Raw genomic sequence first — 144179 nt, 5'->3', positions numbered from 1 at the left:
AAAAATGGTTTGTGTTTATATTATTTCTCTTTCAAGACATAGCACCTAAGATACAAGAACTATACCAACAATGAAAATAGTGATCATTACAGTAATAAACACCTATGCATTTTGTGTATATTATCCTGTTTCAGCTTTAGTGGGTTTTTTTCTCCGATGTTAGGAGAGATCACTTGCAGATTTTGTTTGTTTGTTGTTTTGTTTTAAATAAAGCTACAGTTCTTGAATCTGAGGCTAGCATTTATTCATTATATCTAAGGTTATGAGTGTGTGTGTGTGTGTAGAGGGATGTTATGATGTTAAAAATGAGTTTCTGGTTCCCAAAAATGGATATCTGAAACTAAACCATTTGTATTAGCCATGGGATCCCCAGAGAAGAAAATGAGAAGGATGTATTAAAAAGAATCAAATCAGGTCCTTCTGCAGGTGGTCAGGTCCTAGGATCTGCAGGATGAATCACCAAACCAGGGAGCTAGGGTATAATTAGACTCAGAATTCTGGAATGAGCTGATGGTGTAATGCCAGCAGGAATACTTGGAGACTGGAGACCTAGAAAGAACTGTTGTTTGAGTCCAAGAGCAAAAACAAACTCCAATGTTCTAATTGAAAGTCAGGCAGGAGGGGAGTTCTTGTTATGTGGGGAGTGTCAGCCTCTTATTCTATCCCCACCTACAACTAAATAAGGTTTCCCCACACATGGAGACTCAATCTTTCAATTCAAGGATAACCTCATCTAGAAAAAAATCCTCTCTCATACACACAAAATAACATTTACCAAATATCTGGGCATTCCATAGCCCAGTCAAGTTGACAAACTCTCTGGTATCACCAACTTTAAGCTGATACCTCATTAACCTTTAACCTTTACATGACAACACTTAGTGATGATTCCAGGCATGTGCTAAGATAGCAGCAACACTTTAAAGATGATCTTGCATCATTTCTGGTGGGACAAAATTTGTTTCCATTCTCACTGATCATATTATTGGTAAGGTTTGCAGAGTTAAATTTGATACGTTTTGTTTTGGGGCGGCGGTGGTGGTGGTAATGGTGGTGATGGTGATGGTGGTGGTGGTGATGGTGGTGGTGGTGGTGATGGTGGTGGTGGTGATGGTGGTGGTGGTGGTGATGGTGGTGGTGGTGGTAGTGGGTGGGTGTTTTCTGCTAATGGTCCTAAGCTTTGGAGTAAAATGAATGCATTGGTACTGGCATACTGGCTCTAGGAAAACACAAAGTAAAAATAAGAAAAGATCATGTTTATTATAGGGATAAAGTTGAGGTTCAATGTTCTACTTGAGCATGTTCAATGAGAAAAAAAATTACTTAAAAACAATTTAATTAATTACTTAAAAACAATTTAAAATTTAATTGCTTAAAAACAATTTCTTCAATCTCTTCCAACTGATGTCAGAGTTTGTTATTATAATATAAACAAGAATATTTACAAATAGAGTTCTGGATCTAACGCAAAGAAGTTTGAAAATGATAGAACCCAGGCAGTGTGTAAATTCTTTCCATGAACCTAAAATAAATTGATCAAAACTAAAATTGTGTATAAATAGATGATTCTATAGTTGGGAAATTGCTGCTAAACCTGATAGGAAATTTAAAAAGCTTATAGTTAAGTTAAATTCCTTGAAGAATAAGGAATATTGGGATATCAAGATGGATCAGTAGATGTGGATGTTTGCTGACAAGATTGGCAACCTGATCTTTATCCTCAGAACCCATATGATGAAAGGAGAGAACAAACTCCTGCATGTTGTCCTTTGACCTGTAAACATGGGCGTGTCATGTGTACACCATAGTAAATATACACATACACAAGCATACAAAGAGTAAATAAATATATGAATACAAAAAGTATCATTCATAGTCAGGCCTGTAGTCTCTTGCAGATGTATATGCATGTGTATGCAAATACATGTGTGTGAAGGCATATGTGTGCATGTGTCTGAAGGCATATCTGTGCATGTGTGTGAAGACATGTGTACGTGAATGCATGTGTATGCACATATCTGTGAAGATGTGGGGACGCGTGTGTGTGTGTGTGTGTGAAGGTATGTGTGCGCATGTGTGTATGTGAAGATATGTCTGTATGTGTGTGTATGAAGACATGTGCATGAAGGAATGCGTGTGAATGTGTGTGTGAAGGCATGTGTGTGAACGTGTGTGTGAAGGCATGTATGTACCACAACATATGGGTAGAGGTCGAAGGATGGCTTTTAGGGGTCTCTTATTTTCTCCCACTGTGGGCTGTGGGATTGAACTTGGGCTGTCAGACTTGCATAGCAAGTGCTTTTACCCACTATGGAGACCGATGGATCTCTGTGAGTTCAAGGCCAGCCTGGCCTGTGGAATGAATTCTACGACAGCCAGGACTACACAGTGAAACCCTGTCTCAAAAAATATATACCCAATATAAAGCCATAAAATTCTGTAACAGAGTAAAACAAAATCTGCCCATTTAACATGAAAAATCAAAGTTTAAAAAATGTTGGGAATGGCTTTAAGTTACATTAAAGGATGTGAAAGCCAATTACAGTACTAAAGGCAACCTTAGGATCTTTTCCCAGTTCACATCCCAGCTGTCCATCTCAGCCATTTGGCTGCAGGAGATACCTAGTCAGGTGACTTGAAGCTATTTGTTCAAGAGCCCGAGTTATTTACACTCCTGTGAATCCAGAGATTTGAATCCTAACATCCTGATTGTGGGTCCTTCCAAAGACACAATTGAATAATTTTGTATAATGTTCAAGAAAAAAAATAACAGGATCTACTGTTTAAACAAGCATTTGGAACAAGAATCCACACTCCAGAAAGCTGGCACACCGGCATAGAAGACTGTCTTTTATTTATGTATTTGTGTGTTGGTGCATGTGCCTACATACTAGTACACATGTGGATTCAGATGACAATTTTAAAAGTCGTTTTCTTCTTCAGGGTGAATCCCAGAGATCAAACTCCAGTCGTCAGGCTGAAAGCAGGTGCCTTTACTTGCCGAGCCATTTTACTGGCCATAGAACATTTTCTAAATATTAGTTTTAACACTTATTTTTTGTAGACATATTTTAAAAGTCACAGAAAGAGATTCACTCATCTCTAATTTTCATTCGGTCATGTTTGGAAATAGTGTCAAACAGCTCAGCCACCTTAAATAACAGCAAGAGAGGTTTGTCTCTCAGGGGTTTCTGGCTATTGTTAAACAACAAATAGATCATTAAGAGACACAGAAACGTCATCAGAGATCTTACTATAGGGTTTGGAAAGGATTTCAAAGAAGGTTTGGAGAGTTTTGATAGGATATGTTGTCCAGATATATTTGTATATGAACCCACTCAGTTCCTGTAAGAAGAATAAGTATTGAAAATCTTTTAAACATTTCTCTTAATAGTGCCCCAGTATTAACACTACTTTACATTATTTAGTTTTACTTTACATTAAAATACTTTAATAGTATTTACTATTATTTGTTGTAGCACTAGGAATCAAACCCAGGACCTCGCATATATTTATTAACACTTCTAAAAGTGTATTTTTCTCCTACAGTTTCTTACCAGCTGCCCATTTGAAATCTTAAAATTCTATGACAGTCAGGAACTTGTGAATTTCTGTGCAGTTGAGGCTAAATTCTTTAATCATCATTAAAGCAAACCAGGATAATTGTGACAATGTCTTTATACTCGTTTCAATTATAATCATAAAGGAAAGAACTAGTAAGAGGTGATACAAGGATACTCTGTAGCATGACCTCCGTGACTGACTCAGCACTCACACACATAGAGCACATTTTAATGAAAAGAAAAATGCACCAATGTGCTTTGAAAGAGATAAACATGCTTTTGTTCAGAAATAGATTCCAGAATAAGTAGTTACTGTGGAATAAAGACTTCACTCTGTTTTGGAGAAAAATAAAAATAATAAAACACACAGAGATACATTAAAATGTAGACAAAGGCACATGTTCCACTATGTTCATAGTGGCCTTGTTTGTGATAGCCAGAAGCTGAAAACAACCCAGATGTCTAACAACAGAATAAGTACAGAAAATGTGGTTCATTTATACAATAGAATACTGCTCAGCTATTAAGAATGAGGACATCCTGAGTTTTGCAGGCAAACGGATAGAACTAGAAAATATCATCCTGAGTGAGGTAACTCAGACCCAAAAGTACATGCATGGTATGTACTCATTAATAAGTTGATATTAGCCAATAAAAAAGTACAGAATACCCAAGATACAGATCACAAAACTCAAAAAGGCCAACAAGCTGAAGGGCCCAAGTGAAGATGCCTCAGTCCCACTTGGGAGGGAGAAGAAAGCAATCACAAGTGGGGAGGGGCGGGGACCAGGAAGGGAAAGTGGACGGGGACGTGCGGGGAAGAGGGGAACCTAACCTGGTATTGTGTGAGGGAAAAGGACTAAAGCCCTGAGGGCCTGTAGAACGAATGGAAATAGGCAACCTTGGGAGGTAGGAGGTTGGGGAAAATCTCCAGAATGTACTAGAGACCTGGGAAGTGAGAGACTCTCAAGATTCAAATGGAGAGACCTTAGATAAAATGCCCTACACAGTAAGGAGAGTGAAGTTATAGAGCCCACCTCCAACAGGAAGCACAGGGCATCATCAAGTGAGGGAGGGGGTTGCCATTTCACAGTCAAAATTCTACCTGTTGTAGTAATTATTTTTAAAAGCAGCCGCCGATTATGCCGACTGTCTAGGCTGCAGTGGCTCTGGCTAGCTCAGCCGCCATGTTTAGTGGCCAGAGGCCACGTGGGCACTTCAGCTAGAAATGACCAGCCAGAGACACCAGCCCTGCCACCCACGAGACGCCAGGGTGGGAGATGGCTCTGTCAGTCTTCCATGCTGTCTCTGCAAGGGTGGGCATTGCCCAGACCATCCAGCCATCCATGTGGGCTCAGTACAGATGAGACTCTAATGCTTAGATTATCCAAAGGTTTATATATTTAGTAATGATCAATAACAAGATGCCCATACAATCAGAAGTGTAACCCAATACCCAACCTAGATATACCAACTACCTTTGACTGGTGGAGACACATGAACATCCACCTCCATGTTTGTCTCTCTCTCCTCTCATCTCCCTTAGCTCCTCCTCTTCCTTTTCCTCTTCCCCCTTACTCCTCCTCTTCGTCTCTTTACTCCTCCCACCTTAGCTCCTCCTACACAAACCCATAATTGTTCCTGTGTGAAAGAACTGCAGGGATGGAAATGGAGAGGAGCCTGAGGAAAAGAAGTTTTAGCGACAGGCCCAAAGTGGGATCCAGCTTAAGAAAAGGCACCAAGACCTGACACTATTACTGAGGCTATGGAGCACTCACAAAAAGGGACCTATCATAACCACACTCCAGAAGACCCAACAAGCAGCTAAAAGAGTCAGATGCAGATATTTGTACTGAACCAATGGACAGAAGCTGCTGACCTCTGAGGTTTAATTAGGGAAGAGTTGGAAAAAGCTGCAGTGGCAAATGACTCTGTAGGAGGAGCAGCAGTTTCACTTAACCTGGAACCTCCCTCCCCTCCCCCCACCAGAAGGGCAGGGAGGAGGTATGGGATGTGGAACAGTCAGAGGGTGGACCCGGAAGGGAATAAAATTTGGAGTTTAAAATGAATTAATAAATTATTTAAAAAAAATGTAGACATATGAGCTGTGCCTCTAGACACATGTGTATGGGACGGAGCCTGGCAGGTAGCATAGGTGAAGACAGTAGAGTAGAAACTCCACCTAAGCTCAAACTAACTCTTGTCAAGGGTGAAGCCAAAGTCACTGGGGAAGCTGCAGAAAGCAAACACGCTTTTCCAGTCAGGAACTGACTCTGCACTTTCCAGACTCTCAACTAGATCAGTATGTCGACAGCGACAGCACAGGATCCTACCGCCGTGAAGCCATGAACATGCACTTGATGACTGTCTGAAGCTTTGGCAGCCACCTCAAAACTCAAGAGAGAAAAGGAAGAGAGAAAGAAAGGAGAAAAGAGAGATAGAATAAATAAACTAACATTTGAGCTCAAAAATTAAAATGTCAGAACAAGCAAGCTTACGTGACAGTGATAACGTTAATAAATGGTATGAACAATCAAAAATAAATTATTGTAGGTCAAATGACTATGCAAGAGAAATCCGAAAATTATTTTAAGAATATAGTTAAAAATAGAGGTAAAAGAAAAAAATCTTAGTAAAGAAAGAAATCATAAAACCAGACAAGGCAAAACTAGAGGTATATATACTCAATTCCAAATTTGTTTACAGTTGATGAAAATTGAAAACTCAATAGAGGATTTAGTCTCTACATTGAGGACGAAGAAAGAGGCCATCAAATTAAAATTTAAGATCATACTTCTACTTGACTGAAATACAAAAGGGTATAATGTTCTGTACGTGACAGAAGAGCTAGGAATCAAGAATACCATCAGAAATCCCACAATTCAGTAAATTTCTGGAGTAAGAATTACTGAAGAATTTTTCATGACTGAAGAAAAATATTAATTCTTAGACTACTATTGCTGTACTGAATTAAAAAATATAAATGTGCATACTCATTTCTGATTTCTACCTTGCTTTTACAGATTGCTTCAAAGAACAAGAAAGTGCTATGTGAAATTTTAAAGTTATATTTGAAGCTATATGGAGACTTCATTGGGAACTTCAAAGTCATTAAATGTAATATCATATTCAAAGCAGTATCTAAAATGGATGGCTTTGAGGTGAAAAATTCTAAACTCTTACTGAATCCAATGTAGTAGCAAGCAAAAGTCTCCGTATTTCAGTTTTTAAGCTTTTCTGGATAATCAATCCATTTCATCATAATAGAGTGGACAAAGGATCCCTCTGCTGTGAATTCAACTCCAAGCACATTTAAAATCTGGACTGGCTTATATTATTTCAGATAATTATTGCAGGTAATTAACTTGCTGATTTTTAAGGATATCTTTCCAAGTCAAGCATAAATCTGAAAGTCCAAATAAAAGTAGATATAATTAAATATGTTTTAAATTTTTTTTAAAAAAATTTATTACTTTGACCCTAATACTCTCAATGAACCATCAAGACGAAGGTCATTTTCTTTGTCATGTCTTCATCAACCTCGGATTCCTTTAAAAAAAAAAAACCCCACTAATTATGTTAATTGATTGTAGAGTGTTTGTGACTTTACAATCCTGTATTATAGGAAGAGAGAGAATACTAGAATTTATAGAACTATGGGCATTGGCATTTTATTAAATTTAAAATTTTTATTAAATTTTTACTAAAATTAAAATTGTGTCAAAAAATACAATTAGTGTAATACATTGCCTAGCAAAAATTATACTGAGACAATAACAAAAATGTTTAGTCATTACTGAAGATTTAAGCAATACTGTTCATAAGAATAAAATCATATTTTAGATGATATGGTAATGAATACTGACAGTCTCATATTTTTATATAATCAAACTATATTTAATTACCCTGTGACAGATGATTATGTGAAACATACTTTGGCCCTTCGAAAAAAGTAATTTTCATCAAAATAACAAAAGTACAGGCTTTGAAGATTATTTGGAATTTTTACTTGAATTCTATATTTAAAACTTGAGTTAGAATAAAGCTGGAAGTAAAAAATAAATTAGTTTCTCAAATAAAGGAAGCCTAACTAGGAAGCTGGTTACTCAACCAATGTTGTTCAGGTGTCCATCAGATAGCTGAAGACTAAAGAGATTCATAATTATAGGAAGTAGGTCTATTATTCAAGGCCAGGGGGACCATCAGGAGACAAAGATGTTTCCAATACCCATTGGAAGAAAGAGCAAAGATGACTCATGTAGCTAAGATCATAAAAAAATGATCTGCCTGGTGGATTCTACAGCCAAGGAGAAAGGACTATTCCTAAAGAATCTTGGGAAATAAGAGAGCAGGAGAAATAGCCTAATCTTTCTCTCTCTCTCTCTCCCTCCTTCCCTCCCTCCCTTCCTCTCTTCCTTCTTCCCTCCCTCCCTCCCCTCTTTCCCTCCCTCCCTTTTCTCCTGACTTCCCTCCCATATTCCTCAATGCCCCTCACAGATTATATTACTCCAGAAGCCAGACAACAGGAAAGTATAAATGTAGTTGTTGTGATAAGAGGTCAAGATAAGAGCAAGTAATACAGATCTAACAGAAAGCAAGTGACTTAACATCTTTGAATCTTTCTTGGTTGTAAGATGAGCACCATTGTGCAGTGCCCTTATAGTGAATATTAAATTAATATATGTTAAAGTGTATATTCATACTCAAGAAGCGATGGATACCTGACACTCAGAATACAATGTCAGGTACCTGACATTCAGAATAGCTTTTAAATTCCCAAACTATTTCTTAAAGGTTTGATATTTACTGTGCTTATGATTTTTGTTGATGCTTTTAAAAATTATGGCTTGGTGTTACAAAATAGCCTCTGTATTTTCTACTTATATCAAACTTTCTTTTCTCTTAAATTCAAAGATCCTCATCAAACTAGTACTAAGAATTTCATTAGTATATGATATTTACAAATTGTACTTCCTTTTGAGGAAGAAAAGTGAAAAGAAATAGAAAAGTCAAGTTCTGTCCTGTAGTTAGCTTCTTGCTCGCTCATGATGCTTTAGATGTTAAACACTGTGTTTCTAATCCCTCCCTATAACCTACTTTATACATGAAATAAACATATTCATCATCATTTAAGAAATAAGAAGTGTATCTGAAGAGATGGCTCATCAATTAAGAGCACTTACGGCTTTGAAGAGGAACCAATTTCCTGGTACCCAAATCGAGTGGCTCACAATTTCCTGTATCTCGAGGTCCAAGGAAATCCAACGCCCTTTCCTGGCCTCTGCAGGCATGCATGGGTACATTCACAATACAGACAGAAAGGGAGGTAGACAGACAGACAAAGACACACACAAATAAATAAATAAAAACAAAAAATAAATCTAAAGGACAGAAGTAAGGAAAAAGAAAACAACAATTAAAAAAAAGAAGTAAAACAATTTCCTTGTGTGGCAATCCAACATGACCTGGTGTTGAAATCAAGGTTTACTTAATGCTCAGTCTTATTATTTGGACATTATATATTTTCTGTCCATTCTACTGACTCACTATTGCATTTCATTAGTCATTTCAACTGTTTCACAATCTAGTTCATTCTTTTCACAAGTAACTATCAAAGACTATGTAGCCAGTAGTCCTCTAAGCATTGGAATTTACAATTTAGCAAGTGAGAGACAATAAAAGCTGTACAGTTCTAGTCTATTCTCTAATAAACTACCACTGCCTTTGCAAGTCAAAACGATTCAAATTTATTATCACATAGCTACTGTGGGTCATGAGAAGAGCATGAACCTCTGCTTAGGTCTTGTACAGCTGCCGTGAACAATGGATGAAGCTTGGGTCACTACCTGAGATTTGTACCTCTTCCAAGTAATTAGTTCTTTGCAAGTATTGAACTTTTGGATTTTGTTCAGTCAATAGCAGGCACCCACAGTTGCTTGTCATGCAAGGTTCTTCACAAGGGACTCTCAAAGCTTAACAGATTGCTATTTCAAAGCCAGAAAAAAGAAAGTCCTAGTTAATTTATTTTGTAGTGTGTCCTAATCTGTGGCAGTGACATCCGACTGCCTTTGCTACCTGTAATCTGTGAGAGTGATAGGCAATCACTGTTGCCATCAGATATTGGTTAGGAACACGTTTCAGATCCTTTCTATATCCAAGGGGAGGACATTGCACAAAGCATGTCTGTCAAAAGGCAAAAATAAATAAGTACAGAGTAGCATAGACTCTGTCTCCATAAAGTGGAGCAAGGGAAATGCCCACTAGAAATGAGTGATATGTGGTAATTGATTACAGAATGATCAGAGTCTTTGAGGAAGTGACTTCTAACTGGCTATGTTGATATCAAGGATGGCTGGAAAACAGTTGAAGTCAAGGAAAGTGACATGAAGTCAGACTGGTAGGCAGACGCTGGTTCACAGAAGGATTTACCTGTACAGGTACATATTTCTGCTATATACCACTATTGAGAGGGCTGGTAGAATTGCTCGGGAGATGAATAAATGTTCTTGCCATTAAGCCGGGTGACTGTGTTCAATCCCTCAAAACACACACAGTAGGAGAGAACAGTCTCAGAAGTTGACCTCTGACTTCTAACTGCATTGTGGCTCATTTTCCCTCCCATACTAAATAAACAAATAAACTTAATTTTGAAATTAAAAAACAATACATTAAATACAATGAAGACATAATATGGTTAAATGTTTTTGAAGGGTCACTCCAACTGCTATAAGTGAATATTGCTCAGAGACTTGATAGTAGGAGTGAGAATCTCTAAAGCCTTCCTTAGAATAGTCTGAGAAGTAAGAGATAAGACGTTGGATTGATGCAACAGTGGTTGAGGACAGAGATGAGGATAATAGCAATAAGATTTGCTGATCTCAAGCAAGGAATAGAGAAATGCAAGAAAAACACCTTCGTCTTTGTTCTTACTAGTTTGTAGAAGGTTATTTGTGTGATTTTGCTCTTATTAAAGAATGTATTAATTTATGTTCAAATAATTGTTCTCTGGTTTAATCTGATCAAAGGACATCAAATTCTCCCAATGTTGCTTTATAGTGATGGAATTTCAGATTCTATAAGCCATATGCAGCTTTTCTGTGTTGAATAATGTCTGACAAGATCACACCACCCTTGTTTTTATCCAGAGACACTTTCTTACAGACTATGTTTATAGATTTAGTAAATGCTAAATTAACACTTGTGCCACTACCATTTGGGGTGGCAAATTAAATGATTTTTCTTAATGTGGTTACTCTTAATTAAATTAGCATTTCCCCCTGCCCCCTTAAAGTGATCATTCACATAAAAATCAAGTCAAGGTTGATTGTTTTGAGGCTAAATCAAAATGTACTTGAACATTTTAGCATTCACAATCCTCTTAAAATGTATCCAAAGGCCAAAATCATGCCCTGCCTCTATATGATGGTAGGCACATGTGTTTACTCTTTGATTCAAAGATAATTACACAAATCACAGAATGTAGTTCCCACTTACTGACATTTCAAGTGTGAGTCATCATTTTCTACAGCACAGTGTGATCCTACAGCTCATAACAACCTACTCTAAATCATAAAAATTACTAGAAGAGGCTCAAAGATTTTGAACACAAAGAAATTAGTAGATGCAAACATTAATCACGCTGGCTGAATATATATATATATATATATATATATATATATATATATATATATATATCCACATTTGCACCCACAAACATTTATAATTAAAATAATGCTCATTTAAAATAAAAATAAAAACTAGGAAATAAAACCATTAAGAAAAACACAAATCAAGTAAATGACACCTACTATTCTACTTTGAAAGTTCAGGTTTCGCCCATGATGACATTGTGCAGTGTCTGCCTTCCTATAACTGATTTATTTCACTTAGCAAGTGTCCCCAGGTTTATATATGCTGTAAAAGTAGAAAAAAATCCCTTCTTTTTAATGACTAAATAATATTCACACATACACACAAACATACACACCCACACTTCATTTCTCATACATCTGTTATCAGATATCACTTCTATATCTTGGTGTTGGAAATAACAAAGAAACAAACATGAAAGTGTAGACATTTCTTTGAAATTTTGTTTCATGCATATATGTATGTATATATACATATATGTGATATGTATATGCTGGATCATTCGGTAGTTTTACTACTTATTTCTTCATTCACTCATTTGTTTATTTTAGACAAAACCTTATTAGGTGACCCAGTCTAGCTTTAAACTTGGGAAATCCTCCCACCTCAGCTACTCAAGGGCTGGGATTCCAGCCAAGTGCCACCACATCGGCTCTAATCTTTTATACTTTTATTAAGTTTATTTATTTGGGTGGGGTAATGTACATAGAGAGGACAGAGGACAACATTTGAGAGTTGGTTCTCTCTTTCTACTCTGTGGGTTCCAGCACATTGCCTAAGTTATCAGAATTCATACTAACTGCCTGTATCTATTTAGCCAGATCATGGGCTCTGTTTTATATTCTGGAAGGGCCTCCATTGTCTTCTGCTATGGCTACAACTACCCATATTTCTGCTCACGGTATGTAGGCGATTCCTCTTCACATTCTTACCAACACTTATTTAGTATTTTGATGATAGCCATCCTAAAAAAATGTAAGGTGACATCTCAGTGATGCTCATTGTCTTGACAACAGTGTTGGCCTTCTTTATACATAATCCTTGTCTGTTCAAATGTCTTCTTTTAAGAAATATCTATTCAGATCTTCTGCCCATTATTTAAAAGTGCGCAATTACTGTTGACCAGGAGTAATTCTTTGCTCTTTGTGAAACCAGACCCCAGAATCAGCATAGAAACACAGTCACGTTTTCAAAAAGACTTGTGAATGCTTATTAATAATCCAAAGTAGCTAATGTAGTCATATAAATAAAATACTCACTTTATCTTGTCATTTTCTTAGCATCCCCTATCGTGTGTGTGTCTGTGTCCTAGACTTGGATTTTCCTTCTATTCTGAATCATATTTTAAGTTTTCACTTATCCAGTTTATTTGAGTCTTCAAGTGGGACTCTGCACTAAGTCTCACCCAAACAGCAAGCTGGATCTTGCCTTCAGCTTAAGGGCAGCTACATCTCTAGCTTTTCCAAGACTGCTGACTGAAAGTACACCTCCAAGAACATACCCTTGACTCTCCAAAACATTAGCATGAGCACTGAAGTCTTAATTTTGGTCAAGGTTTTCTTAAACATTGCTTTGGGTTCTTTCTATCTCTTTAATGGATATCTTATATAATTCAATCAAGAAACTCACCCTAGAGAAATATAAATGTATAGGAATGTATATGTACATATATAATTAGTATGGAACACTTCTACAGAAAGAACTAAAATTTTCAGAACTACTACCCCACTTCAGACTACTTCTGAACTTCCCAGGTCTGTCTTCCCAGGACCTGTCTGTCCATGCCTACCAATTGTTCTGTCAGAGATGGACCCATTTCTCTGTACTCATCACTTTTCATACTACTATACGAAGAATTGATAGAATCCTGGAGGTGTTATTCATAGAGAAATTGAAAACGTATCTGCTGTACTTTTTGAATGCTTATAAATAATAAGAAAGGATCAGGGCACCCAGCCTGGATAGAACTGCACAGGGACAGAGTTGACATTGACATTGACCTTGACCATGGAGTGTGCCCATTTACCTTTGTAACCATGCCAGGAATGCCACTCATCTGGATCTATCCAGTCTCTCAAGGGAAGAAACACATGTCTTCAGAGCCTGAAACTCAGGGTCTGGGACCCCCTGATGGAGAAAAGAAAAACACATCTCATCATGCATTCTGAGCTCCAATGAGAAAGTCACTTTTCTTAAGTTGTGTAAAGTCCTCAAATACTATAAAATTATATTTTATTTTGTCCTGTGAAAACTCATCCTAGATTTCATTTATCTATTTACTCATTCATTCAACCAGCATGTACTTTTGGAATAGCTAGACCTGCAGATACTTAGTGAAGGACTGGAAATAAAATGATATATGAAATAGGTTTTGCTCCACCAAACCTCACCATCTGGTGGCTCTTTCATTCTATAGTACATGTAAAATACTCTCACATACCAGAGAATGTTCTGAGTTCTTGGACAAAGCACAGAGCCAGCCACAAAACATGTGTACACACACACACACACACACACACACACACACACACACAATCAAATCTTGTCACGTTGGGAATTCGTGTGTCATAAAAAAATGAAGCAAAGGAAGTTAGTATAAAGTGATGGCTGTGGACATGTTTTTTGGTTTGGGGGGGTGTTTTGGGTTTTTTGATGTTTTGTTTTGTTTTGTTTTGTTTTGCTTTAACAAACCAAATGATGATATTCAGGCAAAATTCTGAATGATTAAAACAGTGAGGCAAGCATGCTGAAAAAAGGCAGGAAGACAACCTTATGGTTGACAGAAAATAGACGTGAATTATTTCCCTTCAAATGTGACCATACCAGCTGACATAAACATTTTTGAACTGTGATACTGAAAAACAAATATTAATTTAGTGCCAAGGCTTCATACATGCTATACAAAGACTCTACCAGTGAGGTACATCCCCAGGCTGCAGTGTTCCAAGTTATATGCCATTAGATTAAAAAATACGCAGCCAGCAATACACTCTTGGTTCACTAAGATGGACACTAGTGACTTTGATAGCTCAGACTTTTCTCTGCCAGGGCCCATATGGATCTGCCATTCTGAAGTCTTAAGGAGAAGGGAAAACAACTCAAACATTGGTAGCCTATGACTTTTCTTACCTAGGAGTCCTCATTTTTCTCTGTACTGATATCTTCATGGCTCTCTGAGTTGACTGTCATTTAGGGTCTTTCTTTCTTCAGCAACCAGCACATTTTCTTCTCTCTTATGCTGAATCGCCTGACTTCTAACCCCGTATCATCCCACATTTTACATTAGTCCTCATTTTAATAAAATCCTTTGCTAACTTTTTAAAAAAGACATTAGGAAACAAAGGTTAAGACATTGAGTATCAAACCATGACATCCTTATACTGAACTGACAGTTTATGTAAGAGCAGAACCCCAGGTACGTAGTCATCTTACCATGAGCATTTAAAGTTATTATTCTTCTGTGTTCTAGTTTTCAGAGTTTCTAAGAAGTTTTAAGAATGAGCTAATAAGACTTCCTCTTGGAAACATGGGAGGAGGAATGGGATGAGGAACTGTCAGAGGGCAGACTGGGAGGGGGATAATGACCGGACTGTAAAAAAGGCAATAATAATAATAATAATAATAATATGAGCTAATAAGATGTAGCCCCATGTAGAGTTTACAAGTCCCTGGGTGTGGATGTAGGAGAAAGAGAAAGAGAGAGAGAAAGAAAGAGAGAGAGAGGTGGGGACAGAGAGAAAAAGAGACAGACAGAAGCAGAAAGAGAGACAGACATAAAGAGACAGAGAGAAATAGACAATGAGAGAAACAGAGAGAGAAAGAGAGAGAGACAGAGAGACAGAGAGACAGAGAGACAGAGATCCTTAAGAGAAGTTTACTATGCATGGACTTTGGATATTTGACAAACTAAATTGTGGCAAGTCTGGAGCTCACAGATCTCAGGTAGTCCCCTCACTCTGAGATAGGCACTGAGGATACAAACCCCAGGTTTTATGCTTATGCAGCAGGAATTTTAACCACTAGGCCATACTCCCAACACAAAAGATCTAGATTTAAACCCATTTAAATGAGTGGGTCTACTGAGTCATAGTATTCATTGTAATATTCTCTCTAGTAGGTGTTTGGAACTCAGAATTGTTTTTAGCAAGATTAGAAAACTAATAAGCCGAGTTTCTGACTCCTGTGTGAGGTGTCTCCGGTAACTGGGGACAGTGAGGCAGGTCTGTGATATGACTCCTGTCCCCTTCAACCTTGGGTTACATGAACTTTGTGGAGATCCAGAAATAGGAAGGGTCCTATAGATACATAAACCTCAGAAATTCCTCAATTAAAATTGGGAAATTCTAAGGCTTCTGTGGACTTCCTAGTCTTCTGGATATAGCCAAGAGTCAGGTTTTAGCATACAAGCTTTGTCCAACTCGTAGGTAATAAAGGAGAATAATTGTCCATGCTAAGAAACCAGCCAGCTGGGAGGCAACAGCAGAAGTGACCTGGGTTGTCTACCAATTTAAGTCCTTGCAGTTAGCTACAAGATATTTTCTGAAGAATATTTTAACCTTTATATATCTACTACACTTTAAAAGACTATTTTTCCATTTATTCCTTTAAAGCTGGTTCTTATTATGTAAAATTGAATGTAAATAAAATAAAAATAGAAGCTTATGAGAAGCCAGAGTTTCTGCCATTGTGTTTTAGTAATGGGCTGATCCCAGTTGCTATGTATATAACAAGCTAGGCCTCCTTAGTGTTTATCCCTCTGAAAGCCAGACTCACATTCCTCTCTTATCAGGCTATGGTACCTTGCACTCGATTTAATGTTTAACTACAGTAACCCATGCTTCTTTTACCCACTTATTTGACATGCTTATATTCAAAAGGAGCTTAAGGAGCTTGTCTTAGGAGTAAAGAATCCAATGAAAACACTTAAATTGTCTTAACAACAGCAATGACTAATATCACAGATAAGATAGAAGGCTAACGTCAGAGATATTGAGCTAGCTCTGCATCTTAGGGGAAGGGTGTGTGTGTGTATGTATGCAGGCACACACATGTTCTCTGTCTTTCGAAAGAATTAGCACAATATAAGTGCACTCATGAAGTAGAGGCAAGACCTAAACAATGTAATCAGGTAAAGGTAGGATTTCCAGACAATACATTTTTCTCAATAACACAAATGAGTGCAGATAAAAGCATATCTTTTAGAGTGGTTCCATGGAACCCCATGTGTGCCCAACCCATGACCCACAGGTTGCATGAGACCAAGAACAATTATGAAGACACCTAGCACACAATCATAAACTAAAATATTATGAAGGTATTGTAGCTCTACTGCATGGTTCTCAGTCATGAACCTGGCCGATGAAAGACTTGTTACAGTGGCAAAAGGCTCAGCTTCCAACTACACAGTATGCTGAAGAGTGAACATCCCTTATCTCATTTAGCCTCGACCCCCCCACACACACACACACTGAAATAGATGCTATTTTCACAGATATAAGGTGGGATTCTCCATTTTCTCTCTGACCATCATATCAGTGCAAAGGTGAATTGTCATATATAGGTGAGAGTTCCTGGGTGTCTCTGGTGCTGTGAAGCACATATTCAGAGCATGTCAGAGCAGTGTGACGGGAGCCTCAGTCCCAATAAAAGTGGACATAGTGACTCCGATAAAGATCCAAGATCACAAACAATAAATTGCATTATTTTGCTACTTACCAACTGTTGGTATACAATAATACTCATTTTCGTATAAGCACCCCAGCAGACCATCCAAGAGTACCCCTCAGCTTTCTGAAGGAGTACACACAGGCCGAAGAGGAACAGTGCCCTACAGCTGCCAGTGAGCAGAAGCGAGGATGCCTATGAACCAGACTTGTAAACTCAGAGAAAAGCCCAAATGACCAATAAAAACCTTCAAAGCCTCCATTTCATTGAAGTCAGAGAAATTCTCATTTAAAACACAAATAAAACAAAAGAATACTTTGACCTTCAAATTAAAAAGTAAACAGGATTGGGGCTTGTTTAGTGGTGTAAAAGGTATATAGATGCAGGCACATTCCTCTGTTCATTCCTCAGAAAAAGCCTTAGCAGTGTGGACTGGACCTAGGTGTCAGAGGTATAGGGAAAGAATTACTGTGTAATTTTATAAAGTGTCCCCACATAAAAATATGCTAATATAATAGGTGTATTATATTAGCATTTTAGAAGAATTCTGCTTCTGTGGAAACATGGCCATTTCTTTGCAAAGAAACTGCTTTTTCTTATTATTACATATCTATTAAAGTTGTATTCAAGATATAAGAATTGAGGAAATTTGTGAATCATAGTGACCTGTCCCATGAACCCATGAACCTTCACCTGGTCGATATGCTGTTCTGAAAGTTATCTGTATTCCCCCTGAACACCTATGCTTCCGTGTCATCCCTTTCCCCACATCCTGCATTTTTGTGTTTATAACCCCTGTGTAAAAAAGTAAAAATTACGAATATATATATATATATATATATATATATATATATATATATATTCGTATATTTATTCGAATTCGTATATATATTCGAATATATATATATATATATGGAGAGAGAGAGAGAGTTTGTATCCCCTGAATAATTCATGTTGAAACTTGATTCTCAATGCAGAAGTTGAATATTTTCTATCAAATTTGGATTCTTTATGATGATGATGATGATGATGATGTGTATGTGTGTGTGTGTGTGTGTGTGTGTGTGTGTGTGTATAAGTTATAAAAGAAGGGGTGATTTGTATGAGAAAGAGCAAAATGGGAATGGGGATAATTATGAACTGATATCAGCTTATTATGTGCTATAATAATGTCATAATGGAACTCTTTACTCTGTTCAATGAATATATGCTATCAATATATATGTGTATATGATATATAGCATATTAAAATATATAATTTTTAAAAAATGAATTGAGGAAATTTGAGGATTTTATTGCAAAAGTCATTGATTTTTAGTTTTAGGTGGATTTATCTTAGTAATCAGCCATGACCTTGAATCAGCTTCAGCATAATCAGCAATATTTCCACCAAATGTTAAAGAAAATGATTTTTTTCAAAATAAAACCAAAGTTTTCATAAAACATTTCATGGAATAAAGTATAACTAACACTAGCTATGTGATACATGAGAAATTATAAGTGCTCTTTATCATCGCAGCCCTCCCAAGCAGATGGATTGGTTAATCTTTTCAGAACTTGTAATCAGCAATATCAGATATGACATTTAAAAGTACATTATATTCACATTATGTTTTTATTACTATTTTTTCTTAATGGCATAACAGCCCATTTCACAGAGCTGTAATTATCAACAGCACATTCGGCTCTCTGACGCAGGCGAAGAACAGATCTGTCTTTCTTCAGTGCCCTTTATGCAGACATGTTTTCCCCAGCATCAAAGATACACACAACCACACAGGAGAATGTCCTGAAGACAGCAGCAATGTAAGCTGGTGTTCTTGGTTCCCAGAACAAGCTGCTCTCATTTACAAAGTCTGATTTCACAGCAGGTGAGAGGGGCCGCCAACAAGACAAGCACCACCCAGTGTCCCAGCACTTCACCTAATGACAGAATTTCCAGGATTCCTAAGATACAGTAGATATAGGACATGTGCAGTCCAGTACAGATATCCTTGTCCAGGCTTCTGATGCCTGTGAGGACTGCTGTGGCCCCCTCATTTTCCTAAACACAAACATTAAGTCAGAAGGTGGCGGGTGCCCATTCCAACAACCCTACTTCCTCTTTGAAACATTTAATTAGAGGAAAATAATTTAAATGGCAAATCATTCTATAAGTTTTTCACAATAGTGATTAAATGCTGAATTCTAGGATCATGATCACCAAAACTAAGACCCGCCCCATGAGTCAGGAAACAAACCATAACCTGAATATGTTTAAATAAATTTAAACAGAGATGCTTCCACTCATCCCTAACCAACTTCAGCTACACGCGGTTCTCTTCACAATATGATTTCAGTAAAGCGCCGTGGTGTCTCCTTATCTGCCAATTAAGTTCTGCTTGTGATGTACTTTAACACTGCAATGCACTACGGCTGCTGTCACTGTTTTCAAAAGAATGCCCTAATCGTGGTATACTCACTACTGTGACAATGACCACACTGTACTCACTACTGTGACAATGACCACACTGTACTCACTACTGTGACAATGACCACACTGTACTCACTACTGTGATTGTGACCACAGTGTACTCACTACTGTGACAATGACCACACTGTACTCACTACTGTGATTGTGACCACAGTGTACTCACTACTGTGACAATGACCACACTGTACTCACTACTGTGACAATGACCACAGTGTACTTGTTACTGTGATGGTGACCACAGTCTACTCGCTACTGTGATAGTGACTACAGCATACTCACTACTGTGACAATGACCACACTGTACTCACTACTGTGATTGTGACCACAGTGTACTCACTACTGTGATAGTGACCATAGTGTATTCACTACTGTGACAATGACCACAGTGTACTTGTTACTGTGATGGTGACCACAGTCTACTCGCTACTGTGATAGTGACTACAGCATACTCACTGCTATGACGATGACCACAGCATACTCACTGCTATGACGATGACCACAGTGTACTCAATACTGTGATGGTGACCACAGTGTACCCACTACTGTGATGATGACCACAGTGTACCCACTACTGTGATGATGACCACAGTGTACTCAATACTGTGATGGTGACCACAGTGTACTCACTACTATGATGGAGACTGCAATGTACTCACTACTGTGATGGTGACCACAGTGTACTTGCTACTGTGATAGTGACACAGTGAACTCACTACTGTGATGGTGACCACAGTGTACATGTTACTATGACAGTGACCATTGCCATGCATGTTTAAAGGCCTTACCTAAAATCAAACACCCTTTAAGGAAGTGTATTTAGTGTGAATGGGACAACAGATACTTCATGTTGTCCAAATAGTCTAAATCTTCCTGCACACACAGCTCTCCGAGAGCAGCAGCCTCTGAGGCTGCAGATGTCAGGTCTTACTGCCCTGGTTGTCCAGGTCGTCCACAGCTGAGCAGCTGTCCCTGAGCTGGCATGTGTGACCCCACAGCTCCTGGGTCCTCACCACGCATCCAGCAACCAAAGCGCATATTGCCAACTTCTGAAGTTTTTTGATGACCCCCTAGTTAAATTTTAACACCCAGGTGTCATCATGTGTATAACAAATTAGACTGCCATTTCCTGGGAGAACATTGTAGCTGCTTGTGACACAGCTTCAGAGACAGGCTGCTTCATGCACAGGTTTTGGAAGCCAGAAAACCAACCCACAGATGCCCATGCATCTCAGCTCAGAGCAAGTCCCCACGACGCCGACGGCAGCACACAGCATCCTGGGTTTATTTTTTAAAGCTTTTCCTTGGAAGGATTTTTCTCTCCTCCATTGCGTATTGTTCATTCCATTTCTTTGCTTCCCTCTCCTAAATATTCTTTCCCTCCCTTCCTTCTTCCTTTCCTTCTTTCTCTGTGTTTATCTTTGCCATGTCTGCTCTGTCAACTTAGCAGATACTGGAGATTTTTCTGGTGTAGTTCCCAAGTCTGGGTATAAACCACCATAACTGGATGTGAAGTCACAGAAGCATCAGTAGCCCAGACTGTATCTGGATAACTGTAGCTGTGGTGGGGTGGCACTGAAGTAAGTATTCACCCAAATAAATATGCAGACAATAGAACACAGAGGGAAAGTTCTATGTGATTGATTTAGTCTTTAAAAACTGACGTGATCCAAACTACTCATCTAATGGCTGATTTTTTTATTTTTCACACTTGAGACTTATAAATTAATTTTTAAAGTCCCCACTTTTTATATAAACAAATTACCATAATCATGGAAGCATATTATAGATTTAGACAAGGGTGTATAGGAAGGAAGCCGCCTGCTGTGTTCTACAGTCTTCACAATGACTGTGAAGAATGGAAGGCTTAAGATGGGAGACGGCAGCATAAACAGAAGCAGGCATGACTGGTGCAGTGTAAGAAAGTCTAAAAAGATGGCAGAACTAGAAGCTCGGGATCTAGAAACACGGGATGGGCCTATGTAATCAATAATTGCCCCAGAGGAAAACTGAGTTATGTGGGCAAGCGGGGGGAAAAAAACAAAGGAGAGACAGTCGGGTTTATAATGTTAAAAATAACCCCAAAGGTAAGAGACAGAAAATTACCTAAAAACTAAAGGAAAAATGTTGTTCACCGAGGCAGTAACCTTGAGAAAGAAGCAGAAGGTTTGGCTGGATGGGAGGGCAGGTCTGAGATCATCTGTCAAGTGGAAAAGCTTTAGAGACCATAGACAAGAAATCCCAGATAACTGAGAAGATTCAGGCCCTGACACAAACCAGGTCAAGTAAACAATGAGCCCTAACAATAGAATTTCACAGTGAGCCTGAAAAGACAACACAAAACTCAATCATCACTAAAGGAGAGTTGCATTCATCTCCAAACATTTCTTCTTTTAGCTTGTCACAGTCTCTCACGGGGTGTGATAATCAGTGACCCATGCACAGAAACAAGCTGATTCCTGGTGCTTAAATGCTGAACTGAGCAGCCAGGGATTTAAGTACAGAATTCTGTGTTCAGCCATCTGGAAAATTTCAGGTTCGCATTGATGCTGAGTTTCTGTGTCCTGATCTCTCCTTTGAAACAAAAGGAATACACTCAGTTCTTTGCCAAAGCAGAAAGAGAGGAGAGGCTAGGCAGAGCTACCCTAAGCATGCTCTCCTTATTCATTGGCCAGAGGCTTATCAAGCCTCACACCAAAGGTCTCACTCTCCTCCATCACCCAGGTTCAAGCTTTCCATTAGAATGACTCAGCTCTGTGGACCTTCAGGACAAGTGGGTCAAGAGGACAGTGTAAATGAAGTTCCCACCACTTGTAGGTAATGGACTATTGTCTTAGATGTGTCACCACTCTTGACTTTGGTGAATCAACCTGTGTTGTCAAAGGAATTCCACTCCCACAGTCATTCCTGCAAGCCAGAGACAGGAAGCATGAGCTCATGACCAGGTTCTCTGGTGACTGTTGGCTACAAAGGTGACTCTGCTGTTCACACTCTAGGAAGCCGTGCTTAGAATTACTCTTCAGGAGAGAGGAGTCCAGCAGGTGCTCATAGGCACAGTCTGGAGCTTATTGGCTCTGCCATAGATTTGCTGGCCTGCTCCGTTAGCAGTTCAAAAGAGGCCCCAAATGTTCGTTCTAAAAGCAGATTGTGTAAGGTCTGTCTGAACTCTGTGTGTCTATGCATATGTGCACATGTGTTTGGTGGTTTTGTCTGTGTAGGCACACTTACACATGTAGGTGCCTGTAGATTAACTTCTAATGTGATTGCAATTTTTTTATTTATCTTTTTTTGAGACATCTCATTTAGCAAGTAGGCAAGGCTGGCTGGCTAACTAGCCCCAGGAATCTACCTGTCTTGCCCTCAGCACTGGACAAGAGAGAGAAGGAGACACACACACAGAGAGAGAGACAGAGAGAGAGACAGAGAGAGAGAGAGAGAGAGAGAGAGAGACAGAGACAGAGACAGAGACAGAGACAGAGAGAGACAGAGAGAGAGACAGAGAGAGAGAGACAGAGAGAGAGAGAAGGGAGGGAGGGAGGGAGGGAGGGAGGGAGGGAGGGAGGGAGGGAGGGAGGGAGGGAAAGAGGGAGGGAGGGAGTTGTTTGATGGTAACTAATAAATACATTTGAGTTTTACCTCTGGTGTACACACATGCACCTTCGAGCGCGTGCGCCGCACGCACATGCACTCACACACATACACAGTCACCCTAATACACATGTATATTCATACACAAAGACATAATTAAAACAAAATAAAACAGGAAGAAAGAATTTTCTGCAGGAAATGAGTTGGAGATGGACTTGTAACGCCAAGCTGGGGCCTCGGAGGAATGGTACAGAGAGACGCTTTACAGGAAGGTCAAGCTTTCAAGGAGAAAGGAGAAGAAATGCATGTCGGTAGAGGGAATGACACAAGCCCTCAGTCCTAGGGGAGAAAGTGTGCTTTTGATGTCACTACAAAAGAAAATACTAAAAAAGGGTCCATATTAGCCCATGCTGAGGGAATGTGGGCGTGGCTCAAGACCAGGCAGCCGTTCAGCGAGTCTGGTGGCTGAGAGATGAAGTAAGTCAGAAACAGGTAAAGGTAGATGTGCAGAGCATATTTCAGGAAAACTTCCAAATGACAAAACTGTAGTAATTATGCCTAAATCCTGAAGTAAAATCTAGTTGCAGACTCTGGAGACAACCTTAACATGTCTAGTGAGTATTCAGAGAATTCCCTCCTGATCGTTGTAAACACAGTATTCCTATTTAGCGAGTGGATGTGGGTTGCTGGCTTTCTCGCATTTTCTAGGAGAGAAAAATGGATATGTGATTATTTAAATGATGTATGTGTTTGAGGAAACAAAGCAGATGGCCCAGTCAACAGCGGTCTCCAGTGTGCACAACAGCCTCTGATCAATCTTTTATAAGTTGCTTTCTCTTTATCTGCCAGACTTTGGATATGAGACACACTTTTCCACCAGATATTAGTTTTAGTATGGTAATGTTATTCAGAGACTTCAAGAGATATTTTTGCATTATGGAATAAATTAGTGACAGTAAAACTTTTTTAGAACAAAAATCTTGGAGGTTTTTGTTTCCAAAATCTGCCAGTAAAATGTTTTCGAAATCAAGGAACTCAACGTTACTACAAGAAAAATAGCTTTCAGCAATATACTGCAATCTCATCCGCTTTCCAGCATTTGCGGACTATTCTTAGTTGAAACAATAAGCTAAGGCTTTATGGACGGCGGATGGAAACACTTGTAGCTAATTGCACTTGTGAAATAAATAACAATGCTTGCGTTGTGCCTCCCTCTCCCTCAAAGCTATGTGTAACTATATCCACAAAGAGATGAAAAGGGCCTGACCCCTTGGAAAATGAATAGCATGTATCTATGTCACATGATTGCATACACTACTCCAGCTCGAAGTACTATTGTGTAAAAAAAAAAAATCAGTATATAGTCCAGTGGTTCCCTCGAAATTTTTAACTTAACAAAAATTATGTAAGAAAGCTATATCTTTTAAATTTTTTAATTACTTTAATTTAATGTGTATGAGTTTCTCTATACATGTACCATGTGCATGTTTAGTGACTGGGTCCCCTGACATGGGAGTTACAGGTAACTGTGAGCTACCATGTGGGTGCTGGAAACCAAGCCCAGGTTCACTGAAAGAGCAGCCAGTGTTGCTGAGCCATCAGTCCAGCCCTTAAGATTTTTTTTTATTTTATTTTAGAATAAACCATCTCTTCTGGGTATTTATGTGGTTTTTCAGTCCAAATTGAAAACTTTAAAAAGATGTCTCTCAAGAAAAAGACATACCGAATAACAAACAGATACAAAATTTTTGACTTGTGTATTTCTGTATTTGTACAAAGTCAAGTTGGTGTGATAAAAGATGTCTCAGCAGTATGGCTGCCTGAACAAAGACAGCATCAATGGATACACCACCTAGAGGAAACCTCGGGATTCAATTCCAGACAAAGAACTCCAGACAACTAACAACTGCAGAGAGAGAGAATTAGGATTCCCAGGGACACGTACCCTAACGGGTTATCCAATACAATGTGGTCAATCCTGAAATCACATTTAAACAAGCAACTCCAAATGCACTCACCACATTGAATTTATGTGTGCTTACAGAGAGAGAGATAGATAAAGATACATAGAGCAATAATAATCAAAGAAAAAAAAGAGGCCATTAATTTGAGAGGGAGTCAGAGGAAACATGGGAGGGACTGGAGGAAGGAAAGAGAAATGGAGAAATATTGTAATTAGATTTTACTTATAATTTAAAGATTTTACTTAAAATTTCATGACTACTTGAGATTTAAAAGTTGTACATGAAAAATTAGAAAAAATTATTAAATATAAAATAAAAAAAATTATCGAATTTTCTCTTAAAGTGGCTTTTTAAAATTCCATGAAGTATTAATCAACTACACTTCCTGTGAATACCTGCATGTTCTGGAGTCCTTGGACATTTAATTGACATAGTTGTGTTCTTTCCCGCTCACTGGCTTTTCCAGTTCCAAGCCTGTGTTTTAAGCATTTTCAGTCAGGGCAAATTAATAAATCCCCCTATTCATAGACACCTGCTGATTCAGAATGAGTCCTTTCTAATTGTTTTGAGTGCTCATGGGTGTTCACTGTGACTCTTGGCCAAATACCCAGCCATCAGAGAAAATTGCCCTTCCACACCCTGCTAAGCACAGAGTCAAAGGATAATTCTTTTGGTGATCAGCATCACCGAATAGGACTTTTTGCTTAGTGTGTGTCTTTAAAGGAAGAGCTATTTGTTGTTTAAGGTCACCACAGTTTTCACACAGTAGAATGTCAGATGCTGCTGTGCTTTTTAGTCTGCACAGGTAGCATCCTTATTAGAACTTATGATCCTCATTAGCAAGTCTTAAAATCCCAACTTGTGTTATTTCCTACATGAAATTCCCTTTTCAATCCATTTCTGTCTCTTTTATTTCTACCTTTCCAAAATGAATATATATATTTTTCCGATATAATCTTCTTGCTGTTCTTCATTACAGGTCTTTGTGTTAGCTCTTTCTTTTTGTGGACAAATATTCATGCTGCAATTTAGAAAAGAATTCTGATGTCATGGCACAAAACGTCTTGCATAGTGTATTGCTGTTCTGGACATAGAAGTCCAGAATTTGGTATTATCTTTGGCCTGCAGGATTGCTTGAATTTCCCAGAATGCCTGGAGGGAGCTTCAGTGTGGGCGATCTGTACAATTCAGAAGAATGATATAGGTTGGGTCCTCATGACAGGAAAATGGAATGTTTTCACAAGCAAACAGATACTCTAGAGTAAGATGGGGAGCTTTTCCTAGAGCCCCCATGCATCCAGGGAGCCCCATGCTACTTTTGGTGATGAGTCGGGGCGTCCACTCATCTCAGGAGAGATGTCAACAGTGCTAAATTATTAGCATCCCATCATGGTATATATTCACTTGCTAAGATTAGAGGTTTTGTCATGTGACTTGTGCAAGAAGAGTTTTAACTGAAAGGTGTTTATTTCTAAATATGGGTATTCTGTCTGCATCCATGTATGTCTGCCATAGGCATGCAGTGCCTAAGATGGCCACAAGAAGTCAGATTCCTTGGGACTGGAGTTACAAATGGTTATGAGCACCATGTGGGTGCTGGCAATTAAACCCAGGTCCTCTTGAAACACACGCAGTACTCTCAAGTACTGAGCCATCTGTCCAGCCCCTCAGCCATAGGATTGTGTCTACTTTCTTCAGTACTGAGGAGCAAAGGAAGTTCTGGGTGTCCTGCCACTGACCAGCAACCCAGTGCTTAGATGCAGAGCCTCAGCAAACAATCCCAAGAAAACGGCTTTAGGAAATAAATCAGAGGCAGAAGTCTGAAGACATCCCCATCTTCTGCAAGGCTCTAGGAGTTCAAAGTGAATAGCTGTATTTCATGTGCTGTGGTGGCCACTGTGACACAGGGTAAAACGGAAGACACATAGCAACCAACGCTGTTGCTATTTCCCTCTGAGGATGTGCACGATGCTGCTGCCCACGTGCCTGCTCACACCTACCAGCTGACATCTAGATCAGAAAAATACTAAGCACCTGGCCCTCATTTTTGGAGAATTTCCCACGTTTTATAAAACCTCAGTTAAAAAAACAGTCAGCTGTCTGCAGATCTCAGACCTCAACAGAGAAGTTTTGTCATTCAGTGAAAGGCAGTTAATGCAAAATGTTCTAATTGGCCAACTACAGAAAATAAGTGTCTATGGGCTGCTGGCCACCAGTGGGACGTCCATATCACATTTATCTCACCCTCTTGCCACCAAGACCCCCAGTCCCATGATGGAAGAAGGGTCAGAAAAGACTGCAAGAGCCAGAAGTTGGAGAGAACAGGGTTGAAATACTTTCTTCTGCACAGGCAGGACTGCTCCATGCCACATGCTAGCAGCAGCTGCAGCTATCTGCCCAAAACCGAAATAGCATTGCAGCTTGGAGGAGGGAGGGGCTCGAGAGCTTCTACCCCTAACTGAGGAGCGCTAGACAGTCGATGGATTCTAGAAGATGCATAATTGCTCTTCCTTAGAATGCGGCCCTTGGGAAATTGAACGACCCCTACAGGATGGCCCGCCGTGCATAAATAGACAGCACAAAAGTACACTTTGGGTTATTAGAAAAAGAAGACATATTGAGGTGGGGGGATGAGGTGGATATGAGGTGAGTCAGGGAGAGACGGAGGGGTGAATATGATCAAAATATGTATGAAATTCTTAAAGAATTAATGAAAATGTTATATTAAAAAGAAACAAGGTCTCTGTACCACTCCTCCAGATCTCAACCACACCAGTCTGTTTCTATTTTATTTCTCACAGAATTCTGCAAGTTGAAGCTTGCATCTCTCCAGGTCTCCCGCTGAATGCCCTGTTTATGGAGGCATCTCCGCTGTGCGTTCAAACCACAGAACAGACTCACTAACCGCACTCCTGTCTTCCTTTGTTCCATGCCCTTCGAGCTGTAAAGCTTTATTAAAAGGAGACATACAAGAATTCTTCACTCACACCTCAATTAAAGGCTTTAGAAATGGTGCCACTTAATTGCAGCTTATAATACAAAGTAAACAGTGTATGCTAACTCCTCTGAGCTTCTTCCCTTCTTTCATTTAAATTTTCTTTCTTTCTTTTTTTAAATATAGCTCTTTGCTATGTCAAGAAGCATTTACATAGCACTTTCCATTTCTTAGCTCTCCCAAATCGGTTTCTTCCCCCTTTGATCAGTAAGTACGATTGGGGAAGGTTCTTTGACAGCTGGGAAGGACAGGACAGCATCCTCTTCCCTCTAGGAGGTTATATTGACTGTGTGGTGTGTGGGTGGGTTTGTGGATGAGTGTGAGTGTGGGGTGTGTAGGTGTGTGAGAGTGTGGGGGTAGGGTGCAAATGAGGGGTATTGAGGGGTTGTGTGAGGTGTGAGTGAGTGTGTAGGTGGGTGGTGGGTGTATACAACTGTGAGGGTGGGAGTGTATGGAGTGAGGAGTCAGGTGTGTGTGTGAGAGTGTGCAACAGAGCACAGTAGGCAGGGCCGTGAACATCAACAACCGACTGCAAGTCAAGTCAGAATGAGGAGGTGGTTTGTAAGAACATATCTAAGAGGTATGTGGAAGGAAGCAATCTCCCCCATGGGTTAGTACTGGTGGCACTGTGATGGGCAGAGCAGAGGACTCATTCTCTGCAGAAGTTTGAGCCTTGGGTAGGGGATGCAGCCCCACTGTCCATGAGGGAAACCACCAGCCTCTTGTCTGTCTTTATATGGAAGGAATTAGAGGTCTCCTAGGGTTGACTGATGCTCACACTCCAAGGTCAAGTGAAAGCTTACACTTTATAGGATGCACATGGTCCCAGATAAGATGTATTGAGTCTCTAGGTAAGAAGTCAGGTTCTCAATGGACCACTCTCTTCTTGAAGTGACCCATTTAGTTCAAACCTTGGGAACATGGTATCTGGGTCACAGTGTGAGACTTTATTTTCATATGCTTTCGAATATTCATTTATTTAATCAGTAAATACAATAAAAATGAATCAAAGTTAAACTTATTAACAATGAATCTAGAGAGCTTATGATCATTTCACAAGAAATGACGATTTGGTGAGTTCTAAGATGGTGTCTTGGACCCATTTACAGATTTTCAGTATGATTCCCCTGATTTTCTGACCACTTTTCTTCTTCCTTTCTTTAATGAGTTTAATTTTTTTTTTTTTTTTTTTTTTTTTTTTTTTTTTTTTTTTTTTTTGCTGATGCAAAAACACAGCTCCCATCTTTAATGGGACATTTATCTTGGAGACAGATACAAGGGGTCACTGCCCAGGAGCATAGGTTCAGGTTGCTCCAAATGCCATGTTCCAATGCAGTAACAATTTCAAATGTTTTCATAGTAAGAGAACAAAGAAAGTTATAAATCAAGGCATTAGTAGAGTTAAAGTACAGTGCTAGAAAGACTGGGTAGTTGGGTAAAGGCAGAAAGGTTTCTGTTCCTGCCTCAAATGTTACACAATAGCTTTCTTCCTTTTGCATTGCTGGAAGTGATGGGGTATGTTTATGCATTCCAGAAAAGGGGGTTTTCAGCTGAAAAATCTCAAGGACATTATGTCAACCACAGAGGTGGTTAATAAATATTTATTTTGTAAGCTAGAGATAAAGCAAGATAAATAACCCTGGGCCCCAAATGTTCCACCCCTCTGTGATCGATGACATTTTAATCAATCAGCCTGAGCAATGTTTAACATATGTGTAACTTTTTAATGTTCCTCTTGGGGGAGGGGGCTAGAATTAGAGCTGAAAATAATCTTGAATTTCTGATCTCCCTGCCTCCAATTCCCAAGTGCTGGGACCATAGGCATACAGCACCAAGCCAGGTTTGGTGGCTTATTTTCTAAAAAACTAAAAATTGTTAATTCTTTCATTTATTCATTTTCAGTATTTTGTGACAGGATGGTGTGTTTCAGCAATTGTGGGAGAATTTCAAAATAAGACATTTCGCAAGCATTCCTAGTGCTGTGTGGGTGGCTTGTCGTTGCTTTGTATGTTAAAAAATAAAGGAAGCTGGATAAGTGTCCTTCTGGGAGAACCTGCGTTTAGGGCCTGGGTTTGCTGTGCTGCCTGGTGACCAAAGAAAAGGATGGTTCCAGAGCTTGCCTCAAGCTGGCCTTGAACTAAAGCCTAGAGGGACAAAGGTAAGGAGACCTCTGAAAAGTGAGAATCTGAGAATGATTGACAGGCATGACCAAGAGACTAGAGAAAAGAGAGTCAGAATGGATGGTCTCACTGAAGTGAGGAAGTCGGCTTCCTGCTGTGAGGCCTCAGGTTTTACTGCTTCCAGGTTTGAATTTGAACTCAGAGATAGCTCTGTGTAGAAAGAGAAAGTGTAAACTTCAAAGCAGGACTGTCTTGACCCACCAATTAACAGTTCAGACAACTCCAGCTCCCTGGTTGGTAGCTCACCATGGGCACTTTCAGAGCCCTGGCTTTTCCTTACAGAGTCTCCATTCAGCTTCACCTGGCCAAGGTGGAGGCTTTCTGTGGGTCCCTTTAAATATAGCTTCTGTGACAAGCAAGCACTCTACAACTTCTGATAATTCTAATATAAAAATAAACAACTCTTAGGCCTGTCAGATGACACTACAAGCAAAAACCCTTTTAGCTAAATCTGATGACCTGACTTCGATCTCTGGGACCCACACAGTGGAGAGAGCCAATTCTTAAAAGTCTGACCTTTACATGCCCATCAAGGCATGCACACAGTCCTCACATATAGCACATATGTATATATATATATATATATGCATATGTATATATACATAATACACACGCAAAATAACTACATGTAATAAAAATGTTTGCAGTACTAAATAAATAAGCAACTCTCCCTCAGTGCTCTAGGTTTATCTGAATTAAATGAACATATATAAGACAAGAGAAGTCATGGTTCATAAAGGTCTGTCTGCACAGAATACCTGCTCATAGCACACAATGTTAAGCTGTGTCGTTCTATTTAGTTCTCAGAGCTGACAGAGGAAATCCTTACTTTATTATCTTTTTACAAATGTGTAAACTTGGACAGAGAAAGTTTAGGTAGCCTGCTGTAGCCCACACAGCTCATAACTGCTATAGCAGAGCCAGCCGCCACGCCAGCCAGCCTGGCCCTGGGGTCCAGACTCTCAGCCAATCTCCTACAAAGAAATTCTGCAAACAAAAGAATGAGTGTGTCCAGCCGTTGTGGTTTTGGTAGCTCACTCAGCTCTGGAAGCATTCAAAGCCACCTGTTGTGTTATGATCTTATCTTTAGAGTGTTGCTGGATAACTTCAGGTAATTTCCTGTGATATTATATCCTGATCTCACTGCCAGATGGCTAGGAAGCTGTTTCTAATATTTATCTTGACTCTCCTTTTATGTGATGGAGAGGCATTGTCACAGACTTGGTCTTACAAGACATACATACACACTGGTGGAGAAGTGGTCCCATGGTTAAGAGCACTTGCAGAAGACCAGGGTTAGTTCCCAGCACCCATATGGTGACTCATAAGTACCTGTAACTCCAGTTCCAGGGGAATCTTATGTCCTCTTCTGGCCTCCATGGGCACTGCATGAACATGGTGCACATAAACATGAAGGCAAACACTTATACCAATAATTTTTTTAAACATTTTTTTAAAAAATGTATTCTCTGAATTGAATAATTCTCCTGAGAACACAAATGAATGCTCCTTTCTCAAATCTCAAGTCACCATTTCTTCATGTTTGGGTAAATACTTATTTTACCTCAATTTCTTTTGTTTTTATTGGGTTTTGTCTTCCTTTGCTTTGCTTTGTTTTAGTGGTGATGGGGACAGGATTGCATGTATATGTAGCCTAGGCTGGCCTCAAGCTCAGCCATGTAGCTGAGGATGACCTTGAACCCCTAACCTCCAGCCTTCACCTCCGCAGTTCAAAGAGTATCATTATGTACCATGGTTTATGCTGTTGCTAAGGATGGAACACAGGGCTGTGTTCATGCTGTGTTCGAGCATTGTACCAGCTGAGCTACACCCTCGGCTGCTCTCTCTGTTATCATTTAGTTTAGGCAAAGATGCTGGATGAATTAGTTCTCTGTATTCACTCCTCTTTCCCCTTAACCCTTCTCTTCAACTTTCCATCCCTCAGTTTCTCAGAAATTGGAACCAACTCATAGTCAATATCTTGTGCTCAGTATATGTGATTGCACTCTCTCTAGAAAGTGTTTAGGTCCAGTGTGCACACTTCCTGTTCCGCCTCCCTGCTCACCAATCTCTACACTCATTGGCCAGCTCTGCAGCCCCTTCCTAAACTCTTAGGGTATTTTGTTTGCTTGCTTGCTTGCTTGCTTGCTTGCTTGCTTCACTCCCCAGATCCAGCACTGTTTCTCATCTTTCTCTCTCTACTCCATTGGCTTTTTCCCTCTTCTCTTATGGTCTGAAAATTATGTAGATAACGGTGACTACCAGTGTTTTATATCCAGCCCAATGTTCTTTTCTGAACTCATATGGATTTATCCAACCTCAAACTAGGCATCTTCTCTTAGAAACTTCATCAGAATATTAAGCTCAACATCTTCAACTAAATTCTTTACATATACACTCATTTGGCATCAGACTGCAGTATCTGTAGTTATCCACTGCTGAGAAATCTATTTATAACTCCATCTCTCCAGGTTCTCAGACAAAGAATAGGGGCAATGTTATAGATGCTCCTTCCCTCCCTGCCCACGTCCTCCCAGCCCCTTCAGTGACTATTCTGCACAGTGGCACCAATACTGTCTCAACTGAGAGGATAATCCTGAATCTCAGCTCCCACATCTGTCACTCTTTCTATAACTCTACAGCAGCGCTTCTCCCCTTTGGGGGTCATATATCAGGTATCCTACATATCACATATTTATATTATGATTCACAACAGTCTCAAAATTACTGTAATGAAGTAACAATAAGAATAAGCTTATGGTTGCGGGTCACCACAACATGAGGAACCCATTAAAGGGTCTCAGCATTAGGAAGGTTGAGAACCACTGCTCTAGAATCTATTTTGCATACTGCGGTTAGGGGATCCTCTATACATGAAGGTCAAATCACATCTCTCTGTTAGAAATCAACAATATTGCAAAATTTAAGGTTTAAAATTTAAGATTTTACAAAGTCTCCTACTGGACTCTTCAGCTTCCCAACATCATCTTTTTCCCCTAAGCTCTGAAAGACTTTCTTCTTTAAGGTATTTTCATTAGGTGCCATGTATATAGTTCAATTGGGAATTGCTTGCCTAGTATTCCAGAAGCCCTGGGTTTCCTTCCCAACACTTCATAGAACAGATGTAATGGTATATGACAATAATCCTAGGACTTGGTGGGAGAAGCTACATAGTAGGCTTGAGGCTAGTCTGTGCTGTAGGAGACACTGTTTTAAACAAAGAAAAAAGAGCAAAGATAATTGCTTGGCTCTTTCCTCCGGGTGAAATATCCATCCCCCAGATACCTGAATGAACAGTCTCATTTTTATTCAAAGTTGAACTCAACAATCATGAGCTTAGTAAAACTTAACTCAATCCACTTATTAACCCACAGGAAGTTCCACTCTTATTCTCCCCTTCCTGATTTAATTTTTTCCCAAAGTTACTCATACATTCTTAACTGGCAAACTATTGATTTATTTTGTTATCCTTGTCTGCTTTCCTCCAAAAGACTGTAAATGCCAATAGCTCAAGGATGCAGGGATATTATCTTTACATTCCAGATGCCTTCAATGGTGCCTTGTACACAGTGGGAATTGATGAGCGAATGTTGAATGAATAGGCACAAAGATAATTACCTTCCTTACAATTCTGTGCTCAAGACTGGCAAGCACAGTCCGTTGCTTTAAGTCTGCCTTTAAACCCCCCAGCTCCTCCTCCATATTTATCATACAATTGCAACTCTATTTGTTATACTATTCCAAAAATCTAAAAATAGTTTGTCTTAGAAGAAGGAAAAACAAGAAGCCTGAGTCCTTCAATGATGAAAGGGTCTGGCCTCTGACAACTACATGATGTGATTGGCAGATTGTTTGCTCCCTCATATAAATTCTTAGCCTACCTTGCAGATGTTCTATAAGATTTACAGTCTGTTGCTGTTGATGTTACTGCTGCTATTGTTATTGTTTTTGCTGTTTTGAGACCAAATCTCTACCTTTGAACTCTCTGTGTACCTGAGGGTACACATGCTGGAATTACAAGGACACGTTATCCTTATAAATTTGTATGAGTATAAAGCCCTCAGCTGCCACTCTACACTCTGAGTCTGCAGTTAAAGAGAACAGATGATGTTTGGGTTTTAGGTTTCTCCTATAACGAGCAGCAAGCACATGGATTATTCTGGAGACACATGGGGGTTTTATTCTGCAACAGGAAGGTAACTTCCTGACAAAGGAAGTGTGTGGCAGCTACAAAGGCTCATCCTTGAGTCAAGCATGATGAAGTTAGTACTTCATCAATACCTTTAGCAATCAAAGTTATTTTGAAAGCATTTTTTAATTTGAGGGTCAGTTGAAGGGTAGGAAAATGGCATATTCTTTCTTGGGCTTTATTGAATGATTTTATGTACAGTATGACCTCTTGACAGCAGAATTAGGTGTATTTATATTTGATTAAAACAAACACTCATTCCTCTGTCAAGAAAGGGCATACAGGAGGGCTTACTCTTACAAGAGAACTTCTGAGAGACACCACATGGTGCCCAGCTCCTCCACCTTACAGTTAGTGAGCTTTGTTCAAGTCAGAGCCAAGTCCATAAGGCATACATGCTCATATCAGTAAAGATCTTATAATTTAATTGTAATGCCATATATACTACTTTATTATTCAACAAATACTTCAATATTTTATGCCAATTCTGCCGTGTATGTTTGACATAAGGTAGTTAGTTAGTAGTCCAAGTTTTCTGTTGTTCCTCTTAAACTTAATCGCTGCACTATAACCTCTTTTGATAGTGTTTTTGGGAATTTAAGAAGCCATTTATAAAGTATGGAGAGTATTTAAGGCAAGTCCCCAGGCAGTGCCTCTTCTTCTCCAGTGAATGGTGCCTCATTCCTAGCACAGCAATTCCTAACACTGATTACAAGCAGAATTTCCAATCTAGGGTCCTGCTGTGACTTGATGTGCCAGGAAGTGTTGGTACTCATGGTGGGGCCTACCCTTCTCTGAGGAGGCAGAGAGAGAATAATGGGAGATGGGGTATGTGAGGGTGAGACTTGAGGAGAGAAGGGTGGAGACTGGGACTGAGATGTAAAGTGAATAAATAAATTAATGAAAGAAAACAAGCATCATGGCCAAGAGTAATTTGAGGAAAGGATTTTGTCCATCTTATATGTTTGAGGTATATCATCCAGGGAAGTTAGGGCAGGAAATCAAGGCAGAAACAGACATGAAAGCCATCAAGAAGTGCTGCTTAGTGGCTTCTCCTGGCTTGTTCAGCCTGCCTTCTTACAGCAACCAGGACCATCAGTTCTGCAGTGGCACCACCCACAGTGAGCTGTTCTCTCCCACATCAAACATCAATCAAGAAAGTGCACCACAGGTTTGCCCACATGCTGATTCATTAGGGGCATTTTCTCAATTGAATTTTCCTCTTCCAAAATGACTTTAGCTTGGGTCAAGAAGTCACAAAACTAGCCAAGAAACACACACACACACACACACACACACACTAGTTAGTTCCCCACAGCCTTTAATCATAATGGTTTTAGATACTTATGATAAGAATAAAAACAATGCTATCTTTTTTTAAGCCATGTTTTACTTTCCAAATGATGAATATATTACACTAGAAAAGAACCCTTGGTCTTCAGTTGGGCACATGGCCAAAAACCTATTTATACGGCGCTGTTATTCAAGGATTTAGAATTATAGAGAGAGAAGAAACTTTTTTACTTAAGTCATTTGCATATGAAATTAAATGTTTTATTAAATGTTCCTGCCAAATTATTTCACACTCTAAATGAAATGTTATCTAAGAAAATAAGACCAACACCTCCCAAAAAATCTTAGACAAGACTTAGACAAGAATTAGAGAACATGGATGTTTTTAACCACTTCCTGCATTTTCTCTTCTGATCAGTCAAGCATACAAAAGCACTTTCCATAAGCTCCAGTCTACCCTTCACTGGGTGCTGGAAAGCAGAATACAGCCTAGGATTGAGAACATCACACAGAAGTAGAGGGCTTACCTAATGTGCAGGGCCTTGCACTCAATCTCCATCTCTAGGGAAGAAAAATACATGCACACAAATATGGAGGACATATTAGCATCTAATTAAACAGCAGAGTGTGTTGGGCAGCATAACCCACTAGCTCTTCTCAGAGAGTTAGGTAATATTGTATAATATTGTATAGAGAAGAAGCCATCTGAGATTCTTCTCAAGGAATAAGAAAGAACCAAAGTGAAAGGGAGAAGGGGAGAGGAGAGAGATAGGGAGGGATGGAGGGACTGAGAAGGATTCCAAAGAAAAACCACAAGGTAGTATGATTGAAGGACTCATATGATTGAAGGACTTTGCCTTCTGGAACTAAGAATCTGTTTTAAAAAAGAAAAAAAAAGACTATGTACTGGATGCCAGAGGTGTCTGGGTAAAATTCTTAGAATTTTTATATACTGTGCACACAACAGTATTTTAAGCTAGTAGTAGTGTGTCTGTGTGACACCCCTTTTATATAAAAACATAGCTTCAGTTAGTGCTTTTATGGTGCTAAGAATTAGGAAGTTAAATGACTACTGAGCACTGTCCTGGTGATTAAGGTACACGATTGTCAGTCTAAATTGCTTTACGTAAAATAAAAGCAACACACCGTGAGCATCTCTCAGTGCTCAACCTCCAGTGCCAGCTCTCACGTCCACAGAGCACCATGGCTGCTTGAATAAAAACAACTGTCTTTCTCAGCTGCCCACTCACTCTTCTCGACAGGCGTGCGTTATACCGTGCAACCCTCACAGCATAGTGAATCTCACTCAACTGAGCCTTACCCTTACATGACTCCTCTAATACAATAAATGGTCTGAGCGCCATTGTATGGGAAGCTGTGATGAACTTGGTTGGTTGGCTGTTGCCTCTGTGCCGTATATGAGAGGCGTGCTATTCCTTGGAAATCTACCCTGGGCTCAACTCTGTCTTAGAACACCTAATGTGCTTTATCCAGGCTCGTGAACACGTACTCAACCATCTACTATTTTCTGTTCCTCTCTGCTCTGGCCCCCTCTGGTGACGTTTTATTCCTGTGAGACAGAGTGCCCAGGATTATCTCCTCTTCTGTCACCTACTAGTGTGTTCTTCCAGAGGAACCTAGAACTATCAAACTGAAGAAACAACAGTAGATTTTCCAACGAGCAGTCAGACATTAATGAGACTTTTCCCCCCAGTTAATAGGTATCCACAGGTGTCAGCAAAATGCCACTGAAGTGCCCACCAGTGCCTCCTTTTCACTCCTTCTTCAGTGGGACACACTGGGTTCAGGAGGTGGCCACATAATGATCATGTGATGTGTTCCTGGGTGTGTGTTTGTTTCTTCTGTTCTTCCCTTCCCAATCAATTTCTGTTTTGCTGAATGACTTTTTTCTTCACTTTTTCCCCAGACAGGATTCTCTCTTATGTAGCTCATCAACCCCTGGTGTGCATGTCAATTCTAGCCAATCACCTCATCCTTACTGAACCCAGAGGTACACAACTGGATAGCAGAAAGGGAGGCTTCCGGTATACGCACTCTTGGGTCCCACAAGTCAACAGCTCTTACATCTTAGGACACACAGAAAGACTAAATTTTATGTGATGTTCTTATTCCTTCTAAGTACCAAAATAGTTCTCTGTGCAAAAGTAAAAACTACCTTGGGATGCCCAAAATGAAAGGATTCATACTTTTTTCTTCTTTAGTTCTGAAACTTGGAATATTTCAAATATTATTAAAATTAGGGGAAAATATAGTCAAGAGATCAAACAACAATGATGAACAATGAATGAATATGTGGCTGTGAAGCCAGGCAGAGGTGGGTCCAGCAGCAGAGTCTGGATTCTGCAGGGATGAAGTCCATGGAGCACACGTGTTGTACATCAGCAAAACACCTCCTGTTCCATGTATACCTGACAGTTCAACAGTGTTCAAAACACTTCATATAAAAAAAAAAAAAAACTTGCTTATTTACATGACAGGGTCATATGCCCTAGCTAGCTTCTTTATGTAGACTAGGCTAGCCTAAGAGCACCTTTCACTGCTTCTTCACAGTTTACAATTGAGATAGAGATAGAGATAGATAGATAGATAGATAGATAGATAGATAGATAGATAGATAGATAGAATTAGAGAGAGAGAGAGAGAGAGAGAGAGAGAGAGAGAGAGTTAGTGGTAGTTCTCACAGGAAATCTTGCAGGAATCATCTCTCTGACCCTCCATGTAGATCCAAGGGATGATCTTTGGACCTGCTTTGCTTTGATGGCAAGACTCTCCCCCAAATGAGCTGTCTTGCTAGCCCTAGTGCTTCATTTTTAATAAATAGATACATAAATCTTTAGCTACCTTAGCTAGGTTACCATGTGACTCAATATCTCCTCAGAGAAGGTCCTTAACAGATTCCAAAAATAAAAACATTACACCGAGGCTTCAGTTCATTATGAACTCTTCAATCAGCTGCAACCAGACAAGAGTGTCCACAGTTTTACTCAGTTGATGCCAACCTTTCCTTAGCTCATCTCTTCAATCACCATTGCCCCGCCCCGTTTCTGCCTCTGTCTTTTCCCTTACCAAGTTTTCAACAGCACCCTCCTCAGAACTGCACCCTACACCGTGAAAGTTTTGGCAAACTTTCACGTGTTTTTCTCCCTTCTCTCAGCCTCCATGCCATCTTTGCAAGGCCCAAACATGCCTAATCTCAGCAAAGCCTCCACAGCCCTCAGTAAGTCCCAAGCCCAGCCCGGGAGTCTGAAAGCAGGTTACTGCTTGCTCTGGGATCTCCTCCAGGCCCGCCCTGCCATCTCTCTCCACCCACCGCCCCCACCCACGCCAGTCTACGCCCAGAGTCTACACCTGCCTTGCCAAGCTAGTGACTGCACTCCCCAGCCGCAGAGCAAGTTTTACTGCTCATTATTCACTAGAGGGTGGAAAGCCATGAGGCAGCACTCAGTCCCTCTCAGGAGGCTCCTGGGAGGAGCTCAAGTTCTCTAAGACAGCAGCCTTCCATCTTTTTCTTTTTCATTATAACATGTCAAAAAAATACTTTTTTTTCATTCTGACCTAGTGCATGCACATGCGCGCGCGCGCACACACACACACACACACACACACACAATACAAAGTAACTCAACACAATAGAAGAAATAACTGAAAATACAGGATAGTACATACACAAAATTAACTCCCACTAGTTCAACTACACGTTTATAAAACAACAGAAATTAAAATTATATGTGTGATTTTCATTATTTTATGCATTATATTCATTTCTGTATTGTAATAATAATAGGTTATATTTGTTTAGCACTTGCTAGAGTCTGGAAAATGTGTTAAATGACACAATTCTCTGAGGTATCAAGTAAGCACGGGGCGGGGTGGGGGGGCTTTGTTTTCTAGTAAGACCCTGAGAAACAGGTAGGAAGTGGTAGGAGTGGGATCTGAACCCACGCTGATACAGTTTGCGACTGAGGCCCTGGCTCTGGTATCACATATGTGTGACTTTGTACCACTGCCTAGAATTAGCTCATACATTGAAGTATATTGCTATTTAGGATACTTTAAAGGTTTTCACAGATTTTATGGTTGAAGTTATCCTAGTTACACTCATTTTGACACTTTCTAGTAAAATTTTGAAATGATGTAATCATCCATCTTTATACAATAAATTGTTGTTAACAATATAGTATCCCTGTTAAATATAAAACACATTTTTAGCCAATCATGTATCTAACTTTTCAGACACAGGGAGATCATAAATAGAACACAAAAGGCTTTAAGCTAACCCTCCAGTGTATTTTTCTTTTATTCTTTAACTAAAGGAGAGAAAGTAGGTACTAGTAACAATACTATAACTTGGGTGACAAAAAAAATCCTAAAAATGGGACTATACTCATTTTCCCACAATCTTAAAAGAAAGAGTCTTATCCCCAGCCACTCTAAAAATCTATCTAAAATTGATAGCTACTGGGGGAGGGGAAATCCACTTATTTCAGTTGAGTAACAGTGGGTAGGTCAAACTAGGGTAGGTCCCATGCTCAGGTATAATTGGCCCACACAAACCAAACTTTATGGTTTGTTTGTTTATTTGTTGTTATTTTGTTGGGAGTTTATTTTCATTTTATTATAATTTTATTTATTTGTTTTATCATTATTATTAAAGAACATGAATCTAAGTGGGTAAACATTGGGAAGCATCCAGAAGGAGCTAAGGAAAAAGAAAGAATATGACTAAAATATACTGTATAAAATTCTCAAAAATCAAATAAATGCATTTTTTTTAAAAAAAAAAAAAATCAAGAGGATTAGCAAGCTGAATAGAAACATTATTCTCATGTTAGGAAAAACAACAAAACTCTGCTCCTATACTTCAATTTTTCCACAGTTTTAACTATTGTGGTTTGCATGTGTAGCTGTGAAACTAGAATAAGTCTTGATATTAGTTTCACTATAGCTAATTTTTCCAAGTCAAAGTTTCATATCTAATGAAATAGTGAATGGACCCAATATGGAAGTGCACATAAAAAGAGTCAGTAGACTTAAGTGATACCTGGACTACTTATCTGTGGCGGCACTACATTAAAGCAATAGCTGTTCCCAAACTCAGATTTGATTCCTCTTAAAATATACAGAACACATATCGGATAGTACAAACTCATTAGCACTTATAAAAGAAACAACTTGCAAAAAAACGGCATGCAAAAAAATACCAAGGAATTAATGATTGCCTTAAGAGCAGTACAGCTCAACATAATTCCAATGTTTCGTTTTTCTCTCTGAAATTAAGAGGAAACGCATTTATCACAGATGCTTATTTCCTGGACTCTCAGACTGCTATAGCTAGGAGAAGCCCTACCTCATCTAACAAAGCAACTCACTCTGGAGGAAAGAAGTCTACAGTCCAAAGATGGGCCAACGTGGCTTACGTATAAATTAGTTTAAAGTGACTGGCAGCAAGCCTGAGGAAAATTACCCACAGCTCCCTTAAATGTCACCGAGCAAACGTCTCACCTTTAATATCTCAAAATTGTGAAACGTTTTAGGAATTTAGCTTAGCTTCCTAATGCTCTGAATGTATAAACTATTTGAAACCCTTCATCCTCCAAACTGTTTTATGTGACTAAAAGTTGGTCAAGAGGAGAGCAAGTAGAGCAAAAAGCTCCACGAGCAGGACGCGCCCACGCAGAGAAGAAACAAGTTTAACACGTTCTTGCTGTGCACACCCTTAACCAGACCCATTAATTTAGAAAAATAATAGTAATATTAGTATAAGCAACTGCGGTAGCCAGTAGGATAATAAGACAGCAACGAGCATAAAACAGTGGGAAAACCTTCCCGAGGTGTGCAAGGTTTGTTCTGCTTCAACACTGAACCTGAACCATTAAGCCCAGTGGGAGGTGTCTCCTCTGCTTGTGGTCCTACCTGGGAGTTGCCGCCAAAGGATTGAATGTGTAGTTAGGGAGGAAAAGAAAACTATTGGGCTTCTAGTAAGATCTCAAAACTCAAACCATTCTGAGATGCAAGGCTTAATGTTTTAACTGAATAGTCACCCCAGCTTAGAGAGTTTGGCAACAAAGAATCGCCATTTAATCTTAACACCACTTGCAGGTTTGGTTCTTGGAAATTCTATAATGTATCAACATCAACATTCAGCAACTGCCCAAGGTTCAGGGGACCCATTGTCCAGGTAGATTCTGCAAACACATCCTTGATATGTTAGGACCCTCTAGAAAGCGAGCATTACGGTTGTGTGCAGAAGACCAGCAAAGGGATCACAGTCTTCTAATTTCTTTATAGCATCAGCTTCTAGACAGGCCCAGGAACACTAAAGCAACCAGAGCTTACTTTCAAGTCCCACCGCTTCCGGAAACTCAAGAGCTGTTAACTCAACTATGTAGAACATCCTTTTTAAAATGTTTCAAGAAGTAGTGACTACTTCACTTCAAAAAAAATTACAAAGAAAGAAATCATTTTTCTGCAAAATACACAGTAAGTTAAAGGTCAAGGAGGCTTCTCAACTATTTCTACTAAGCTTGGAAATCTTTTTATCACACTAGTGCAGTAAATATATATGTGGTAGAGTAATGATTTTATACTCTTTCAGACCATGTATTTATTTTGGATATAAAACAATACCATCAAGAATTACTTCAATATATTTGTTGATTTTTTTTTTATTTTAGAAAGCTTAATACTTTTTTTACATTTCCCAAAATTAAAGAATTTTTAATTGAAATACAATTATATCATTACCCAGTTTCTTTCCTCAAACCCCTCTCATACCCTTTCTCTCAAATTGATAGTCTCTTTTTCTTTGATTATATTTGTTGCATGCATATATATGTAAGTGTCTGCATGAATATATATATGATGAATAAATATATATATGTATATTCATATATATATAACCTACTGAGTCCATATTGTGTTGTCTGTGTGTATATGGTTTCAAGGCTGGCCAGTCTGTATTGAATAGTCAATAAGAGGGCTTATCCCAGGAAAAGGCTAATAATTCTCCTTTTACCAGCAGTTATTACTTGCCTATAGTTCTTCACTAGGTGTAAGACCCCCTGAAATCTCCCCCTTTCATGTTAGCATGTTTAATGATGCTACTGATGTCTTGGTCTTATTTATACATCATTTCCGAGACATACTGTTCCACAGTAGACTTTCTAGTGCTCTGGATCTTACACTCTTTCTATTCTCCCTTCTGTGGTGTCTTTAGCCACAGATGCAGTGGTGATGACACAGAAATCCCCACAATCCTTTGATCTCTGCTTTATATCTCATACTTTTCTCTGATGATCTCCAATTGCCGTAAAGTGGGGGGGCTGACAGCCACACCTATACAGGAAAGATTCATAATTCTTTTTTATAATTTCCCAAATAGTTTGTGGGAGGAGAGGGTAATTTAGACATCAAGGGAAAGAGATGATCAGAGGAAATCTAAACTTCCACTTTTTCTCACCTAATACACACTGGCACTGCAGCCCTGTTTCCCACACTCTTACCTGGTCATATTATCTACTAAAACTGATAACACATTAGCTGAATATTAACAACTTTGTATAAAATTAGTAAGAAAACAAATTCATTGTAGAAAAATTAGTTTATTAGTGCATTTTGCTAAATAGCTCATTTCGCACACACTCACCATTTGACATAAAACCATTGCTTTCAAAGTTCTGGTGGCTCTTGGTTCTCAAGAACTTGCCATTTTTTATTTTATTTTATTTTATTAATCAAACTGTAATTTTTACTTTTTCACACAGGGGTTATAAACACAAAAAGGCAGGTTGTGGGGAAGGGGATGACGCAGGAGCGTAGGTGTTCAGGGAGAGTACAGATATCTTCCAGAACAGAGTATCGGCTGGGTGAAGGTTCAGGGAACATGTCACTATGACTCTGTCTATGAATCACTTGTTTCTTATCTAAGCTTGTACTGTCCACCAAGGTCACCTCTCCACAAGGTCTATGGCTATTAGTTCTTGTCCAGGCTGGTAAATTTCCACCAAAGCTGCCTGTTTACAATATCTAATAGCCATCTGTTTCAGTGTTTTTCCACAGAGACCAAGGCTTTGTGTTAGCAGGCTGACTTAGGCCTATGGCTGATTTTAGGCCTTCAGTGTACAAGCAGGGCTGCCCCTGACATCTCCTCCCTTCTCCAGGTATAGAAGGACCGTGGCGATTCCAATCTTGCAAAGGCATGAATAGAGGCCTGACCTCGAGGAGAACTTGCCATTTTTAATGTATAAAATTTTTCTTATAATTATTATAGACATCATAGTTGTATAACATGATTTTTACTGTAGCACACAATAACATCTGCCAAGCAAATTCTCAATGACTAAAGTAACCAATTGACTAATTAGTGTTTTATTAATTTTACTGCACTTTGCAAAGAAGACACACCCTATAAATACTTGGGAGTGTTCCTAAGATGTTTTATTCCAAATAATGAGTGGAAGATGTACAGATTTGAATCTAACAATTACTTAGATTGTGATGATGGATTAGTGTAAGATGTCAGAGGCTCCTTACAGGAAATTTAGCCCATACAACTCCTAGCACAATGATTGGGCTCTTATAAACCTTATTAAATACATAAAACTAATATAAATATAAAACAGTGCTCTCTAGACTGTGAGATCCCATAAGTACATGCAGTCCTGCACAGAGCATTGCATCTGACAGTAGGAGTTTAACTTCTGTGTGAATCAATAAATGGTCAACAACAACTCCTTGCTATAAGCATTTACAAACAAGGATGTGTGGACAAGAGGGTATACTGTGGGACACACTGGAACACTACAGCTTCCATAATGAGATGGGTTAGTTAGTTAGTTAGTTTGTTTGTTTGTTTTATTTTGTTTTATTCTATTGTTTTGTTTTTATTTTTCTTTCAGAGTGGAAGGCTGCAAGGGCAGAGTCGGTGCAGAGAGAATGGGATGAGTGGAATTAGAGCACATGATGTGAAATTCACAAAGAATCAATAAAAAGTAAAAGAAGAAACAATAACTTGGCAGCAATAAAAAATAAGAGAAATAAAAACAAATGGTCAAATTTCACTAACTAGATAAAATCCATTATCTACCAGGTGTTCAAATTACTCTTCTGTTAGACTCTTTCTGCTTGGTAATCTATGAAGATTCTTGTTCCAGGTGAGTGTTTGTGGGACAGAATGTGGTGGAAAGCAGGTATGCTCACTGTAAAGGGCGAGGCAGGACCCGTGATGTCACTCACACCATGCAGTGCCAACACTGTCCTCAGCACTGGACCCACTGCAGCAGCAAAATGACTTCCTTTTAAATTTTTTAAAAATGACCATGGAAGGTATTAGGAGTCATGGCATTTCAGTGCTTTAACGACTCCTTTCCTCGCCTGTCCTATCCTCTGCTAACCCTGATCCCAAAGTCCCTTCTTCCTTCCATGTGTCCCTTTGCCCAACACACATCCTTCCTCATCAACTATTTCTAATCTTCCTTGGGCTCCCTTCTTAGATATTAGGATTTATTCACACTCACATTCATTTAGGTGCACACATAAATGCTTTATAGCAGTGATCTCAACCTATGGGTTGCAACCCCTCTGTCCAAAGTCTGTCTCCAAAAATTACTTACATTACGGTTTCTAACAATAACAAAGTTAGAGTTACAAAGTAGCAACAAAATAATTTTATGATTGGGGACCACCACAGCATAAGGAGCATTAAGAAAGGTGGGAAACACTGATTTATTGGTTTAAGATCTGGACATGTGAACCTGTGGAGGTTTCTCAAAAAAAAAAAAAGTAAAAATAGAACTATCTGACCCAGATATTCCTGAGTGATACCCTAAGGTCTCCACAAACTTCTACAGAGATTCTTAGATTTCATGGTAATTGCTGTTTTGTGTACAATAGCCAATGGGCCCAACCTAGGTAGCTACCTATCAACAGATAAATGCATAATGAAAATATGGCATATATAGACAATGGAATATTACTCTGTTGTCAAGAAAAATGAAATTTTTAGGTAAATGGGTGGGTATAGAAAAAGACTTCTTTTAAAAAAAAAAAAGAACACATTCCCATAGGTCAAACTGACTCCTACCAAGAATCTCAATATTAAAAGAACCCATTCTGAACAAAGCATTATTGATAATGACAAATCCATGGCCAAAAGACCCATATCTCTAGAATTAGAAACAAAAATGTGGACATCTCTTGAGATATGTAGCTCCACAAGAAACCTTTTGTCCTAAATCCTTTTTGCTGTTGTTCTGTTTTGTTTTTCTGTTCTATATAGGGTCTTTCTATTATTTAGTTCTGGTTGACCTGGAACTTGTTATAACAGATCTCAAACTCCCAGAGATCTGCCTGCCTCTGACTCTTGAATGCTGAGATTAAAGGTGTGCAACACCACACCTGGTCATAAAAGGAGAATGAGTATTTAATACACTGAGCTTTACATAACACATCAAAAAACATATATGCACTAATACACACACACACACATACACAGGTTAAGAAGACCCCACCCACCCACGCCCAGCAGAACATTCACAACAGAAATTGACAGTAATATACTTTAAGTAAACATTTTGAAAAGAATTCCTGGTTTTAAAAGTGCGCTTTGGATTCTAGTTATATGGATATGAAATATCACAACTAGAACTGTCCTTCTCAACCTGAGCTAAAGAGAAAATGCTTGTTATAGAGTATCCCAAGATGCCAAAGAAAAGAACACAGCAACTGCTGAAGAAACATCAGGAAAGTAGCGCCTAGCCTTTAGAACAGTCACTCTGATGTGGGCTACTGCGAGCAGGCTAGCGATGATTGCAAAGCCACCTGTGAGGGCGTAGCTTGGTGAGGAAACTGGTAGAGAAGAGAATGACAGCCCACGTGGCATGCCAACCCTGTGAGGCTTTAGCATCCCACTCTCTGGCAGGAAAAGGAAGCTCACTGATGAGAGCTAGTGAAATAAAGAAGGCAGAGTCATTTACAGCACAGTTAATCCCAACAGCAAACATCAAGACTGCATCTCTTCCAGCCTGCCAGGCTTGGCCCAAGGATGTTCTCTAGAATGATGCAGTTCCCTCCTCCACCCCCCTCCTCTTTCTCCTCCTCCCCCAGCCTCTTGAGACACACCTCAAACATTCAGTCCTCTGGGAAGGCCCTCTCGGCCCTTAGTGGTTTTCCCTTGCCTTCTACTATAGTTTTATGCAAAGTTCTATTACAAAATTAGCTACATTAGCCAAGGGTGAGGCACACACCTTCCCGCTCAGTACTTGGGAGGCAGAGGCAGGCAGATCTCTGCTATTTCAAGGCCAGCCTGGTCTACAGAGTGAGTTCCCGGACATCCAGAGATAAATCATGAGTAAGACCCTGTCTCAAAAACAAAAAAACAAAACAAAAAAAAAAAAAAAAACCAAACAACAAAAACCGTAAATTTGCCACATGACATTTTAATTCAATTTGACCTCCATGCACTTTCCCAACACATCGTGTTAGTGAGTCCACTGGCCTCAATTCCTTATTAAGATCCTAACTTAGTGTTCTTAATAAAGAGTAGATCATGCAGTTGCTCCATGAAGTACCACTATACAGAACTTTCTCTGATGCCAGATAGCCTCCTCTGATGGAGCTCAGATTGTCACTAGCAATGTTCACGGTACCTAATCTTTCCCCATCATTGTTCCTAAAGCAGTTCCTAAAGGAAGTCCTTCTCCTCCTCCCTCTACCCCTCCTCCCCAACTGCCACCTTCTTTTCTAGATTCTTAGATATTGAGGTTACTGTTAAATGGGGCTGTTTGTTCAAGGACAAAGCATGACTCTGAATATCTCTAATAAGATGAAGACCATGAAAGCACTATGGGATTTGGAAACTTATCATCAAGTTCAAGGACTCTCTCTGGCTCTAAAACCATTCATAAGCACATCTGTGAATTTCTTCTCTCTCTCATTTCCTTTCATGCTTCAGTTCAGCTCAACAGACTACAGAAAGCTGCTCAAATTCATCATGGTTTCTCTCCGCCTTCACCTAAGCTCTCCCTTGCCTGCTAAACATGATACTAATGTCCTCTTTGCAAATAAGGAAACTAAGAACATATTTACAGATTGGACCAAAGGCTCACAGTGGAAGGCCCTAGGCTGGAGCTCAGTTCTGTGTGAGCCAGAAGCTTGGCTTTTCCTCTATACCTGCTGAACTCCTCAGATAAGCAGCAGCATCCAGGCTACTGAAAATCCTGTAAACTAACAGACACAGTTCACATACAGATGTTCCCTGAGTGACCAATCTCTGGTCATTTACAGGGTATTTCCAATACAGGCAACAGGGCATTACGGTGACATCTTACTAACAACCATGTTTCCACACTAAAGTTCTTCAAATTTGAGAAGACATCTACTTCATTACAGAAACTTAAGCTAAGTAGTTTCCTGCCTGTGTTCTCTCAAAAGATGGATTGAAAGATGTAAAATCTAGCAAAAAAAATCTACACTCTTAGAAATAGTTTTATGTGCTTTTTATACAAGGCATATTAGTTACTAAATATCTCCAGTAAGGAATATGCATGTTTGATGATAAGATTCTTGATAAAGGCTTCACTTCTTTCTCTATTAGTCTCAATTTGGTTAGACCAACCTCTCCTCAGACTGGGTTGAGTTAGAGCTGTTGGTAAAACACAGACCCCAGATTCCTGGTAGACTCGTGTGTTACTACAGTGCATCAGTGTTTCTTATCATACGCAGGTTCGGCTGGGTGTCTTCTCACCACCTAAGTCCATCGCTCTGTGACTCAGAATAGGCGAGTTTGACAGCTTGGATGTGAGCTTCCAAAGGTTAGTCATCAGAATTTCAAAGCGTGTTGCTGATTGTATCATGGAATTTTGATGATGTTTGCAGTTGCTTGAGAAAAAAAAAAAAAAAAAAAAAAAAAAAAGCCTCTCCCAAACCAGAAACATGTTTTAAAAGCTGATCTCTTGTTTTTTGCTGTAAATACTGTCATAACTGCCAGACACTATTCTTTGCTCATTGGTTACAATTACAGTGGAATTCTTGAAGTCATCAAAACTAGAAAAGTTATATATAATATTAATGTATATATGCACATTATACATACCCATCTCTTTTGAGAGCAAGTGATAAGAAAGCAGTTGATTTAATAAATACTAATTATTCGATTATTCTTTCAAGAAACTTCAATGAGGTTGAGTTTGTACAGAGGTTACCAGGGGGCAGAGTCTAGATAAATACTACAAAAACATGGCGGTAGGTTTTCCGAAAAATGAGGCTTAACTTAACTGATACATTTTCTACACTTACTGAGTTGACATAAAAGACAAGCTGAGGGAAGAGGGAGTTCTCTGCCTAAGGACCTTGTCAGTTCATGGAGTACGCACACAGCTCCAGACCATAATTCAGGCCTCCATAAACACCAGTTCCCAGGGCCACACCCTCAGGCTTTTGAGATCTGACGTCCAGGCATGGAACCTCTAAGTGAAGGTTTAGGGGCTGCAATCTGCTGTCCTGGAGCTCACATTCACTTCTGTTGTCTCTTTTTGGACCTCGTGAGACCTCATGTTCTCATACCTTGAGTTTCTTGACCAGGAGACCTTTCACAATTTCATTTTCTTTACATCCCAGAACAGCCCTCAGTCCAGCCATGGCGGCACTCTTGCTAAAGAGCACAACCTCTTAGTTCCATACGGTCCTAGAAGTCACTGAAATTTGTTTGCTGTTTCTAGGTACTTAATTTCACTTGCTTATATTTCTTGATAAAACTCGCTTTATTCTTGAAAACTCATTTTGTTTTTATTTTATTAAAACACACATGGCTCTGTTCTCATGTTTCTCTAATCTTCCGGACTCTTTAGAAACCGTTTGTGTTGAAGCTTTGACTATAATTTAAACTGCACTGGACAGAACTAAACTGTGCATAGTCTGAGTACTTCTTTGAAGCAGCAGTTTTCTGTCTTTTTTGCTGACTCTTTTCTAAGCAAATGAAAACAGGAGTCGCTCCTCAGGTAAGGTCTCCTTCCTTTCTCTCCAGGCCCTCCTTAGATGGTTTCTTGCACTAACCAATCTCATTAGCATGTTTCAACTGACAATCTTCTAATACTTCTCAGTCTCAGATGGACATTTAACATGACTGTCTGCTTACACCACACAAGAATGACAACCACAAAACATAAAATATTATTTTTTGTTTGTTTGTTTTTTGGTTTTTTTTTTTCCGAGATAGGGTTTCTCTATATAGTCCTGGCATCCTGGAACTCACTCTGTAGACCAGGCTGGCCTCGAACTCAGAAATCCTCCTGCCTCTGCCTCCCAAGTGCTGGGATTAAAGGCGTGCACCACCGCCGCCCGGCTAAAATATTTTTATTATTTATCATGAAGAGCGTTTTCAACTATTGAAATGGCTTGAAAGGGTACAAATTTAAATATTTCCTTGTCCTATATGAAGATTCATGTGAATAATTCCAGAAATGTTTGGGCCATATATAAATATGTATTCATAACATAGTTTTTACTTCCATACTGTCTAAGTTTCCATACTGACTATGACTTTGACATCTTCCTCTGCCAATACCTAGATGTATCCCTATTTGCATATTTGTTCCAATATGCAAATGTACAACAGTTTACTTTGCCAACTCTGTTGTGATTGGCCTCAGTTGTTGCAATTTTTTCACTATTCTACCAGCAACACAGCAAATGTCCTCACAAGTGATTTATAATCTGTTGAGTTGCTATACCTGTGGTTAAATTCAAAGCACAAAACTTGCTGCACCAGGGGCTGGAAAGATGGCTCAGTGGTTAAGAGTACATACTGCTTTTGCAGAGGACTTCAGCTTTCACACCCACATCAAGTAGTTTACAATGCCTGTCACCCTAGATTCACGGGATTTCACTGACACTGTGGTCTCTGTGCACATTCCTATACACGGACACACGCATAGTATTAAACAATCATGAAATACATACCTTGAAAGCTTGTTGCAACAAAACTGTTTGTGCTTTCTAATTTTTTTGTCAGACTGTGTCAAATTGCCAGCCAACATTACACCAACAGGACTCTCCCTTTCAGAGAGGTGCTTTCCTGATCATCCTTGTCTATTGTCTAGTGTTTTGCTATCAAATGTCTAATGTTTGTTCATCTGATTGGTGAAACACTTTGTTTGCTTTCGGTGTTATTTTTATGTTTCCGACTGAGGTCAAACATCTATTCTTCCTCCTGTTAGTCATTACACATTCTGTTCAACGGCAGCTTCAGTTACAACCGCTGCCTGGGTTTGGATCATCAACTTTCTTACTGATTTGCAAGTACTCGCTGAGTGTTGGGGAAACTGGACCTTTGCATGTTACACATACAAAATATCTTGTCCAGATAGACTTTCAAACTTTCTGTTGGCAAAAGTCATCCGCCTTTTACTTTACAGGTTCTGGGTTTGCACGGGTAGTCTTCACTTAAAAGTTCTTAAATTTACACTCAGTTGTCTTCTTCTATAGTCAGTTTCTTTCTTATTTCTTTAAAAAAAAAAACCTTTTATTAATTGTTTTAAAATTTGTATATAATGTGTTTTGAACATATCCACCCGGTAGGCCCCAATTCTTCCCAGATTCACCACCATATTTCTCTGACCTCCCAACCCCATTTCTTCTTTTTTTACTGTATCTTTGTCCTTCTTCCCATCAAATTCAAATATGTGCTGCCCATATGGGGTGTGATCAGCTGATCATGGGCTACTCAGGAAAAGAAGGCTGACTGTCTGTCTGCAGCAACTATCAGTTGCTCCTCAGCTAGGGGTCAGAGTTCATGTCCACCTCCACTCTCCATACTAGGACTTGGTCTGGCTTGAGCTTCCACAGGATTATAGTGTGGTCTTTTATTATAGCAAAATCGTTATTAGAGAATAAAGACTCTCTCATATAAAGGAGTAGGCCAGTTTCCTTCCAAGAGCTTAGTCATGTATCTCAACATTAACAAGTCGCCCTTGTTTTAGACAGGAGATCATTTCTTAACATACACACACACACACACACACAGAGAGAGAGAGAGAGAGAGAGAGAGAGAGAGAGAGAGCCTTGACTAAAATACTGAGTTTTTTCTGCACAAAATCAAGGCTTCTTTTTATCCATGTTACCTCCATGTCTCTCTGGAAATTATTAAGTTTTATTCCGTGAGTGCTTCACTCGTCATAGTTTTATTACAAAATACTTCAAATTGGTACATGGAGCTGTATGTATTTCTTTCATTATGCGCTGTATCTAATAACTGGATTACTTTTCCTTTACTTGAGTGATATTTCCTTCACTCTATGATTCAAAAGTTTTAATTTGGTGACCATACTATTTGTTTGCATTTCAGTTTCTCATTTTAAAATGAAGGGCAATGTCACAGTCTTCTAAGTCTATTTTCCCGTCTTTCTTAGCTGCCAATAACCTCTGAGCAAAAGCTCACTTTTCTTCACCCCTCCCATCCAAGGAGCCCATGAGTGAGTGCACTGATCTTGTGAATTCTCTTTCAGTCACTGTACCAGGGGCCATTAGTATCATTATTCTTTTGATACTTCTTGCATCAAAGACACTTAAGCTATTATTATGCAGTAAAAAGTCTGTTATTAAAAGATACAAACTGTAACACTCGGAATTAAAGTGACATGCTACCCTCAAGTTATATTCAGTCTTTTAACAAAACAAAAACAAGAAATATGTAAGTGGAGAAATAGACACACAGACTAATGTGACAAGATGCTGGTCACGTTAGTATACTTTAAATCGGTTACCCTCCCTTTGCATTTAATTTCTAAAAGGAGAGTTTCCCAGCCCCAAGCCCTCATTTTCCCCACTCCTCTCCCTGTACAGAATTTCTTCTTGAACCTTCTACTTCAACTTCATCATGTTTCCATCGTCCGCTCCTGCCTCAGGTTCATCGCCTCAGCTATTATGATTGCATCCAGTGTCGCTCTTTTCTAACTGTTCCTCACAAAGCTTACGGAACAAACTCACAACGCACACTGAGGACATGACCCCTCACAGGGACTCTCTATGCCACAGAATATCACGCGCATTCCTCAGCAGGGCCTTCAAAACCCTCCTCAGTCTGCCCCTGCTCTGCCCACCCTCAGCCCTGCTACCTCTTACACTGTAATGGCCTGAGAAATAACATTTTCTTCCTGCCTTTGTTCTCCACGCTTTGTGAGCATCGTCATCACAATTTCCACAGCTCTCTGTAAGCTTCTTCAGCTGGCCTCCTTAATACTCAAACCACGCCCCTGGCCCTGTTACGATCTAGTCCACATTATCACTAACTTTTGATGAGAACATTTTAAAATTTGCTTTTACCGTTTGAGGATGTCATACCCACTTATAACTTGTTCTCACCAAATCCACATCCATCCCTCCACTCCTCCTCCTCCTCTACTCCCACTGTTGATCCCTCCTGACTCCACATGGATTTTTTTTTCATTGTTTTTTTTTCCTAATCCACTGAATCCATTGGTGCTGATTATATGTCATGAGTATAAGGTCCTCTATGTGAGCATAGGTTGCCTCCCAGGGGCTGAATCCCTGAAGAAAACTGATTCTTCCCTCCCCTAGGAGCCACCAATAGCTAATAGCATCTCAGCTAAAATCCCTCCCCTACCCATGTCTTGATCATATGCAGGCCTTATGCTTGCAGTTATAGACCCTGTGAGCTGATGCAGACAATAGCCCTGAAATATCTGGCAGCTATTGCGCCACTGAAAGCACCTTCTACCTCTGGATCTTATAGTGTTTCCACTCCTTTATTCACTACAATTTCTCTGACTCAGCGAGGAGATCTCTGCACATGTCAGGCCGAGAAGCAAATCACAAACAAATGAGAATAGAAAGTTGGCTCAGATTGGCTCCATCAACCTGGATCAAGACTTGTAATGAGCCTGATATCAGGTTTATTCCCAACATATGTAAGCCCAGAATGATTGTAGGGGGGGAATGTTTTCTGGTCTAATGCAATCACCAGTGCACAAGGAACTATAATTACATCTAAACTCAACTCCGGTACATGTCATTTCTTCCCAGATGTGTTCTAGAAAAAGACTCCATGCATTAGTTTAAGGACTGAGGGTCTGGCCTGGTTTTGGACCTACAGATAACCTAGATGTCATTTGGACTATTAACCACTTCTTGTCCTGGTTATAGAAGCTTGGGAGGGGGGTCATTTAGATTGTTAGGCATCTCCATTCATGGCTGTAGAAGCTTTCAGGAGCTTCTGCTTATGAGGGTCATTTAGACCATTAGGGATCTCCAGTCCTGTTTGTGGGTGCTTGGGGAGCTCTGGTCTGTAAAGGTCACTTAGGTTACTAGCCACCTTTCCTCCTGGTTGCAGGAGCTTGATATGGTTGGCTCAACAGATAACGCAGGTCACCAGATTGTTAATCACTGCCAATCCTCAGCTTTCTGGGTAGAAGAATAGGTTTTTCATCTTTCCCATTGGAAAGGCAACCCTGTGTGCTTAGTATTCCTGGTTTCTCTGGAGATCTGTGGGCACAAGGACCTCCCTGCTGTGATCCCAACAACTTGTGAAGAGAGGTGTGATATGAGTGTCCCAGTTAGAAATGAGCACTCCACAGTCTCTTATTCTCAACACAGGACCAGAGTCTCTGTGCTAACCACCATCTATGGCAAAAGGAAGCTACAGTGATGAGGGCTGAGAGATGCACTAATCTATGGGTAAAAGTTAGAACTTGGGGTGGCAGTTCATTACTGTAGCCAATAGCATAATAATAGCACTGGCTTTTATGACCTACAGACCTTGACCACCACAAGCTCATAGTTAACAGTACCAACATGAATTCCATCTTATATAACAGATTTTAAACCCAGTAATAAAGTGGTTTGTTACTGTCTTTGTTACTGTTCTTTTGCTGTGAAGAGACATCATAACCAGAGCAACTCTTATAAAAGAAAACATTTAACTGGGAACTTGTTTACTGTTGCAGAGGATTAACCTAACCCATTATCATCATGGCAAGAAGCATGGCAGCACTCAAGCAGGAGTGGGGCTGAGAGCTTACATCCTGGTCCACAGGCAAGCAGAGAGAAAGGGGGGGAGGGTAGAGACAGAGAGACGAGAGACGACAGAGACAGACAGAGACAGAGAGACAGAGACACAGAGGACCTTGGCATAGGCTTTTGAAACCTCAAATGTACCCTAGTGATACGCTTCCTCCAACACGAATATACCTACAGTAACAAAGCCACACCTGCTAACCCTTTCCAAAGAGCTCCGGTAACTGGGAACCAAGTTAAACCTAAGCCTATGGAGGATTCTCATTCAAACCATCACAGTCTCTATCATAATATTTGTGCCAGTATTAAACCAAAGCATATTTTGCCAAGCCAGTTACTGTAGCTCTCAGTATTCGCACTGTCTGGTAGGACTCTTGATGAGTTTTCTCTCCTGCTGATATGCATAAAACTTCCAGCACTAGGAAACCTAGGTACGTGGGAATGAAGCTTCAGCATTGGTACTAGCTTGATTTCTCTTTTTCAAGTATGTGATGTCTCAGCAAGACGGTCTTACAATCAAGCTCTGGAGCAATGACAATAGCCTGCAAAGTTTGGGGTGTCTATGAGAGTCTCAAGACATAGGCTTTTCGTTGATAGCCCAGGGTGTCTGTGGGAGATACTGTCTCCACACTATATGTATAAATTTTAGAAATTTTCCAAAATAATATATTTACATATGGATTTTTCCAAGTTTTTAAGTTTAGTTATTCCTTGCTCTAACCTGCCCTTCCATCCCCCACCCCATTTAGCCCTTCCTGTTCTCTTATTCCCTTTTCTCCTTCATACTATCTGTGTTCTGTCCCCACTCCCATGAAATTCAATCCCATGGGCCTTACTAATTTTCTGATTCCTATATGTACTCCAATTTTAACACATATCTAAAGATTCAAAGCTAGCTTCCATGTTTGAGAGAGAACATGAGGTTTTAGTCTTTCAAGGTCTGGGCTACCTCACTCCGAATAGCTATTTGTAGATTCATTCAGCTGATGCACACCTAGACTGGTTCCATTTCCTGGTTATCTTGAATATAGCAGCAATAAACATGAATGAGCAAGTATCTCTGTAGTAGGATTCAGAGACCCTTAGAAATATGCACATGAAAGATATGGGTGGGTCACATGGACACTCTATTTCTAGATTTTTGAGAAAGCCCTACACTGATTTCCACAGGGGCTGCACTAGTTCACACTCAAATATATATATCCACAACTCCAGCAGTCCATAATAGTCCTAAGAAATGTTGGTGGATTTGAATTTTAAAAACACAGCAAAGGTAATAATTTCTGAAAATACTGATGTAAATTATTTGCCTGTTGATGGACTCTTCTCAAAGCCGTTAGTGAAAAATACCGTGAGCAAACCTCAGCCACTACCGACTATAAAGATTAGATAAGCTGTTATCTCTTAAGCTTTTCTGTCCACCTGCACTCTATGAAACCTCAGTGCTGCCTGTGCTGAATGAAATTACCCATAAATCCTTTGTAAGAGCCTATGAGGCTGGTGGCATTCTGATTATAATGAAACAGGCTGATGGCCAGATGTGACCAGATGTGACCTATGTCTATCATTTTAAACTCCTACCCTAGTCTATTACTTTTATTTTGTTATAAAATGTTTAAATAAACCAAAACAAACAAAAAAAAAACAAAAAAACCCAGAGAATACTTTATGCTATGATTGAGGATCAATAGTTGCTAACATTTTACTGTATAATTAAGTATATGTAATATATATATAATATGTGTGTGTGTGTGTGTGCATATATAAATATATAATGGGACCCACCCTAGGAAACCTTATATTAATTTTCTAATAATCCTGTTTAAACTTCCCTAAACATCCCCATTTCATACTTTCAAAGCTCCTTTTTTGAACCAGCACTTTATTAAACATAAAATTGCACTTTGCTTTTAATATATGAACAAAATCTTTTTTTCATCTAATGCAGACACCAATCTCTTGGGCATTTTAATGTATGACACTAACTCATTAAGGCATCACCTCATTTTGAGCAATACGAAACACTTTATCAATGGAAAATTATTACAGATGTAAAACAATTTTTACAAATTGGCCTCAAGCTCTTTCTGTAGCTGAGAATGACACAGAATGTCTCTCCTTCTTTTCTACCTCCTACCTCAGGATTACAGGCCTGCACCACTGATGGGGTTTATGCAGTGCTGTTGTTGAAACCGCCTCATCTGTCCTATATAATATAACATGTAGGGCTGGGTAAGATAATTTTGACACATATGGAAGCTAGAGGTTCACATACATCAAAGTAGCATATTCTCAAAGGTTTTTCTGAAATGTGAGTGTCAGCTCCGGGCACTCCAAAAAAGAGGTCAGATAGGCCGTAAATTCCAGAATTCTAGCTTAGCATAACCAATTATCCTTAAAGATTTGTTTGTGTTCCAAGCAAGTGTTACACTATCTCGAGTGCTGAGCAAAGGCAGAAATGCTGTTCCTTTGAGGTGACATTCCAGGGTTTATCATGTATTATCAAGAAAAGGGGAAGTTCCATTGACCGATTTGGTCAGCTCACTTGGGAAACTCCAACTCAAAATTACCCTCTCCCCTGCCAAATTTCATAAAAATTTCTATGAAACGAGAATTGATATACATAGTAACCAAGACTGAGGGGAGGCTTGGGGTGTGTGGAGATGGACAGGTGCGAACTGAGTAGCAGTTATACCAAGGTCAGGAAGAGGCTGCAGAGCAAAGACTGAAAGACTTGAGAACATGTAAGGAGAGTGAGAAGACTTACACGATTTATCTCAAGGGCGCTTCACCCCTTAGCATCAGGACCAGGGAGTGGTACAGAGTCAAGAAAAGGGTCTGGGCCCATGACTGATGGAATTCCTTTAAAAAAAAAAAAAAAGAAAGAAAACAAAGGGTAGGCAGGCAAAATGGCACAGAGCTGCAACCCCAACTCTAGGTAGGCTCTGGCAAATAGGTGCTGAGTCCATGGCCAGCTTGGGTTTTGTAAAGAAACTTCACCTTAAAAAAATCAAGTGCCAGTTGAAAAGTGGAGCAAAAGTAGTAAGTGCATACAAATAGATACCTGCGCCACATTCTACATAAGGCATTCCTCAGTTGTGTTGCAGAGACCTAGATGGCACTGAAAGATGGAAAGACAAGGAAAGAGGCAAAGGAAGAGCAATGGAGACTGTAAGCATCCTCCCCACTCTGCTTGATGTGGCTGATTCTCCAGGTGAGACTGTCACTGCTCCACAAGATTAGGGCTCAGCCCTAACTCCTCCCCAGAAAGATGCTAGACTAGTCGCTTGTCCCCAACACCATCTGGTTGGTTGGGATTGCTGGAGCAGGGCCTTGAGTTAGGGTGGAGTCAGGGATGGGCTCAGGGAAAGATAATTCAATGGGTGAAGAAGGGCCATGAGCTCCCTGGCAGCAAGCCCAGAATTCCAGATGGGTAGAATATTCCCTTGTCATGCTTGCCTACAAAAGTTGGTCCGCCTGTCTTTGATGCCTAGTGAGTACTGTCATTCCTGATCACATGATTTACTAATGCGTTGTCCAAACTGAGTCGTAGGTGGACCCTCACGTTTTCATTTACTAATGAAGAATTCCGCCTGCTCCTCTCATTATTTTGTTTAGTCACTCAACCAATCCCTACCAACCATTTTTACTCAGTGCAAGCACAGGAGGCCCTGTTCTACCCCTCTGTGTTCGCCAATGAGTCATGTGACATTTCAAACCACTGTCAAGTAAGTGTTGCCACACACCAGTAGCAAAATGACAACACTGTAGTGTCCCAGAGAGATCTTTCCTTTTCTGGGACAAGGTTAGCATTGTCTGACAATAATCTACATGTTATCACACAGGCCTTGTTTCAGAGTGCCATAACAAACCCTGAGGATGCCCAGCTCCAATCGGGCTACTGAGAGGGTATTTAAGGGAAGATTTCCCGAGAGCCTTTGACTCTTGCTGTGTATGGGTCAACATTCTTGCTCACCTCAAGCTCTTGCAGCGCTCCATGTGTGGGCAGCCTTTCCCTGTGTCCTAATTGGCTCTGTGTGCAGTCTTGGCCCTGTGCTTGGGAACTGACACTGACTTTTAACCACCTCACCTGAAGTGCATCTTCTGAATTCTCGTTAGTATTTCAGCACTGGGCTTCAACAAGATTTTAACTGGAGGCTGTGGTTGTTTCCTCTGAACCTACCTTGATAAAATTTTCAAGTTTGTTTTAATGCATTTTAAAAGGACAGGCCCTTAAAGAGGGGAGAATTAAAGAGGGAGAAGAAAATATCCATAGAGAGAAAATGGGGACCTTCCTGGACTTAGACAGGCCAGGAAAAGGAGAACAGGAATTACACAAAGAAGCAAATAATCGTAAGGGTTATGTCTTGTTTGTTCAAAAATGCTTTTTAAAAATTCTCACTCGTCATTAGTAATTTTTAATCTTAACAACTTTGTAACTAGCTGCATCTTTCCTAACATCTAATAAAATGGAAAGCTTATAATTTTCTACTGTGACCTGAGGGTTTGGCTCTGAACATAAGCTATGCGAGTCTATGAATGACAGAGACACTCCAAATATACTTGTATTAATCTGATGAGGACCTGAGAACTTCTGAACAGCTGAGAAGCCTTGCAGCACAAGCAGGAGCCCCCATGCTTTGGCCATTTTGACTGTCTATCACCAAAAGCCTTCAGTAGAGGAGAGGCAAGTCCCACCCCCATAGAGAGCAGCTTTTTCAGCTGGCAGAAGGGTGTGTCCCTTAGCTTTTACCTGGGAGCAATGATGATCTTGTCAAGCATTTCACTGAGACCAGCCCAAGTTTTTAGGGTGGGGATCCAGACTGGTTATACGTACCTTCCCTCCTTCTCCGAGTGGAAGGCAGAAACACCTCAAAGCCTGCATGTAAGAACATCTACTGGGAAATTATTTTAATCAGACACCAGCGGAGTGGGAGAAAGAAGAAGAGCAGAGAAGAGCAAGCAGCCTCCCTTGGTCGTGGATGTAGCAGAAGACGGCTGCAGCGATGGACTGGCACTCCCTCAGGAGAGCTGCCGTGATGCTCACATTCCTGGTAAGTGAATTCTGCTGGAAGCATCCTTTACCCCCTGGCTCAACATAGCCAAGCGAGGATTTTTTCTGAGAGAATGTTATTTCCAGGCACTTCTATGCTAAACCATTAAAAGTTTATGTTAATGACAAGGTGGTTTTTATGAACCGTGATTTTAAGTGGTGTTTCTCTCTTTAATTGAAGACTCCAGATCATATTAACATCCCAGTGTCCAGTCATCAAACCATGTCTGACATCCCAGTCAATGGTTGGTTACTCTGGGAAAATATTGAATTTAAGAAAGGTTTAAAGTTGCTGTGTTTGCTTGTTCAAATTCTCATTGGCAAGGATGGAGCTTTTCATCTGGGTGTTCCAGGTGTGTCTGGGTTATCAATTGAAACATTTCCCCTCTCTGAATATTTTGATTGACAGACTGAGTGTGTTTTAAAGCCAGGGAAGGATTTATAGGCATGAGGATCACAGCTCTCTGTGATGACTCTCACAGTCCAAGCAATCTCTTCCCTCCCAGATGTTGTCAGAATCCATCTTACTAACACCAAACCCCCATGGTGTTTAGAGTTTGAATGAAAATTCCATAGTTAATTTCAAAAACTGCGAATACAGGAGTTTTATATAAATAATATAACAGGTGATGGGATGAGCTTAATTGAGGGGTAAGTTAATTGTTGCTGTCCTTGTCCTCCAGTAAGGATGTGGCACAGCAGTTGTACACTTGTTAGGCAAACCACACAGCGCAATGATGTATTGCTGCCCCCTACAAGTCACCCGCTTTCTCTTACAGTTCACAAATGTGCCACACCGGGCTATTAACCTCATGTTCAGTAAGAAGTTTTAAAGTCATAGTCTCTCTCCCAAGTAGGATAAATGTCATCTCAGAGGGTGAGGGCCAGTTCATCCCTCCCCAGCTTTTGGCAGGATGTGACTCTCCTTTGTCTTTACTTGCTTGATTTTTGAACTGGAATGCTGGATTCGTAACGTAACACGCTAGAGCTTTGATTTACTATATGCTAGCTAGTTTGAATTCTGTTCATTTGTTATGAGGGGTTGTGGGGCTGGGGCTGTTGCTGAGTAATGGGAAACTTGCCTAGCATGCGCCAGGCCCTGGGTTCAATTCTTAGAGGTGCATGACAAAAGGGCAGGGGTGGTGAGTAGTAACATTTAGTTACAAGTGACTCTCAGTAGCTTGGTTCTAAGCCACTCTTCATGGGTGACTGCTATTCCATACACTTTTTAATTGATTTTTTTTTTTAGGCTCAGTTGATGTCACAACCTGGGCTATGGAAAAAAATCAATGATTATTATACAGCATGTCATTTAACCACAGGAATGCCTCTGTATTGCTAAATAATCAAATGCTTTAGTTTTTAATTTCATATAAATTTGACTCCTTAAGGCTTCCTGTAGCATTTTTCACTCATTTATGCTGTTTTAGTGCCTATGTGCTAGCTTTCATTGAATTTATGAATAACTCTTGGTTTCTTGGTTTATACAATTATTTCTAATTAACTGCATTTTACAAAATTCCTCCAAATAGCTACTTCTTAGTTAATGATTTGTCAATAACATTTATCATCTGGAACTGTCTGCCTAGGCGAAGAGGTTTCTGGAAATGTATAGTTTATTCTCTAAGCTTGGAAGAGAGAGGGAGAGAGGGAGAGGGAGGGAGGGAGGGAGGGAGGGAGGGAGGGAGAGAGAGAGAGAGAGAGAGAGAGAGAGAGAGAGAGAGAGAGAGAGAGAGAGAGAATTGGGATTTGGTTTGGAGAAGAACAACAGTCTGTGGCCATATTTCCCGTGGGATCTAAGACATGATTCTCAGATGGCTTACTTTTATTTCTCTTTGTGTGTGTGAGTGTGTGAGTGTGTGGGGGGGGGTCTGTGTGAGTGTGTGTGTGTGTGTGTGTCTAGGTGAGTGTATGTGTGTGTGAGTGTGTGGGGGTGGGTCTGTGTGAGTGTGTGTGTGTGTGTGTGTGTGTGTGTGTGTGTGTGTACAGGTGGGTCTGAGTGAGTGTATGCCACAGGTGTGTGGGTGCCCTGGAGCAGGAGTTACAGGTGCTGACAAATCAAGTAGTGTGGGTGCTGAGAACTGAGTTCAGTCCTCTGCGAGAGCAGTGCATGTGCTTCACCACTGAGCCTTCTCCCCAGCCCCTCTTTAGAAACTTTCACTGTAACAACTTAATATAGTCTATTTCCAGGTTAATTCAGTCCTTTTTGGTAACATGTTTCACTTTTGAAGGCCTTGAGAATCCTATTTCCAATGCTAATTTTAGCAGATAATTTTGCCATCCCAGTCTTCCGTCCCTAGCCTCACCGAGTATATTTGTCTTTATCAAAGTAAAAGAGAGAAAAACAATTTGAAGTCTATACTCTTTGCTGTTAAAAGTCAATAAAAGTCCATGTTAGGAATATTTTTGAAAAAAATGCCAATATATTTTAGACATAACAGCTGGTAATATTTTTATATAAAGCTGTTTAGAGAGCTGGACCACTATGTGTTGGTGGTATATTACATGACCTGCTCAGCACACGCGGAAGTGAATGCTTTAAACCTTCCCTAAACAAGTAAGTTAGGTCAGAGAAACTACAGCAGAGAAACAACTCAGAAAGGGACCAAGGTTGCTGCATGAGCCCTCTACAGCCAGAGACCCACCTGGATAGATGGCAGCTCATATCTGTTACAGCACTACAAGCTGAAGGCATGAACTGACTCTTCCTCCTCCCCTTCTTCCTCTTTTTCATCCTCATATTTTCTTTTCTTGTCTATCATCTATCTGTCTCTCATCTCTTATCTGTCTATCATTTATTTATCTTCTATCTATCATCCATCTATCATCTATCTTTTAACTATCTATCTATCTATCTATCTCAATGCATGGAAGGAATATTCTAATTTTTTCCTGCAGAGAACAGTGCTACCTGTACAACACATGAAGAACATCTTTGCTGACGGTTGTGCTGATTACGAAGGAAATACCTCAACCTCTATGAGAAAGAAAACAGTAGGATTTGAGAATTCTAGTGATTGATGAAAAATTCACCTGCAAAGTTGCCAGGTCTGATTAATCTGCTAAACATGAGTACAAATCTGAAGACATCTTTTTCTATAGAGGCAACTTCAGCAGGTTAAGCTAAAAGAACATGGGGTGGGGGAGACTCCTTCTTTTATCTGTTAACAAAAATAATGCTAGTCATAGTTTTGGTTTTTGTTTAATTTCAGAGCTTTGATTCAGGGTCTTCCTCTGCAGCTCAGCCTAGCCTGCACTCACTAGGTAGCCCATGCTAGTCTTAAACATGTCCTCCTGTCTCAGCCTCCTCAATGCCTTGGTTTTAGGCGTGCACCACTAGAGTAGGCTCTAGTCTACACTTTTTTTATGAGATTTTTATGAGACTACTATTTCAGTCAATTAAAAACAAAATTTCTAAATGCCTAATAAACTGACTCCACAATATGAACTTGATTGAACTTTGTAAGAATACAAGCAGGAGTTAAAATGGTACTCATTTATGACATAGTTTATTAAGTTGTTTGAACCAGATATTGAAAGTTCCCTTATTTATGTTAACTGACACCAAAAGTAAGAAAAGTACTAAACAGATGCTATAGACCAAACAGAGGCCGATCCAGCAGGGAACCTGATGCTTGTCTGCACATATTTTGCAGAGGGTAGCATTTCAGTCCATCATGTTAGAGGGAATGGAATTGGTGTTTCTAGTCTTCTCTGGTTACTGAAACACAAGCTGTAGTTGCACAGGATCATCTCCACACATGTGGTGTTTGCAAAAGCTTTCTTAATTTACTGACAATTTGGGAGTAGTGTCTTCCTTCCACTTTACATGAATGGAGAGGACAAATCCATCACCAGGTAACTGAGGCTGTCCCAGTGTGAACGAAAGTATTTCAGTGGCAAGAAAAGCTAAAGCATGAATGTGGTAGGGACGAATCAAGCCGTGCCTGACACCCTGGTCCTAAGCACATCACTTGCTTTCTGATACTTCTCTATTCTGCACTCAACAAGGACTCTGTTGCTGAAAATCCTGGCACCTTAACAGACATTGCCTAATGCACAGGCAGGAAGTTTGTTCTGCTGGGAATTCTGTGTAAATTTCTTCTGCTCCTTCAGCTGAGTTAACAACCTCCAGGGTGCTGGGTCATGCTACTTGTACTAGTTATGCTTGGCATGCTAACTCTTGTAAAGGTCTTAGAAAGGTCCAACTTTTCTGATGCCAACGGCTGGTGATCTTAATTGCTCTGTGAGCATGCGTACAGTCTTTTATACTTGTTTAATTAGAAATATTCCTACAGATTAACAGCTGGTTGCTGCTTTTGAAACTCTTTAACTCTAAGCTCTTTGAAGGCAAGCCCCATGTCTGATGAACCTTTGTATCACTCACAGTTCTCAGACAAGACTGCTGTACGGTGTCTCATTGCTCAGAACAGTAACACCAATAGGGAAATTCAGCATAGCTCGAGTTTCTTTTCCCACACACATTCCAAAAAATACATGTTATCAAGGAAGTCAGTGTGGAAATAAATAATCATGTTGCCTTATCCCAACATTTTGTGATATAGTTTTGCACCACCAGAAATTTCAACCAAAGCTTAGCAGAATGCTCAGTCTCAAGCTTCCTAAGGCTGTAACTCTTTAATACAGTTCCTTTATATTGTGATGATCCACAACCATAAAATCATTTCATGTTACTTCATATCTATCATTTTCTACTATTGCGAATCACAATCTTATATGTGGGGTATCTGATATGTGACTCCTGTGAAAGTGTTGTTTGACCCCCAGAAGTGTCGTGACCTCTGGTTGAGAAGGTTGAGATGCACTGCTTTAAAGGTGCCATGTTGTCTTAGACCCTTGTAGTACATGTTTGACAAAGAAATGAACAAACCATGAATAAACAGGAGAAACTAACACACTGAACACAACCCCAACGTCATAGCCTTCATTGGACAAATATAAAAGACATATAAAAGAGGGGTAAATGGTTTTGCTGAGTTTTTGGAGAGGGTGTTTTTTTTTTTTTTTAAATAAAGAAACATTCCATTTTACCCATTCTTTCTAGCTTATGCTTGTGAAGTACCTAATCATTAACAAAGATGTTTTATTCAACAAATTGCCACTTCCTCATTATTATTAATATAGGACATTTGCCTCATAAAAATTACCCTCAAGCCAAATTTTATTATATCTAAATGACAAGTTTTAATAAAATAAAAGAAAACTGGTTAAAATTCACTTTCCGTGGATAATCATTACAAGTGCCATGAATTTGCATCCTGTGGCTTTTAAATAAATGAACTTCGAGTGGCCATGAAAGCAGGTGTGAAGGGAAGATCTCATTGAGAGGAATTATTTATTAATGTGATACAACTTTTGGAACTCCAAGAGAATTTAAACTCCAAGAGAATTTAGTTTTCAGTGTTGGTGAGATGAGACAGAGGCATAGACAGGTAAGGTTTTCCGTGGGTAAGAGAGTAAAGTCTTGTTGAACACTTGATGACCCATGTCTCTTGGAGAAACCACAGTTGCTGTCTACATTGCAGAAATCCCACAATTATTTCTGAGCCCAAGCTACTCCATCATTGTCAGAAAATTACTAATTAGGTCATTTGGAACAAGTGTTCTGTGACCTTGTTTTTCCAATCAATTAATCATAATCCCCATCCTCCCGCTCTCCTTTTGCTTTTTCCAGCCTATCCCCTCCTGTTCTTTCTGTTAAACCTCTTTTAAAAGTAAGCTTCTTTCTACTCAAAATCCCTTCTCAACTTTCAAACATAATATCTCCCTCCTCTCCAGAATTCCCCTGATTCCCACACCTAATGCTGCAATTCCTTCCTGCTCTTTTCTCTTATCAAAATTTTTGGGAAGGAAATTTTATGACTTCCAATTTCTCTTTACACCTTGTTTGGTAAGGCCCATATTTGTCCTGTCTAGCTGAAAACATTCTCTGGAAGGACACCGAAACTCCAGGATTTCCTCTAATTTCACACAGTTCATCATCTGGTCTTTCAATGCCCGGTCTTTGCCGTCTGTGAGTCACTTTATTTCCTCCGATCTGTATGGTACCCTTTGACTCCTGCCTTTCTTCCCTCAGCCTCCCTTGCTCCCTTCTTTCTTTCTTCTTTTTCTCCCTCTCTCTTTCTCCATCTGTATCTCTCTCCCGCCTCTCTGCCCCTTCACAACCACTGCTACCACTCCACCCTCAGCTTTCCAGTTACTCTCAGTTAGAGTTCCCTGTGTCATCCTTGGCAACAAGCTGTTTCTTTGCCGAAAGTATCCAATTCTCCCATCAACAGCTCTACCAGAGCGGATGCAGCTCAACATTTCAAACCCAAGCTAGGATTTTGCTCAGTGGCTACATGTCTTTTACCTGGCATCCCTCCAGCACCTCCAACATTCTCCTGCCTCCAGTCCTAGCCTACATTTTTTAGCACTGCCAACTCCAGAGATCCTGCCTGCTCTTTATCTCCCCTCCCATCTGTTCTCTACCTTGTGGATCCTGTCAGTCCAGAATCTCTCCCTTGATCTTTCCCTGTGGTTCCCACTGCCTCTGCATCTACTTAGCTCTTCCTCACCTCTGCTTTGATTGGTGAGTAAGAACCAACAACCTTTAGCCTGTAATTTCTAAGTCTTCCCATTGCTCCTACCAACTATTGTCCAAGTAATCTTTTAAACCTATAATTTCAGCATGCCTTTCCCATGACCGTAATACTCCAGTATCCTTGTAGCACACAAGGAATGATGTCAGGACTGGAAAGGCCTTTGCGTGAGGTCCAACTACCCACATCTCGAATAAGATAAAGCTCTGAAAATAATATAGAAATTAATGTGTGTGTGTTTAGACTATTTTTATATAGAATTCACATGTGTGAGTGTGTGTGTGTATGTGTGTATGTGTAGCTTTTAGACTACCTAATGATCTTTCCATGTCATTGTTTTGTCTTTAAAAGTCTAATACTTTGTGTATGAGTTTATTCTACATTCTGATAAAATGAAGAAGAAGAAGAAGAAGAAGAAGAAGAAGAAGAAGAAGAAGAAGAAGAAGAAGAAGAAGAAGAAGAAGAAGAAGATGAAGAAGAAGAAGAAGAAGAAGAAGAAGAAGAAGAAGAAGAAGAAGAAGAAGAAGAAGAAGAAGAAGAAGAAGAAGAAGAAGAAGAAGAAGAAGAAGTTGTTCACACCACATTTTAAAAAGCAGACTAGGCAGTTTTTTAATTACCTATCTTATTGTGAGTCTGACACTGTGGTGAAACCTTGGTCTTCTGCCGAAATTGCCTCTCATGGGAAAGAGGATGACCTAGCTTCATAAAGCTGTGCAGAGTTCTTAGTCATCTGGCCAGTTACCCAAAGCTGCAGGCACAGGCACTTCACTCTGGGAAGAGAAGTGCAATAACAGATAGCCAATGAGTAAACAGGGCTGTAGCAATAAAGAACTGACTTCCAAACAGACAGATAAGGCAGCCCGGCAGCCCCATTGCACCCAGAAGCACAAGCAAGAGAAGAGTGCCCAAAATAACACAGGCAGCAAGAACTCGCTTGAGTAAATGAGTTCTGCAGTCAAGCTCAACTCAATAACGCAGTTATACACCCTAACTAACAAGCCATGTGGCTTCCACTGTGACCTTGTACCACTGTTGTTGCTGCTGTTCTATCTATATACGCATTAACAGTGGGACTGAAGAGACAGCCAGGTGGGAAAGAATGGAGTTGGTACTCATCCATGAGGACCTGAGATTGAATCCCCAGCATCTACATAAAAAACTGAGCATGGCCACAAGAGCTGTAACCCCACTGCCATGGACGCAGGGACAGGGGGATTGCTGGGGTGGTCTAGACACTAGCCTAACTCCAGGTTCATTGAGAAACTCTGTCTCAAGATAATACGGCTGAAAGCATTAGCGCAGAACATTCATTGTCAATCTCCATTCTGTGCACATGTGCACAGGCATTCACCTAAACACACATGTATTCATACATGAAGCACACACACATGTACATACACACACGCATACACACACAACAGAGAGAAAGCAAAAAACTCAATATGAGATTAAATCACTTTTAGTTCTCAAAGATGTAATATCAGTTCTTAGTAATGTTTTACTTAATAGTTTATTTGAGAAAATAGGCTGTCTTATACTTGACTATAAAATAAACACATATTTAGACTAAACTGTATGAGATTGCATTTTGCAATAGGTTGGTAGCCCTGCCTCAGTTTCTTCACCTGTATAAAGAACATAATAGTATAATGGCCACCTGTGTTTGTAATGATGATAAATGTGCAGATTTCACTGTCCACATTGTCTTGTACTTAATTATCATCCAGTTAATGGTAATAGTAATAATTACTATGACTGACATAATATTATGGGTAATAATTCTCCTCATGCTACTCATGTTGACCATAAATACATGTTTGTTTGCTTGCTTGATTGTTTAACTTTTCAATTTTGACAGTTTTTCAAAACATTTTCTTAGAAACTGAAATTCATATTTTCCTTAAGGATGAAACAAAAAAACAGCTATGAAAAGCTAATCACTATATTTAAAAATATTTAATATTCATATTTTTAATTGTATACTATATCTTTTGGTATCAGTGCTAAAGTCTGATTATGAGCATAAATTTCAGGCATTGCTCTTATGAAAAAATTCAATTAGAAGTTAAACACTTCTTATTTAAAAACATATTTGCAAAATCTAAGAGTGCACACTTACATTAACAGACCCTCGGTGCAATATAATGAATGTAAAAAAAATTTAATTTTTAGATATACATTTTACCATGTCTTAAACAACAAACACATTACTTTGGCATGTTGATATCAGTGTTTTAAAAATATCTGCAATCTTTACATTAAAAATTACTTAATATATTCTGGTACTTAACCACAAGTTATGTGCAACACTCAAATCTGGAACGTAAGCAAAACTCTGCTCAATAGCACATGTTTTGATGTAGTGAGAAATTCACTAATCAGGAAAAATAGCTAAGTAATATTTAGTGCCATTAATTTACCCCACAACTATATTGTTTACTTTTATTTTTATTTTATGTGTTTTTATTTGAGTAATATAAACTTTAAAAACACTTAGTTTAAAGTTAACTACTACAACTGCTTTTTACAGGTGGTGCTTGAAGTTAACAGTGAATTTCAAATCCAGGTAAGATACAGCAACTTACTTTTTTCCAGATTGATAAACAAAAGGGCCAGGCATGGTAATGCATGCCTGTAATCCCAGCACTCCCAAGGCCAGGCACAGTAATGCATGCCTGTAATCCCAGCACTCCCAAGGCTGAAGCATGAGGATTGTGGACCAGAAGCCAGCCTGAGTTACATAAAGAAGCCCTGTCTCAAATTACATAATAAAAAAAAAGAAAATTAAAAACAAGAAAGAGAAAAATGGGGAAAGGGAGAGACAGAAATAAGAAGAAAAGGAAAGAGGGAGAAGACCAAAGGAGAGTTGACTTGGCCATGAGAACATTTCCTCAAGGAAACCCTTATTCTTCTAAATATAAAATCACTTCGATGTGATGGTTGCAAATGCTAAAATCGTCAGAATTCTTAATTTTCCACTTAACCATTCATCTTCTCTTCCTGACATAATTACTCTTCCTCCAAAATCTCCAGTGGAATACCAATAATAAGTAATTGTTAACAGACACTATATTTTACTCTACCTATTTAAGGTAAGAGATCATAATGCCAAAAATGGTACCATCAAGTGGCATTCCATCAGAAGGCAGAAACGAGAATGGATCAAGTTCGCTGCAGCCTGTCGGGAAGGTGAAGACAACTCAAAGAGAAACCCAATTGCCAAAGTAAGTGCGAACCCAGAGCATGAGTCTAAATGACACAATGAATAGGGCACATAGTCCACTTTTCGTGTGCTTTGTGAACACATACTACTGAAAAGTTATGACCTAACAGCAGCTCCCCATTCAAATTATGAAAACCAAAATTCCTAAAGGGATAAACTAAGAGAGTTAGGTACTTGGGTAGAGCACTAAACATTTCGTCTCATCGGCTAAAGTAATGCACTTGAACGTTTGCTAGACTAGGTTCTAAAAAGACCATGATTTACAAACGGATTGAGGATTCAGCATGCTCAGAGTATGTGCTCTTTCTGCTGCATAACCGATCAGAAATAAACTCCTATTTGCCCATACTTATAAACATCCAGAATTTGCCTCATTCATAACCTCAAGCTTCTCTCGTTTCCCTATCTTCTTTTTTAATACACACAAACTCAAAGTTTTTAAGCACAAACCCAGAAACCTACTCCCTGCCTAGACACAGATTCACACTCACATACATATAGATACACGCACAGATGCAAAAACAACCATTTGTGCAGATACACATGGCAACTTGCTTATATTTATAAACTATTTATTTTGAGGAAAAAGCCAGACTTTAACCCTTTATTGGTGTGGGTACTTTCCTTCTCCTTCCCACTTTCAAAATTAAAAGTTTCAAATAGCCTGTTACTATAAAATCCATTTCAATATTTTTCTGAAACTTTGTATTTTTAAAGTTATTTTTAATTTAAAGAACAACATTATGTGATAACTGCATTATAAACTCTTTAAGAAGGATAACTCTAGACAAAGAGCCAACATAGAGTCCAAAACTAATATGAAAATAAAACTATAAATGGTTAATGATTATGACATCTATGAACAATGTATATAAAGACGACTTAGGGTGACATTTGTTTATTGTTTGGTAGACGTAGAAATGGAATTATTTTATTACATTGCTATTTATCATTAAAAATTCAACACTGACCATGTATCTACCACTCCAAATACATTTCCCTGCTTTTAAAACTTCTAGGTGATGTCATAGACAGCATATTCAACAGTTCTTGAGGAAGACAATCGTCATCTGTTGCATGTAGAAGTTCACATGGCCCTTGTAACATCTTCACCTGTGTCTTTATACAGATTCACTCAGATTGTGCTGCAAACCAACCAGTGACATACCACATCTCTGGAGTAGGAATTGACCAGCCACCTTATGGAATCTTTATTATTAATCAAAAAACTGGTGAAATCAATATAACATCCATTGTTGATCGTGAAGTTACCCCCGTTTTCATTGTAAGTGGACTATGTGTCAATAACTATATGCAGATAAAAATTATCCTTGGAAAAATATTAGACCATACCAAATTTGATTTCAAGAGTCTCAACATTAAGCCTTCTGAGATAATTCTTAACTCATTACCCCAATAGATAAAGAAATATTAATAGAGAAATGTTTCCCTTATGTGTTAGCAAAAATGCTAGTTTACATCAGCTCCTTAACAAATTCGAATATTTGTTTGGAAGGACAAATCTTTAGCTTTTACTAAATCTTTAAAAGAGAAAGATCAGTGGAAATCGATACTACTTTTTTTCCATTGATTAACTTATTTACTTTGCATCCAGATCAGAGCTTTCCCTCCTAGTCCCCCTCCTCCTATGTCTCCCTCCCTTTCTCCTTTTAAGTCCACTGCCAAGGGATGAGCCTGGAGTCCAGTTGTTTCATATGAACATACTTCATTCTAATCAAGCTCATCTGAGCTCTAAATGAACTTTAGAAACTCATTCATCCTTACCTGGCCTTGTCTCTCTTTTTGATTCCTTCTAGAAACTGTCACACAACTTCAGTAGCCTCTCTTCCAATGTGCCACCTCAGCTCTCTTTAAGTAACTAACCCCGAACCAAGCCACCTATCCTGATCCACGTGTGCACATAGCCCTCTCGCTCCCGTGATATGTCGAGCACCTGTTGTTCCGTATCTCGGGATGAGCCTTATCCTCAGACATACGTTTTTCCTTCTGTCCTCCTTTCTATTGACTGCCTCCATTTCCATCTATCACATGGTTGATATTTCTTAATTAAAAACTAAAATAAAACAAAAACGAACTTTCCACTGATCTTGTATTCTCTTCTATTAAAATCCCATCAAAGTTCTGAGGATGAAACTCAGTGATTAAGCATCTGCTGACTGCGTGAAGAGACATGGGTTTGATTCCCAGCCCTGAAAAAAAGTCATATTTCAAGCTACCTTCAGATATTCCTTATTTTTTGCTGACTTCATTCACACTGCTAGTCTGTATCCCAAGAATTACTTTAACCACTTGGTCTCCAAGTCCAAATGTGTATTCTTGACCTCTTCCTTCTGCAATGTCTCCCAAAAAATTCACCAAGTCAGTAAACTAGTCGAAGTTGAGACACAACTTGGCGTTGTCACACAGACAATAATACACATTGTGTATTATTATTATTATTATTATTATTATTATTATTAATTATTATATTGTGTATGTGAAATAATACACATTCCATGTCTTCACAGTGGAAACAGTAATGATGAAATAAATAGCCAGATAGCTACCCAACACTTAAGAATGCACTTTTTTTTTAAAAAGTGCTCCTCTGACTCTCCCTGACACCCTTTTGCTTGATTTTAAACATAGAATATGCAACATTCCTTTTCTCTAACATACTAGGCTGTTTTTTAAACTTGCATTTTATGCTCGTGTTTGCCTTTTCTTATTGGTTGTATGTATTACTCGTGTCAATTATTTTAGTGGGAAATAATAAGATGGTGTCCCTTACTCCTGTGGTATTAAGGGAATGCCTCCATTCTGTAAGCAGTTACAAACACATGCCTTGCCACAGATTTTTTTTTCTATCCTGTCTAGATCTACTGTCGAGCACTGAACGCTCAAGGTCAAGATTTGGAGAATCCACTGGCGCTTAGAGTCAGAGTGTTGGATATAAACGACAACCCTCCCGTGTTTTCGATGACTACGTTTGTAGGACAAATAGAAGAAAATTCTAATGCAAGTGAGTCACCTGTATGATTAAAGACACAATGTGTTGATGACTAAGTTTCTGTTGCTAAGCAACAGTGCTGTGCTGTGGCAAGGTAAACATCAACTGGGAGAATTGTAAAAAGCATCCAGAACCAACAACTCAGGGAATAGTTACAGTGTCAACCCAGGAGCACCTGCAAAGCAACAAGCGGGATTGATACTCACGCCTCATGCCCTGCTCCTTGGAGATTCTTACACTACATCCCAACAGGATCTGCAAGTGCCTACAGGCTCAAAGAAATGAGAACTTACTCTCTACCCAAATGTGTTAAAAAGGCAATCCCACTCACATGTGATCAAAATTCTTACTTTAAATTTATTTTTTATCCAGACATAAGAAATGTACCTCTTTATGAGAGTACATTATTCAATACAATACATAATAACCAAACAAGGATCAAGAGAGTTCCCCTATCATTAACCAGTAAGCACTGAAGAGTTTCATATTCTTCTTTTGCAACCATTTCAAAATATATCATAGATTGATACTCTATTTTGCTGAAGAAGAACTCAAAAGAGCTTATGGATTGTAACTTTGATCACCACTACACAAACCAAGCCAGACACAGAAAAACAAATACTATCTATTCTCTTATATTTTTGGTTGTGAGCCTAGCCTTTAACGGCTGAGCCATCTCTCCAGCCCAATACTATCTATTCTCATTCATTTCCAAGGCACACTTGCAGAGGGATGGAGAGAACAGTACCCAGTAGAAACTGGAGAGCAGTAAGTACTAGAAAAAGAATGAACTTGATTATTTTAAGTCTCTCAAAGATATCTGATCCAAGTAATCTGTTTTGATGCTTAGAGCTTTTCCTAATAATAAATGAATGCCAAAAAATCTTTGCTTCCCCTTTTCATTCAAGCTACAATAAATGTAGCCATCCTTCTTTATCTGGTTTGGCTCCAGGACCTATAAAGATAAAGAGATCTATGCAGTTCATATCTTTTTACAAATGATGTCTTGTTTGCATAAACTCACATACATCCCTTCACAGATTTTTTTAACTATTTCTAGGTAGCAATGATGCCCAATACAATGAAAATGTCATATAAATATTTATTATCCTGTAGCTCATGACATGAAAAAGTCTTTACGTACTCAGTCAGATATAATGTAAGTTTTTTTAATTTTCCCCATTCATTATGGGCTGAATTGTGGGCATGGAACTCACAGCCACAGAGGGCCAATTGCAATGGTTCTCTTTGATCAAGTTTCTGGTTTTATACATTGTAAAGTGTCATGAATGTAATTCCATATGGCTCAGTGTAAATACAGGAAGCATAGCTTTCAAATGGCACTAACAGTCTATTCCAATGTAGCATTTCTCCGAAAGGACCCTGACAATCTCAGAGTAGAGTTGTTGCCCTGTGACTTCCTGTATCTAAAAATTTAATTACCAATTACTCAGTAACCTAAGTGGGACAGTGCACACCATTGAAGATTGTTCAAAAGATGTGAAGCTAAGAGAGGGAGGTGAGAGAAGAGAAGAGGAAAAGAAGACACAAGGGAAAGAAGCAAACAGAGAAGGAATGAGATGTCCTGGATGGCTAGAAAATGATGTTGGAAACAATTTAGAGTAGAACAGTATTCCAGACGATGAATGAATGTCAAAAGCTTTGATTCCCACAAGTGTCATTCATCAAAACTATATACTAGATTACAAAAGAAGATAAGAACGGGCAGTGTGTGTGGCTTGTAAGATATGTTTGTTTCTTACAAACATTTCTTACAAGCTGCTAGTTATACAGCACCTACCCAAGAGCTAATTCCAATCTAACAATGGCACTTATTAAATGCCCAAGATGAACAATAATATTTACTTGAAGTGCATTATTCGGTATAAACATCAGTCAATATTCGCATTTACTACTAAATTCTCACATGAACTTTATAAATATGGTGTTATTACCATTCTCATTTATAACTGCGGGAAATACCAACAAGATCATATGGCTAGAAATAAGGTTGTCTAGCACAGTTGAGAAAAACAATGATCATGTTTTAATGCTATTTTACTTAACCTTAAGCATCTTGTTTAAAACAAGTTATGTTAGAAAAATAAACAGTCAGAACAACAGATTTCCTTTTACCCTTCTGCAATGTCTAGGAACCTCTTTAACTGTGATCTTTTTATTAGAACGAAAGTAGAGAAGGGAGACATTCTATTGGTATGCTGGTGTTGTACAAAAGGGAGAAAGTTAAATGCACACTGTATGGATACAGATAACATATCGGACTATATTAATGTTCATTGCCCAACTCTGCCTACTGCCCTTGATTTCTAGACACACTGGTAATGAAACTCAATGCTACCGACGCTGATGAGCCAAATAACTTGAACTCCATGATAGCCTTCAAGATCATACGGCAGGAGCCTTCTGAATCACCGATGTTCATCATCAACAGAAAAACTGGAGAAATCAGAACAATGAATAATTTTCTAGACAGAGAGGTAACCTTTCATCTTTTCATGGATTTTTATTCTAAGGAACTGGCTCTAAAGTAATGGTACTTAAGAGAAAGAAAAACTAAAAGAATGTGTTCAAACGTTGTGCGTTTTATTTATTTACTTGTTTCTTTGTTTGTTTATTATTGTACTGTGGTCCTATGCATGCTATAGTGTTCTTGTGAAAGTCAGAGAAGAGCTTCTAAGAGCTGGTTCTCTCCTTGTACCATGTGGGTTACTTCTCAAGTTGTCAGGTTTTTGGTAAGAGCATGTACCTGTTAAGCCATCTCGTCAGCCCTATTTATACTAAAAAAAAAAAAATTAATTTAAAACATTTTTACAAACAATATATTTTGATCATACTCTCTTCCTTCTTCCAACTCCTCCCAGACCTTCCTCATCTTCCTTCCCACCCAACTTCATTCTCTTTCTCTTCTCTCCCTCTCCCCCAGAAAACAAATCAAAGATCAAAACAAACTCACAAAAACTAGTAAATAAAAAAATATTAAAGTAAAACATTCACACACACACACAAAAGTCTGTTTAATGTAAGTACTTCTGGACATGGGCCCTGCCCTGGGCTGTAGCTGATATGTGGCATCCCATTGGAGAAAGCTGTTTTCTCCTTTCCAGCAGGAATCACTTGCAAATAGCTTCTTGATTAGGGGTGGGACTTTGTGTCCACTTTTCCTCAGTGCTGGGATTTTGTCTCGTTTGAACCGATACAGGTTTGTGGATGTTTTTAGGTTACTTAAATTTCTTTATTGACTTGTTTGAAAAACACCTTTAGTTATTTTTGTATGGTTATCTAGCCTTTTCCTTTTCTGTCAGATTATTTTACATAGTCCAACAAAAATATATTAACATCAAAATAACTCTAGCAGTAAAGTTCTCTAAGAAAGGGGGTCAGAAGTGAAGGCCCTCAGCAATCACTGAGGATTCTGGGGACCATGAAGAGAAATGCCAAAGCTATATCCATAAATGGGAATTATTACATTTATGCACAAATCTAAGGATGCTTCCATAGCTTTTACCAACTTCTAAAAATGGAGTCACCACTGAATAGAATCAAAGTAGAAACATCATCGGTGACTCCATTCTCACTCTCCACCTTCCTCTAGACACCTCTGTACTTGTCTTAAGTACTCAGTGGCTTATTGCTCACAGCATCCATCTTTAATGAATCATATCTTTCTCCTCTTAAATATTCTGGCCGGTCTCACCCTTTATGCCCTTCTCTCTCTGGACACACAATGAATAAGAAACAAAGTCATGAACAAAACTATTGCATCTTTGAGAGCATGCTGGGTAAGTGTCATTGAGCACCACGAATTCCATACTGAGTGATGTAAGATCTGTGGATTTCCACCTTCTGTTTCCTTGTCTTCTATGGTGGATTTATGTAGATGTTGAGCAGGTGTCTACGTCTAGTGTATGATTGTCCATAATGTTTCTTTTTCAGCAATATAGCCAGTATTCCCTTGTGGTGAGAGGCTCAGACCGTGATGGTGGGGCAGATGGCATGTCTGCAGAATGCGAGTGCAGCATCAGCATCCTGGATGTCAATGACAACATCCCATACTTGGAGCAGTCATCTGTAAGCAATCCTTCCTAAGGCTTAGATTCCATGACTTTACATTCTTTATATCCCAATTCTTATAGGAACTCGTTCAGTTTTCAGTTGCACCTGCTATATTGGCTATCTACAACATCAGTGTAGACACACTCTTTCCCTTGAATTGTTTCTACAGTGGGAAAAGTGGATTTGAACAAAGTATGCAATTAATAAGCAGGGATGTTGTTTCTGAATAGTTAACTATGAACATGGCGCAGACAGCCTGGTACACGAATCTCTCCAGTGCTTTGCTCTGATACTTTGCCTCTTGTTCCAGTATGACATCAAAATTGAAGAAAATGCACTGCACTCTCAGCTAATGCAGATGAGAGTCATTGATTTGGATGAAGAATTCTCAGACAACTGGAAGGCAATCATTTTTTTTATCTCTGGAAATGAGGGAAATTGGTTTGAAATAGAAATGAATGAAAGAACAAATGTAGGAACTCTGAAGGTTGTCAAGGTATGGTATAATTACCCTAAATCATTTGTTTTGCTGGTCTTTTCTATTTCACAACATCGAGTTAAAATGATATTAGCATTTTATAAATGAGTCTATGAAATAACAAAAATTACTGTGCTTTAAAATTATGTAAAATACATAAAACTTTAATATGAATGCATATGCTTATATAATCTCAGGAAAACAGGCATTAAATTTTGAAACTCTTTTTATCAATGCAATTCTTTCCCAAGATCAGGTCTGGGGAATGCATTTCTATGTAAGAGGTTTTCAAACAACAAAGTATGATTAACCCTTAAAGTTAAGGTTTTGTTTACATTTATTTAAAGATTTAATTCAACACTTTTAATTGCATGTGTGTGTTTCTGTATTTGTGTAGGGGCATGTGCACTTGAGTGTAGTGCTCTCAGAGACCATAGGTATCCAATCCCCTCAAGGTGAAGTTATGTGCAGTTATGATCTGCCCAGTGCTAGCCTAGGAACTGAGTTCCAGCCGTCTTCAAGAACATTGTGTGCTCTAAACCACTAAACCATCTCTCCAGCCTCAAAGTCAATAATTAAATAATATTTTTAAAACTAGATTTTTAAAATGTGCCCATGCCAACATTGAGATGCTAATATTATGCTTTAGAAATATTTATCGTATAAATTAAAAGTTGATTTCCCAGCCGGGTGGTGGTGGTGCACACCTTTAATCCCAGCACTTGGGAGGCAGAGGCAGGTGGATTTCTGAGTTCGAGGCCAGCCTGGTCTGCAGAGTGAGTTCCAGGACAGCCAGGGCTACACAGAGAAACCCTGTCTCAAAAAATCAAAAGAAAAAAAAGTTGATTTCCCCCCAGGATGATAAAATTAAACCATTGTAATTCTGCCAGTGTGCTTTTATGGAATTAAACTGTGCCTGACAATCATAGAACTATAGAACTTTCATATTCCTATTTCACTGTGGCTGTTGGCCAAGGCTTATTTAGTTCTCCTCTGTATCAATCATTCACCACACTTACATTCAGTAAGATGTCCTCTGCAATGTAACGTGAAAATCTGGCTCAGGAGAAGCTGAGAGTGAGGTTTTCCACCTGCGTAAGTCTTCAACAATTATTGACGATTGTATGTGATTCATACAATATGACTCATTCGGGATACAGAGCAATCCCCCTACATCTACCTCTTTCGTTCATCCCTCCTGTGGGGGCTTCTCCATTCCCTGGGGATTCCTCCTTAGTGTAAACCCAGGGTTCCCCTAGTCTGTCACTCTGGTCTCTCTAGACTTATCTTTAATCCTGCTGCAGTCTGCCTTTCAGAATAACCTTATGAAACAGATTTCCAATAGACTAACCTCCTTAAGGAAGTGTGGTCTTATACCTCCCATGTCTCTTAAAATTTTATCCACCGAAACTGTTGCTTCACCTGGCAGTGGTGGCGCACATCTTTAATCCCAGCATTTGGGAGGCAGAGGTGGGTGGATTTCTGAGTTGGAGGCCAGCCTGGTCTACAGAGTGAGTTCCAGGACAGCCAGGCTTACACAGAGAAACCCTGTCTCGAAAAACAAAGAAAGAAAGAAAGAAAGAAAGAAAGAAAGAAAGAAAGAAAGAAAGAAAGAAAGAGAAAAAGAAAGAAAGAGAAAAAGAAAGAAAGAAAGAGAGAGAGAAAGAGAGAGAGAAAGAAAGAAAGAAAGAAAGAAAGAAAGAAAGAAAGAAAGAGAGAGAGAGAGAAAGAAACTGTTGCTTCCATTTGCTTGAAACAGTTTCCAGATGCTTCTGGTCAGCTCTTCCAGCACTGGGTTATATCAAATCTGTATAGACAAAGAGATGAAGGCTCAGAAAGCATGTAACCTGTCCTGTTTATTACTAGTAAATGACACAGTCATTTAAACTTAGGTTCTGTTATCTATTAAATTCATTTTTTCCTATACTATCTAAAATTGGATGCTATGGAAATTAATTCTGAATCTATTTACTTTCAATTTTATGTTACTCTAAAAATTATTCAACTTATCTGTTCTTAATATCTCTACCTAAAAACTATGATACTTCTCCCTGATATGATAGCATACACCAAATTCTCTATTATGATTATGGAAGAGTAATGTGATTATATGTTATCTACACATACATATATATGCTATAATTGGTGTTTAAAGTTTCAAATAAAACTAATTCTATAATCCCAGAATTTTAGATGACCAGGAGAGCTCAGTGTATGAATATTTTTATTTAAAATATTCATAAAAATTCAGAAAAGATATATTTGGTACATAGAGAACATATCAGCTACCTAGTAAATTCTATGAAGTGTGGATTTGGATATCAACTTCTATAAAAACACTTACTACTTGATTATAGTATGAAATAATTTTAGAGCATATTGAAGAAAATAAGAATTACATATATGCATGCACATACATTGACATTCAAAACGTCACACTAGGTAAATTTCTAATATATTTGACACATATTTTGTTATAAAAAGAACTACTGTGTCAGAAACATGAAATGTCAGCTTACAAAAATTGTCTTTGCACTGCCAATGTATTAATTGAATCATATGTTGAATTTAAGCAATTAACTGGTTTGGTGAGCAATTAGAACTCGTGTCTTTAAAAGTTTTCAACCTTTTCAACAAAAGATCCATGACAACTAGATTTTTCCCCCTTACTCTGCTTATATGTGACCTTGAACTTAGTACCCAGCAAGTAGACTGGGTCATCACATGGACGTGTGTTCAACCACATAACTGAAACAAAAACAGAATAAATGACTTTGAGTGGTCTCAAAGGATTTCTCTGTCCTCCGAACTGTTTTCTTACAGTATAACTAACTCTCTGTGTTTGTGTTTTCTAGCCCCTGGATTATGAAGCCATGAAAAATGTACAGCTTAGTATTGGTGTTAGAAACGTAGCTGATTTCCACCAGTCAGTTCTTTCTCAATATAGACTCACAGAAACTATGATCACTGTGACGGTGTTAAACGTGGTCGAGGGCTCCGTGTTCCGGCCAGGTTCAAAGACGTTTGAAATAACCGGTAACATGGACGCAAATCACAAAGTGGGAAAGTTTGCAGCTACAGACCTGGACACGGGTCTAGAGTCCACAAATGTTAGGTAAGAATGGCATTTTCCAACTAAGATGTTAGCCTTAGGGGATCATGAGAAGGGAGAGGAAAAGAATGAAAGCAAAAACTGTTTGGGGGAAGGAAGAGAACCAGCCAGGAGGGCGGGCAGCATGAGGTGGGAGAGAGGGAAGGAGAACGACTGAGCACAAAGTGTATTTGACAAAGTATGTTGTCAGACATGTATGAAAAGATACGAAAAAAGCCATTATTTGTATACTAACCTTGCAAACATAATTTTACAACATCTCGATTTGAAAGAGAGCTTCAATTTCTATTATATTCTTTTAAATACAGATATGTAATGGGAAATAACCCAGAGAACCTGCTGGCTGTTGACTCAAGAACAGGCATACTAACTTTAAGAAACAGAGTTACTGTGGAACAATTCCAAAGGCTTAATGAGAGATATGAAGGAACAGTGCTATCAATAGATGGTAAGAAATCAATTTAACTTCCAGAGAAAGCCAAGTATAAAATTCTAAGACAATTTAAACTTTTATTGTAAAAAAAAAAAAAAAAAAATCCTCTTTTCAGGCTCCCTGTGAGGAGAGGGGGAAGGAGAAATCGGGAAGGGATTTGTAAAGATAGCACAGGGAAGAGAAGAAGGGATTTGTAAAGATAGCACAGGGAAGAGAGGAGGTGGGGACTCTGATGGAAATGCAAGTGGATTGGAAAAGCCCCTTTTCAATAGAAGTTGTCCTGTTGAGCTGAGCACTGTACACTCAAACTGTCCTACCCCATCATTTACTGCTTATTGGTTCCTAGAGAAGCCATCTGGCCCATCTACACCCCAGTCTTCTGCAAAATGGAGAAGTAACAAAATATGCTGATAATGGCAGAAAGAAAGAAAGAAAGAAAGAAAGAAAGAAAGAAAGAAAGAAAGAAAGAAAGAAAGAAAGAAAGAAAGAGGGAAGGAAGGAGGGAGGGAAAAGAAGAGAAGAGAAAAGAAAATAGCAAGACATGTAAAAACAGCATGAACATCATTGAATGACCTGTAAGGTCAGATAACCAGACTTTGAACTATGTCTGTTGCAAATCTCCAGAGGTTTCATTTCCTTTATTCACAAAGTATGTACTGTCTTAACTAAATAAATGCTAGCCATTGTCCCAGGCCCTAGGGCTCTGTCAGTGAAAGTAAGACTCATATCTATAGAATAGCACAAAGCAAACTCAGCTTGTTTCCTTATTCCTATCTGATAATCCCACTAATGGTAATCTTTGGGAAAACACTAAATATAGAAGGCTGAACAGAGATGCTAACACCTGTGTCTTTAGCAGTTACTCCTGAAAGCAGTATCAGCAGGTAACTAAGGAAGGGAAGATAGCCCGTTTGATATAAAATCATGTGGCCACCAGAAACTATGTTAATTAAAGGTGTGCTAATGCATGAAAAAGTGCATACAATTTAAAGTAAAATCTCAAATCCCACTGGAAGCAGGATAAACCATAAATGCCATAAATAGGAAGCATGGGCCTTATCACTAAAGACAACTGATACTGAAGGCATGGTGGACACTTCTAATCTGTTACTTGTTAGGCTATGTATGGACAGTAGTTTCTTCCACTGTGAATCTTGTTACAGATTCCCTTCAGCGGACCTGCACTGGGACAATCATTGTTCAACTTAGAGGCTCTGTCTGGGATCCAAATGAACCTGAAAATGGCCAAGTGACAACAGCTTCCACTGAGAATCCACAACGCACCACCGGAGGAGTTTACGAAGGCGGCGGCACCACCATCGGCAAAGGCGGCGTTAGCGATGGCACTTACCAACTTCCTGATGAGACCCTTGACACCCCACTATATGGAGACAATGTTCACTTCGGTCCTGCAGGCATCGGGCTGCTCATCATGGGCTTCCTAGTCTTAGGATGTAAGCGTTTCAATCCTTCTTCTGACATGTGTCTCTCAAAAAATGTGGCAAAAGAAATCAGTCTAGGTGTTCAACTTAACACTGTATGTCTTGCAAGGATTACCTAACCTGTTGTTTTGAGTTTTGCCCTTGTTCTTGCTTACCTCACACCACCAAAGTGAGGAAAGGTCCTGTGACGGCTATGGCACATCTGGGGCCACTATAGTAGTCATGGACAGAAATACAAACATAGAGTCCAATAGATGTTCCTGTGGAATTTAATATTGTCCTAAATTATGACAGAAACTGGAGTGGAAAGCCTACACACTGTCATTAAGTAAATATAAACATTGACATTTGCAACTGAGCATGGTGACACACACCTACCGTCCAAGCAGTTGGGAAGTCGCCATTTTCAAATATAGAATCATAAAATATTGATGGAAAAACAAACTTCACATATTTAATTAATTAATCACAACATGTACGTTGAAAGAACTCACATACAAAATTTTAAAATATTTTTCTGCCTTCATTTCTCTCTGTTTAAATATATTTATTTTTATTTTATGTGGATAAGTGTTTTACCTACATGAATGTAAACTTAAGGCACGTGAGTCTGGTCCAGGAATTCCTTGGAACTGAAGCTATGGGCGGGTGTGAGTCATCGCGCAGATGCTGGGAACAGAATCTTAACCCCTGTGACAGAGCTTAGCTGCCTCGCCAGCCCCTCATCTGTCTTAATGAGCGACTAGCTACTTCTTCGCTAGGTTTTCTCTGACTTTAAATAACCTACTTTTTGGAACATTCCCTCAGCATAGATCCATATAAACCACAAAGAAATTCAGGCACACTGAGAACACAGTTTAAAGTGAAGCACTTTCTCTAGAATGTGAAATACACTTTAAAAAAAAAAATGAATGCTTTGTGCTAAATAACAGGAACTCATCCATATTGGCTCATAACAAATAGAAATAAGAAATAGGAAAAGTTCTGTGAGAAAAATAATGAGGTGGAAATGAATTCTTTTTATCAAAATAAACCAAATCAAAGACGATGCAAGAATACTGGTGAACTTGCGGAATACAATGTGAGCTACGTGACGTCCTCGACGTCTTGGAGTTAAGTCTTTGCTTTATTAAAGCAAATTAAGTACCAAAGAGCTGATGATAATGCTATAAATAACAGCGAACTTGCATTTTCAGTTTCCCTAATATCAATGTCCACTAACAGACAGTGTGACTAACAAAGGCTTTCAGTGCTGTACATAAGCCTTTGAGTCAATAACTTCACATTTAATTTCTTCTCTCTGCCTTGCAGGGTTTTTTGTTTTTATTTTGTTTTTTTGTTCTTTTGTTTTTTGTTTATCTTTTTTGCCTTCTCTTTTCTTCTGCCACCCCTTCTCTGCTTTAGTTTTTCTTTCCATTATTTACACATTCTCATTGGCTAGCTTTTCATTTAGAATTATCTAGCAAGATTCTTTGACAATAATAAATAAATGAAAAACTCAAAACAGATTAGAAAGAAAAGGCATTGCTAAAGTGTGATAATTTCTCTGTAGGGGCAAATAATGGCCTTCCTAAGAATAACAGATAATTGAATGAGACTTCCCCTTAAAATAGAGAAAGAGAAATGTGCACAAACCGAAAAGTAAATGCAGGCACAAAGGATCAGAACTGATGCCTGCCTTCAGTTTTCTTTAGTCTCTGCTGTTTCCTGATAGGAAAAAGAATCACTTATTTTAAGATTTTATTATAATTTCAGTACTATAAAGCAAATTGAAATTCATGGAAGTCTAGTGTTTCCAAGTTCATGATTATTTGGGGGTCCAACGATTATTAATTTGTTGTCCTGGCATATTACATGGTAATTTTAAACTCAGACAGCTCAGGAATTCTCATTTGACCAGTGAAAATCAGAGTGTTTTCTTTCAACATGGCGCATTGTTAACCCATTACCTCCTTCTCCTGCAGTGGTTCCATTCTTGCTGATCTGCTGTGATTGTGGAGGAGCCCCTGGTGGTGGAGCTGGATTTGAACCTGTTCCAGAATGTTCTGATGGAGCAATGCACACGTGGGCCGTAGAAGGGCCACAGCCTGAACCCCATGATGTAAGTGCTAAGTCTAAGAATGAGATCTGGGGACTCACCAAAATTCCATCTCCATATGTGCCTTACAATGATAGAAATTATTTATTCTATACTATCTGTGTTTCTTGGGTAGCTAGTGAGGAAAGGGAGAGGGGTCAAATGTACCTCAAAACCTAGTAGAAGTCACCAGGCAAGGCTTAAAATTGAGATTCAACTTTTCTCCATCTATGGTAATTGAGAGTATTCCTGAGTATAGTAGCCTGGGCTGGCATTTGTGTTCTCTTAGGGTCTGTATGACATCTGTCCAGCATCTTCTGGATTTTATAGTCTCTGGTGAGAAGTCTGGTGTAATTCTGATAGGTCTACCTTTATATGTTACTTGACCTTTTTCCCTTACTGCTTTTAATATTCTTTCTTTGTTTTGTGCATTTGGTGTTTTGATTATTATGTGATGGGAGATATTTCTTTTTCTGGTCTAGTCTATTTGGCATTCTATAGGCTTCTTGTATATTTATGGGCATCTCTTTCTTTAGATTAGGGAAGTTTTCTTCTATAATTTTGTTGAAAATATTTATTGGCCCTTTAAGATGGAAATCTTCACTCTCATCTATACCTATTATTCTTAGGTTTGGTCTTCTCATTGTGTCCTGGATTTCCTGGCTGTTTTGTGTTAAGAACTTTTTGCATTTTGCATTTTCTTTGAGAGTTGTGTCAATATTTTCTATGGTATCTTCTGCATGTGAGATTCTCTCCTCTATCTCTTGTATTCTGTTGGTGATGCTTGCATCTATGACTCCTGATCTCTTTCCTACATTTTTTATCTCCAGTGTTATCTCCCTTTGTGATTTCTTTATTGTTTCTATTTCCATTTTTATGTCCTGGATGGTTTTGTTCAATACCTTCACCTGTTTGCTTGTTCCTGTAATTCTTTAAGGGTTTTTGTATTTTCTCTTTAAGGGCTTCTACCTGTTTTTCTTTAAGGAGAAAGAAATATTTATGTCCTTCTTAAAGTCCTCTGTCATCATCATGAGATGTGATTTTTAAATCCAAATATTGCTTTTTCCCAAGTATTGGGGTATCCAGGACCTGCTGTGGTGGGAGAACTGGGTTCTGATGATGCCATGTAGCCTTGGTTTCTGTTGGTAAGATTCTCGTGCTTGCCTCTAGCCATATGGTTATCTCTGGTGTTAGTTGGTCTTGCTGTCTCTGACTAAAGCTTGTCCCTCCTGTGGGTCTGTGAGTCTGTGAACTTAGGTGTGGCAGCACTCCTGGGATACCAGCTCTCTCCTGGCAGGATATGAGTGCAAAGGGATATTCAACTTTTAAATCGAATTCAAAATCATCCTAAAGAGTCTTCTTTTAGAAATTCTGTAATAATTTTAGAATAAAAATATACAAGTAGAGGAAGAAAAGGCTCATTACAAATGGGAAAATGTTGTCTCTTTTCTTTTAGGGTATAGCCACCATCTGTGTGCCACAAATGCCACCTGGTAATGCCAATATTATAGAATGTATTGACAACTCAGGTAAGAAAAAGACAACATTCCAACAACCCAAAGACTCAGATGAGCTCTGTTCTCTCTGGTTGGGCATCTTATTCTTTAGGGTTTTTGTTTTTGCTTTTGCTTTCTTTAAATGTGTTTTTATAATTTGTTTTCCAATGACATATTTATAAATGAAATGAATAGTAAAGGAAAGCCTACTGCAATTGATCTGATATGCTGTATATTTTATTTTGGTTGTCAGCCTATCCTTTAATGACTGAGCCATCCATCCAGTCCACATGTTGTATATTTTTAAAACTCCCTTGATCATCAGAAAAATGATGTAATCAGGATCTCTGTAAATAGAAGTACCAAAATACAATCATGAGTTATCTAACAGAAGAAATACAACATATGTGCATGTGTGTGCATGTGTGTACATGTGTGTATGCATGTGAGTGTGTGTGGGTATGTGTGTATAGAAACTTATCCCACAGTTTGTCCAATCAAGTTTTTTTACGTTAGCGACACTTTTTACAGAGAAAAATATGTCCTTTCTTAGCATAAGTATAACCATTGACATATAAAAGCATTTGTTTAATTAATTTGTTAATTGAAAGCAAATAGACAAAACACTTCAAAAGCTCCCAAAGCATTCAGCTAAGGTCGTACACACCCGGGGGTGTTTCTCTTTGCTTAGTCTGAAGACTGGGTATGTACAGTTATCTTGAACCAAGTATCTATACTAACTCCCAAGCAGAAGCCAGGAAGCTACTGCTGTAGTAAAAAAGAAATGACAATAACTTCATCTTCTGCCAGTAGAAATAGTCTTACTATTTTAATTTTTAAAAAAAATGTTACTTGTTTTCTCAGTTTTTTTCTTAGTCTTTTTAGCAATTATTTCTTTTTAAAACTTAGTTGTTTTTTATTTTATTTGTATGAGTGTTTGTCTGCTCATATATCTGTGTACAATGTGTGTGTGTTGCCCTTGGAGGCCAGAAGAAAACATCAGATGATCTGGAGCTGTAGTTACAGACAGCTGTGAGCTGTTACGTGGGTGCTGGGAACCAAACCCATGTTCTCTGCAAATGTAGCAAGTGCTTTTAATCACTCAGCCATCTTTCCAGCCCCTGTAGAATTACTTTTCTACTTTGAACACTCTAAAATGCACCCCAGCCATAGAAATGTTTCTATTTTGTCGAATTTAATTCAATAGTCTGTATCAATAGTCTGTATTCAATAGTCAGTCACTGTTTCCATTTTTCTTCCTGATGTGCCCATTCTTGTTAGTTGTGCAAATATTTCCCCATGCAGAAAACATAAACTCACTGAGTCACTTTCCCACCCCCGTTAATCTGCAGTTGGTTCCTGAGAACTGCCAACTCATCAAAACCACCGATACTTATCTATGCATTGATTCTCTTCCTTAAGTTCATAAAGTTTCACACAAACCCTAAATTATCATAAACGCATCAGGATAATTGGAGTATAAAAGGCGTATTTCCCCAGAAATTAGAATGTTGTGCCATGGGCATCCTCCCTCCTGTGAACCCTGCTTCTGTTCGCCATCTTGAATTTCGTTTCCTTTTTATTTCACTGCCTCAGCATTTAATATGGTCCTTCCTCTCTCTCACATCCAAGTGTTTACCCAAGATAAATCCAGCAACCTTTTTTTTCTCATTGTAGCTATGGCCTTTGTCTGAAATTCAGTGGCGCTTATGCCTTCTACAGGATGCTATACACATCCAGAAACACATCATAAGTATGCTGATACAATTACTTAACTTTTAGAATTGGAGCTACTTAACTCAACTTGACTCAGTTTGAGATCCAACTCCTCAGCCCACAGATTTTATTATCTCTCTACACTTCTTCTGGCACATAATATAGAAAAGTCTTTCAGCAGCCGATTAAAGTTAGCGAGCTGATCAATATAACTTTGCTTTATTAATATTGTTTTGAATTTAATATTATAAGTATCCCTCCTTTGTGTATCGTATCCATCTCGTCTGTGCTTACCATGCATACTTGAATGAAGAAACTATACATGACAGTTTTTAGCTTATACCATATTAGAGAAATTAAATTTGATGGGTTCAATATTTGTAGGAGTTTATACAAATGAATATTGTGGCAGAGAAATGCAAGATCTGGGAGGAGGAGAAAGAACTACAGGATTTGAACTAATGGACGGAGTCAAAACGTCAGCCGCACCTGAGATATGCCAAGAATATTCAGGAACGTTAAGAAGAAATTCAATGAGAGAATGTAGACATGGGGGTCTCAATATGAATTTCATGGAAAGTTACTTCTGCCAGGTAAGGCTTTTAGCCAGAAGCTTGTGTTCCTCTCCATCCCCCTCATTCCATGCTCTCACCAGTTCCCACGAGGGCCTTGCCAGTGGGCAAATCTTCATGCTCAACCATTCTTGTTTGTTGGTCAATGTTTCTGAAGCTCTGACCTGCACATTTTCCTCTCCCAGTTAAACACTGCCAGTGGCTCTCTTTTATTTGGTTTGTAATTTGAAGTCCAAATTCATGATTCAGGTGCCACCTTAACAGCTCCGTCTTCCCCTCAGCACCAACCCACTTGCCTTAACCACAGGAAACTGCTTACCTCGAGCCTCTGGCTATTCTGGTCCACTCTGCAATGTTGTGCTGTGTAGTGTTGTTGTCTTGTCATTCCCCATCCCTCCTCTCATACACATTTCTAGCTACCCTTCAAGATTTAATTCAAATATCCCCACCTCTCTGAAGCTCTGGTACTTAATTCTCTCATTCAGAATAGAATACAAGTTTATCCCATACTTTGTTGTGTTGTTTTTCAAACACAGTTTATAAAATTCATCATTGCTAGGAATTTGTTGTTTTTATGTCTAGCATTTTCATTTCTAACCCATAAATTCTTTACACGATATCGACAAATAAAACCTGAATCCAGTATCAAATTGTCCCGTCTTACCACAAAATAATCAAAACCCCATCTTGCCCCAATGAAAGAAAATGCAATGTGAGTGAACCCGTCAACTCTAAATATCCCTTTTGGAGAAAAAAAAAAAAAAATTCTTCCCACCTGCTTTTTTGTGCACATTATTTTTATTTCCCTCCTAAATTACTGATAAGATAGATCATGTATGGATTTTTGTATATGATTTTGCATTCAAAGTGCACTATTTTAAGCAAGTTTACCTAAAGAAAATTTTGAAGATCAAAATGTATTGGAACTATAGCTAAAATAACTTCGAACTGAATTCTTTCAAGCATCTTTGAAACCATTTTTAAAGCAGTTCTAGTAAATATCAGAACTTAAATACATTCATCTAATCATAAAAAAGATATTGTTACTTTTTGTTTAATACTCTTTATTCTGTACAAATTAGAAAGCCTATGCTTATGCGGATGAAGATGAAGGACGTCCATCCAATGACTGCTTGCTCATCTATGACAGCGAAGGTGTAGGTTCCCCCGCAGGCTCCGTGGGATGTTGCAGCTTCATTGGAGAAGATCTAGATGAAAGCTTCCTGGACACCTTGGGGCCTAAGTTTAAGAAGTTGGCAGATATCAGCTTGGGAAAAGAAATAGATTCATATCCAGATCCTGATCCTTCTTGGCCTCCTCAGAGCACTGAACCAACATGCCCTCAGCGTACAGAGCCCATTGTTAGTGGACACCCACCCATCTCCCCACATTTTGGCACTACCACAGTAATTTCTGAGAACACCTATCCCTCTGGCCCTGGAGTACAGCATCCTATGCCAATTTCTGATCCTCTGGGCTATGGTAATGTCACTGTGAGGGAGTCCTATACCACCTCTGGCACTCTGAAGCCCTCTGTCCACTTTCATGATAACCGGCAGGCTTCAAATGTGGTGGTGACAGAGAGGGTAGTGGGCCCCATCTCTGGTGCTGATTTGCATGGGATGTTAGAGATACCCGACTTAAGAGATGGATCGAATGTTATAGTGACAGAAAGGGTAATAGCACCAGGCTCAAGTCTACCCACCTCTCTAACCATTCCTAACCCTCTAGAGACCTCAAATGTAGTTGTGACAGAAAGAGTGATCCAACCAACTTCTGGCATTATAGGCAACCTGAGCATGTCCCCTGAGTTATCAAGTGCCCACAACGTGATTGTGACCGAGAGAGTAGTTTCTGGTGCCGGCGTGGGTCTGAGTGGAGCTGGAGTAGGTGATGGTGGCACTGGGCTGAGCATGGGAGGGGCAGCCACTATTGGCCACATGAGGGGTTCCTCTGACCATCACTTTAGCCAGACAGTTGGATCTGCCTCCCCTAGCATGGCTCGAAGTCGAATCACAAAGTACAGTACAGTACAGTATACCAAGTAGGCATGGTCCCAAAGTAACTGTTCACTACCATCTCTGCGATTTACACCCAACTCCTGCCCCACCCCCAGTCTAACAGTGCAATTTATGATGAGGAGCAGGCTCTAGGAGACCTGTGGAGTAAGAAGAGCCACAGTGACAGTAACACATGGAAACAGCACCGTGGGGAAGAGTACTCCCTAGCACTGGTAAACTTCTTTCTTATATTAACACTAAATGAGATAGTGAACTTGAGGCACAATCTTACTTGTGCCTCTGTGGTCTACAGGGTTGTTTTTGGTTTTTGGTTTTTAATGTGTGCCCTGTAGGGTGTCACCAGCATGTTGAATAAATAAAATGTGGCTACATAAAAGCACGGGCTCTAAATGGCCATCGGAAGAGTTCTTCTCACTGTTCAGAAATTAACCAAAAAGGTTTCAATGTGTAGCTTGAGCTCACATAGGTGAGGAAAATCTGACATTTCCTTCACATATGTCTTGTCTGTTTCACAGGTAATACAAATTAAAAGCCCTTCCACAGATTCAGGCTAAGGTTAATAAAATTCTAATTACATAGTTATGTACATAAGATACCAGTTACTCTTACCATGGGCACACCTAAACTTCATTGGGTGGCATCATTTGCAAATTAAGAAATCTGTTCTAGGAGGAAAGCCCATAGACAGTAACAATATAGGGAGACTTGTTTAGTACAAACTGAGCCTGAGTCTCAACATGTGGTTTTAGTTAAGTCTCCCGTGGAGTCAGGGACTTTCCTGGCTCCCCTTGTGTTTCATAGGTGTGACTTTGAAGAATATTACTTACTGGGTGGATGAAGGGCGCCGTGCTCATTTTTGCCTTTCCACTGTAGTTGAAGGAAAAGTTGCAAAAGACACATGGCATGACTGCCCTCACAAGTGTTAACTCTCCTCCCTACGGACAGGACAGTATTATATCTTCAGTCTAAGCAGTAAGTCATACTCCTTCCTGTGCAGCTCTTTAGTGTAGAAGTTCATAGTTAAGAAAATGTACCTAAGCTGAGCTGTTGGGAAGAAGCTCGCAGTTTGGCTAAGCTTCGGGTTAGTTTTTCAAGGGGATCTGAGGGAGAGGAACTGTTTTTACAACGTGAAAACTGTCTTAAGTGGGAAATGTTAGAAAATAATTGTTCAGTAAAGGAAAACCATATGATTACATATAGCTGAGATTAGTGTCGTTCTTTGAATGACCCTCTGCTGCCATTTGGAAGTGAGTAACCAGGACCCTTTACTAGAATTGATGTTACTTTAGAAAGAATGATGTAGTTACTAGACAAGCCCATTCCTTATCTAAAATGTGTCATGCACACAACTTTGAAGTTTCTCGTTTGATTTGTTAGTGATCTCTTGGCTTCTAAGCATTCTGACTTAAAGACAGTTTACAAGTTATAGTATGATATATTTTTCTAGCTTTGAAATTTGGTAATGTGCTATTTATGATGTGTTGTTTCTGTGTGTTTGCCAATTGGTGTCTCCTGGTTTAAAACCTCTCAGAAGAACCAAAGCTTTCTAAGAGACAGGTACATTTACTATTGCAGGGTAGAGGAATCTTTTCTTGCTTTTAAACTCATGTTAAAATAAGCTCACTAAAGTAAAATGCTATGTATATGGCAAAATAAGAGTGGGGAAAATACTGGCCCTGAGTTGTGAATTATCTACAACTTTTAAAGATGTGTTCATCCCCTGACCATTCATTTCCCAGGGTGTCACAGCATCACAGCATCATTGTCCAACTTCCAGCATTTATAAAAGACCTAGGAGTGACTACTCCAGCAAGAGCTGCTTTGTTCTATATAAGAGCAGATATGGTGAAAAGTAAAGGCCCCAATATGTCTAATTTTAGCTGTATAGAACATGTAAATTTTTCTAACATGTAGCAAGCCAAAATGCAGAGGCATAAATAAAGTCACTCAAAGGAGTCTTTATTTTATTGTGTTCTAAAATGTAGGGTAATGCACTGAGGATACCGTTTGGTTGGGGGGGTGTTTTGTTTTGTTTTGTTTGTTTTTAGAGATAAACTCAAAAGACATTTGTTGAAATATACTTGAAGATACCTAGGTTTGGAAGTTTGAACAGATAGAAATAATTAATATAGTTTTCCTTCCTTCCTTTGTTCATTTATTCATCCAAAGGAACATGTACTTGTTGCCTTAATGAGCTATATCTTTGCTGTACGTTTTCCTAGTTGCCTGGTGAATCCCAAATATTTTTCAATGCCTAACAAGTGGTAATGTGGCGATCTTTAATAAATGTGATCAGCATTCATCAGTTATATAAAACCTGGGAAAATAAAACTTTAAATAATGAACTTGTCTTCCTTCTTCCTGGGACTGTTAACTTCAGATCAAACTATTTCTTCTGAGACTGTACAATGGGCCCTGTTTAGTCCTGCATCTTACAGTGCTGGTTTTTTAAAAACACATCACTGCATCACTGCATCACTGCATCACTGCATCACTGCATCACTGAAAGGCTGGTGCTCACATCACTGAAAGGCAGTTGTTCATGGATGGCCTTTGGGCAGGATTTGCTCCTCTCTTTCCATACTGTAATCTGAACTAGTAGTGTTATTCCACAGGTGTAGGAGAAAGATGTAATCCTTTCACAAATAAATAGCTAAATTTGTGATTCATAAACCAGGCTGAATTTTAAATCAACACGCTTTTAACCAAAAGAAGAAGTAAATAGTACCGTAATGTTATTCATATGTGTTTTGAAAATAAAGTATACCACAACATATAGCTTTCTGAAGAAGGAGTCCACAGGGACAGAATCAAATGTGTCACAAATGCTTCATTGTTGAGGATGAACCAAATGACACACTCAGCTGATTTTGACATCTAACTCTCGAAATGCCTTTTGCATGCTGTTTGTCTCCATGTGCAGTGTCCTATTTCACTCAGTGTAATGTGCTGACAGAATTTTAATCATGCATTTTCAAAAATCACACTTGAGTGATGTTTTCAGTTACATTTATTTCTGAATTCATGCCAAGATTTGGTTGACAACCAATATGTCTTACATGACTTTAGTAGAGCCTTTAAAACCCTTATAGTCTTTTTGGAAAGATGTTGAAATCCAAGTAAACTCTAAAGTGTTTAGCACACTTTCCCATGTGTTTAATAAGCAACAACCCCTTGGGATAGTTCTGGCATTTGTAGGATCCACTGCACATAGCCCTGGGATGGTCATAATGTAGTCCTTGAAACTCAATCTGCCTTCTGCCTCCAGATCATTCATTTTGTGTTAGGATGAAGCTTGAGTAGATCAACCTACCATGCAGCAACTACTTTGAAATGGTGAATAAAGTATTGTTTAATTTTCTATATTCTCGTCCTTTTAGTTGTAGTTGCATAAACACTCTGTGACCAAAATGTACTTACCTTAACTTATTTTTCTTACACAGTTTCTCGAGCAGTTTAAATTCTCAAAACCACCTTTTGCATTGTTTAAAGCAAAGATGCTTTCTTTCTATACAAATATTTGAGGATGGTTTGGCTGCTAGTTCCTTGCTTTATCGTCTGTTGACTGCTTTAAGACAGTTTGTAATTTCTGAATAGCTGTGTTTCTAACAATAAAATGATTGACATGCTTCTACTATCTTTCTAGAATTATAAGCTTGGGGATATTTTAGATTAGAAGAAGTAATTAAGACTTATTGAATCCAGTTGTTATTTCAATTCCATATTCAGGGATATAATTTCACTGTCACAATATTTACATATGTTTTCATTCTCCTTTCTCAGCTTCCACTTGTTCTGTGTTACTGGCCCGCCTCCTCTTCTAAATGTCTCATAGTAACACCACAGAGCAGACATACAGATGAAAACAGTAATTAGGCTTTCATTTTAAAGTTTTTCTGAGACAGTGTTTCCTATTTACAGATATATTTCTGTAACGAGAATGCGAAAATAGCAATAAAGCAGGCATAAGGCCTCCCCTCCACTCCTGGCATTTTCTGGGAACCTCATAAGTGACAGTGTTAGGTTTGTGGAGAATGAAGGTCCCTAGATCCTGCATCCATGTCATCTACATTTTCACTTCAGCAACTGTAAGCCTGTGAGATGGTCCTCAGGAACCACCCCATGATTTCATTGAAATTCCTTCTCAACCATGTAAGATAATGACTTCATAATCTACCCAAATTCTGCATATTACTATTGTAAAAACCATGGAATACAGCTCTCTTTGAGAAGCCCACACCCATCTTTTCTGGAGTACCTTATTCTTTCCCTCAGTATCTCTATCTTGGAACTGATGTTCTTAAATCTATTTTAAAATGTCTTTTAATAAACTTCAGCTCTGTTTCACAGTGTTTCATGATCAAGTTTTCTGTGTCAGAAACCAATGATCAGGCTTTACCCTAGATGAGCTCCCAAAGGAGAAAAAGAATCTCAGGATGCTGTGGGTCTCAGGAGCAAGGAACAATGTCTCCAACTTCTCTTTTCATCCCTGACCTGTACCATTGGCAAACCTATGGAAAACATTGTATGTTCAAACCATGATGTCCTGCCCCTGACCCAATGGGCTGGGGGCCACCTCATAATGAAGGATGCTTTCATCAAAATTTCAAGATTTGCCTTAGCCTTTCCTTATCTGTTTGTTTGGTTTTAGTTTTTTATATCTTTTATTAAGTATACTAATTAAATTAATAGTGGGATTCATTATGAAATGTTCATATATGTGTGTGTGTGTGTGTGTGTGTGTGTGTGTGTGTGTGTGTTTCAATTATATTTACCCCTCCTCCCATTACCTCTCTAGACCCAATCTCACCTGCACTAATCTTCCTCTTCTTCTCTAGCTTCCTTTCTACTTTCATGATGTGAGTGTGTGTGTATATATACAAAGGTGTGTGAGAATGTGTGACTATGTATGTATGTATGTGTGTGAGAGTGTATGACTGCATGAGTGAGTGTGTGTGTGACTATGTGTGTGAGTGTGTATGAATGTGTGTACATGTGAGTTTGAGTGTATATATGTATGAGTGTGTTGTAAATGTGTGTGTGTGTGTGTGTGTGTGTGTGTGTGTGTGTGTGTGCTAGTGTTTTTCATTAGGATTGACTCCATGAGTTTAGGTGAGGTTTGTTTACAGGAGCGTTGGGCTTTACTAGTGACTGTACCATTGAAGAAAATATCTCTCTCTTTCCCACCAATTATTAAGTGTGTATAAATCTTCTGGAATGGGGGGAAGGGACCTCACTTGCCACTCCCCTTTCATGACAGACTGTTGACAGGCTCAATCTTGTCCAGATCTTGTCAATGTAATTACAGCTGCTGTGAGTTCAAGAGGGCAATGGTTGTTGTCTGGAAGTCATTGTTTTATACCACTCCCTACCCCCACTGCTCCATCTCCTACATTCTTTCCATCTCTTCTGTGGTGTAGTGTTCCCTGAGCCTTGAAGGGAGTGATACAGGTATCCTGCTTATGGCTAAGAATCCATCAGTTCCATTCCCAGTTCTTTGACCAGTTATGAATCTCTGCATTCACCACTGACCACTTCAGACAGAAGCTCCTTTGACCAAAGCTAACACAGCACTAATCTCTGGGTGTGAACATAGTTATGTAGCAGATAATTCCATGGGTTCATCTTGTCTATTTAGCATAACAGCAGTTTTTGCCCTAGGATCTGTGACTTCCAGGCAACAGGCTTTCCATTGGATTTACAGTGCCACAAATCCCACGTGGTCTGTCTAAGGCACTCCCTTTCTTCTCTCTCATCTACTGCAATGCTCTCCTACTTGCCATGCCGTCAAGGATGACTTTGAACTTCTGATCCCCCTTCTTCCACATCCAACATGCTGGGATTACAGGTGTGTCCATCATGCTAAGTTTCTGTGGGCTAGGGATTGAACCCAGGGCTTCATGCATGCTAGGCAAGCAGTCTACCAACTGTACTCTGCCTCAAGACAGCCTCTTAAGTATGTGCTACTGTAAAACCAAAAAACAAGCTACATACTGCCAGTATACAATAGTACAAAGTAAATATTCTAGTTTCAAGGGGAGGAGTAGAGACACAGCAAGGAAAGCCTGAATCAAAGCAAGACTGAAACACAGAACAGCAAATACCAAATCTTGTCCCGACAGATCCAGTATCTACCTGAATGTCCATTGTCTGAGGCTCATGATGATGTCACTGGTAGTAGTCACCTGCCAGTCAGATCACTATGTAGGAACTGAGACTTCAACATATACACTTTGGAGGATATTTAAAATACAAAACATAACAAACAATATATTAAAAACTGCCTCAATAATGAGGTAAATTTTATTAAAAAAAAACTTCTAAAGCTTTTCAGATGTTGTTCACTGCAAGAAAAAAGAAAGTATTTCCTCTGCAATGATGTATGTCAAGCTATTCCTCCATCTTTGCTCTACTCATGATGGATGCGTAATTGTTGGACTGCCCTTTGGTTCTCAGGGCAAGCAGAGGTCATCCTTTGCTAAGAAGATATGAATTTTATGGTTCTCATCCACAGACAGCATTATTCCACACTGCTAATTAACAGATTAGCCCCTGTGTGCAACATCTTCTACAAGCTGGAGCTGAAATTTCATTACCCAACAAAATGAGCTGCTTCCAATATAAATAAAAGGACAAACATGGGCCTGGGGGAACTTTTCACAGGGAGAGTGCAATTCAAGGGAAGCCGGGAGTCTGCCTTCCCTGGGAAGATGTTTCTCTGAAGCCTGCAAGTTTCTCTCTGAAGCAAGAACAAGGGACAAGACTCTCAGAGAACATACAATGTGCTTTATACGTCAGTACATCCAAGAACAGGTTAAAACCAAATAAAATCCCATATAACAGGTGAAAACTCTCAGAAAGGAAATGTTATGAGTGAAAATAAAAAATAAGAAATAAAACCTACATGTAGTTTCTATCATTCAAAATATATTAATATGTAGAAAAACAACATATCTATGCCTAGTTCCATAGATCTTAACAAATATAAAATATATTAAAGATTAGACATAGTAGAAAGTTGAAAAGAATCACTGCTCAGAAGGAGGATCTACTATCTCCTAGCTTTGTTACATAAATATAACTAATTTAATCTCCCAAAAAAAATAGAAGAAGAAATTCACAATTAAAACCAATTAATTAACTCACTCAGAAAAAAAAAAAAAAAAAAAAAAAAAAAAAGAGCAAGTGAGTGGTACTGGTGGAAGCAGATGTAAATGTCATGTCACCCTGATGTCACCCTGGCATCATGTCACTGTGATGTCACCCTGGCATTATGTCACTCTGATGTCACCCTTAACTTCAGACAAGGATCTACTCTAACAGCTGTCAACAAACTGGAATGCACAATTTGGGATAGGCTTTGAAAATGTGAATACACTGTGAGTGCTATACTGCAAGACCTGGTAACAACAATCAGTGAAGGGCTGGAGAGATGGCTTAGCGGTTAAGAGCACTGACTGCTCTGCTCTAGGTCCTAAATTCAATTCCCAGCAACCACATGGTGGCTCACAACCATCTGTAATGGGATCCGATGCATTCTTCAAGTGTGTGTCTGAAAACAGCCACAGTGTATTTATTTAAATTTTAAAAAGTCTTTAAAAAAAATAGCGATCAGTGAAAGCATTGGGGATTTTCAGTAAAAGATGGCAGAGCCCATGCCTTTTATTCTACCGGGTTTCAGGATGCCTAATAAAAATAGGATGCAGAGTAAGAATGAAAAACAATTCCCCTTCTCAAGGAATTTAAAAATGGTAACTAACTCCTCTGACCAAATATGTCTCATAAGTCTAATTAAGCCTACATTCAAACTAGGAAAAAAGTATATCCAACTCTTTTTGTTTTAAGTTAAGTTCTTGTCTTTTACATTTTTATTTATATGCTTGTGAGTCTGTATGGGTGTGTATGCACAGTGGATCCATATGCCATTGCTTACAGAGGCCAGTAGGGGGCATAAGTACAGTTACAGGAATTTGTGGGTCTACAGGTGTGCTGTGTGGATGCACAATCCATACTCCAGTCCTCCTGGCTTCCAAGCAAGCATTCTTAACTGCTGAGCCATTCCATAGGCTGGAGCCTAGAGCCGAATATAAAGAAGAAAGGCAGCTGAGCACAGTATTCAACTATCTGCTTCTCGATTGTGGACGAGATGTAACGAGCCACATCAAGTACCTGCTGCCATGACGCCCGCCCTGTCATAGACAGTGTCCCCTCAACTGTGAGCTCAATTCAACCTTTCATCCCCTCAGCCCCTTCTTACCAGGCATTTTGTCACAGCAATAAGAAAAGTAACTTACATACTCTTAAACCCAAAGTGACAATATCAGGAGTGGGACCTTCAAAGAATGGTTAAGACATAGTACAGAGCCTCCATGAATGGGATTATTACTTTAATAAAGACAGGCCCAAAGAAGCTTATCATGTCTTCCACCACAAACACAAACAGCAAGAAGGTGTCTATGAGACAGAAAGCAAGCTTTCAACACACATAATCTGCCAGTGTTATGGTCTTAGACCTCTAAGCTGTCAGAGATAGAAGCAGCAAATCCCTGCTGTGCATAAGCAAGCCAGCCTTTGATGTTTTGTTTTTAGCTATGAGAATGAACTGAGACAGGAATATAGTGTTCTCCAAAAGTGACATAATTCTTCATAATATATGAAGCAACTCTAAAACTACCTGATAATGGAGGCCTGGTTCCACATCATTGGTTGGGGGGGTGGGGGGAGGAAGGTAGAAGAAGGTCAAGATCCCTAGAGACGCCATTTGTGGTTTTTTCTAAGTAAGTTGTGCATGTTTATAAATTAGCAGTAATGATGTCATTAACAAGATAGAATAAAGGGGAAAGGAAGCAACTCTTTCACATAAAAATAAATGTTAGTGGCTAACACTCCCCACCTCCATAAAAAGACATTAAATTACATTAGAAAAATGTCCTCACACTAGCAAGATGGCTCAGTGGGTAAAGATATTAATTATCCAAGACTGGGGACTTAAGTTCGACCCAGCAGGTACCACACAATAAAGAGAGAAAAACAGAATCAACTCTCACAAGTTGTCCTGTGTCCAACATGTACACTGTAGCACACAAGTATGCTCTCTCTCTCTCTCTCTCTCTCTCTCTCTCTCTCTCTCTCTCTCTCTCTCTCTCTCACACACACACACACACACACACACACACACACACACCAAACAAACAATATTTTAAATAAAAGTATGGTTCTTATTTTTATAACATCCTCTTTCTCTGGGTCAGCCATAGAATAAGATAATGACTCTGAATCAATGGTTGTTTTAAAATGTTTTTATCATACATTATTTATTTTGTATGTAGGCATACAGAGGGAGGCACACATATTCATGGTGTATTTGAGGTAGTCAGAAGGTAACTTCAAGAATGATTTCTCGTCTTGTACCATGTAGATCCTGAAGATGTGCTTTAGTTGCTCTGATAAATGCCATAACCAAGAGAAACTTACGGAAGAGCGATTTTACTTAGGCTTACGGTTACAGAGGGAGACTTCCCTTTGGACACAGCAAGTCAGTAGACAACCAGAGCAAGGATCTGAGTGATCACATCCTTAAGACCAAGGGTGAAGCACACAGAGCACACTGGCTATGAACTCTTGAAGCCTACCCCAGTGACACAATTTCTCCAGCAAAACTGTACTACCTCCCCAGTGTCATCAACTGAGGACAAGTGTTCAAATACCTGATCCTATGAGGGATACTCTCATTCAACATACCATAAGATGAGACTCAACTTGTCAAGCTTGGAGGCAGGCACATTTACCCATGAAGCTCTGTCATTGACCCATGAGTCAACAGGTCTTGATTCCAACCAGCAAACTCAGAATTATCTAGGGAGCATGGAACAAAGTAATTCTTTGTCTCACTCCAGATTCAGTAGACCAGAGGCTGAGAAATTCACAAGTTTTCCATATTACCCATATTCAAAAGCCATGCCTACTTTTTTCTTCTTCCTGGATTTCTTCCTCAAACTGAGTTGCCCAAATTCTATATCTGAGCTGTCCAGCTACAGAAATAATGAATGTATCAAAGGTGTACAATATACCCAGTAAAGCTTTGCGTTGAGCAAGCCAGAGTGACATCTAAGTGATTATAACACATGTGCCTCTGTCAACATCAGGAATTCAGAAGCATTTTCAAGTGTGTAGTGGCTGTGTAAGTGGTAGACTTGAATCAACACAGAACCAGAAGCCAAGCTATTCTCTCCATGTGTTTGGAACACAGCCTACACACAAAACAAATCAGCAGTGCACCTCAGTTAGGGTGCATGTGTGATTTTAGGGTGCAAACTAGCATCATCCTTATGGTATTAATGACACTTTGGGAAACTAACATTTACCCTCCATGATTTTTAACACTTACTAAATAACCTGGTGGCTGGCCCTTGGTTGCCATACATAAATTAGCTTTAATGAGGGCACAAGATGTTTATCTTCAGTGCCATAGGTAACCCATCAGACATGTCGTCACAACAGCTGTACTGGGTCAACATAAAGAAAAGGATGTTTACATCTGCCCATCTCCCAGACTCAGGCTAACAAAGATCTCTTTTCAGTCATCGGTTCTAATACTACTGTATTATATTTGACAAATGAGTTCATGACCATAAATATTTCTATTTTTTTCCTCTTTCAATAGAAAAGCTGTCTGTAATGACTAAGTACCACTTTCTGGAAATCTTATACTATCATAATATAAAGGAAAATATTCACTTAACGTTCTTGTTATAGTCTCTTCGCCTGTGTGTATCAGTTCTTTTTCCCCCCCAAAGAGAACTTGTTCTGAGGGAAATCACAGTAGAAAGTGTCTGTATCGTTACTTCCCAAATCACAAGTGCGAGCAGTTCTCACTGTGTTTCACATGGGCGTGACAGACGAGTGTCCCACTGCTGCAGACAACGTGAGGGTAATGCAAGGACACTGATAAACTATCTAGCACATCCTCAAAATTCAAGGGGCATTTCTTTTCTGAGAAAATAGCACTAGCTCGATGGCAGATAAACATAGAGTAGAGGACTCACTAAAATAACATTCTGCTCATAAGAACGACTACTAAACCCAACAGTCTAGTAGGTTCTGACTATGGAGAGGTCATCTTTAAGCAGTAGCATCCAGCCGCCAATGATTTTACCCTCACACAGGCAGGCAATGTTGAAAAGTGCCTGGTATTTACAAATCTGTACTGGCTCTGAAGCAGGGGATGGAATTATTGCCTGTCTTTGACAGGTCTGAGCTATGAAACAAAGGTCACAGGGGAGGAGGAGAAGAGAGGTTGGATTCTAAGACCTCTGCTTAATCTCAAGAACTAATATTTCATGCTCTGCTCCTAAAGTGCCTCAAGTCCCCAGGAGAAAGAGATCAGCTGATCTTTGTCTGTCTGCAGTGAGAGCCATGGCCACCCTTCATCTTTCAAGACTGCCTGTCATTGAGGATCGGACCTCAGAAAGTGATCCCATGGTCCTTAAGGGATCTGGTTAGTTTCCCAAAGAGTGTTTCCTTAAAAATGAGCAAACCTGAACTCTGATTCATATTTGCTTTGTATTTTTCTATATGACACGCCCCCCCCATGATGGCATTAGCCAGAGACCCTCATCAGAAGCCAAACCAATGGGTTCTCCCATTCTTGGATTTTTCAGCTTCTGAAATTAATAATAATAATAATTTCTTTCATTTTTACACTACTTAGTCTTTGGTATTTTGTCATAGCACCAACAATAACAAAAGACTAGTATGCTAGATTTGGATTTTAGGAAACATTATACTCAAGAGTTACAAATGTAGAAAGATAACCAAATGATCTTGTACTTACTTCTGTTGCTTGTTTTATTAAGCATTCTATGAATTACATTTGTGAAGATAGAAAACCTTACTTATCTTTCAGAAAAAGAAAACATGTAAAATATGTCTGTCCATCAGACATGTAAACAATCACAAAGATAAAATAAATAATGGTTTTCCCCTGCGAAAAGCAATGTGACACAAGCATGCTGGCTACTTTAATTCTTTCAGAACAATAGAATTACCCTAATTCAATATTGCCTGAATAAAACTAAATTTTAAAAAAAAACTACCACATTAGCTGGCTAAACCATGGAAATTCGGACTACACAAGACACAGCAGCTTAGAGTACCTTGGGGTCTTTTTGGAGAAATCACAAATAGAAAGCCATCAGTGCAGCCCCTGGCTGCTGGCTTCTCTCTGTTCCCTGGGGCTTGTTTGCTTGTTTGGGTTTGGGTTTTTTTTTTTTGGGGGGGGGAGTTGTATGTTTGCTTGACGCTCTGGCTAACCCATGGAGCGTGACCATGAGCTCCCCTCAAAATTCTTTTTGGCACCTCACATTTCATAGTGGCATTGACCTGCATCAGAACCACTGTGATTTCTCATGGCAATCAAGTCTTACACAGCCTGACAAGATGGCTCAGCAAGTAAAGGTGCTAGCCACCAAGCCTGATAACCTGGGTTTGAAAACTAGAATCCTAGGATGGACATGACAGAATGGCAGACCTGATTCCCTCAGGTTGTCCTCAGAGCTCCACCTGTGTGCCATGGCACATGCATACAATTAATTAATATAAAAAAATAACTTAAAGATTTAAGTCTCCTGTATTTATTTTTATTTGCTGTCCCCAGAGCACAATAGTTGGATACTAAAATTTCTAAATATGCTCCAACAACCTCTGATATTCCCTTTATAAAAAGACCAAAACAAGTTTTATGTTTTATATTTAGGAGCCATGGTGGATATATATATATATATATATATATATATATATATATATATATATATCCTAACATATTATATTAAGTGTAGTGTAGAAGTCCATTAATTTGAAACACTTTACATTTTCCAGTGGCTCTAGGATTTAAATTTTAAATATATCTTAAATTTCTTATATCTTAAATCTTAAATTGATAGCCAAGGGACATTCCACATGCAACACACACTAACACAAATTCTCACTGTCTTTCTTATTCCATAGTCACTTTGTGAATGAATAACTTTTAAAGGGTCACAAGTTAAAGGCAATGAAAAGGTTAACATCGTGTGTTAGAAAGAATTGGTTCCACTGTTGCTTGCACAGAATCTCCAGTTGGCCATATCATGTGGACTTCCCACAGTCTGAAAATCAAGAGACATTTCCTGTGTCCCAATCGTCGACAGTTCATTGTCAACAATGTGTAACAGGCCCTTCATGAAAACTGGGCACAGCTCTAGTCTAGATAGAAAAGAAAAACAGCTTGTATGATAGATACAGGGGTCATATTTTCCAAGCTTATACACATGCACTCATATGCCAATCACACACACACACACACACACACAATCATGAAAACGAAAGTTCATTTCCACATAAAACAATGATAAAATAATCTCTTTAAATGGCTACTTGAGTACACATTATTCCTCTGTGTTTTGGCTTAAGGACATATATAGCACACTTAGCCATGTGTTAGTAAATTGTCAGCAAATGCTGTTTGCACTGCTGTTCTAGACAATCTATGACAAACACCATGCCAACTCAAATGCCTGCTCTGCCAGTAAGAACTCTGAAATAAACTGGAGCTGATCTCAGGCTGACTTTTGTCCTTCCAACTGTGTGTTGAGACAGTGTAGTTGGTGCTTAGATTAGAAATCCATTTTTAAGGGTTTATTCTCCATAGCACCTACCTTCAAATGACTTGAGACTATCTGAAGAGGCATTTTAAAACTGATACTAAACATGGTTTATTTTTTCACTTTGCATAACTTTAACTTGGGCAGATACTCTAAAAATTAAAGTTTCGCTCTGGTAGGTATCTTCAAATACTGTCTCTTTGTAACTTTTTCCCACTATGTGAACAAAACTCCCTTCTGTCTTTCTTAAAGCATTCCAAACATATAATTAATTTCTCTTCATTTGGGCATACCACACTAGCCTTCTAATTGCCTATGTTCTGCCCTATGCTTCCTAGTGTTAAGCCAAGTTTCTCAAGAGACCAAGCACTTTTACAAATACTTCGTTAATGTAGTCTGCCTGGTCTCTGCATTACAGTGCCGAGGGACAGAAGGTGCAATTTCCCTTTGAAATTTTCCAGTCAGGGTGGATTAGCAATTAGAGAACATTTAGTTACAGTTTCTTTCTATGTTTGTTGGTGTGGCTGTCAAACTGCATTTTTCCTCCATTGGAGACCCTACACTCCATTCAAGACGTGCCTTCACAAGAAGAAGAAAAAATTAGGAGACTTAAATGACCATCAAAATTATCTGGATACTATTTTGGGTTTTGTTTTCTCTTAAGTAAACTAATTTTTAAGTTCAGCTTCTTAATAAATATGTGTGAAGATTTAAACATACCCCTCATTTGTGTTATTTACTCTACTTAATTACTTTGCTTGAAATTGTCACCAATTTCTCACACAAATTCCATGAGCAATAAGAAAACTCAACTTCATTGTATCATACAGGTTTGTTTTTGGAAAGGAACATGCCAGTGCCGGTTAAATCAGACTCTCTTCAACTTTAATGCCTATTCCAGGACATCTTTAAAATTGAGATTGCCTTTCAACCACAGGACTTCTTAAGTGGAAAGCAGAAATCACCAAAACGAAGAGATTTTTCAGCACTCATTTTTCCTCTCAGTACTGGGCCTGGTGCCTTATTGAAATGTCCTTTGCTAAAGGTTCCATTGCTTGAATCTGGTTGTGTAGTGTGTGTGTGTGTGTGTGTGTGTGTGTGTGTGTGTGTGTGTGTGTGTGTGTTGTTAGTCTATGTAATTTTGCTTTTACAATGTTGGCCGTCAGAAGGAGCCTTCTAATTTTATGCACCATGATGATAGGCCCTAGCGTTTTAATTATTTTTCATGTCGTGAGTAATTTATTATTCATTGGGTATCTTCCCTGTAAATCTTGCCCTCACTCTGTAAGATTTTTCTTTGGTGTCCAACAAAGGGTTTCATTGCAATAAGAATCAAGGTGTGTCTAAGTTCTTACCCAGAGCCCAAACAATGCCAGCCTTCCAGAGCAGCCCAGGAGTTTGGGGTGGAGAAACAGAGTCATTATAGAACATCTTCATCCCTGTGCCCAGGGAGCACCACAGTTATCATCCATGCCTTCCTGACAGGACATCTCCCAGCACATCCTGCTGCCAAGGCTAATCTGGGATCTGGAAGACCAGGACTAGAACTGACTCTCACTGGTGTTCAAGGCCAAGAGAGACTCAAGGCGATGGACTGGCTTCTCTTCAGAAATATTTGCCTTCTGATCCTCTTTATGGTAAGTGGGAAATTGAGGTCTGGGAAGAAAAGGTCCAGTTCTTGTCTTTTCTGTCCATCTTCAGCTTTCTACATGGATTTTCTTATTTTTAATCTGCTTTCTGCAAAGATCTAACAAAGTGCTCCATCTCTGTAGGTCCCAGAGACCTCTCTGTGGCATGACAAAGTAGTTGGGATGAAGAAAGAAAGACTAGGACTGAATCAGATTGACCTCACCATGACATCAAACCAGTTTTAACACTAGGGAATTTCTAAACTTCATGATTGACATAAAAAAATGTCCATTTCTTTTTTATTTGTGCTCAATTACACAGGTTGTTGATGAAGTTTTCGAGGGCTTGAAATCTGAAGGGGGCAAAAGTTGATCAAGCCCAATTCTGATAAACAGTTACTTCCCTGTGAGTTTCTTACAAAGAAGAGGACTGTCAACTGTGTCAAATTCTGTTGCAACTGCTTATGAAATATTTAAGTTACATTTAAAAAGCATCCCTACAGTCCAGGAAGAAAACATTTAAATGATTTGGCTTTTTTAAAGTAAACACTTGTGTTTTAGATATAGAATGACTTCTGTCCCACTCTGCAGTGGCCCAGGTGTGGACCACTTCCCACCATGCAAACACAGCCAGCATCTCATATTCTTGAAAGAAGGAAGACAACTACTTCTAATCCTATGTCCTTAGGGAAAGTCAAGCTCAGGATGGACAAGGAATCAAACCATTTCCAATTAGAAAATTTTGTTTGAAGAAACAATTAAAACCGTTTAGACTGGATCAAATTTAAGTCAACTAATGATCAAATGACAGAGCAAATAAGTCAAAGTACATCTTACAAATAAGATAAAGATAAGGGGAGGAAGGCATGTCCTTTGTCAAAATCAAATACCTTGTTGTCTATCAGTCTCTGAGAAATGTCTACATGTGTGCGCTGACAAAAACTTTCAAAATGACACCCTTGCTAACTCAGGCAAGGGCATTATTCTAGTTCATCAGAGCATTATTCTTAACAGTTCTATCATCCAGGCATGGCAGCCAGGCAGGGTTGAGAGGATGGGAGCACAGCACTGGCCAGTCGGCACAGTAAGTTCATTCCGGAGTGTACATTGTAAGGGACTGCAAATGTGGTACAGGTACGAACACTGCCCAGGGGCACAAAGCCCAAGCTTGAAATGAAACATGGGGAACAGTGGAAGAACATTCCATTCTCCATTTAGGAGACAGATTATTAAAACATTTCTTTAAAAAAAATTATAAAATGCCAGGTATTCATGCAGTGCCCTATTGCAATGGCCAGTTTAAAAAATAAAGTCATTTAAAAAGGGAGCTGAAAGAAAATTCCAGAAGCTACTGGGTACTTCATAGCTAGAGTCAACTGACAGTATGCTCCTCTTGCTATGCTTTTGTGGGCTGTTTTCATGCTTCCCCTGTGGTATACACAACAGGGGGTATTTCAAGATTTCAGAGGCACTCAGTCTGGCTTCTGGCTTTCTGCACAGGTATGTTTAACAATAAAAATGTTTAATTGAAGAGTTCGTTTCTTTGATCTGAAATGAGTATCATAATTCGAGTTCTCAGGCTCTCCCTTGGATAGTTTATTTATTTTTCCCATGGTAATGTTAATGGTCACTGATGCTTAATTGTTTTTCAGTTCTCAACTGAAACTGAAGTTTTTGTGATGGGCTTCGATGGTAACTGTGAAAGATGTACGCTCTTAAACATTTGCAACAGCATCCTTTAGATACCAGTTGCTAATGTCTGCAAATGGGGAGTAAAGATGTCTAGTATATATCAAGACTGAAATAACTGAGAGGATTCTATATAATATTGTGTGAAAATGCATATTCTTCCTACTTTAGTCTGCTGCCATTGATCTATGTCCTTTTTTCCCATTAACTAAATCAAAGCCTGTCTAAGACATGATTTCAGCTTACTCTAATGGGGCGTGGCAACTTCTCAGGGTTACTGATTTTGTGTCAGCTAGTTCTCAACCATAAGAAGTACTTAGGACAAGGTTCTGAGAGACAACCAATTAAAAGTACTCAAGCCTGGAGGTTTCAGTGGGGCGTTTCCTTCCATCACAAGGTGCCTTACTATCAGTCTCTCCTATGGACGCTCTTCATGTTCGTCTGCCATAAACCAGATGAGGAACAATTGACATTCACCAAAACTCGGCTGTCCCAAGTTTGAGTCATGGTTCCCTTCAAAGAGGCTGCATAGCTTTGGGAAAGCAATCTGTTCTTCCAGGGCTTTATTGTGCCCCGTGGAAACTGTGCACTTAGACATGATGTCACTAAGTTGCTTCCACAATAGAAACTCTGGACTCCTCTAATTACTACCACTAACAACTTATCCAATAGAAGTTCATGCCTGGCTATGGAGTTTGGTTTTTACAAATTTGCCTGGAGAATCGAAAGAGGTGGGCAATGCTGTAGGCTATATAAATTTTATTAGGCAGGAATCACCAGAGGCTGGACAGTTATTAAACAAATGAGACCTATATTTTATAGAGTTAATAAGATTATAAAAAGCAGTCATTGATCAGATAAGAATTTTTACCAACACATATTGACCAAGCATTCTACAAATAGTGTGTAAACATTGCAATCAAACACCCTGGTTCTTGGAAAGTAAAATATGTAGATAATGAAGCAGATGATATTATCTTACCCTAAGTTGAAAATAGGCATTAAAATTTAAAAGCGTACTTAGACGTAACCTAGCCTCATTAACTTAGTCCTCACAGTAAACAACATTATTTTGATACATAGAACCCAACCAGTCTTTTAAAAATTGGCATACAAACTATCAGAAATTTAATGATAGGTGAAAAAACACATTGTCTGATGTTGCCTTTGTGCTAAAGCCTAGAAATCATTAAATGGTTCACTTCTGGCTAACTATTACAGAAGCTATGGTGTCCTCATCACTGTGAGTAGTGATGAAACTAAATAGACTGTTGAAACTAAATCGGACTTATTTTGGTAGTGATGGTGGTGGTGATGGTATCAGAGGCTAAAGATATATATATATATATATATATAGTACATATATCTTATAAGACAATTTTATATCTTTACCTTCAAACTGTTGCATATTTTATGGCAGGAATTTTACATAAAAATGATTTTTATATCCTAACAGATAACTAATTTTGCAACCATACTATAATCACTAACTTTAAGCATATCTTTTTTCAATAATCTTCACCTAGAGAGAGAGTTGCAGGGTAAAAATTCTGTCTAATCCTTTGGACACAGTGGCCAGGCAGCCCATCTGGATCAATGAGATCTAGGTCCCTGGAAAGACCTCAGGAAAAAAACAAACGCATGGCCAGTGGGAACACATGTGAGAAACAAAACCCAGAGTTGACCTCAAACCTCTGACCTCTGGCCTCCAAACACATGAGTGCACTATGTGTATGCACACACACATGAACACATAACACAGATAGACAAAGATAAATACACAACACAGATAGACAGAGATAAATACATAACACAGATAGAGATACAGACACACACACGCACACGCACACGCACACACACCAGCTCCAAAAATATACATGGCTTTTTAGACTACAATACTTTTTATTTTGCTTCTTTGGGTTTTTTGTTTGTTTGTTTGTTTGTTTGGTGTTTTGGTAGTGGTAATTTTTTTGTTCTTTGTTGGTGGTGGTTGTGATGGTGGTTGGTTGGTTTGGTTTTGGTTTTTCGAGATAGAGTTTTTTTGTGTAGCCTTGGCTATCCTGAAACTAGCTTTGTAGATCACACTGGCCTCAAACTCACAGAGCTCCACCTGCCTCTACCTCCTAAGTGCAGGGATTAAAGTCTTGCACCACAATTGCCTGCTTTTTATTTTTACAAGATACTTGTCTTTCTTTAAGAACATCCTGCATCCTAAATACCTAGTTTTATCGTTTCTTCCTAAAGCCTAAGATCCAGGGAAAAGTTCTTTGAGATGCCATTGGACCGTTGACTGGGTGGCCATGTTTCCTCCCCGCTCCCAATGCTACTGTAGCTGGAATTCCCCACTGACGTAGACCAGCTCTGATGATAGGCTGTGAGACAGGAGTGACCGGCATAAAGCCCCAGAACATTACTTGCATGAGAAATGTTTGCCCTTCCTTTCTACCTAGAAAATTACATGGCTTACAAACGAAAAGGCCAGTACTTGATATACCTTCAATTACAAACAAAAGTAGTATAATTAGGCTTGAACTTGGCATCTCTACTATAAGCCTCGGAAGATGGTAACTGCTTTACTCAATAATTTTTATGAGCATTATTTGAGGAAGAACTGCTCATTAATAAGTTGGTCCTGGATGACTTCAAAATTGACTTCAAAAAGACAAGTCATAAAGAGGGTGGGAAAAGCCTTATTCAGTAGCTACCGCTTTAAATATAAATATAAGATACAGAATATAAGGGACTAATTTTAATACTGCAATGAGCTCAGAATATACTGCTGATGTAAAATCACCAGGTAGTCTGGGGAAAATATTGAAAGAAAACATAAGGCCCAGAAAATTTTCTGACATTTGCTAAAACAAGATAGGAATGGAATGTTGTATATCTTACTCTTCCTTTGAAATGTAACATCAGAACTAGCCATGCATGCAGGGGACTTTGCCTGTCATTTATTTTGTCAACGAAACTCGTTAGTGAATGACTAGATTCAGTTCCTAACATGAATCCCAGTCCATTCCATTAGCATATTTCCCACGCACCCACTGATAGGCAGCATTTATACAGACACTGGATTTCACAATGAGCCTGAATGCCTTAAACTGAGAAAAGGAGGAGTCGGGTCTGTAGGCTGTGGTCTGCCATGGTCACCTTACATTGGTCACCTTGCCATTTTGTCACCTTACAGCAGCAAACATCTTACACCTAACAGTGGTATTTCAAAGTAAATGCATTGCAATTAAAAAGGAGGGGAGGGAGGGGAAGGGAGGGAGGGAGGGAGGGAGGGAGGGAGGGAGGGAGGGAGGGAGAGAGGGAGAGAACTAAGCCAGCACTTATTATTCAGACTGTCTAAGACTGAATCCAATTCTTCAAGACCAAAATTCTTTTTGTTGCACAAAAATCTACTCCCTCCACACTTGGGGGATAATTCCAACCCTGGACATGCTTCTCTTATGATGTCTGATACATTCCGGTATCTGTTCTTGTTCTTTGTTGCCCCCTTTGGCCTTACCTTTCGCAGTGTTCTCATAAAATAGCACAGATGTATGGCAGACAGCATCTCATTACCCAAAATGTCTCCTTCCATAAATACAGTGAGCTATAAAACAAGGGCACCCAGAGGAGAAGGGTAGATGAAAAGCAGTCTCAGCCTGAGGCCTGCAGAAACAAACCCAGCTAGAAAGCCAGAAAGTCAGAAACAAACCCAGCTAGAAAGCCAGAAAGCTAGAAGCTAGAAAGTCTCTCCAAGTTATTTTGCTCCTTCAACAGCAGGTGCCTCTGATTCCCTTCTCTAGTGTTCTGCCATCCTGACAACTGGTTCAGCCAGTTCCCTTGTACGTGGGAGTCTTTAGGAAAGCTTTCCAGCCAAGCCACATCAGAGAAGAATGCCTGGCCCATATGTGTTCTGAAAAGGTGACTTTCCCAGGCAAGGGATTTCTCTAGTTGTCCAGGAGTTCATGGCTATAGCCCACAGCTTGACTTCCATGCAGCTCAGCTACTTGGTACAGTGTGATGAGCGTTTTCCTCTAGTGTTCCTCTAAGGAACATTCACAGATGTGACAAAGCTTAGGCCCACAGTCCCACAAGCTGAGCTCTTTCAGGGAGGTCTGAACCTCAAGGGATTGGGATTCAGAGGGAGGGATTGGCCACTGTGGCCATCATCAATAAAATTGACTGGACATAGAACCCAAGGGTACCACAGAGACCTCCATCAGACACATGAATGTTGCCAGATAAGACATCTACCCAGAGATCTGGCATTGCAGATGCCCTGACTTTATAAAAGTCAGTGGGAGAGGAGGGATGTAAAACTTATATACAAGGATCATTGGAGCTGCCATGGAGGCGGGTCATTCATCAGTTGAGGTGGGCTCTGTGGAGAGGACAAGACGCACTTATCTCTTTGAAATAAATTCCACATCTGGCTAATGTGGTAAATTTCAGTTCTTTTGATTAACCGGTACTTTTGTGTATAGAGGTACACCATACCTGCACTCTCCAATGCAGAAGGCCTCTTTCCTTCTCCCTTCCTCTTCACAGATGTGCCTAGCATCCTCTGTACCTGTGCTTTCCACATCTTGACTCTATGTAGATAAAGATCTATTTCTATCTGAAACAAGAAGAGCTATGAGACTGTCTAAGGTCACCTACTAGAACAGGAAAAAAATTCTCTTCATCTACCCCTAACTCACAGGAATTTGTCTCTGACTACAGTGCTTTGTACCAGGTCAGATTACAACTTAAGGTATGACTGCCACTATGGTCTATCAGTTCTTTACCCTTAAATCTATACTGATCTCGTAGACTTTACAGTGGCTTGGTTGCAAACGTAGGAACAGTCAGCAAGGTATTGTGATGAAATGCACAATCATGTCAAATGATCTAAGTGCAAAAATGCTTTTAAAAAAAATGTCTTCTTAGCTTTTGTGCACATGTAGATACACACATACATGCACCTTTTCCTCCAATCAACATACCCCTCTTTAAAAAAAAAAAAAAAAGTCACGCAATTCACCCTTAACAAACAGAAGGATGCACAGCAAGGCATTGTGTGAAATTGTCTGGGAAAACAGACTGGGAGATAGTCCCAGACGTGGTGGTGGCACTGATTCAAAAGACTCCGAATCTTTTGAAGAACTTTTTACAAGTAAAGTGCTTTTGAACAGTCCAGCAAAACTTGGCAGCCTGTAAGATTCGTCAGTTAAGAAGTTACTTTAAAATGGTTTCAAGGATGGATTACTTTGCAGATTCAGAATAAGTTTAAAGAATTATCTGGGTCTGGTGGCATGGGCCTGTGCTCCTGGCTACCCAGGAAACTGAGGCAGGAGAAGCATAAGTAGAAGGACCAGCTAAGCCACCTAGTGGAATGCTGTCTCAAAATAAAAAGTACAGTATATCCAGAGACAGATGTGGACACTTGCCTAGTGTCAGTCTTCAGTGATGAGAAGAGAATCTAATAACCCAGCCAAGAGAGAGTTCTAGTGATGCTGTCTACACAGCAATACTAACAAGTACCCTTGGGACTGCGCATACAAGCAAAGGATAAAGTCAAATACAGCATGGTGTGATTCTTGTTTAATTCTAATAATAGGCTTATCCAAAAACAAGTTTTGAGAAACTCCATCCATCGGTAGCAAGACAAACGTTGAGATCGGTAGCAAGATCAACTTTTAGTTTCTACCCTTAGTTCTTTCACATCAAGATCTCCATGTGTGCATATTTTCTATCAGTCACACAGCTGTTTTAGTTGTAAAGCTAATCCAGTCAGTTGGTTCATCAGTAGAAACAGGATCTGGGAGTTCAGGCGGAAACAGAAACTAAACAAATTCCAAGTCAAAGCCACTTAGTTATCTATTGTGTCTCTAATGGAGGGCAATGATTACCAAGGGACAGTGGCATTTAGAATTTACCTTTTGCAACCCTGATCTTACTATGGACAAGTTTAGCTCTCAGTCACTGTAGTAAGAACTCAGGGGGCACATCCTTCATTTCAGCTGTTGTTAAGGTTCAGGAATGAAAGTTGTGGAGGACAGCTGCCAGAGGATGGAAACAGTCAACACACACACACACACACACACACACACACACACACACTGATTGAGAGCATGGGGCACGAGTATGTTACCAAAATTCAGACAAAATTAGAGCAAGTTGATAAAAATGACATTAGATGACTGAAAAACATCTTTGGGTGTTGAATAAAAATAATCACAATCAGCAGAACAGAGCCACAATCACTTGCTGTCCCACCACTGAATAGATGCAGTGTCACCCTCGCAGGTTTGGAGGCAGGCAGAAACCAGGTGAGACTGTTCTCACTGCGAAGCGAAAATCACCGGGCGAATCGCTACTTGATTTACAAGCAGGACCCAGCTAAGACTCACTCTCGCTGCTTTCAAGTTAAATGAGACTATTGGTTGATTACAGCTCTGAAGCTCCCAGCTCAGCTTGTCTTCACCGAAGGTGGGTGGGGATGCAAGGCACTGATGCTACTGTGGTTCTGTCAGGCCTGAGACGGGGTCAGGAACAGAGGAGGGCAACTTCCAAGAACAGAACCAAGGGGGAATGAGAGACGACTGAGCAGAGAGTGTAATATGCTGAGGACGAGGACAGGAGGTTTCAAATGGGGTGGGTAGGTCCACATACGTCTGTGTTCGTGAGGCAGGCTACATGTATGTGTTCACATGTGTGTATTTGTGTGTGGTGGTTACATGTGTGTACATGTATATGTTCACGTATGTGTTTGTGTTTGAGGCTGTGTGTGTGTGTGTGAACATAAAAGTCAGAGGACAACTCCAGGTGTTGTTTAATTCCTGAAACTTTTTAAGAGACAAGATCTCTTGTTGGCCTGGAATTCACCAGGTAGCTATGTTAGCTGGCCAACAAGTTTCTAGGTTTCCACCTGTCTCGACCACCCATGTCACCACCCATGGAATTACAAGCCTACACCACTATACCTGGCTTGTAACATAGGCTTTGACGTGGAATTGAGCACAGGTTCTCGTACTTGGGAGGCAAGAGACTTCGCCACAGAGCCATCTCCCCAAAATTGTCTAGGTAATGATCTCACAGGCTCATTGACCAAATATTACTGAGGTGGGAATTGGATGTTAGATTTAGTCTGCAGTCCTCACTGTGGAGTGTACATGGTTCTCACTCTAATTTCCCACTGACCAAAATGAACAAGTGATCTGTAAGGTAGCCACCAAAGCAGATCACTGTATTCACTAACACAGGACCTTATGACAATAATCACTGAGTACAAACAGCAAAGTGTAAAATTATATGTATAGTTTCTTCCAATCAAAGCAACTACAACTATATACTTAAGTATTTGCAAAAAATCAAAGAGAATTTTTGCTCTCTGAATAGTAAGATTCTGTTTGATTTCTTTCCTTTACCTTCCACAAGGATCTGCTTTTCAAAAAATAAAATAAAATAAAATAAACTCTAACCTTGAATCAAGACCATAATTATAAAATAGTACATTCTGTGCAACCAAAGCATAATATCTTCCATCAAATACTGATCTTCCTTCACAGGCTTAGCCACTTTATTAACATCTAATGAGAGTCCACATACAAGAGACAGTGAAAAAAAGGAGACTCAATCCCCACTGGCAGATTTCTAATTTGCTGTTGCCATTCCGGATTTTAAGACCCATTTTGCCCTATGTCTCCCTGCACTCACTCTCATCTGTCAGAATCTTGTCTGTGTCCATGGCAGGTGTCCCACCTGCTTTCAGTTCTTGAGATCCTCTTCTATCTGTAGTTCATGATAGCATCTTATCATCACCCCAAGTCTTCACAGCACCCTCAGATTGTCAACTTCTTCTGGACAAGACACAAAGAAATTGCTCATTCTGTTTTTCCCATCCCAATATGTCTATAGACTCTTCATCAGCTATGGAATAGTGCTCTTATTTCTGTTTCTCTCGTGTGTGTGTGTGTGTGTGTGTGTGTGTGTGTGTGTGTGCGCGCGCACATGAATGGAGATCAAAGGTTAAAATTTCTATTTTAAAATTTCTATTTTTTTTTTCAAATTAAGTCTTTCATTGAACCTGAAGCTTTCTTTTTGCCTAGATTGGTTGGCCAACAGGCCCAGGAATTTAGATCAACCACCCTAGAACTACAGATACACACCACTGTGTCTAGCTTTTACAGGAATGTGGGCAGGACCTCATCCTTGCATAGAAAGCATTTTACCTGCTGAGCCATATCCTTATCCCAAGAGTTATCTTTTCGTACTCTTATAAAGTTCAAAAGGATTTTAAGGACAAAAAAAAACATCGTATTGCTTATCTTCTTCTACCAATTGTATTTTGCATTATTAATTGTATATATACATAAGAAATGGTATAGGACTATCATAGTTCTATAATTCTGCTTCCTCTAGATTACACAAATGTATGCTAATGCTTTACTTTCTATTACAGGTGATGCTGGGAGTAAACAGTGAATTTATCGTTGAGGTAATGTGTAACAGCTATCTTCTCTACTTAAAATGAAAAGAAACTTAGATGGTAAAGCACATCATGTATTATAACTTGAAATATTAGGGGCTGTAGTTATCTTGACAAAAGTAAAAGACAGAACCTGAACCAAACTGCAATAGCAATAGGAGACCTGTGGCTCTTGATCTCTCTGCCTGTAAGGTGTGGTTTCCAAAGCTTGTCTTAGCAACTTCTACTCTTCAAACATGCTAGTAGCCTATGTACACGTTTGGCAGCCTATAGCAAAGCAAATGAAAGATGCCCCTGATGATCTGTAAATGAAAGAAATGTGCAGAGTTAAAAATGTATAAATGGGGTCTTCTAGAGACATGAGACCATTCCAGCACAGTTGGGGCTGGGGAGGTTCTGTCTGTCCAGAGTTATAAATTAGAAAACTCAATTCCTTTGTTCCTCAATTTATCATTTCCTCTGGACACATTGTGTAATGTTAAGCAATTGTTTAAGTACACGGTCCTCTAACACTATAAGAAACATGAATCAATTTTGCTTTAGGTAAAAGAATTAGACACTGAAAATGGCACCACGACCTGGCAGACTGTCAGAAGACAGAAGCGGGAGTGGATCAAGTTTGCTGCAGCCTGTCGGGAGGGCGAGGACAACTCCAAGAGGAATCCGATAGCCAGAGTGAGTAATGGAGGCAGCAGGGGTAGCCTGAGTTCATCGCAGCTTCATCCATTTGCATTGGGAAAGCTCTGGAGTATTTCAAGTCCTTGCAACCTTCAGCAGCCCACGGAGATTTTTTTTTAAGGATGGCTTGCTGTCATTGGCCTGTGCTGCTCAGATGTTATTTTTTCAATGTGTATGCATGTGGTGTGTGCGTGTGCAGATGCACTTACGTGTATGGGCACATGCATCTGTATGAAAGTATCTGTGAGGGACATTTGATGACCTCAGCTGAGTGCCTCAGAGCTGTTTACTCACCTCATTCTCACTGACCTGAAGCTCACCAACTAGGTTAGGCTGGGTGGCCAGTGAGCCCAGGGAGCTACCTGCCTCCTCTTGCAGCACACCTGGATTACAAGCACACGCTACCGTGCCCAGGCTTCTTTAATGTGGGTTCTGGGGATCAAACACTGGGCCTCATGCTTACAAGGCAAGCACTTGACTGACCAAGACAGAGTCCCATCCCTAGGACACTATTAAATATCCCAAGCTGAAGATCAATACACAACAGAAAGTTTACGGTGAGTTATTCTGAGACTTGGATCTCCAGCATGAGTGGATGGAGCAGTCTCCTGGGCTCTGCTCTTTGTGCCCTGCACATGTCACAAGTTTGTGACAGTGACAAGACCGACTCCAAAACAATTGTATAAAGTAAAGATGCTGCTGCAGATGCAAACCAAATCTCTAAGCCCTGAAACTAGGAGTGTTTTTATAAAGAAGATTTCAGTTACATTTGTGTGCGAGGGAGGGATGGGAAAAAGAGTATGACAGAAAGAACGTGTGTGTGTGTGTGTGTGTGTGTGTGTGTGTGTGTGTGTGTGTGAGAGAGAGAGAGAGAGAGGGGGGGGAAGGAAAGAGAGAGAGAGAGAGAGAGAGAGAGAGAGAGAGAGAGAGAGAGAGAGAGAGAGAGAATGTGACAAAGAACAACTTGTGGGAGTCTCTCCTTCCATCAGGTGGGATTTGAGGCTCAAACTCAGCTTCACCAGGCTTGGCAGCAAATGCGTTTACCCAGGGAGCAATCTCATCGGCCGTAAAAGCTAAGAGTCCGAGCAGGCATTCACAAGCAAAGGCTAGCAATGAGAAAGAAATGGTATAAGAAGAACACGCACTTACTCGGTCCTTGAAAAGTTGGAGGCCACTTAATTCTGGGCATCTTGATCCTGGCCCTTCACTGAAATCAAGGAGGGTTGTCCACCAAATCCCTTTACAGCTTTAGGCTGAAAACAAAGCAAGTGTCTGCAAAGGTGACGCACTGTGTTCAAGAAAGTGACACGTGCTTTCGCCGACATCCAGATTTGAGGAAAACTTTTTTTTTTGGATATTTTATTTACATTTCATATGCCATCCCCTTTTCCCATCCCCCCCTTAGAAAACCCCTATCCCATGCCCCCTTTTCCTTTTTTGCACTTATACATTTTTTAAAAAATGTTAATCAAAGGCTTTATAAGTTTGGTAATGCTCAATCAGAGGTGTAACCCACTACTCAACCTAGATATATCAACTATCTTTGACTGGTGGAGATACATGAACATCTACCTCCCTGTCTCCCCCCTCTTTCTCTCTCTCATCACCTAGCTTCTCCTCTGCTTCTTCTCCTCCTCTTCTTACTCCTTTTGAGGAAAACTTTAAGATATTGTTTCCATTACTCTTCCTGAGTTACAGAGCTGTTATCCCTGTTGTATTTTCCCTGGGAGACTTGCTAGGCTTTCTCCTAAATAGAAAAGATCTTTAGAATTGAGCTAACCAATGATGTATTTCCAGCTTCTTTGAATTGTGTTGATTAGGTAGTAAATCTTAGGAGTTTAACACATATTCTCTTCTGCTGTATAGAGGTAAGATTCCAAAATATTAACAGCTTAAATTTGTGATCAATGGAAATAAAACTATTAAAGCAAAACCCACACGGCAGGTTTATATATGCAAGCACACATATGTATTTGTATATACCTTTGAGTTCTGGCCCTACGTGAAACCAGGCATGCTGTTTCATGCCTGTGATTTCAGCTCTGGAGGGACTGAAGGGAAAGGGACCAGAATGCATGATCATCTTCAGCAAGGTTGATGTCCACCTAGGCTGCTTCAAATATAAAAGCAAGGGAGGCAGGCTGCAGAGATGGCTCGGAGATTAATAATGCATACTGTTCTTGTGGAGGACTTGAATTCAGTTCTCAACATCTATTTCAGATGGCTTGCACTTGCCTCTAATTCCAGCTCCAGGAGGGTCTGATGCCTATGGCCTCTAAGGGCACCTGCATTCATACACATAAACACACACACACACACACACACACACACACACACACACAATCCTACAATGAGCCTATGAGGTAATGTTACTTTGTTCACCATAGTATGAAGCTTGGAGAGGCCCAGTTGTGATGTTCCATCTCAAACTACACTGCACCTAAATTAGGTCCCAACCCTAGCCATCTCTCTTGTAGATTAGATCAGACTGTGAAGTGAGCCAGAGGATAACTTACCGAATCTCTGGAGCGGGGATTGATCGGCCACCTTATGGAGTGTTCACCATCAACCCTCGGACTGGAGAAATCAACATTACCTCAGTGGTAGACAGAGAGATAACCCCACTGTTCCTGGTAAGTCCTGGACATAGATTTTTATTAACTTTTTAAATTTTTTCCCTCCTTTAAAAAAAAAGAAAATGAATTAAGTCTGTGGATTGATTAAAAATAAAATAATAGATTGAAGGGTTTGAAAGAATAGTCTGAAGGAGACAAGTTGGTGTCCCATGTACTACACCTGTTTATGGACAAGTTCCAATGACATTTCAATAGCTAGGCTCCAGTATAATCTGAATTATATCTTATATTCTGAGAAATATTATTTCTTGGAATGTTGGTCATATGTTTTCAAATGTGTTGCTAATTAAGTAGAGAAAGACAGCTTTGCTCTGCTTTGCCCAGATCCATTGCCGCGCTCTCAACTCCCGAGGAGAAGACTTGGAGAAACCGCTGGAGCTCAGAGTGAAAGTCATGGATGTGAACGACAACCCCCCAGTCTTCACTCAGAATGTATACACAGCCAACATTGAAGAGAACAGCGACGCCAGTGAGTGTGCACCGTCCCTTTACTGCACTGTCTGTTCACTTCCTCCTCAAAAGCCTGGGAAGACTGACATACTGGCTTACTCAACTTTCAGAAAAAGCCAAGTTCCATTTTGAATAAACCCCAAACATTCTAATGTTTAGAAATAGAAAAATATATAGTTAAAATTCTAAATAGACTCTTATTCATAGATGATTCTTACATATGCAGTTGAGCCAGTGTTCAGCATCATTCTCAGAAATGGGTGGATTGACTTACTCTGAAGAAATAAACTGAGAAAACCAAAAACCACAACAGACTCCATTCTGGTCTATGGCTCAAAAGGTCACAGCTGAACCCTCATAGAGAGTAACGGTGCCAGAGGCATTCTCTCCATCGGAGCCACCACTGCAAGCAATCATGTGTTCAGACAGCAAGAAACATTCTGTTCTCTCTATATATTTTTCTGTCTTTCTCTATCTATCTGTGTTTCTATGTGCTCTCTCTCTGTGTCTCTCTCTCTGTCTCTGTCTCTCTCTCTCTCTCTCTCTGCCTTTTCTCCCACTTCTTTCATCCTGCTTAATTCCAAGTCTAGTGCCTCCCCATGTTCTCTTTGTCTTACTTTTATTTCCTTCTTACTCTTATGCTTCTTTGCTGCTGCTACCTTCCCCTTTCTCTCCTCCCTCTCTACCTACTTTCATCTCTTTCTGATCCTCAGATATTCCTTTACTTTTCAGTTCTGCATCTCACATTATACCTTGAAAGACATTCCAGAGGCAATAATAGCAAAATTGAAAAAGAAAAACACACATGTTTGGAACATACAGAATAAGAAGGCTTGGAAAGGCAGAAAGATTTTGTCTAAGGGACACAAGAGAGATGATTGGGGGCAGGGATGTGGTGACTCTGGCCTTACCTTCTTCTCGGAGCAGCCTTGGTGAGGGAAAAGGAAAAAACCACACCCACTTCAATGCTATTTCCTCCTCCTCCTCCTCCTCTTCTTCCTCCCCTCCTCTTTCCCCTCCCCTTCCTCCTCCTCCTCTTCTTCCTCCTATGAGCACAGCATCAATACAATCACCTTCAGGACCAGGACACACCTTCATAAGCTCCAAACTCCTGGTGCCCCCATTTTTTTCTGTTTAATCGCACCAAGATTCCCTGCAATAGGGTCTTCACTTTGAGGTCAGGGAGATGAAATATTGGCCAACTCTGGAAAATCAACCTTGCAAATGGATGTTGCCAGTGGGGGTAGTCCATGGGGTCTGTTCTTTCTCTGCATGAATAATTTTAAAATTTTATATTTCCCTGATCAATTTCTCATTTTGATAACTACATAACTTTTACTTTGATAAATTATCTTCTAGTGCAAACACTAATAATTCTGCTATAAGTGACAATTAGCAATATACACATTTACCAGGTGTGATAGCATGCTCCTTTGATCCAAGCACTCCAAGGGCAAAGGTAGATAGACACACCTGCGAGTTTGGGGCCAGCCTGGTCTACAGAGATACCCTGTCTCAAAGAGATAAGAAATAAATGTTTGTGATGTCGAATTTAACTAAGTTATCAACTTCTTAATTAAACAATAGAAAATAATTTCACAAGCCCATGGTAAAAAACAAATCTGATCAAATCACTTCCGTTGGCTTTATGACCCTCCACTGAACTTTTTCATATATTAAAGGATACCAGGTTGCTACTAATTTATCATTAACAGAATAAAAAAATAGACTGTCAAGAATTTCATGTTGGCTACTGTTATTTTTGTATCTACTGAGGCGGGTGATGCAACTCCCTGCTGTAAGCTACAGTAACATACTCTCAAGGAATTCGGGAAAATTCAAGGAAAGACCGGCCACTCTCTTTTTATACCTAATGCCTAGAAGGATTGATTCTAGTATTCTAGCATTGATTCCAACCATTCTCTGCCTCCATCCTTATAGATGCATTGGTGGTAAAGTTAAGTGCCACAGATGCAGATGAAGACAACCACTTGAATTCTAAAATTGCATACAAGATCATCTCCCAGGAGCCTGCTGGTGCACCCATGTTCATGGTGAACAGGTACACTGGAGAAGTCCGCACAATGTCCAGTTTCCTTGACAGAGAGGTAAAGCCTGCTATGAATGAATGGTTTTGTAAAGACAAAGATGAAATAATTTGTGCATGACCTTAGTCCAGTGCACAGGAGGGAAGGAAAAATACTCTAGTCATTCTAATGAAAACTAAATGGTCAGTGATACAGATTTTGTTTTATGCACCTATTAAAAACAAATAATGGCAATGGGTTGTGTTAGAGCCACAAGACCTAAGCCTTCTGATTTTCTGTCATTCTAATTAAGCAACACAGTATGTACAATCTACTGGTGAGAGGCTCCGATCGGGATGGAGCCACAGATGGGCTGTCCTCTGAATGTGACTGCAGAATCAAGATTTTGGATGTCAATGATAATTTCCCCATCTTGGAGAAAACCTCAGTAAGTCATTATTCTGATGATTTTTCTTCCTTGTCAGTAATCAGTTTGCCCTTATGCTTACTCAGAAGCCTGTCTGTTACACCATGGGTGCACTCAGCTTTATTATATAAACTTTAGCATTTCTTTATTTTTAACTTTAGCATTTCTTATGAATGTTAACATACCTATCTGTTTGTCATTTTATTTTTTAACATTTTATATTTTACTTTAAAATATTTTGTTTTATTTTTAACAACCTTTAAATTTCATTTTTATTTCTATCTGCATTGGTGTTTTGCTTGCAAGTATGTCTGTGTGAGGGTGTCAGATTCCCAGGAACTAAAGTTACAGACAGTTGTGAGCTACCATGTGGATGCTGGGAATTGAACCTGGGTCCTCTGGATGAGTAGTCAGTGCTCTTAACTGCTGCGCCACTTCTCCAGCCCTATCTTTTTATTTTTATTTTATTTATATTTATTTACTCTATTTCTCTCTTTCTCTCTCTCTCTCTCTCTCTCTCTCTCTCTCTCTCTCTCTCTCTCTGTGTGTGTGTGTGTGTGTGTGTGTGTGTGTGTGTGTGTGTGTGTGTGTGTGATGTGTCAGCACACACAAGCTATGGTGCACATGTAGAAATCAGAGGACAACTTTCAAGAATTGGGTCTCTTCTTACACCACATAGGTCCCAAGGTTCAAACTCTGGTTATAATGAGTCTTGGCAGGAAGTGTCTGAACCCACTAAGCAATCTTTCCTGCGCCTATATATTTATCTTTGACTCACTGTTCCAAGCAAACTTCTAGAAAACCAGTCTCCTCCATATATGCTACTCACAGATACGTGGGAAATTTGCTGATCCAATGAAACAATAGTAGCATTTTTGTATAGGCATCGCAAGTTGCTGAGTTAATTATACTGGAGTCCCAGACATCCTCAACTCCCTTTCTCACCTCCATCACAAAGCATCATAAAGCTGGGACTAGGGATGTAGTGCAGTTGCCAGAATGGTTGCCTAGCAACAGTGCTGTGGAGCATACCTGCAATCACAGCTCTTGGGAGGTAAAAGCAAGAGGAGCACAAGTTCAAGGTCACTGTCAACTACATAACAAATTCAAGAGCAGCCTGGGCTATGTGAGACCTTAAGTTAAAAAAAAATTTTACAAAATCCAAATAACAGAGACAGGAATGGCTTATCATCTATTTTAGTAAAAATACTTCTCCTTTTTCTTCTTCTTTTTCTTCTTCTTCTTCTTCTTCTTCTTCTTCTTCTTCTTCTTCTTCTCCTTCTCCTTCTCCTTCTCCTTCTCCTCCTCCTCCTCCTCCTCCTCCTCCTCCTCCTCCTCCTCCTCCTCCTCCTCCTCCTCTTCTTCTTCTTCTTCTTCTTCTTCTTCTTCTTCTTCTTCTTCCTCTCTCTCTCTCTCTCTCTCTCTCTCTCTCTCTCTCTCTCTCTCTTCCTCTTCCTCTTCCTTCTTCCTTCTTCTCCCATGTTGTCTCTCACTACCTTATGCTGGAACAGTGAAGTGATGAGCAGTGCCCCTGAAGAGTTTGTGATCCACAAAGTGCAATGTTTACTATTTGGCCATTAACAGATTATTTTAAAATAGTCATTATTTATTTAAAAGAGAAAAGTAAGTCAAAATAAATATGAAAAAATGAAGCAGCAATGGAATTTTGATTTCACATGTAGCATATGAAAACATATTTTATTATCTTACAATCTTGTTGTTATATTCATGACTGAATAGATGCCATTTTAAAATGATACAAAAATCACTGGCATAGTTAGCTGTATTTTAGAGGATAATCATATGACAGTAAATGTCTTTATTCCTTTGCAAATCCATGACATGGACTTGACCTATTTATTTCAGTACTCAGCAAGTATTGAAGAAAATTGTTTGAGCTCAGAACTGATACGACTACAAGCAATCGATCTCGATGAAGAAGGCACTGATAACTGGTTGGCACAATACTCCATCCTTTCTGGCAATGATGGGAAATGGTTTGAAATCCAAACAGATCGAAAAACCAATGAAGGCATCTTGAAATTGGTCAAGGTAAGCATGGGATCCATAAGGTTCCTTCCAAAGAAGATGCGAGTGATCCTTAAGTTGAGAGTATGCCTTCAGAAAGTACTTCAGAGACTGAATGCCCTTCATATTCATGAGTTTCCTGGACTGTGATGAAGGAGTCTTCCTGGCCAGCAACACAATATTTATTAGCAAGAAAGCTAAAGCTATATTGTACTCATAGTGCTCAATATCTCACTGAGAAAATAAGGAAAGTACCCTAAAAGTAGTAGGTCCATTACAACAAATAGTGATGCCAGGGTATAATGTAAAGCCCATCAAGGAGTGAAATACTGGTGAGATGGGAGAAGGTGAGATCTTTCTGAACCAGGTTTGTCGGAAAAGGCATCATGCAATGAGCAGAGAAACTAGGGCCCTCTCAATGGGGTTGTTGATGTAATAACAAAAGGAGAAAACCCTAGTCTTTACTAAGCAATTGCAATATTCTACACCAGCTATCATGCAATAAAGTCCTTCTGTAGAAAGGCTCTGCACACAGACCCTCCTTTAACTCACACCACTCGGGGAAGAAAAGCTGTGATTCCTTTTTAAAGAAAATGAGACAAAATAAAAGACTGAATTGCCTCAGTTCTCCTGAGTGGCAAATGACAAAAATGGGATCCAACCAGGTCTGTGAGATCCCAGTCTGGAGATAGTAATCCTGAACTCAATAAAGACCCAGCATTGTTTGTGTTAGCGTCCATAACAGTGTCTCACAGACAGTGCCCAGCACTCCTTGTTTCTACCACGGCCTGAGCAGTAGTGCCCTTTCATGTCGCCACATCAGTCACTCTAGATCAAAAGACCAAACTTATCTTTCATCTGTGAAACTCAGTTCAAAGGTGACTATTTCTCAGAGGGTGGTGTTTACTTGAGTGTGCCTAACAAAGAAGCCATCCTATTGACCAGACCCAGTACAACTAAGTTACAGTATTGGGCAGATGGTAATAGCACTATTTCTTAGAATTGTTTGCATCATCTCAATGATTATACGTTTGCCTACATCCTAGATATTGTCTCCTTTATTCTGTCATTACTACTTTAAAGAGAGTCTCAGATGTGAATTCTACAATAAGAGGTCTGAGCCCTACTCAGTCAATAATTATAGGTGATTTTTGATCCATTCTAGATTTACTTTTTATTTTTTATTTAAAAAAGTGTCATTTTTATTTTTAAAAATGTTTCATATAAATAGATGAAAATTCTAAAATAATCTCAATTTTAAGCCATGGGCTTCAGAATTGGACTTATAGCCCAGTGGTAGAGCCCCCATCTAGCATGTTCAAGACCCTGGGTGGGTTCCATTCCCACCATCATAACAAAAAATATAAACAAATAACAAGTGAACCTATAAATTTAACTGACCTACACATGCACAAAAGGCTTAAGTGATCACATGCATAAAAAAAAAAAACTTATGAAACTAAAATTATCTCAATTTAAAAATCAGAATTGCACAATTCCAGGACTGTGCTCTAGTGTATAGCCTCCTCCTCATGTTTCTTATTCTATCTAAAGGAAACACTGGGCTGGGGAGATGGCACAGCGGGTAAAGTACTTGCCATAAAACATGAGAACCAAAGTTCAAATCCTCAGAACCCAGGAAAAAAGTCATTTGGTCACGGGGACCATCTGTAACCCAAGTGCACAGGAAACAGAAACTGGGTATCCTCAAGGCAAGCTTGTTAACCAGACCAGCCAAACATTTTACTTTCAGAGAGAGACTGTATTTCAATATATAAGGTGGAGCACCATTGAGAAAGACACCCAGCATCAGCCTCAGGCTTCCATATGCACACACATATGTGTGTGTACCTACGATACTCCTGAAAACATACTTAAACACATCTATATAAGACACACCCTCATCCTCCTCCCAAAGAAAGAACCCTTTACTAGTTCAAAGCTGTTTGTTTCTGTCCATCATTTCAGATGCTGGATTATGAACAGGAACCTAACATTTACCTCAGCATTGGAGTTAGAAACCAAGCTGAGTTCCACCACTCAGTGGCATCTCAATTCCAAATGCACTCTACCCCCGTGAGAATCCAGGTTGTGAACGTGAGGGAAGGACCCACCTTTCGCCCAAGTTCCATGACATTTAATCTACGAGGAGGAATGAGGGGAGCCTCCTTAACGAACTATGTGCTTGGCACATACACAGCCATCGATATTGACACGGGAAACACTGCAACAAATGTCAGGTATGGCAAGCACTTGTTCAGACTTGTGTGCCACTGTTCGTTCATGTGGTGTGTGCTGCAAAATTTGTGTAGTATTTGAAGGAAAGAGAGTTTTTCTCTTGTTGCTGTTTTAGGGAGCATGACAGCATTTGGCATTTTCTTGGAATTTAATAACACGCTAGTGGGAGCTCTGGTTAGTTATAGAGCCAATGCATCTGGGAAATGATTGCAACTACCAACATTGCCATGAGCCGCTCTTTGATCCTTTGAGCTCAGCTGTACTACCCTGAACTAAGCCTGAGTAGGTTATATTGTAGCCAGTGACACACCATAAAGAATGAGTCACTACCTGCTTCCATAAAACTTGTGGCTATCTTTGAGAGGACTTTCAACTATCTGCTTGACCTAAAAGGGGGAAAAAAGAAAGAGTGAAAGAGGCTGAGACACCGGTGCTTCAGAAATATGTGAGCATGACGAGCCAAAACAAGAAAAGAGAACAGTACACACATTAGGGGCACTGGGCACAGAAACTGTACACAAAAGATGCTAGAAATTACTAAAACGGTCTTCTCTTCACCCTTTTCATCCGTCTCCTCTTCTTCCTTCTCAGTACATGTAGCGTGAACAAAGTCTATAAATGTAATAATCTAATTGGCTTTGAGGAAAACTCTGAAGTCTGCTCACATGAGGAAATGACAGAGAGGAACTGTGGGTGCTTGATCTCACCTGCTGGAGACCCCAATGTTCTTCCAATCAGCTTAAGTCCTTCAGCTCCTTATCCATAACAAGACCCAGACCAACAGGCTGCTAAGGGCTACCACCCCTGAGCAAGCCAGCAGCCAGGCCCTCTGATACCAGCCTGCCTCACACCCACAACCAGCAAGCAGAGCCTGCCATGCATAAAAATAAATATTTGTTTTTCAAACTACATTTAAAAATATTGGTATTGCTTAATATTATTAATTAATAGACCTGAGATATATCTACACATTTTACTATATAATTAAAAAATCGAGAAGAGGAATAATGAAGCGTTGTCAACCCAACACAATACATTTAATACTGGATTCTCACTGGGATAGACACACATACACACATACATACACACAAACACATTTTGTAAACTAAGACAATTGTTATGATGAATCAAATGAACACAAGTATGGGTTCATTGTATTATAGTTTTGATGTGATTTAAACGTCTAACTTTGACGGAAGCATAATGATGAACTTGTTTATTTAAAAACAGGTATGCCATAGGGCATGATGCAGGCAGCTGGTTGAAAGTTGATTCAAGGACTGGTGAGATACAGTTTTCTAGGGAATTCGACACAAAGTCAAAATATATTACAGATGGAATATATGCCGCAGAGATTCTGGCTATAGATGGTAAGAAATTTCTTTTCAATATTTTAATATTTAATATGATTAATAGATAAATATAACTACATGAACTATTATTAGTATAACTGTTCTAATGTTGATAGTTGTATCAATCAAATTTTTTTATTTAGTAGTATAAATGAAACTGAAAACAGTAAGTTTTAAGTACGTTAGATTAAGAACTAAACTTATCAAACTTAAAAAAAAAATAGAAAGAATTTAATTATACACATCACCATAAATTATACTCAAGCCAAAATTTATCTCACTTAGTTCCATATCAGAGTCATGTGTGATTTATAGTATGAAGCATAGAAGTTAGGTATGTATAAATAAAAGTTTGTTTCTATTTATGACCACATCGCTTGAGTATGGCTAATCTCACTTGTGGAGTATGTGAGGAATGCTTCCTCACAATCGGGATTACAAACTATGCCCAAAGTTCATTACAGGGTCACCTTGGTGGGAGGCAGTGAGCCTAAGAGCAAATGGACTTCAGTCACCAGAACTGAGCTATGACGAGAAACCTGCCTGTTGCTTAAGTAGACAACATTGTCCCCATTGTAAGATGTTCTTGGTCAAGAAAGTTTCAGGTGATTCAAATTCTGTTATCTTTTAGCAAAGATTGATCTACTTCCTTCATGGAAAAATCGATGACATACTCCTTCTGGAGAATAGCAACAGGAATTTGTTTATTTGTTGATAATCAGTGATTCTCCGGAACAGTACCTAGGAAGCCAGCTGCTACAGAGCAAACTAAGTCAGTAAGAAAGAAGAAAGATAAAAGTCTCAACTGTATTCCTAAAGGAAGTCTGAGGGGGTTGGGTAATGAACAGCTGTATCTGGCCTTTACTATACATGGAGTGTAAGGTGAGTGACTCAATGTATGCCTAAGGGAAGTCAGAGGTAGTAGTTAGTGAACGGCTCTATCTGGCCTTTAAAATGTTCAGGGAGAAAGGTGAGGCTCCATCTGGACACTTGAAAGGGGAAAGAATAAATGCAAGGCTTAAAAAAAAAAACCAAAAGCATGATAAAGTCCAAGAAATGAGCCATGTGTTCTTGTCTTCATCCAGAGTACCTCTTTCAACGTGCAGGTCAATTATATGTCTAACATTTTCTTGCTTATTGTCAGCATTCTGGAAGGCTATTTTTTTTTCAAAACAGAATCTAACAATGCTGATTATACCTTGGTCATCTGTGAAAATCTGCAATAAGTAGAACAAAAGATAATTATGGCTCAAGAAAGAAAAAAAAGTGTTACCAAAATGGACAAAAAGATTAAAAAGCATTTTGCTTACCTAAGCACAGGATCCTTGTAGGTAGAGGGCATCATCATCTGGGTGGGTTTTTTTTTTTACCAGAATGTGTACACAGCAAGCAAGAAGGTGGAAGCTCAGGAGAGCAAGCTTTATAACAACAGCTTCCTTTTTGGTTAACAAATCACAAGGCCACAAGTCAGCGACAGAGAGCCAAAGAATGAGAAATAGAACCAACTATGGAACAGTGCCGTGTCTCTAATAAAAGAATAAGCAAACAGACACTTTATAAAGTCTCATGATGATAAACTATGGGAACAGAATCACACGTGATAAAGACAGGCTCTTGATTAATCATCACTTAGGTATCCAAAAGCATCTTTAGAGTAGGTAAGATGGCTCAGTGGGAAAAGGTCCTTGCTGCCAAGCCTGATGACCTGAGTTCTGTCTCTAGGACTCACATGATGGAAATAGAGTCAGCTACTGCAGGTTGTTCTTTGACCTTCACGTACTCGCTGTGGTGCACACACACACAGACACACACACACACACACACAAGTGCACAGGCACGCACACACACACATATACAAGCACACACAAACACAGACACACACACACACAAATACACAGAGACAAATTTTTAAATGTAATAAAATATTACCCTTAAAATAAGTGTACTAACATCTTGTAACATGATTTAGCTTTAGACTAGAGATAGACAATAATATCCTAAGTTTTCAAATGAGAAAATCAAGGCTCCTTGCAGGGTAAAAACAACAATACTTTATTCATTATAACATAGCATAAAGCAGGAAGTGGACTTCACTCAGACCCCAATTTTTATCTTCTGCTTTTTCTCATAAACTATAGTGGCCAATACTTTGTTTCAAGTAGATTAGGGGGAAATGATATTTTTCCTAGAAAAGTCACTAGAGAAAAAAATAAGCAAACTTTCTTATCAACAAAAAACAGAATAAAGTATGCAAGCAGTTGTAACCCCCCCCCCCACACACACACACCAGAGTTAATGAATACTGCACCACGCACAGAGCCTGTCAGACCCTGAATGGGGAGGTTGACGTGGAATTCACTCATTAGGACAGGACGAGAAGAGCAAAGGATGAACGTTCTCTGAAGGACATCCCATCTTCCATCTCCATGCCCATTGAGATCAAGGGAATGAGAGGAAGAGAAAACACATCTGCAGAAAAGTGAGCATCGTACACAAGAGAAGAATGAACGAATGCTTGGGAAGCCACAGTGACTGGAGCAACCTAGCCAGCCAGAAACCATCACACCTCACATGTCACTCACACTACTCACACTCCCTGTAGCATCAATGTGGGATATGAAATGAAATCTTCTCCCTGACATCGCTTACCCTAACTCCCATGATGCTCTCCTTTTCAGATGGCTCTGGGAGAACAGCTACAGGAACCATATGCATTGAGGTTCCCGATGCCAGTGATTACTGTCCCATCATTTATGCTGAAAGTAGAAGTGTCTGCACCGATGCTTCCTCTGTCAGGATCTACGTCAGCGATCATCATTTCGGGTCTCCCTTTACCTTTTGTGTAGTTGATGGATCACCAGACACGGCTAACATATGGGATATCAGGTCCATCAATGGTAAGTAGACTGGAAAGGAGCTCGCACTCAAAGGCCCAAAGCAAAGCAATGACCAAATATAGTCCAATAGTCAAACAAAATTTTATGTCTCTTTCTATGACATAATTACATTAAATAAAAATTTAAATTAAAAGCCAGATGGCAGTGGCACATACCTTTGATCCCACCACTTGGGAGGCAAAAGCATGGATCTCTGTGGGTTAAAGACCAGCCTGGTCTACAGAGTTGAGTTCCAGGACAACCAGGACTTCAAAGTGAAACCCTGTGTCAAAAAAAATTTATATATATATATATATATATATATATATATATATATATATATATATAATATATATTATAGTTATATATAATATAATATATAAAATATAGTATATACTATATAAACTATATATTAATATATAATATATACTAATTAATATTAATATAATATATAAAGTTAATATATATTAACTTTCAGGTATACTAGACATTTGGGGGTTTAGAAGTTAGTCTGAAGAAAAAAGTCAAGATATTTCAATACTGCAGTTAAAGACTATAATGTGTAAATATCAGCTAACTCATCATATTATACATGTTGGCAGTAATCCAATGTTTAATCCCTTGAAACAAACAGATAGTTTGACTAACACCAAAGGTCATACTTCCCCACTTTAAAATAATTCCAGGCAAATACACAGATGTTTCTCAAATCACTCACTTTCTTCTCACCAATGAAAGTGTTTCTATAAAGAGCTATTTGAATATTCTTATTTATAAGGGTAAAAATCTAAATCCAAATTGTCAAATATTACAGAAATAGTTGAACAATCCATGGGACATGTCACTAAGATGTGGTACTGGGGAATTTGGCAATCCATGCTACAGTCGTGACAAGTGTAACTGATAGAAAGGGAGACAACTATGGGGTATGGACCTCTCTGTATGCACAACCTTCAACCTTGGTCTTAAAAACACAGAACTTGGAGAGAGGAGCTGAGTCTGACTAGGGCATGGGAAAGGGTTACTTCCAAGGAATTTTAACCTGTTCCCTCTGTCTGCCTTGTTCTCCAGGAACCTCTGCAATCCTTATGGCTGAGCAGACTTTGTCTCCAGGACACTACCAAATCCCCATCCTTGTGAAGGACAGTCACAACAGAGCATGTGAATTGCCACAGACCGTGCTGTTAGATGCCTGCTTTTGTGATGACCACCATGTGTGCTTGCACTCCAGCACCACAGGCATCTACAGTGGGGACACCACGTGGGTGACTGATGACATGTATGGGACTGTCACTGATGATGGAGTTAGGCAGTCAAACGTCGGACTTGGCCCAGCAGGGATTGGCATGATTATTTTGGGGCTCTTGCTACTGCTCTGTAAGTACTACATAGAGTTTCTTCTTAGACACACCAGGATTGCTAAATTCATTTGGCTATTTCTTTCTGGTATCTGTAGCAATCTTGGGGCTGACAAGGGCTCACACCTTTTTGGTAATGATAGCTACAAAGATCAAGAATTTGTGATCTTCCTAAAGATGAGAAACATATGCAAATCATTTAGACACATAAAAAATAGATCCTATAACAGAAACTTTATAAAAATCATAGATGCATATAAAGTCAATCCTATAACAGAAACTTTATAAAAATGACTCAAAGTAGAAAAACAAGAACAAAATACTCAAAAGAGGTAAGTTGTTTACAGGCGTGGATTTAAACAGGCCCTGAAAGTTGAGGATTTTCTCAATTTAGAATGGTGATCTAAAAGGCAATCTAGGGCAAAGAAGCAGCCCAGAGCTATAGCCAGGTGGGATTTGCAAGCCACTAGTCAGTGAGGCCCCTGGGCACAGCCTTGAGCATCAACAAAATAGCAAGCAACAGGGCTGGGGAGACAGATTGAAGGGTTGAACACGTGGAGGAAGTAGAAGTGGAAAAGTAGAAGCAATAAACTGAGGGCAAACATGGAGGCACTTGGGTAATATGCTTGGAGCAGTAAGTGTGCTAGGCTTTGGTTCCAGGAAATGAGGGATCAATGATTACTGGGCTCTTGGGTGAGCAGCTGCTCCCTCAGATAGAGCAGGATCCAGGGAGAGTAGTTTCAAGAAGCCCCAGACTCTACCCTAAGAACCTGGTCTTAGGAATGTCAAAACCCTGAGCAAAACTCTCAGAAGGAGGCTCACCTTCCCTCTGTTTTATTTTTAAACATATGAGTCTTCAAAAGAGAGTTCAATTATATACTTCAGATTGCCCCTAAAATATGTAGACTTCATGGGGAATTCAACACTGGGTTCTTAATCAAAATTATTAAACTGTACTGTTGATATGTGTTTGTGAATGAGCATAAATTAAAACACTGTCATTTTGAGATATAAGAAAATAGTATCTGTTGTTTGGACAGACTTTCTTAAAATAACCTATGAATTTGAAAAGTTATACAAAAGTCATGAATTATTCTTAAAATATCTTTGGAAATGTCCCAGAACCTGACCTATAGCATGTCATGATAAACAACTTTAAGTCAGTAGTTCTCAACCTAGACACACATAAGAATTATTGAGATGTTTTTACAATGATTCATGCCTGACAGGATCTAAGCATTGGCACTTTAAGCCTCCTGACCTTTAAAACCCGGTGTCAACAACATTTTCATCAGGCTACATATGATGGGGAAAGGCAGTTTCTATTATCTATACATCTTTCCTTCAGTCTTCTGAAATTGAGATGTCACATGGGAAGCCATCAAAAGTGGAGGATCAACTGTGTGTACACCAGTCACAAGTTGCATATTATCCATAGACATATACAAGTTTTCATGCATGTAGATGGAGAACTTAGAATCAGAGAACTGAGTTAGAGTCCTGAATATGTCATCTGTTGGCTTAGAAGTCCTGGAATCCAGGGAGAATGGGACTATCTTGGTCAGGGTTTCTATTTCTGCAACAAAACAGCATGACCAAACGCAAGTTGGGATGAAAAGTGTTTATTTGCTTACACTTCCACATTGCTGTTCATCACCAAAGGAAGTCAGGTCAGGAATTTAAACAGGGCAGGATCCTGAGGACAGGAGCTGATGTAGAGGCCACGGAGGAATGCTGCTTACTGGCTTGCTTCTCCTAGCTTGCTCAGCCTGCCTTCTTACAGAAATGAGACCAACCAGCACACAGATGGCATCAACCAAATGAAGCTGGACCTTCCCCCATTGATCACTAATTAAGAAAATGCCTTGCAGCTGGATCTCATGGAGGTATTTTCTCAACGGAGGCCCCTTTGTCTCTGATGACCCTGGCTTGGGTCAAGTGGACACACAAAAGTAGCCACAGAGCCTCACACCTCTCTGCTTCCAGCTCTCAGGTCCCACATGACTTGGTGTTTGTGTTAAAGATGAATGGTCACATTTGATACTTCATTCTCTGGGGAGAAGAGATCTCTAGATCTGATACACCTAGAGCAGACGCTGCCTTTGTATTCATCCCTTTGTTTCCAATTATGGTGGGCGGTTGAGATTAACTCTTCACTTTCTTGGCCAGTGTCACCTCTTTTACTGCTCATGTGTTGCTGCAAGAGAAGACAGCCAGAAGGCCTGGGGACAAGGTTTGCCCCTGTGCCTGAGGGAGGAGAAGGAGTGATGCAGCCCTGGAGAATAGAGGGGGCTCATCCCGAAGACAGGGTGAGTGGACTGCCACTCTCCATGAGAGTTTGTGGTTTCAGTGGGAACTCAGCCAGCCTCAGCAATTCCATGCAAGGCAAAGTAAATAGGTCTCAGCTTTTGAGGGAAGAATGTGAAACATTGATTTTTAAATCTTTTTTTCTTTCAGGATGTATCAAATATATGTGTACCCATGACAGCTTCTAATACCCAAGATCGCATTGATTCCTCTGGTCAGTTGACACCCAATTCTGTTTCCCTTTCTAAGGTTTACAAAAGTATTCTGTCAAACAATCTCAAGTTAAAGTACCTTATAAATTAGCATATGTGTGAATGTCATTGCACGAGAGTGCATTCAGACCATAAGTGACATGCCTGAGGTGCCCACTCTGTCTAAAGTGACAGTCAAGCAAAGTATAATGCAACAATTTAACAAGCACATTCTGAAATCATAACTGGGATTTTGTTTCTAGCTCTTCCACTTATTTGTAAGAAGTTCTTAGAAGACCCAGCCTCCCTGGATGTAGTCCTTCTCCTTGAAAGGAAGGCTACATGGCACTTATATAATCAATGTTGTAATTGTAATTTTATAATATGTGATTTTTTTAAAAATTTCTTTACACAGCATTGATAAAATTTTTTTTTAATAACATATATGTTAGATAGAATATATAACCATGCAGGTATTAGGTAAGATGGATGGATGGATGGATGGATGGATGGATGGATGGATGGATGGATAAATGGATGGATAGATAAATGGATGGATGGATAAATGGATGGATGGATAAATGGATAGATGGATAAATGGATGGATGGATAAATGGATGGATGATGGGTGGGTGGGTGGATGTGTGGTTGGATGGATGAATGGATGTATGGGTGGGAGGGTAAGGTGGGTTTTCCTGTGTGCTACAAAATACATAATTAGAGTAATGCCTGGTTATTATTATAATGAATATTATAACAAAATTTTAAAAGTTATTTACAGAAAAGGGAAGAAAAGAAAAACAGCAAATGTGTTCTTTGAACACTCTTTAAATCTACATGTACTTTTCCCACACCAGAGTCAGATACTCTGCCAACTTAACCAGTCCCACACAGCACTTTTAAGTACCTCGCAATTGGGAATGACTGACCCAAGCAGAGGTTGTCCAGTTCTAGAGCAGACATGACATAGTCCAGTGATGATTCCTTAGTACCCAAAGCCTGGTACTTTTCATACAGAGTATGCGTAGTTCCCAGTGAGCCAGATCTCCAGTGCATATGCCAATGAGGACTGGTCCTTACTTGGGGGAAGGGGAATAGGTTGAACCCCATAAGGAGACTAAGGCATAGACACTGCTGTGCCTAAACAGACCCAGTGCCTACCTCTACATTCTGCATCTTTAAACATCCAGGCAAAGGTTGTGTGCGTGAGAATGAGCCATGTCCCATAGCCATCCCCCTCTGTAACACTTAACTTTTGTCAAGTCAGAAAACTCTGCTTAGGATCATTGCCCAGCTTTCTAAAACTATTTCTATGTTGTGTTGGTGATGGAGCAGGGGCTGACAATGTTCTGTGTGCATAAGCCAGGTAGTTTGACCACTGTCATGGAAACACCCTGTCTTTCCAGAAATCTACACCAATACTTATGCTGCTGGAGGCACAGTAGAAGGGGGTGTGTCAGGAGTGGAGCTCAATACAGGTGTTGGGACAGCCTCAGGTATGGTGGCTGGAGGAGTGACAGGGACCCTGAGGAAGAGGAGCTCAACTATAGGAACCCTTCGGGAATACCAAGACACCGGCATGAACATGGCCTTTCTGGACAGCTACTTCTCCGAGGTAAGCCTCTGACAGCTAACACACATACACACTTGGAAAGAATAGCTGTAGGTGTGAGCTTTGGTTGCTTTTAACCCTCTCCTAATCTCAATAAAAGGTTTTAATTTTTTTTCAGTTCTTAAAAGACATAAAGCCAATAAATAGCAGTGTTTCACATTTCACTACTATGAAAAGACCAACATCTCCCATCATCCCCTGCTTCCCTTTTTTTTAACATCTTCCCTTCTGTTTTCTTCTGATTTTCACCTTTGGTTCCCATAGTAACAACAGAGGGAATGGATGTTGATAAATAATCAAAACTTCATTCATGTTCTCTAGGATGCCCTTCTTGTTCTCCAGGTAGATCCAATGAAGAGAGAAAACAGTAAGACAGGACAGGGCAATGATGTGGCTCAGTTGGTAAAGTACTGGCCTAGCACACACAAGGCCCTGAGTTCAATCCCGATCACAAACCTGACTTAGTGGCATACACTCGTAATCCCTACACTTGGGAGGTGGAGGCAGGAAGATCAGAAGTTTGAGGTCATCCTCAGCTACATAGCTATCCTGGGATGGCTTAGAACTATGATGGATGGATGGATGGATGGATGGATGGATGGATGGATGGATGGATGGGATGGATACATGAGAATCTGTCTAATAATAGTAATAATAATAATAATGTGATAGTTGTTATCATCATCCTCATTATTGTTATTATGACAGGGCGAGGAACAAAGGATTTAAAACTGGACCATGCATTATCACAACTTGGTGACAGATGAAAACTGACAGATAAGAACCTAAGACCTAGGTACCCTTTTCTCAGTCTGGTGCTCATCCTTTTGTGTTCCAAGAAAAAAGTGTCAAGGTTATGTTAGCATGCCAAAGAAGTGCTCGAGTTTACTGTGTTTGTCTAATAGGGCGCCATAAACAGTAAAGAAGTTCAGACCGGAAGGACAGCTCAGCAACTAAGAGCCATCAGCCATGCAGTTTTCTCTATCCCCATTAGATTTATTCCTCAAATGCTAATGCATGAATTTCAGCATTGCTCCTTGAAAAACAAAAAAGTCTGAGCATGCCGTGACCACACAAGACCAGTCTGTTCAACATTCCATCACGAACAGGGAGGTGCTCATGAGCGCCCTGCCCTACCCTACGTGACAGGCTATTGGCTGGTATTGGTTGCTAGCCGAGGCAGAAATGAACATTTTCTTCAGTTATGTACTCACTAGTGAGTAGCTCTTGCTCCAGCGATGTCCTCCTCCACCCTTACCTGTGGTTGGGCAAGCAACCCCAACTCAGTACACTTAAAAAAAAAAAAAAAAACTTTTAAAGTCATGAAAACAGCAAGGAGACTAGAAAGGAAGAAAAGGGAGTTCAGAGGCAGTGTGGAAGATTAGAGAGAGTAATGAAAGCAAACAAACATAATCACAATATTATGCACATGTATGAAATTATCAAAAGTAAGCAAAAATTTAGCAGTTAAAATATACTGCAAAACATATGAATAATATCAGTTATTTAATAATGGATCAATACTACAAGAATCATAGCTATATACTAAATATATTGTAGTATATATGTAGTGTGTAATTATTTAAAAAAAAAAAAAAAAACAATTCACACTATCACCGGCTACTCTCTGGCCACAGCAGTCTCCCCACTTCCATGGGTATCCATGCGGCAATCCACCCTACTTCCCACCGCTGAACCAATGGCATTCCCAGTCATCCATCCCCTGCAGCTAGTCTGCCAGGACTGGCTCTAAACCCCAATTCCCAGATAAAGAGAGAATGGACAAATCGCCCTGCATTACTCTATTGCTCTTCTATACTATTCATAGCTACCTATGGCTATTTTAAGCCATGTGGATCCAGTCCATCTTCCTCTCCTATAGGTTATATCTTGTCTCCTCATCTCTTATCTCCCTCTCTGTCTCTCTCTCTCTGTCTCCCCCCCCCCGTGTGTGTGTGTGTGTGTCCATCTCTAAAACTCTCAGCCCTCCTTCTTTTTCCATTGCCTAATCACAGGCTCTAACCATATCTTTCACCTGCCCTCCCCTGCTTACAGACAGCAATCTACATATATATACTATATACTAAAGACCTTCCGCTCCCGCCACTACCAAGTGTTTCATGCAAGAATCTGAGGGAGTATCTATCTGAGGGATCAGTCAGACTATGAAATGTCACCATGATTGGTCCTGCATCATGATACGCCTCACTCATTTCTGGTGGGAGAATGTAGAGAACAGAGCACATGAAAAGCTTCACAATGCAGGACGAAAGATGGGATTCACTTTGAGACTTTGTTCTTCAACTGCTTGGGACTTGAGCATGCAATGGCTCTGTGTTAGTCAGAGTTTTCCAGACACCATGACCAAGGCAAGTCTTATAAAGGACAGCATTTAACTGGGGCTGGCTTACAGGTTCAGAGGTTCAGTCCAGTATCATCAAGGTGGGAACATGGCAGCATCCAGGCAAGCATGATACAGGAGGAGCTGAGATTTCTATATCTTCATCTGAAGGCTTCTAGCAGAATACTGACTTCCAGGCAGCTAGGATGAGGGTCTTATAGCCCATACCCACAGGGTCACACCTACTCCAACAGGGCACGTCTAATCATGCCACTCCTGAGGCTGAGCATATACAAAGCATCTCCCTCTCCCTCTCCCTCTCCCTCTCCCTCTCCTTCTCCCTCTCCCTCTCCCTCTCCCTCTCCCTCTCCCTCTCCCTCTCCCTCTCCATCTCCATCTCCATCTCTATCTCTCCCTCCCTCCCTCTCTCCCTCCCTTTAGTTTTAAAAAAACTAAAAAATTTTTAAAAATTTAATAAAAAATTAAAATTTTTTATTTAAACTTTTTTTACACTCTAGATTTTATCCCCCTCCCAGTCCACCCTCTGGCTGTTCCACATTCCATAGCTCCTTCCCCCCTCCCCGTCTCCACAAGGATGTCCCCACCACCACCCCCAACCCACCAGGCCTCCCTACTCCTTGGAGCCTCCAGTCTCTTAAGGGTTAGGTGCATTTTCTCTGGCTGAGCCCAGACCCGGCAGTTCTCTGCTGTATATGTGTTGGGGGCCTCATATCAGGTGGTGTACGCTGCCTGATTGGTGGTCCAGTGTCTGAGAGATCTCAGGGGTCTAGGTTAGTTAAGAGACTGCTGGTCTACCTATAGGGTTACCCTTATCCTCTGCTTCTTTCAGCTTTTCCCTAATTCAACCACAGGAGTCAATAGCTTCTATCCACTGGTTGGGTGTAAATATCTGCAATATTTAAATATCTGGGTGAAAATATCTCTTTCAGCTGCTTGTTGGGTCTTTTGGAGGGCAGTCATGATAGGCCCCTGTTTGTAAGCAAACCATAGCATCAGTAATAGTGTCAGGCCTTAGGGCTTCCTCTTGTGCTGAATCCCACTTTGGGCCTGCCACTGGACCTCCTTTTCCTCAGGCCCTTCTCCATTTTGTCCCTGCAGTTCTTTCAGATGGGAACAATTATGGGTCAGAGTTTTTGACTGGGATGACAACCCCACCCCTCACTTAATGCCCTGTCTTTCCGCTGGAGGTGGGTTCTACAAGTTTGTTCTCCTCAATGTAGGGCATTTCATCTCCTTTTAAGTCTGAGAGTCTCTCACCTCCCAGGTCTCTAGTAAATTCTGGAGGGTCCCCCCACCTCCTACCTCCCCTGTTTCCATTCTTTCTGCTGGCCCTCAGGGCTTCAGTCCTTTTTACCCACCCAATACCCTCTTCTCTTCCCTGTCCCCTCTCCCACCCAAGTCCCTCCCTCCTGTGATTGCTTTCTTCTTCCTCACAAGTGGGATTGAGGTGTTCTTATTTGGGCCCTTTGGCTTGTTAACCTTTTTGAGTTCTGTAGACTGAATCCTGGGAATTCTGTACTTTTTTGGCAAATATTCATTTATTAGTAAGTACATACCATGCATGTCCTTTTGGGTCTGAGTTACCTCACTCAGGATAATATTTTCTAGTTCCATTCATTTGCCTGCAAAACTCAGGATATCCTCATTCTTAATAGTTGGCTGGTATTCCATTGTGTAAATGAACCACATTTTCTGTATCCATTCTTCTGTTGTTAGACATCTGAGTTGTTTCCAGCTTCACAAACACAGCTATCACAAACACAGCTGCTATGAACATAGTGTAACACGTACCCCTTTGGCATGGTGGGACATCTTTTGGGTATATGCCCAAGAGTGGTATTGCTGGGACTTCAGGTAGATCTATTTCCAATTTTCTGAGGAACCTCCAGATTGATTTCCAGAGTGTTTGTACCAGTTTGTATTCCCACCAGTGAGACTATCTCAGTAATAGTAATTTGTAAAATATAACAGGGACTCATCTCTCAGACCCTTCCTCGGACTTATTCCTGTCATCATCTTTGAATAGCTAAAGCCACACAGATCTTCAAGGACATTCTGAGGAAAGTCTCTGGCTTTCAGACAGATTTCTATCTTTACATATGCTTTTTTATTCCAAATTGATCTAATGTATCTCATTACAGAAATATTTGGAGACTAGCAAGATGGCCCAGCATGTTTAGTGGGGTTTTTTAATATTTTATTAGATATTTTATTTACATTTTAGATGTTATTCCCTTACCCCATATCCCCCGCCCAGAAACCCCCTATCCCATTCCCCCTCCTCCTGCTTTTATGAGAATGTGCCCCCACCTACCTCCCACTCCCACCTCCCCACACTTGGCGTCTAGCCTTCATGGGACCAAGGATCTCCTCTCCCACCTATGCCCGACAAGGCCATCCTTCCCTACATATACAGCTGGAGCCATAGGTCCATCCCTATATGCTCACAGGTTGGTGGTTTAGACCCTGGGGAGCTCTGGTTGGTTGGTATTGTTGCTCTCCTCATGGGGCCACAAATCCTTGATGAGTATGAAATGTCCTTCCTTATCTTTCTTGATTACTTTTGGTTGAAAGTCGATTTTATTTGATATTAGAATGGCTGCTCCAGCTTGTTTCTTGGGACCATTTGCTTAGAAAATTGTTTTCCATCCTTTTACTCTGAGGTAGTATCTGTCTTTGTCACTGAGGTGCATTTCCTGTATGCAACAAAATTCTGGGTCCTGTTTATGTATCCGGTCTCATAGTCTACGTCTTTTTATTGGAGAATTGAGTCCACTGATACTAAGAGATATTAAGGAAAAATGATTGTTGCTTCCTGTTATTTTTGTTATTAGAGGTGGAATTACGTTTGTGTAGCTATCTTCTTTTGGGGTTGTTGGAAGATTACTTCCTTGCTTTTTCTAGGTTATAGTTTCCCTCCTTGTGTTGGAGTTTTCCATCAATTATTCTTTGAAGTGCTGGATTTGTAGGAAGATATTGTGTAAATTTGGTTTTGTCATGGAATATCTTAGTTTCTCCATCTATAGTGATTGAGAGTTTTGTTGGGTATAGTAGTCTGGGCTGGCATTTGTGTTCTCTTGGGATCTGCATGAGGTCAATCCAGGATCTTCTGGCTTTTATAGTCTCTGGTAAAAAGTCTGGTGTAATACTTATAGGTCTGCCTTTATATGTTACTTTACCTTTTTCCCTTACTGCTTTTAGTATTTTTTCTTTGTTTTGTACATTTGATGTTTTGATTATTATGTGACGGGAGGTATTTCTTTTCTGGTCTAGTCTATTTGGAGTTCTGTAGGCTTCTTGTATATTCATGGACATCTCTTTCTTTAGGTTAGGGAAGTTTTCCTCTATAATTTTGTTGAAGATATTTACTGGCCCTTTGAATTGGGAATCTTCACTCTCATCTATACCTATTATCCTTAGGTTTGGTCTTCTCATTTTGTCCTGGATTTCCTGGATGTTTTGGGTTAGAAGCTTTTTGCATTTTGCATTTTCTTTGACAGCTGTGTCAATGTTTTCTATGGTATCTTCTGCACATGAGATTCTCTCTTCTATCTCTTGTATTCTGTTGGTGATGCTTGCATCTATGACTCCTTTCCTAGGTTTTCTATCTCCAGGGTAGTCTCCCTTTGAGATTTCTTTATTGTTTCTACTTCTATTTTTAGATTCTGGATGGTTTTGTTTAATCCCTTCACCTGTTTGGTTGTGTTTTCTTGCAATTCTTTAAGGGATTTTTGTGCTTCCTCTTTAACGGCTTCTACCAGTTTACCTGTGTTATCCTGTACTTCTTTAAGGGAGTTATTTATGTCCTTATTAAAGTCCTCTATCATCATCATGAGAAGTGATTTTAATTCTGAGTCCTGCTTTTCTGGTGTGATGGGATGCCCAGGGCTTGCTATAGTGGGAGAACTGGGTTCTGATGATGCCAAGTAACTTTGGTTTCTGTTGCTTATGTTCTTATGCTTGCCTTTCCCCATCTGGTTAACTCTAGTGCTATCTCCACTTACTGTCTCTGACTGGAGACTGTCTTTCTAGTTATCTTGCTTGCGTCAGAACTCCTCAGGGTCCAGATGTCTCTGTGATCCTGTGATCCTGAGATCCTGGGTGGAAGAACTCCTGGGACTCAGGCCACCTTTGGGATCCTGAAATCCTGCTGCTCTGAGTGCAGTGGTTCCTCTGTGATGGCTCAGGATATGGTGTCTTCAAGGGAGCAGACCAGCTAGGTGTCTGCCCCAGACAAAAGGATCCAGCGAGGGCATGTTTAGTGTTTTATGTCAACCCCAACAACCTGAGTTCAATCCCCAGGAGCTGCTTCTTAGTAGGAAAGAGTTGACCTGAAAGAGTTTGACCTCCATATCAGGTCTATGGCACACACGTGTCTGCACACATGCAAACAAATAAATAAATGCATAAGTATAAAAAACTTTTTATAAATTTAAAGCTGAAAACACTAAATGCATGTTACATGTGATGTTTCAGTTAAGACATGTTCTTTTGATTTTTGCATAAACTTTTTTAAATAAATATTTTGAACATAACTGAACACATTTTGTTCTAGGTGACCTCGGAAATAAAAAAATCATAAATCCAAAAGAATTGAATATTATCTGATTCAAAACACAACAAAATATAAGTGTTATCATTTATTACTTTTCAAATTAGGGAAATTCACACATATTCTTAAAGTTATATATTCCACTAACTCACACAGTGATTTCTATTTTAAGACATAATAATTTAGTAATACATCAAAGTATTGTTTTAGTTCTTAATTTAATCCATGAAATCTTTCGGTCAGAAGTCTCTGAAGCATTGCCTATTACTCCTCACTGGTTGGTGTAAAGAAAAAGAAACTTCTAATTTCCTGTCTTTCCTCCATCTTAGAAAGCCTATGCATATGCAGATGAAGACGAAGGCCGACCAGCCAATGACTGCCTGCTCATTTATGATCATGAAGGAGCTGGGTCACCTGTGGGCTCCATTGGCTGCTGCAGTTGGATTGTGGATGACTTAGATGAAAGCTACATGGAGACTTTAGATCCAAAGTTCAGGACTCTAGCTGAAATCTGCTTGGACACAGAGATTGAGCCGTTCCCTTCACACCAGGCCTGTATACCCATCAGCACTGACCTCCCTCTGCTGGGGCCTAACTACTTTGTCAATGAATCTTCAGGAATGACTCTCTCAGAGGCTGAATTCCAAGCAGAAATGGCAGCAGCCTCTGAACCCATGATTCATGGGGACATCATAGTGACTGAGACCTACACTACTTCTGACCCATGTGTACAACCCACAACGATTGTTTTTGACTCTCAGCTTCCACCCAACGTAGTTGTGACCGAAACCGTAATGGCACCTGTCTATGATGTTCAAGGGAACATTTGTGTGCCTGCTGAGATAGCCAACACACACAATGTATACTATGCTGAGAGAGTGGTGGCTAGCCCTGGTATGCCTGACATGGGCAATGGTAACATGACTGACGCATGTATAGGACCAGTGATGAGTGGTGGTATTTTGGTAGGGCCAGAAATTCAAGTGACACAAATGATGAGCCCAGACATTCACATAAGCCAAACCACAGGTTCTACCTCCCCAATGACGTCTCAACACCGAGTAACCAGATACAGCAACATACACTACTCCCGACAGTAAGTCCTCCGTGGAGACTCCATATTCCAATGCCCACCAACATCCCATCAAAGACATACAATGTGCTATAGTCAATGTTTTAACACTCAGCAAATGTTCACACGTTCTAAGTTCAACAGGGTTCTTTGATGACAGATTTGGGAGGATAAATATGACTATGCACTTTAGATAAGCCTCTTTTTAGTTCTTTCTGTATCTCAATAAAGGGGCAAAAAATATACCGTAGAAATAAAGGCCTTGTATGTTTTAGGTGCTATCTACCAAGTAGCACACAAGTCATGATGCCAATCCTGAAAATCTCCAGGCTGAATCAACAACCTGGGAACGATATAACACACAGAAGTTGCAAATGAACTTTTATCTGCATCTTCTACCCATATTTTTCTTTAGAGAAATAGTTTGATCATTTTTTTAATTCAGGTGAAAGCTATATAGTGAAACCCTGTCTCAAAAAAAAAAAAAATTCTATTACTTCAGGACTTCAGGTGTAGCCCAGTGGTACTGTTTGGCCAGCATGCCTGAAGCCCTAGCTAGGTTCAATCCCCAGAACCAGAAAAAAACTAATTGAGACAAGTGAAAGGCAAATTTCTGAAAAGAAGATGGCACATTTGTCAGTTCATATGAATTGTGTTTTCAGAGTTTTCAGAGTTGCAAGACA

The 144179-nt window shown here is 39.6% G+C and overlaps 2 protein-coding genes across 10 annotated transcripts; both read left to right on the top strand.

Moving 5' to 3' along the window:
• The first annotated feature begins 29880 nt into the window (after positions 1 to 29880).
• Positions 29881 to 92257, top strand: Dsg1 (desmoglein 1). Of its 9 annotated transcripts, none has more exons than XM_076912948.1 (19): positions 29881 to 30052; positions 44475 to 44567; positions 44666 to 44729; positions 48298 to 48386; positions 59523 to 59657; positions 68789 to 68824; positions 69351 to 69482; positions 70611 to 70766; positions 72359 to 72503; positions 74823 to 74989; positions 76446 to 76580; positions 76876 to 77061; positions 79899 to 80158; positions 80464 to 80603; positions 81752 to 82042; positions 83995 to 84131; positions 85564 to 85636; positions 87704 to 87912; positions 88974 to 92257. In XM_076912948.1, exons 5-19 carry the CDS (start codon positions 59610 to 59612, stop codon positions 89937 to 89939), a joined length of 3081 nt encoding a protein of 1026 aa, XP_076769063.1. In that variant the 5' UTR covers positions 29881 to 30052; positions 44475 to 44567; positions 44666 to 44729; positions 48298 to 48386; positions 59523 to 59609; the 3' UTR covers positions 89940 to 92257. The 9 variants fall into 9 exon arrangements, with proteins under 9 accessions (XP_076769063.1, XP_076769060.1, XP_076769061.1 ...); XM_076912945.1 differs by adding an exon at positions 57700 to 57817 and having other exon boundaries at positions 44475 to 44729; XM_076912946.1 differs by adding an exon at positions 43737 to 43817 and having other exon boundaries at positions 44475 to 44729.
• A 23025-nt stretch (positions 92258 to 115282) lies between these two features.
• Positions 115283 to 143669, top strand: Dsg4 (desmoglein 4). Its single transcript, XM_034518428.2, has 15 exons — positions 115283 to 115339; positions 115874 to 116005; positions 118486 to 118641; positions 118969 to 119113; positions 121036 to 121202; positions 121435 to 121569; positions 123415 to 123600; positions 125545 to 125816; positions 127045 to 127184; positions 129845 to 130063; positions 131114 to 131419; positions 133570 to 133709; positions 133858 to 133921; positions 135305 to 135513; positions 142754 to 143669. Exons 1-15 carry the CDS (start codon positions 115283 to 115285, stop codon positions 143522 to 143524), a joined length of 3099 nt encoding a protein of 1032 aa, XP_034374319.2. The 3' UTR covers positions 143525 to 143669.
• The last annotated feature ends 510 nt before the right edge of the window (positions 143670 to 144179 follow it).

Source organism: Arvicanthis niloticus, chromosome 14 (genome assembly GCF_011762505.2).
Source record: "Arvicanthis niloticus isolate mArvNil1 chromosome 14, mArvNil1.pat.X, whole genome shotgun sequence".
NCBI lineage: Eukaryota > Metazoa > Chordata > Mammalia > Rodentia > Muridae > Arvicanthis > Arvicanthis niloticus.
Note: the sequence above shows the minus strand (reverse complement) of the source record. Positions and strands in the feature narration are given on the sequence as shown.

What these genes read in the sequence shown, in the direction of transcription:
- Dsg4 (XM_034518428.2), top strand. Translation starts at nt 115,283, where the DNA reads ATGCTTTACTTTCTATTACAGGTGATGCTGGGAGTAAACAGTGAATTT. An exon ending in GCATCTTGAAATTGGTCAAG is followed by an intron (nt 123,601 to 125,544) that starts GTAAGCATGGGA and finishes CCATCATTTCAG; the next exon opens with ATGCTGGATTATGAACAGGA. An exon ending in AGAGATTCTGGCTATAGATG is followed by an intron (nt 127,185 to 129,844) that starts GTAAGAAATTTC and finishes TCTCCTTTTCAG; the next exon opens with ATGGCTCTGGGAGAACAGCT.
- Dsg1 (XM_034518504.2), top strand. Translation starts at nt 59,610, where the DNA reads ATGGACTGGCACTCCCTCAGGAGAGCTGCCGTGATGCTCACATTCCTG. An exon ending in AGAGAAACCCAATTGCCAAA is followed by an intron (nt 69,483 to 70,610) that starts GTAAGTGCGAAC and finishes GTCTTTATACAG; the next exon opens with ATTCACTCAGATTGTGCTGC. An exon ending in TGGAAAGTTACTTCTGCCAG is followed by an intron (nt 87,913 to 88,973) that starts GTAAGGCTTTTA and finishes TGTACAAATTAG; the next exon opens with AAAGCCTATGCTTATGCGGA.